A 144179-nucleotide genomic window follows, 5' to 3' on the forward strand; every position below is an offset into this window, starting at 1 on the left:
CAAACCCTCTCCGAACCACTTCCAGGTCCACGAGAAGCTCGAGACCAAAAGGAACTATGGAGACGCGCATGTGACAGGAAAATACTCTGATGACCTAGGGCGTACAACCCAACCAGAACAATGGCACCACGTGCCCACAGATCAAAATCCCGAAGATCACGCCACCAGATCAGTACCCGCATCTCAACTGCAGAACACGTCGTGGCTCACAGGACCAACGTTTCTTGCGCAGCCCGCGGAAACGCCACCAACCCCAGTTGGCGACTTTGAACTCGTGGGTCCCGAGAAGGATACGGAGATAAGGCCCCCACAAGTGTCCGTGTTACTCACCAATGTATTGCACAAAAACGCATTCGGATCACATCGATTCCATCGCTTCTCAAGATGGACAGCCCTTCTGCGAGCAGTAGCCCATCTCAGGCATATAGCCTCCTCCTTCCGCCAGACACCAGATGGTAAAACTACCGACTGCCACGGCTGGCACATCTGCAAAGGGTTGCGCACCGTGGAGAAAGTCACAAGGGCTAAGGAAACTGTTCTCAGTCATGTTCAGAGAGAAACGTACGCGGAAGAGATCAATTGCATTCGCGGAGGGAAGAGTGTTCCCAAAAACAGCCCACTTTGGAAGTTGAATCCCTTCATCGACGATGACGGCCTCATGAGAGTAGGAGGTCGCCTCAAGAAGTCCCAACTGAGCAGGGAGAAAAGCAATCCTCTTATCATCCCTGGCCGGCATCACATCGCTACTTTGTTGGTGCGCTACTACCACAAACAAATCATGCATCAGGGACGACACTTCACCGAAGGCGCTATTAGGGCGGCGGGCATTTGGGTCGTTGGCATGAAAAGGTGCATGGCCAGTAATCTCCACAAATGTGTTAGGTGCCGAATGCTGCGAGGCAAAAGCCAAGACCAAAGGATGGCAGATTTACCTATCGACAGACTTAATACAGAACCTCCCTTTACCTATGTAGGACTCGATGTATTTGGGCCCTGGATGGTCATCTCACGTAGAACTAGAGGCGGACTAGCAAACAGCAAACGATGGGCGGTACTCTTCACCTGCATGAGTACGCGAGCTATACACATCGAGATTATAGAATCTATGGATGCTTCAAGCTTCATAAATGCCCTCAGAAGATTCTTTGCAGTCAGAGGACCAGTTAAACAAATACGATCCGATTGTGGCACCAATTTCGTTGGAGCATGTAAGGAATTACAAATAAACACTAAAGATAATAGAGACAACAGTATCCAAAGATACCTGCGCGACCAAGAGTGCACATGGACATTCAACCCTCCTCACTCCTATCACATGAGCGGAGCATGGGAACGCATGATCGGGGTGGTCCGGCGTATCTTGGACTCTATGATGCTGAAAACTGATTTAACTCGACTCACCCACGAAGTGTTAACCACATTTATGGCCGAAATATCAGCGATAATTAATGCTAGGCCTTTGATTCCAGTGTCAACATATCCAGAATCGCCAAGTATTTTGACACCAGCAATGCTGCTAACCCAGAAAGTAGGGAACATCCCCACCCCAGTCGAAGGTTTCAACTCTAAGGATATGTACAAACGACAGTGGAGACAGGTGCAGCGCTTGGCCAACACATTTTGGGAATGCTGGAGACGCGAGTATCTGGTGACACTCCAAGAACGCCATAAATGGCAAACAGTTAAACCAGATATCCAAGTAGGAGATGTGGTTCTGTTGAAAGACAAACAGGTAACAAGAAACGAATGGCCCATGGGACTTATTATCAAAACCATCCCAAGCGAAGACGAAAGGGTTCGCAAAGTGGAAGTTCGGGTGACCCAGAATGGGATCGTTAAAACCTTTTTAAGACCTATTACAGAGACTATCCTCCTAATGCCCAAATTAGACTATAACAAGGAAGAACTGACTACCAGTTCTATGGACTCTGAGAGACATTGTGGTGCATCAAGCTAACCTAGAGCTGTGCATCCACCTACCTTACCGAGATGGCAAAGGACGTCAAGCTGGTGGGACCGGCCGGTATCCCATCGTTATGTGGACATGAAGTTTGCTATGTTATGTTATATTGCACATATGTTCCACATATACCTAGAATAGTGGTATCTCCAGATACCAGACGGGGAGTCTCATGGAACAGAAATACCCATGTCTGCCTTCTCTGTTTCAGCCCCCCTTTCCTTGGCAGTTCCCCCTGCTAGCTGTACTTGGATGTCTCTTTCCTTGCAGTTTACTCCCAGTGCAGATGGAATGGATACATTATGTAGCCCTTTTTCCTTCCAGTCTGTCACACCCCTAGTTGCTCTGGCAACATCTCCAGTCCTCCTAGTCATGGGCTTTCCCATTTTCCCCCCTGTCTTTTGCTGACAGTTAGTGCGGTCTCACTGAACCTTTAGTGTGACCCTTGCGCCTCACTTCCTTTTCCACCATAACCTCTGGATGAGTGAGCACCTTATAACTGCTGTACTGGTAGGATTACCTTTTTCACCTGCCTTTAACTACCAAGCACCCACAGAGAGACATTATCCCAACACCTACTTCTCTACACAAGTGCCTGTTTTTTACCTGCTTTCCACAAATAAAGTAAAGAAAAGAAACAGAACTTGTTGTGCTTGGAAAAGAGGGCCAAGTTGACACTATCTGGGCTAAATCATCTTACATATGACCCTGGCTTTCAGAATACCTTGCAGGTTCTGTTAAAATACTGCCTGAAGACAATACAGAACTTTTGGTCATAGAAACAACCATAGCTGATTTTTCACAGACACCTAAATTCAACAGTAAAGTCTTTCCATTTCAATCAAGTTATATTAACATAAAAAAACAGGAAATGTCATGCCCTGGTTAATGTATGATGTCTTAAAGATATCTACACAACAGAATATAGACAAGCAAATAATCTTTTTATTCTTTTTTCTGAAGCCACAAGCAAAAATGTCAAACCCCACCTCTAGCAAGTGCTCGCCACAAACAAGACGGGACCGCGAGGCCGAGGTGAGGACTGATAAACACCGACCCGGAGCCGAGTGGCCAGATCCGGTGTGCAGGTTCGTAGTTGTGTAACTGTGTCAGGGTAGACGAAGTCGGGTAGTAGATATACTCGCCGTGGTTGAGGGTAGGAGATAGGCTAGTAGGTGTCACGTAGCCGAGGACAGGAGATTGTAGAATAGTAGATGAATATCCGTGGTCAAGGTTCAGTTGAGACTGCAGGGCAAAACAGGCAGGGCAAATCAAGGCAGGGGGCAAATCAAGGCAGGGGGCAAATCAAGGCAGGGGGCAAAGCAAGGCAGGGGGCAAAGCAAGGCAGGGCAGGGCAAGAAACAACAGAGTGCTTGCAACCAGCACAACATCACAAGAAATAACCTGTTATGCTCAACCAAATTGCAGAGGCAAAGACTGAGCATATAAAGGGTGAATCAGCCAATCGGTAAACTGCTGGTCAGCAGAGGCGGAACGTGAAACCAGAGTACTGATTCGTTGCTGTGCAGAGTGCACACAGCAGGAGCTGTGAGGAAAGCCTGCAGCAAGTCTGAATCAAACTCTGGACCGGAGCCTGCGTCCGATCCTCACACCACCATTGCAAGTCGGAAAAATGAAGCAATTTGCATAGCCTGCGAAACATACATGGAGAAGAATATGCAGTTTGTCAGGGCACTTTCAGTCAGAGCAATCTCTACATCCTGCACGGAGTGGTCGCAGCCATCGCCATGAGACTTTTGCAGAGTGGTAACATGGTCAAGGCTTAATACTTTGATTAAGCACTACAACCTGGACATTGCCTCTCCTATGGAAGCCTTATAAGACAGGAAAATGCATTAGGCGCTGTTGCGTTACATTAGTCAGGGGTGTGTAAACTTCTTGAGCTGTGCCCCCATACCTGGGAGCCGCAGCGTTTGCGCCCACCTCTCCCAATGTCTCGGCGTCAAATGACATTGCGGGTCATGTGACGTCACAGGACCTGTTGCGGGGGCGGGGGTCTAACACTGATCCTCACTGTCACCCTTTGGCCGCAGGCATGGTCAGCGCTTAGCCGCTGAGCCGCACTCACGCTTGTCCGTGAGCCCCTGCAGCCACAATAAGAGCGGCTTAAGCAGGGGTTCGCGCACGCTCCGCAGGCGTGTGGAGGCGTAGCACGTAATTTTTTTTTAGTTTGCGCGCTGAGGGGAGCGGGGGGCCGGTCACGAGAGCGGTTCGCCCAATGAGGGCAAACCAGCTCAGTGATGTCACTGGCCCGCCCCCAGACACGCCCCCGGACGGCGCGCGTATTAGGGCCAGGGAAAGCACCCCCTTTCCCTCAGCCTCCGCGTGCCTCTATGGACTCAGCCTTTCTCTCTGTCACCCACACTCTGTCTCTGCCACCCCACACTCTCTCTGTCACCCACACTTTCTCTCTGTCACCTACACTCTCTCTCTGTATGGAAGGCTGGAATATATTGTTGATGACTTTCTATAAGTTAGCTGGATTTGATGTACTGATTCTGGCGAAGATTTTCAGAGAAATATTGTGCTTTCGCGCGTCGTCAAAGACAAGTTAAGGGATGTTGCAGAGGCCTTTCGCGATCCCCCGATATTTAATTTAAATGCCTTGGGGAAGAGCACGGGGCCTCTGCAACCGTCGTGCCCACCCTGGAAAATCTTGCACCCCTGATCTACTGACTGGGGGCCTCCCTACCAACCTTTTACACCTCATGGCATAACAGAGATACATTAAGGGATGGTTAAGGCCAGGTTCAATATGACCCAGTCCCTGATTGGTGGGTTAACATGCAACATGCAACATTACTTTGGTTACATAAAGAGTTGCATGGAAAAGACACAGGCAACTTGCAACATTTCTCCTGAGTACAGAGTTAACCCCTGGTCCCTGAAGTGCTGGAACAGGCTACACAATACAAAGATATCTATAATATAATACAAGTGATTGACAGGTGGGTAAGGCCACGATTATAATAACCGATGGTGCGCGCCGAATGCGCACAAACGCGTGGATGTGCAATGGAAAGGCAGAATCCTGAAGAGACAAATTAATTTGTCTCTCCATGCGATGGCCGTGTGACGTAAGCGTCACGTGAAGCGGTTCAGCCAATCATGGCGAACCGCTTGTGTGATGTCACGGGCCACGCCTCCACCACGCCCTTTTGCCTCCCGCCTACAGTGCAGGTTTCTCGCACGCACAACGGGCGAGTGTCGTCACGCGGTCGCCCTGCAACGGCCACCATAATCGTGGCCTAATGGTGGGCTTAACCTTTATTAAAAGCAGTTACATCTACCCCTACCATCACAGTGCCACGCTCTTTATCTGCAAACCTTTTACTAAAAATGCTGGCCCATTCTATAAAGTCTCTTTTTTTCCCCTGCAATGTCTCTTAATCCTCTTGAATTGTCCGTATGGTATATTAGACAACCATTGTGGATGGCGGCAAAAAGATCCTAAAATATCATTAACATCAACATCTTTTGATGTTGAAGAATGATAATCTGAAAGAATACCAACCTGAGAAACCACTTGTGGGAATTAAAATGGCTAATAACCTTAAACATATACTTGCTCTCCTATCCTTAACACCCTACCCGCTAAATTAACCCTTAAATTAACAGCGTGGCGAAGTGGCCGGCGGCTGAACATTGGCGGAGACCAAATGTCAGATTCTGTGTACGGTACACCTCTTTCATTTAATTATATAAAAAGCAACAAGTCATACAAGTAGTTTAATGATAGAGCAAATATAACATTGGTTTGTTTTGTTGAGCTCTCCTTGGTTTAATATTTGTACTCGCTATTGTTTATGGTTTTTTTGTTATTGTAATTATATTACTCTTTAATAAAGCATTTATTTAAGAAGAGAAACCCCTGTGTTGTGCAATGAGCTGCCAGTTCCCGCAGGCTCTAGCAGTTGTCAATAGGTAAGGGTCACAGAGGTCAGTGACCTGCAGCTGACAAGCCTGGAGAAACACTGGGCGGGGCAAGCGGCGCCCAGACGCGTCACGTGAGTGCAGGCCCAGCCCACCCGCTTATTAGGCTCTGTGTGGTGCGCACGCGCGGAGCGGACGGAGAAATGCGATACTACACTAGCTCGCGCCAAGGCCGCGAGACAGACCCACCCAGGACAACGTGAGACTCCTCCTGCAGCGCGTCACGTGACCCGACGAACGCCCCGCCCAACCGTCTCTCGGTCTGATTGAGGCTGAGAGGAGGCGAAGAGACCCGGAGGCACCGAGGGGTGAGAGGCAGAGAGAGGCCGGGGCCCGACCGAGAAGGGATGGAGCGGGCGGGAGACACGGGGCCGGAGGGGCAGCGTGACTGCTGAGGGGAGGCGGTGCAATAACCCCCATTATACGAGGTGGGGGAGGCTCTGTCCCTCCTGTGGCAGCGCCCGGGCCGGAGGCCTCAGCAGAGGAGGAGTTGGGAGGTAAGAAAAGATGAGCCGACTACAGGCTGATGTCCCTCATACCCCCCCCCGCTGTGTAATTACTGCGCGAGCCTGTGTGTGTGTGTGTGTGTGTGTGTGTGTGTGTGTGTGTGTGTGTGTGTGTGTGTGTGTGTGTGTGTGTGTGTGTGTGTGTGTGTGTGTGTGTGTGTGTGTGTGTGTGTGACACACACACACACACACACAGCTTTGTGAGGCAATGCTTGCACTCCAAGGCAATTAAAGGGTTACTTACGTAATTAACCTGAGCGGTGATTGCCTTGGACACAAACTCAGGATGTAAACCTGTTATTTCCAACCCGATCCATACATTGTAGCCCCCCCCCCGGCACCGCAGGTGTTAACTAGGTGGTGATGGTTTTTATTTTTTTAGAGATGATGGGATAATCAGCATCTAGATACTACCCCACGGGGGGGGGGGGGGGGGGATCTGCCATGTCTAAACCCCCCGCCCCCAACACCCAATATTACTACAGAGACCCCTCCCTCTCCTTGCTATGAAATGTGGGAACGGGAGAGGGTATGAGAGATACATCGCTTGAGTGACCCTATGATGTGGGCCATCAGACTGTCGATTAACCTAATTGGTATATAGGTCGTTACCTTGTCTCTCCACCCTATACCACGGGCTTTATGTGCGGGTTGCACCCCGCTGTTGCGCTCTGTGTGTGTATATATGTATATATTGTGTATAGGATCCCCGCTTCCCTGCTGGGGATTTGAGATGGTGTTGGCATGTATGCGAGTTAATCCCTTGAGTGCCAGGTGCTTTGAAGTCTGCCACTGGAGGTGTTAATGGCTTCCCAGAGCACCTCTCCTCAGTGTCTCTATTGAATGTGTGAGCATCCAACACCCCTGTTTTGTAACGACTGAAATGGGCGAGATCCAGGCTGCTGTAGATCCTACAAAGGAAAGCGACCACCCCAGCCTGTCATCTCCTGGTCACTGTCAGAGGTCTTGTTGGATCCTCCTTCCGGGTTTGTCAGGGTTTCTGGTGTAGTGTGAGTGTGGTGCCTTTGTGCGGCCCCGGATGCCCCTCAGTGCTTGGCAGGGCTCGGTGTGGGTTGTGATGAGGCCTGTGATGGGCTGAAGCTCTTCCAGTCATTGACGTCAGGGCTTTGTTCCTTCACTTCAGGCCAGTGAGCATGTCTGTGGCTTCAGTGCTGGGGGAGGCAGTGATGTAAACACTGGAGTGCAGGGGGGGGAGGGTGTCCGTGATGTAAACATTTTTTTCTCTACTCTTGATGACAAACACTACTGTAAACCTTTCAGGTGCCAAGAATTTGGGAGGTGGATGTCTTCATGTAAATATTTACTGGTTTATTCATGTTAACTTTAAGAAAATAAAATAGAGGACACACGTAGCCATAATATAAATCGTTTCTCTTGCGGGTAATTAAAATGTGGTAGGACACTAAAGCGTCTTTATGCAACAATATCTGTATCTGTATGTGCCAGAGGGAGTTTGCAAGGCAATGCTTCACTTAAGGCGGGGGTTTTCAACTGCAGTCCTCAAGGCGCCCCAGTAGGTCAGGTTTTAAGGCTCTCAGCTTCAGCTCAGGGAATGTCTAAGGCCTCGTTCATTATATAAGTAAAAGTGATTATTCAGGCGCTAACTACTAATAGTAACAATAAATATTATAATCAACAATTTATATTGAGTGCAAACAATAAAAGTGCAAAATCACCCATGAATATAAAAATAAATAAATGGATACGGTCTAAATTCCCAGCTCAAACCCTCTGGTGGGACCTGTCTTCACTGGTTCCGCAAAGCGAGAATGAGTTCTAACTGTCCAGGGGGAGCATATGGGGGAAAAAGACAGAAACACAAGGCACACAATCTAAGTGTAGATGTATAAGTAACCATAAAAAAGGGTATCAAACTTGGCCCTATACCCAGCCTACTTACAAGAAGCAGGCGGTATCTGAGCAGTGTATATATGATGGTACAAACACGAATGGCAGGCGTAGTTCTCCTTGGTGTCACTCTCAGCAGATATGCGGACATATATTAGTGGAGAGAAAGGAACTTCATAGTGCAGATCAATGAGTATTAAAAAAAATCCTTTATGTAATATATAAAAAACGCACTTACAATAGTGCTAAAAAAGCCAAGCAAATAGACTTAAACAGGTGGATCACACTGATGTTAGTCTCACCGCCTCTGGAACTCGTGCTCCTCAGCGTACTTGCGGAGGTGATCCTCTTCCTGGTTTGTTGCGGCTATGACGTTATGTTCCTCTGATAGGTTTCCTGAGGCTAGAGACTGTCGGTGTGTGCACTGGCTGCTGCTCTGCGTCCTGGAATCAGGAGGGGGGTGTGCTTAGGGGCGTCACGGAGCTGGTTCGCCCTTATTGAGCGAACCGCTCACGTGACCGGCCTCTCGCGCCAAGAAATCAGTTTCAACTGATTTTTTGAGCAACGCACTTCGCATGGACGCGATCACTGCCTTAAGCCAGTCTGATTGCTCAGCGTGCAGACGCCTCCGAACGGTCTGGGGCACCATGGCCCCAGCCTAAGGTCGAGTTCAGGGTGGATGCTACGGCCGCGAGCTTCCGTGCGTGCTTCAGCAGCGTGCTGTACAGGCTGCAGGAGTCGGGACGTGGCGAACGTGTCACGGAGCTGATTTGCTGAGCCAGCTCACGTGATGCGTCTGCAGCCCAAAAAATCAATTTCTGTTGTTGCGACAATGCTGTACTTTGTCGCCACAAGAAATTGCACTCTGACATGGTTCGATTGAAACCATGGCACTGTTCCGATTGTGCGCGCACGTCGCGTAGTATCCACCCTGAATTCGGCCTTAGACTGAGCCACTGATTAAGCAACCTGTGCTGAAGCTGGGATATCCTGAAAACCTGACCTGTTGGGGGCTCTTGAGAACCCCTGTCTTAGGCCAGGGCCATGGTCCAAAAGACAGCGCTGAGCCGCGCCACTTACCCCCATCATCCCTACTGAGTGGGGCTTTAGATGGTGCGTGTGGAATTGCAGCCGACAGTACAATTCAATTTTTCCTGCTTAGGGAAGCGAAGGGCCGGTCAGGTGACCGCCAAAAGCCACTGGCAGTCCGTGACGTCGGCGCCGTAACGTGGCGCGCTAGCCCTGCCTCCCGTCCCGCCTTCCGCCCCGGCTCACAAGCGAGCTCGCTGACGCTCATACAAGGACACAAAAAAGCTCCTGCTTGAGCAGGAGAGCATGAGTGCCAGTGCTGTTGTTACCATGTCCGAGGCCTAAGGCTGCAGCCCCGCTGGCGCTGACCACACTCATGCTTGAGCGGTGATGTCACCAGGTCTCCAAGCATGAGCGATGGGTGTCCTGGCTATTTTGCAAGCAAGCGCGGGGGCATTGGGGGGCTTGTTGAGTGCGCGTCAAACTCACTTTTTTGTTGCGCCAAGCTTGGGAGAGCGTGCGCGCACCGCTTGTGCAGGGACTGGACAATTTGAATTGCCGAAACTAAACTCGGCAAGCGCAGCATTCTCTGCGCTAGCATGGCCGCCGCCTTAAAGGTTTAATACAAACGTGTTGTGTTGCTATTTTTCTAATGCATGCTGTCATTTAAAAAACAAAAAACAAAAAAACAAACATTGGAAGCTTGTGCTTACATTGTTTTGATGGTCATTCGATTCCATTTTCTTAAAAAGGACATTAACATTTGTTTGCTGTTTAACAGCATATTATAAGGCTTTTAAACAAGACTATAAAAAAGGCCAGAGCTTGCACTTTCTAAGGCTGCGTCCAGGGTTGCAGCAGCCGTACGGAGGCGCGCTGAGGCTGAGGGGAAAGCGGGTGCTTTCCCTGGCCTTGGTTAGCGCACCATCGGGGGGCGGGCCAGTGATGTCACAGAGCTGGTTCCCCCTCATTGGGCGAACTGCGCACGTGACCGGCCCTGCGTTCCCATGAGCGCAAAATCTAAAATTTGGATAAGACCTACGCTTGCGTAGGCGAGCCCCTACTAAAGCCGCTCTCATTGCGGCTGCAGGGGCTCACTGGTAAGCACCAGCGCACCTCAGCACCCAAGCGCTGACCATGCCCGAGGCCTTATAGAAATAAGTAGGCTCCACGTGTGTAATATTATATATTTACGTATGTATCCATCCATATCCCTATTTTTTTATTGTATCAGGATGCTGCCATCTTTGGTTTGTGAAGGTGTTGAACTTGGTTCACTTTTCTACCAGCCGTTCTGGAGGAGAGTGGATTTTGGGTTTTTACATTTTACTGGAAAAGTGAACCTAAATAATCAGATCATTTATTACTATTTTTAAAAAAAATCCTTTTATTGGATCTGCAACTTTATGAAGACCTTGTGTTATATGGAATTCTGCCCATTTTTAAAGCAAAGTTTTGTTTATGGTGCTTGTCTTGGACAATGTTGGGTATGTTATTTTTGCTGGTTTTGTTGACTTTTTTCTGCGCCCACTTGGAAACTATTAGATGTATTTTTTGAAAAACTTCTCAGCTGTTTTGATATTTGTAATATGAGGGTATTAAGAATCCATACAATTCTTTGTACTATGCTTCGTTTATTCTCCTTTAGATAATAATGCAGATGAGCTTCAAGGTGTCACGTTTTTCCATCTATTGTGGAAGGTTTTAAGGAATAAACCACTGATATCCCATTTTGTGTTTGTGCTGATTGGATTCAGAGCGATGAGTACATATGTTATTGGGGAGGAGGGAGAGGAGTGTTTTGAAACGTGACAAGAATAGTAAGTGCAAAGATATCCTTATAACATGTTTGACTGCTGCTCCTCTAACATTCATGTATAGGTGACGGAAGCCACAGAGATCAGAACTGTTCTGGAATCATATGATGACATCCAGCAGGAAGTGTTAACTACTTTAGCACACAAGCAATAAATAGGTTAAAGGGCTGCACATACTTGTGTGTCTATTTACATGAACTCTCTATAGGAGCTATAACATTATTCACATGTTTTGTGTATTCTTTTTACAAGACAGCTATATAGGCTTTGCAATAATGCTTATGACCCTGAAGTTCATTGCTAACACATTTAACTGCTTCTGAAACGGTTCAGAATGTTTCCCTCTTCCCCACCATCTAAAACATCAGGCGTAAAAGGTAGCTTTGTGCTGACCCAGAAAAAGTAGTTGCCAGGGAAATACAGGTAGTCCTCGCTATCCAACGTTTCACTTTACAACGAATGCCATACCCAACGCTTTACAATGCACCCCTATGGGTCGTTTTTCTTCGCCAGAATGCGTTATCCAACGCTCACTGCCACTGATTAACATAGGACTCAATTTACAACGGTTTCACTATCCAACGCTACTTCCAGAACGGATTGCGTTGGATAACCGAGGACTGCCTGTAAGTGGTGAATTTCAATGCACAGTTCCCTTCGTGGGTCAGAAACGTCATCACAAAGCCATAATAGTTCCCTCCATGCTTTTGTGAAGCTTCACTTATTTGGAAGTCATTTTTTCCATGCTTTTAGTCTAGATTTCATTAAGGATATATAGCCTCTCTCAAAATGTTGTATATATTTTTGGTGCAAATATCCTTTAGGTTTCCCTTTAAACTTCATCACATGGCTCACTGATCCATTAAAACAAGAAACAAAGAAGTCCAGAGCAACATCCAATGTGACAAAAATACACAGTGAAATACCTATATACAGTACTGTATCTCTTGAAAAAGGGTCATTTAGTTAAACCTTTGGCCAAAGTATGTAAGCCTGCGAGCCACTTTCAAGGCATGACCATAATGTCGCAGGTCCTAACACTCACTGATATCCCTAAATAGTTTTTCGTTTGAACAAATAGAGGTGCAAACGTAGTGTTTTGTGGAAACCTGATCAAAGTGGATCTGCTCCAGTAATCCGGATCCAAGATTTGTAAGCAGGTTAAGAGCAAGTTCACAGACACTGGTTACATTGCTGCAAAATAGTGTTATATGATTTTACATTTACCTAAAGTGTCCAGTAACTATCCCTAACTGCTGATATTTCAATTTATTACTCCCTATAAGATTTTCTAGCCTAAAGGAAGTACGATAAAAGCCAAATTGGCTGGTACAAATGTAGTTACATGAAGTATGAATTTTCTACAAGCAACTTTCTTGTCGCCTGTGTACTACAAGAATACAGGCAATGAATCTTCCAACACCATCAGTTGCGTGTCTGCAACATATTTCACAGCAGTGAACTTTATACACTTCAGGCATAACTACACCCTTATTGTGTGAGTATGTGCTGCAAAAATGCAGATCTTCTAGTACTAGGGCAGTTTAATTGCTCAACATTTCTTCACATCACTGTTCCTTCTAATCATGATGTTGCCATTTGAATTCGCATCTTGAATCCTTTTACATCCCACATTTTGGCTGGCTGCCTACGGTATAATACTTTTTTAATTGATGGCAACCAATATCTTTATTTTTTTCCCCATTATGTAATTGCTTAGATCCTTAGATGTACTCTTCTCCCAGCTTTGACCCATACGTAGCCTCAATACTTTGCGTTGTTTTTTTGCTTTCCTTGGTGTTTGAATAGCATGTTAAAGGATAAATTTCTCCACTCTTGAGAATAACTGCTTTATTCTGTGCTCTGGGGAGCCTGCAGCTCCAGAGATATATATACCTTTTTGAAATTTCTGCTTAATTAACCCAAAAGGGCAAATAAATAATATGGCTGCTAACTCGTTAGCCCCTTTTGGGCCAGCAGGAAGCTGTGGAGTAATGTTAGTAATTACTTTTATTTGGATCACTCCCAGACGTAGCGCTAGTATAGCGTGAAACGTGTAGAGGAGGAGGCTGTGCTGCAGCCTGCTGTTTTACAAGAGTGTGTCTACATCAATAAAGCTAATTCTGTTCAAATCTCGGAACTGACGTCAGATTGGCTGTTTGCTGTTGCACCGGATCTTCTCTCTCCATTCCTTCCTATTGGATGGCCCCTGAGCCACGCTGATTTTTTTTGTTTTGCGTTCACTTGCAAATACATATGTCTCACATACTTGAAGATTCATTTTGCTGAGGACAGTACTGTTCAATTCTGGGGGACCCTCTACTGAAGGAAAAAATAACAATGTCAAAATTGGGACTGCTGCTTTATAGCAGATTAGCGGTTCTGATTTTTGGAGCTTCTCGGTCTATGTTTGTGGACTTCCAGCTCGCTGAAGCTTCATGTAGTTGGAGCACAAACTACACATCCTTGCTTTGTTTGGCAGTATGTTCATTTTTGGGGTCAAGAGCAGCCAATGTTTTCACCCACCTTTTTAAACGAGACTCTACTTTCTACACATGGAAGGAAAAATCTCTCTAGTCACTGTTGCTCCTTTTTTAATTTTTTTTTATTTGTGTGGTGGGAGGCATAGATCACTATAAATGTTTGTGAAATCGTTTACAGTTTATACCTCTGAAGAAGCCTCCCGTGAGGGTGTGAAACACGTTGGGCTAATGGTATGCTGTTTGTCCTGATATCTGCAGAGTAAAATGAAAGTATTTTTTTTTTAAAAGGAACGCCCATTGTTTCTTTGGCTTGATGCAACGCTAATTGGAATATTTATTTACATAAAAACAAACCCTGTGAGGTTTTAACACATACAGTGGGAATTGTGTTGGCCCATAAAGATTAATTTACCCAAGATCATGTATTGTATAAATTACTCTGGCAGGAATTGATGCCTCTCAAATCTCACTGTAATCTCTGGTGTTCCTTTTCACCCAAAGACCTTGTTTAGTAAATTGCTTTAGTTCCATTTACATCACTGGCACAAGTGCTCACTAAACCTCTAAAGCAATTTAATAATTAAGGCTCTAATAATGCAGTTTAAAATTTTACATCGGGTCACATGAATCAGTTTAACATTCTGTATAAGGTGGTCACACTTGATAAAAGGTGGTATGTGTGTCAGTATGACGCCATAATACACAGCAGACCTTCTTGCAGAAGGTGTGGTAGCCAGTTAGCCCTGTCCCGTTTTCACACGCGGCATATTCTCTGCAACAACGCGCCTGCTGGAGTAATAACATTTGCAACGTGTGTGTGTGTGTGTGTGTGTGTACACATTTGGTTTATGCACACAGATAATATACACGTCTCGATGTATACGCATGCTGATGTACAGGTAGGTGTAGATGATGATACATTTTTTCCAGCCGTGTAGCAATTCGATTAATGGCAGTTGGTAATTAAAGTAAAAATTAAAAAAAAAAATTTGATATAAATTGTGCTGTAATGAGTGGGAAGTGACTGAATCTTGGTCTGTTTGCTGTTCAGTATTTTTCAGACTCTTGTTGCATAGAGCAAGGGTGCACAAAGTTTTTTTCTTTTAGGGCCCCCCTGGCTGCTCTACCCCCCCCCCCCCCCCCCTGTTCGCGCCTCCCCACCTGCTCTCTGGCTTTGGCGGTGTCATATGACGTCATGTGTTGCGTTGTCATGGCGATGTGGTGCTGAAGAACAGGTAAGAGAAATTAGAGGCCTTATGCCTCCCCTGGCATTTAATTTAAATGCCTTGGGGAAGAGCGCGGGACCTCTGTAACTGCCGTGTCTCCCATTTAGAAAATCCTGCCCCCCAGTTTGAGCAACCCTTACAGGTTGATTAATGGGTCGGTCGGCTTTCTGGCTAGTACCAGTTGTAGAGGTAGCATAATGTGTCCATGGCCTGAAACCACAGAAAAGTATATGTGTGTTTATCTTTAACATGATGACTGTAACTAAATGTATTTAATTTCTGGTTCTATTATTTACTTTCTCTAGGCAGTAGCTTCCATTTTTATTTTATTATCTTTTGAATTTTAATCGACACATTGTACACATAGTTGATCTCATTTTTAATGTTTTTGTAATATTGCTAAGGTTGTGTATAATTTGTCTATTTTTTTTTTAATATTGGTATAGGTTTCCTTAACTTCTGTAAACCTAAAAAAAAACTTAGTTTGAAAATGAAAAAAGGAGATGTATATATAAATAAAGACATGCAATACAAAATGTAGGTTAGTTATATACAGTATTAAATACTTTAAGGTAGTTTATATATCAACGGTCAGGAAATGCCATGTCTAAAATGAAAGGCAATGCTACATTTTTATAGTGTGGTTTTGTATTGGTTAGTAGATTTAACAGCCATTATCTATACAGAAGCCTCCATCACACTTAAACATAGGCTACACTTCTTGAAATATAAATGTAAAAAGTATTTTTCCACTAGTAGAGTTATGCCAAGTGAAACTAAAAATGGCTGCTACCGCCTGACAAGGTAAGGCTAAGGCCCCGGTATCTCCGCTGCCCGCGAGATTGGCAGCGCGTGCAGCCGATTCCCCGGTCTGCAGCTCACTGCAGGAAGAGAGACCGGGGGGGGGGGCGTGGCGGGGGCGCAGCCATGACGTCATCCGGCAGGTTCCCCCTCATTGGCTGAGCCGCCGGGGGGCGTGCCGTATCGCTCGACGCGAGTCCTGCTCTCAATTCTATTGCGAGCAGGAGCAACTCTCGCCCCAGCGCTGCAGCCCCCCCTCGCAGCGGGCCCGGCGCATTGAGGGGAGGGCTCTCGTCCCTGCAGCGTCCGCCACAGCGGGCGCTGCAGTAGGCAGCGGGGGGCAAGGCCTTAGGTTCACAATCTTGAATGTGTGATCTCATTTATAACCTTGGAAAGCTGAAGTACATTCAGATTAATTAAGATCACTGGTGTCTGGACACAAACTTTCCAACCAACTCCAAGTCCGTTGTCTGTCTGTCTTCTGTTCATTCTTTTACATGAAAGGTGTGCACAGCCCAGCAAATGGGAACACTATCCAGCACAGGGTCATTCTCACACTGTTTATCTGGGGTTAGTAATCGGATAGGAGCTGGTTTTAACCCTCATCTTCTATACATATGTCAGTGCAGTAGGTAGGAAATGGACAGGCCTGAGCTGTTTCAAAATGGTCTGAAGCCAGAATGCTTGGCAGTAAAACTCAATGTCGTAAAATCACAAATCCAAAATGGAAGCATCCTGAGAGAATACTGGTGTCTCAATTGTGAATGTTACATTTCATTTTGAAGTGTTCCTTTGCCGTACATTGATGCTACCGACCCCACGGCTTTAAAATGCAAACTCAGTCAGTTTCTAGGATTCCCGTCCCATTAGTCTGAGCTCTTCCCTGCACACTCATGATTATAGTAAACAATGGCAAATGTTTCTTGGTAGTATTTGCAATGGTAAAAGTCTGAATCTTTTCTTTTTCTTGCCCTATGTAATTGTGGAAGTTACATTTTACATAATGTTTTTTTTTTTGTAGTGAAGCCAGAGTACTTAAAAAAACAAACTAGTAAGTTACATTAGATTCTTCTCCCAATAAAAATCTTGGACAATAGAGGGCAATTTAACAGTAGTCACATAGAACTGGCATACAATCTTAATCGGCCTCCCACAATCCTACAGATTATAGGGTCTCTTCCATTGCACCGATTCTTATGGTGTATAGTTAATCATAGCTTGTCATCTGAATAGCAGAAGGCTCAGTCTACTGTGCTGCTGACCGTGCTCATGCGTGAGAGCGGTGACGTCGCCACCTCTCAAAGCATGAGTGCTCGGCTGTCCAGCATATTTTTTTTAAGTGCGTTGGTTGAGGAGGTCATGTGGCCCTTCAGCACACCTGAAATACAATTTTAGCTGTCTCGGCAAGTGCCCGCGAGCGTACGGGGGTGCGTGAGCATGGCTGGGCAGATTTGCATTCATTGTGCTGACCGCAGTAAGCGGCACAATGGACTCGGCCTAAAGGAGGGAGGAACATTAAATGGACATTCTAAGTGACATTTTATTGGAAGGATTTGCGGTAGATGATGATTTCTGGCCCTTGCTCATGCAAAGAGGTCACATAAAGATCACATCGATGAGCATCGTGTACTGGGAGTTAAGACACACAAGTGACATGTCCAAGTGTTGAGATTAAAGCACAGCCTGTATTGGATCATACTGATGCGTAATGTTAGTACTGTTTGTTTTTCTACTGGTGGTACACGGGAAAACTACATTGTACATTTTGCAGTAGTCCATTCACAGCTATTTGATTCATAACACTGTCCTTTTGTTGAACCAATGTGGGCATTCTTCATTAATGTACTGTAGCTTCAAATGCCACCAACACTTAAAATATTGGTCAAATCAAGTCCTCACAGCCTGTATTACATTGATTTCAATACTCCACATCAATTGTGAGTTTGACAATTACTTTAAGATGTAAGTAAAATAGAGATTCCAGCTGAAGATTACGTGTGATGGTTTATACATGGCAAGAAAGAGGTTAAGTAGTCCTATACGGTCTGATTTTTATATATCCTACATGTAAGTGTATTTTGTTAATGGAGGACATCCTTTGAGTTTTGTTAGGTGTTAAAAACAAATTCTGATAGTCAAATGTTAGCCAGAGTTCTGAACCCATTAATTTCTGCATGTTCTATTTGCAAGGGTTTGCAGTGATCTATCTATTTACCCACAAACTTGAGTACACCTAACAAAGTGAAATACTACTTTACTCCCAGCCCATTTGAAGCAATATGCCCCTTTGTCAGGTCATCATGATCACACTACATCTCAGAGCTTGTAAAATACTATAATCATAAGTCACATGGAAGCTGAGCCACGTGTCTTGGTTTCAAGGAGAAAGGGGTCACAAGACTGGCCATGTTCCTTACTTCACTATCTTACCTCTTGAATTGTTTTATTTGTTATATTTTAAATCCAATAGGGACATTAAAGGTTTCTTTGCCACATTGTAGTGCGTATTTATGTTGCAATAGCTTTTCAACACATGTAACCCATCTTCTACCTGTTTACCAATTGTAACAACATATGCCCTCAAGTCGAGCAACGAAAAGCACAGTCATAATTATTACAAAGCACCAGGTATATACTGACTTTGCAAAGGGATTAAGATATTTTTTGTTAATTTTTTTTTTGTAAAGAAAAATATCTTTGTTTTTTTCCCCCCAATGACCAACCAAAACAGTCAAGGCCAGGGTTGTAGTTTGCAGCAAAAAAGAGTGAAAGCAATGTAAAATTATGGAAAATAGTAATTTGACAGATTTAGGGGAAGCTGCAAACTCCTGCCCAAGTGCATCTGTCTCATGCACACTAATCACCCACAAACACCAACAGAGAAACCCTGATAGTTTGTAAGGGAGTTAATTTAACTTGTGGGATTATCCAGTTTGCGGCCAAACAAATCTACATGACATGTCTGCCAGTGGTGTTAAGTTTTCTCAACAATTAACATGAGTAGAAATGACAAATGTGATGAAAACATGCCACAATATTCATGTGTGTAACTGATGGTTAAATAATTCACAAAATCACATGCTACAACCTTCTTGAGCAACTCCCCCACATCTCTATTCTAGCAAAATATATAATTCTGTGCACACTAATTTTTGGCAAAATGTGCTACTTTTCTAAGTCAATCTGTTTTTTTGTTTGAAACTTTTTCTTTTTTAATATCTTGTCATCCCAGTAAATCTAATGTTAGAGGCAAGAAGGGTATGCAGAGGGTTGCTTTATTGACTATCCTATTATAGCAAATTGATTTTAAAGGAGTTTTACCTTAAAAAAAAAAAAATCTTACTGTAATTGTAGGAAGCTTAGAGTTTCTGGTGCTGAACAGTGTCCAATTCTATGGACACCCTGCTTCCTCGAGATACTTACATCAGAGCGCGATGCCGGTATCTCCTGTTTTAAAGGATGGCGTTGCGGCTTCTTCCTGTCCCATTATTAAACAGACTTTTTTTGTGCCCAGATGGGGCCGTGATGAAAGTACCTCAGGAAGCAGGGGGTCCCGGAACTGAAATCCATGTGATTCAACTCCAGAAACCACTGCTTCCCATGTAGTTTAAAAAAAGCAAACAAACAACCAGTTAAAGCCACTTTCATTTTAAGTGTTCTACACCAGCGTTGCGCAAACTCCCTGTGCTGCCCCCCCCCCCCCCACCTTCTCTCCTCCTCGGTCGTGCCCCCCTCGCCTCTAATGGTGCGTCAAATGACGCTGCTGGGTCATGCCACGTGACCTGCGGCGTCATTTGACATCACATCTCTATGGCAACGGCCGCGTTGTCATAGAGATGCGTAACTGGAGCCGGTTAAGTAAATTTTCAGTGGCCTCGCGTGCTCAGCGTGGAGCCTCTGTAAACGCCCCCCAGTTTGCGCACCACTGTTCTAAACCACTATCTAGAGATCAATAATATACTATAGTTCTTTTTTTAACTTCTCTACTGCTTTGCATCTGATATGCATTTTTTCTCGACAAATGTTTAATTGATAAACAGACGTGTTTCTACTGCTCTAGGGAGAAACAAAAAATGCCTTGAACTGATTATAAAATGATTGGGAATCGGCAGCTTAAATAGAAAAATATGGCAGAAAAGTATTGAAACTTTGCCCTTTCAGTATCATTCCCAATCATTTTATCGGTTCAAGGAGTTTCTTATTGATCTCTAGAGCAGTAGAAATACTTTTAATTATTCTACATTGCTTGTCAAACTATGTAGTTTATTATTGATCTCTTGATAGTGGTGCAATGTGGGAGAGATTTTCTTACTATGCGTGAGTTACTCTTTCCCCGCCCCCCCTTTTTAAATCTATTTCTTTTGTCCCTATTCCTCCCTCTTCCTTGCAGTGTTCAATATGCATTTAATTATGAAAATGTAATATTTCTGTTAGAAACCTTTTCAATAAACGGAGATAACCTTTGCAGTGTTTCTTGCTAACTTTGTCCCAATTGTATTTCGATTTAGGTCTTGTTTTTCAGTTGTATATTCTGGATGAAAATGTTGCACTTCACATTGACACTGAATTTGTATGTCAGAATGGAGGTAGTGTGGAAACACTGCATTACAAATTGTAATAGCCATTCACTTAAATGTCTATTAACTACTTCAGTACCAGAACGGCATGTCTGTAAAGTAATACCGCCTAAAATTTGTGTTTTCTTCTAATCAATCCCCTTTGGAAAATAACACTTCTCAGCTTTTGAAATAAGTTTTTTTTTTTTTTTTTTACGGTCCCTTTAAAAAAATAAAAATAAATAAAACTTAATTAAATGATTGCTTTGTTTTTTTAAAATGATATCTGTGCGCTGTGTCTACACACGAATCCTGACTCACATAACGGTTGGATCACATACATTAGTCGCTTCCTGTGCAATCATTCAAATGTAATTTAGTGATGTCATGGCTAAGAGGAAGTAAAACTGCAAATGAACCGGGAATTGGAAATGTGATCAAATTGAGTACATTATGTAATGCGTAACATGTATGTAAAGTCTACCTTTATTTATATGCTTCAAACCGCATATGCACGCGCCATTGTTCATTTTGTAGTAGTAAGGCTTTATATAGGGAATGTATAACATAACTGGTATAAGTGCATTACATGTAAAAGTAAACGTTAGGAGAAAGGAGTCCCTGTCCTGAAAGCTTAGTCAGGGGTGTGATACCAGAGTAACAAACCACAGGCGTATGTGAGATAGACACATATATATGCTGGTGGGGGAATTTTAGTTTAGTAATTGGATAAACTGGGTTATAGTTATCTGAAATTTTCAGGTAGTTTGTTTCACGGGTGAGATTATTTGTCAGAATCAATTTGATTTGGTGCATTGACGAAAATGATTTTTTTTAATATCAATATTGTTTGCTGTTCAGTTTTTCATTGCTTTACTAGAGTTAAAACACGGATGTTTAAGTAAGTTTTATAGTTAACCCTCTCCTGTGACTATAAATGTCTAATGATTTAGTTCAGCTATTTATATTGAAGGGCTAATGCAGAGGAGATCCCAACTGTCCTCTCATATAGCAGGGGCTCTTAAACTCGTCGTCGCAAGGAGCCAGTTCAGAAAACATTTGAGAAGGGTCACAAACTCACTGTAATGTAGTTTAAGATGAATTTAAATACTTAATGCTATATTTCAAAATTTTGTGAGCATTTAGAACATTTGTACTGTGTACTGGCATACCCTGGTTTAAGGACACTCCCTTTAAGTACACTCACGAGTAAGGACATAGCACCCAATAGGCAAACGGCAGCTCGCACATGCGCCTGTCAGCATGTCCTGAACAGAAATACCGGCTCCCTACCTGTACCGAAGCTGTGCGCAAGCGGGGAGACTATAGAGCCTGTTAGAAATGCGTTATTTACATCAGTTATGTACAGGCATACCCCGCATTAACATACGCAATGGGACCGGAGCATGTATGTAAAGCGAAAATCTACTTAAAGTGAAGCACTACCTTTTCCCACTTATCGATGCATGTACGTACTGCAATCGTCATATACGTGCATAACTGATGTTAATAACGCATTTGTAACAGGCTCTATAGTCTCCCCGCTTGTGCACAGCTTTGGTACAGGTAAGGAGCCGGTATTGCTGTTCAGGACGTGTTGACAGGCGCATGCGCGAGCTGCCGTTTGCATATTAGGCGATATGTCCTTATTCGCGAGTACTTAGTGAGTGTCCTTAACAGGGTATGCCTGTACGTATGACGATTGCATTACAGTACATGCATCGATAAGTGGGGAAAAAAGGGAGTGCTTCACTTTAAGTACATTTTCGCTTTACATACATGCTCTGGTCCCATTTTGTACGTTAATGCGGGTATGCCTGTATATGTTAATGCCTTTTTCCCCCCACTCCATATGCACCTTTATAAATATTGTTAAATATTTGTGTGTATTTAAAGCTTGCTTGGATTGCTATAGCAACTATTTAGGAAGCCACAGCACTTTCTCTTTTAAAATAGCAGCCATAGTGGGTGCACTGGGAAGCAGGATCTTCACTGATTGGCTGCTTAGGTAATTGCATTGCTGTAAATGTAAGGAACTACTGCATTTATTAAAAAAAAAAGGGAGGGGGGGGGGGCAAAGGCAATGTCACTTTTTTAACTAGCAAGTGAGTTTCAGTAAGGGCAATAATTTTTTTTTACAAAAAACCACTAGGAGAATATTACGACATTTATTGTGATAAATATATTTATCATAAAATCTGTTCAATAAGAAGCATTACAAGAAAGACCTAATTTAACCGTTTTAATGCAAAACAATTTCATAGTAAGCGTTTTTAAAAAGAAATATTTTGGTGAGGGATGTTAATTTAACATTAATTACGAAATAAATATGTTTAACGTCCGTTAGAAGAAAAGGCATTTTGCTAGGCTCACTGACAGTGGCTCTGGAAATGGTAATATTGCAATAATTTTAATATTGACTTATTGCAATTTCTTTATCACAACATACTATCATACTATCGGTATATTGCCCAACTCTAACCAGATCTAAATGGTGTCCAATTTTACCAAGATGGCAAATGCAGCAATTGTTGAACTTTTAAGCAACAAACGATCAAAAGATCACCTTATACTGACCTGTGGTCAGATTATATGGGGCAGCTAGGCAAATGAACAGTGATGGTGTGTTTAACCATACAGTATGTTGCTTCCTGGCATTATAGTTGAGCCAATCCGTTTGCACCAATGTGCAATACACAGGTAACCACAATAAGTGCACATTCCCGATGTTGAATGCGGATTGGCTCTGGGAGTCTGCTGCTCTAATAGTACCTGCTGGTAGAGATGTGCATGAATTTATATTTAGAACCATCTGTCTATTCCAGGAATTGCTGAGCTCTGCTTTTCAATAGCAGATGTTCTTTGCATACAATATTTTGCCATGTAAACCATTTTGGTTTGCAGCAGGGAGGATGATTGTGCCCCATTGGTTGCAATTATTAACAGTGAGATGTTATTACATAGTTTTAAGGAGGAGTCCGATACCTCTGCTTGCTTCATTTTATGGCCATGTTCATTATAATAGGCAGTTCTATGTTCTTCAAGACACATTCAGCACAGTTTGAGGGGCATGATGGTGTATTATAGAGGAGACAAGAAATTATCTTTTTAGATGGTCATGTGGGGAAATGTCACCAGTCCCATTAAATATTTCAGATACACTTGTTTAATGTACTATTAAATTTGTATTTATGTAGCGCCAACACTGCAAACACTGCTTTACAGAGAATATGTAATACATGATACATAGAATAAGTGCATAATACATGCAATTAAACATTGGGGGAAAGGAGTCCCTGCTGTGAAGAGCTTACTATCTTAAATGGTGCATTGAGTGACATATATATACACATAGGCAGTATCACTTGAAAGAACGTGTAATCCACAAGCAGGGGGGGAGGGGGAAAATTGAATGTACGTTTCTTGTCAGTCTTTGAGTACAGCCTTCAAAATGTGTAACATTTTGGGACATGAGAATACCACAAAAGTGAAGGAAAGGAGGAACACACAGGAGACTTGATTTGTGTTTTGAAAAAACTTCAATGTGTTCACAGCATCAGAGCTTTAGTACAGATAATGTTTCAGGACTAATGTGCCCCTTCCTCAGACCCAGTGTTTGGTCTGAGGAAGGGACACATTAGTCCTGAAACGTTATCTGTACTAAAGCTCTGATGCTGTGAACTCCTTATTGAAATTTTTCAAAACTCAAATCAAGTCTCCTGTGTGCTCCTCCTTTCCTTCATTTTTGTGCCATTATCAGGTCCAGCGTTGAGACAATTGGGAGGTAAGCACCAGAAGCAGAATTATACTTGCTTGTCTTTATTAACAGTGGTGTGCCATTTATTTCTATGATTGCTCTTATTGGGACATGAGAATACCACATCCCTCCTCAGAAAATCAATTTGCATAACTGTGTTACGATAGGTTTGAGGTGTTGCACATCGCTTTCAAACAATGTACTTAGTCATTTATGTGCCCACAGCTCTGGGCACCTAGCCAGGTGTGGTTAAAAATGTAAACTTGGGACCCAGCTAGAATTTTTAGGAGCCAAAGTTTGGTGCACACTTTCAGCATATGTGTGCTTCGTGGGGGTATTATTTAAGTAATAATTCCCGAAGAACAGGGCATTACTAGCCAATAATGCCCTGGCTGGAAGAGTTGAAGGCCCGAGGCGAAGCCGAGAGACTTTAACCCAGCCCGGGCATTATTGGCCAGTAATGCCCTGTTCTGAGGGGAATATTACTATTATAGGCTAAATGTAGGCTTATACATTTTTCATAAAGATAAATTTTTGTAGTCATTGATTTTATTTTATTTATTTTTATCAGCATGATTGTCTACATTCTTTTGCTTTTACTGCAAGTTTAGTGAATGAAATTGTACATACATACAGCCCCCTCTATATATTCACTCACTCACACTCTCTGCAACCCCCCTCTATATATACACACACACTTTGCAGTCCCCCCCTACTCACTGTGCAGCCCTCCATCTCTACACCCACAAAACACACTGCAGCCCTCCTCCACCCTCTACACCAGGGGTGGGGAACCTTTTTTCTGCCAAGGGCCATTTGGATATTTATAACATCGTTTGGGGGCCATACAGACACAGGCAGGCAGGCATGTAGGCACACAGAACCCAGCCCCCCTACCTCTGGTAGTTGCTGCTGGGGGGATCGTGTAGTGCGGATGCTGGGGTAAGTGCGGGCGGAACTGCTGGAGAAGCATGGGGGAAGTGCGGGGAATGCTGCGGGGGAAGTACGGTGGCTGCTGGGGCTAGAACGGTGGCTGCTGGGGATCGTGTAGGGCTGCCGGCGCCTCACACCACCACCTCCCGATCGGGTGCGCGGCGGCCATTGAAAAAAAAAAAAAAAAAAAAAAAAAAATTAGCGCGACCCCTGTTTAGAGCAGTTGCCTTAGCAGGACCAGACCAAATGATTTCGAGGGCCTTATACGGCCCTCGGGCCTGACGTTCCCCACCCCTGCTCTACACACAGAAACACACACACACACACACACACACACACACACACACACACACACACACACACACACACACACACACACACACACACACACACACACACACACACACACACACACACACACACACACACACACACACACACACACCATCAGCTGTTTTGTCATTGGGTAAGCTGCATTATCTTTGCTTTACACACTAAACTTTAGATTGTAAATGATCTACTGCACAGTGAAGTCTTTCATGAATCGAAATCCCCCCCCCCCCCAAAAAACCCCCCCAAAACTTTCAAACTTAGCCACTGTTCCAGGGAGACTAGTTATTTCTTCTCCCAGAATCGCCTACATCTGTCACCTTCACTGCTCATTGGCTTCCCCTCCCAAGTGTTAGCAGTGATATCATCAGACTGGAATTAAAGCTTGATCTGATTCTGTCTGCCATGTCTTTCCCAGGCTGCAAGGATTTTTAAAAGGACTTTATTCTACTCAAGGGTCAAGGAATGTGGTGGGCTGATTTCCAAAAGGTTAAGACAACGATAGATGGAATTGCACCTTTAAAAAAAAAAATGTGCTGATCACAACTCTCAGGACATAATCCAATGGGAAACTTTGCAGATGTTTACTTCCACCTAAAACTGCAGGTTTAAGATCTTCACTGTACAGTTCAGAGGTTGGTGTTGATTTTAGCTTTGAGCCAGTGAGGTACAGGCAAAACTTCAGTGTCTGCCAATGGAAACGCAGGAATGTTTGTGGTTGACTCCAGGCAGTCTGCCCAGCACTGCCTGATGGGCTCTGTTCCAAAATGAACTGGAATTTCATCTTGCACAGCCATGGACTGGTTATGTTCTACATATGGATATTTAACGTAAACTTTATTTTCATTTTTTTTTACTTAAAGGTGCAGCCACTTGAGATTTCATGTTTAAAACTAGGCAATGCATGCATGTATGTACTGTAAATACAGTTTTTCAAGGCTTGAAATGTCCTTGTTGTCACTTACAACATGGACTTTGTTAGGGAGGGCTAGAGCTACTGTATAGTGCTTGCTTTGCAGCTAGTTTAATTACCATTATCGGCTGTTTTGTCATTGGGTAAGTTGCATTATCTTTGCTTTACACACTAAACTTTAGATTGTAAATGATCTACTGGACAGTGAATACTTTCTTTAATCGAGGTGCATTTTTATAATTTTATGGCTCAGTATTCATGAAGCTGCGGTGCAAGGTTTCTCCAATCTGGCATTGATTTGAGTGGAAGATGCCACTGATAAGTGGAGTCACCTCACACTGCGGCTTGATAAATCCTAACCTATGTACAGTGTTTCATACATTGGAATCGTCACCTAAGAGTTGATCCTTCTTAATTCCAATATTGTTTCATAAGATCTGTTTAGCAGCTAGTCAAATGCAGACCTGTTGCTCTGCTCAAAGCATTTAATCTCTCGATTTTTAGTTCTCAGTCTATTTTAAATGAGACAATCAGTAAAAAGGATCTTGCTCATGGAGCCCTAAAAACCAGCCTTAAAGCTGCAGTTCAGTCTTTTTTTTTTTTTTTTTTTTTTACTTCAATAGTTTCATGTGTGCAATCTCTAATTACCTAAAGAACTGTATAGCTGCAGGTCAATTTGTTCTCCATGTATTGATAGGCAAAATTTGGTGACATAATTAGTGAAGGGATCTGTTTATATTCTGCTTGTCTGTCAGTGGAAGCTCATGAATATTCATGAGCACTCCTGCACTGACGTGCTAGAGGGAGGGCAGGGCTGACATAGGGGTGTGCCAGGGCTTGTGACAGGACATGAAGGGGCAGTGCCTTAGCAAATGGCTGTTAAAATAGAATACAAGAAAATTGGTCTTTCAAAGTTGTTTTTTTAAAAACAGAAAATGCTAAAAGTATTTTTTCTTACTACAGAACTGATTTATTAAAAAAAACACACATGCAGGATATTGACTGAACTGCAGCTTTAAGTAGTGTTGGACATGCACACACTGCAGGGACCATCACTAAACTTTCTGGAGCATTGAAGTGACAAAATATACCACTTACATTGGGGTGGGGGGGGGGGTGTGTGTGTGTGTGTTTTCTCTAGTGTGGATAAAGGTACAATCTCATTGAACAGTGCTATGTTGGGTTAGGGTTGCGCGGTGGTTGTAGAGGCTCCACACTCTTCCCCAAGGCATTTAAATTAAATGTCGGAGGCGGCGCGAGGCCTCTATAAATCACTTACCTGGTCTGAGCTGCCTCTTCGGCGTCAACATGCCAACATGCCAACATGCCACATGACACCACGAGGCTCAGGTAAGGGAAGGGGGCCATGAGCAGGGGGGTGCAAACAGAAACGTTTGCGCCCCCCTGCTTTAAGGGACGGTCCCTTCTACAACAGAAAGGAAGCAATGACCATGGCATGTTTAACCTTGGTGCAGTGAAAGGTTTAATATGTTAAAAGTAGCAGATGGAAACTCACTCCCCCTCCCCCCCACCCCCCAGGTCAACTGCTCTTATTTTTTGTAAGTGAGCCTGATGCCTTCATTAGTCAAACATAATTAGTTTATATGTATGCATTTAGCAGGAGGAATGGAAAATATTTATTTCACTGGATGCAAATATGTAACATTACTTTAAAGGTGGTTGAATTATTAGCAAAAAAAAATTACGCTGTTGCCACAAAGGTGTTTTAAAAATAATATATAAAATATTAATTGGGGCCCGCTGTGCATGATTGCCTCTTTAAAGCTGCAATTCGTTAACGTTGTTCCTTAAGCGAGACTGCACCAGTGCCCTCACATATTGCTGTTTCACTTGATTGTGTTTCGGTTGGACTTGGAGTTGAATAACCTCCTCTCATCCCCTATCCCCTCCCCCTCCCCAGAGCATTTGGAGATTGCTGGGTTCAGTCACAATATGTTTGGAAGAGAGAAGTGTCAGGGGATTGAAATGGAAATTAGTCTAAGTTGCTGTTTGATGCTAAAAATAATAATAATTGGCGTTGGCTGTAAGTGGGGTGGAGGGGGGTTGCTGTCCAATTCTCCAACGCTGTTTGAAAACGGATTTCTTTCTGAACTGTTTGCAATTAAACACTTCTGCAATGGAGTGGCCTGCGGATTGTTTTCCGGTGCTTGTTCTATATAAACATCTATAGTGTTGCCTTAACTCACTCACTCATATTGTTGTATCCTGCTTTGGCTATCTCTTGCTTTTCAATAAAATGACACGTGATTAGTTTGTGTGGACTTATAAAGATGGCTGCCATTGTGATGTTCACAAATCTGTAACTCTGGAAATGTGAAGGGAAGCAGTTTGTAGTATATCCTGACAGTTTGTTGTGTATCCTGACATATGGTGGTGTGCTGGGCAGTGCAGGTTATTTGGACTTTCATTTGCTAATTTAATCAACGAATCTTCAATCATGATGATGTTATACATGTTACTATGAAGAGATGTTTTCGCATTACTGCAGTTTTAATGTATGTTCTCATTAACACAGTGCAGTTTACATTAGCAGCATGTTGTATGTTGAAAGCCTTTCACCATGTAACGTATTTAATGGAGCAATCCTCCCCATTTTTAAAAAATCTTTCATCTTTTTTTATTACGGAATTAAAACCTGGGTGTCCTCCAGAGCTGAACCGCACTAATTGAATTTCCGGTAACCCCCACGGGTCCTGAGATACTTACTGGTGAAGCTATTGTTATTCCTTCTGGCTTTTGAAGGGTGATTTAAATGACCTTCCAATAGGAAGCCACAATCTGTTGCAGCTTCCTATTAGCCTGAGATATGGCAGCTATTTTGTTTCCCCTTAGGGAGATTTAAGCCCGGTAAGTATCTCGGGAACCGGGGGTACTCTGAACTGTAGGGCTGTTTGATGAAGCTGTGAAACAAAATAAGGGCACACAAAATAGTTGGAGGAACTGCTCCTTTAATGCAATTTGTCATATTTATGTTATAATTTAGTATGTGTTCAGTAGTTCTAATTTAGGCCAGTACACAATTAATAATGCTTTATTTAGGAGCTTGTAAATAACGGGATCCTTTCTTTGGGCTCTGAAATTCTTTTCAGTATTTGCGCAAAACTGCACATTTCTGCCGTGTTTCGTGGTCCAGGGAGAGAAGGAAACGGTTGTTAATGGAGAGAGAAATGTTGTGAGTGAGGAAGTGGGACAGCGTCTTCCAGACATCTTTGTTTGGATCATGTTCTGCTCCATTAGCCAACATTTTCCATTAGTTAGTGTGATGTGGAGTCATAATAGATACTAGAGCACATTCTGTTGCTATGAACGATTGCATCAAATAGAAGGTATGTGTTATAAAGTGTGAGAAGGATTATGTTTCAACAAGGTATTTGCAGTATTGCTGTCAGGGTTCTTCATAAATCTTTGCTGTATTGACTCCTCAGTACTAGATTTCCCCGCCCCCGCCCCCCCCCCCCCCGAGCCCCACGTGCGTTTTAGAACTACAAACAGATTTCACAGTATCAAAAGGCAGATAAATGATATTTTTATGTGCACATTCACATCTCAAGACAGGTCTGCAACCCTGTATTTCACCATTGTCGCCTGGCATACAGTGCTTCCACTGCTGCCAGGGATTCTGGGAAATGACAGGCAAATGAGCGCACAGTGTCACCTTTTTGCTTCAAATCCATTTGAACATGTACCTCTAGTTCTAAACAAATATATTTACGGTGTTGTTTTCCGTCTCTTCCCCAAAAGGTGCAGGCTTGGGAAGGCTAGACTCACCAGACAGAAGCATGGTTGAAGCGGAGGCATTCATTCTGCAAACAATTGGAGAGGTGGTGATTACTGGTATGATCCTAGTCTTTGTCTTTCTCTACCCCTCTCCTTTCTTCTCTCCTCTCCCTTCCTCCCCTCCCATCTCTTACTTTGATTGATGGATTTCATTTGTTTTCCCCAAAGGAATGTGTAAAAAAAAAATCTTATGTAATGCAAGAAAGAACCAAAAAAATGGAACAATGTAAAATACGTTGGTAGTACTCGGAGATAGTGGAAAAGTGAAAAGTCCAGGACAGAACAAAGAGACCAAATTCTCCCTTTAACCAACCTATTGTTATGTAGATATAGGTGTGAGAAGAATGCCAGTAGTAATTATTCATAAAATTGACTTTCCACAATTCAAGCAGTCAATGACCAACCTCGAGTCAAACATTAATTTACAAAGATACTTGCATTTACCTTTGCCCTGGGATTCTAATCAGAGCAACTATTATGATTAAGGCGTTGTCGTTTAAGTATCCTATTTAATCTGTTGGGGTTTTTGCTGAGGTTTTTCAATGCAGCATAGTAAGCCCCTCCAGCAATGTGCACAGCCTGCAAGCCTCCTCTAATTACACCTTTGAAAAAGTTACAGAAAATTGTTGCCTTCCTTATTGCATCTATTATTTAATGGATCTTCCCTTCTAAGCATTTTTGTTTTACTTACATTTTATTGAAAAACAATAACTTTTGCATACATATTTATAACATCACTTATTGGGGGTGGGGGAATAATATGAGAGGATACATATCTGTAATGGGTTGGGTAAGAGGAACATACATATTTTGACATTTACAGGAATTAGTACAGTATAACTTATACAGTCGTGTCTTCATTTATGAACATGGGTTTTTAAAGGAGCAATCCATGTTTTTTTAACCACAGGTATAAAGCAGCTTTGGGGGCCCCCTGCTTTCGGACATACTTGCCTCCAAAGGAAGTGCTGGTTTCTCTGCTTTTCATAACTCCTGCGTCGCCCAGGCCAATAGGAAGCCGCACCAGGTGACGCAGAAGCTTTGAAAAGCGTCTGTTATGTGATCGCTGCTAGCAGAGCGGCTACTGGCACCCCCTACAGAGGTCTGTGTCATGGGACGTAGGGGTTCCCCTGAGCTGAAAAGAATGGGGTTCAGCTCCGGAGACCCCCTGTTTCAATCCTACGGTACAAAAACGGAATTGGAAAAAAAATTGGCAGCTTGGATTGCTGCTCTTAAGGAAATGTAGTAATAGTTGTCTTAAAAACAACAACTTTGTAGTCCATTATTAATTTGCTACAAGGTCTTTAAGAACTATCATAAAAATGAGACATAAGAATTATGCACGATTTTTGGGGCCAACATTAAAAAAATAATTTGAGAATTAGCACACTTGTCTCATAGTAGTTCTCTAAAACTATACACTGATTTTCTTTTATGGCTTTAAATAATCTGGTTCTGGGAGGAGATATGCATATGAGTAAATGGTGTATTACACTTGGCTACAAATCCATGTTTAAGGAAGTTTTCCCTAGAACTGCAGCCTGCTGCAAGTTGCTGTTTTCAGAGCCAAGCCATGGTAACAAAGTGCAGTGCCAGCAACTGATTCAGTGGGGTTGAATGAGTTCCTGGCTTTCTACGTCACTTTAACTCTAGCCAAACTAACACTGTGTGGAGGAGGAATGTCACAGAAACCAGTGTTCATGAGCTCATTGTGGTGTTATTTTTCACATGTCCTGGACTTAAAGGGACAGTCCCGCCTAAGACCAGAGATGGCAGTGACCTGCTTAAGGGGTAACAGTGGGGTGATTTTATTTTTTTTGTGGCTTTTTATAAAATTTTAATTCCCGTAAAGGTATTTTTAATCATTTAAATTTTTTTTTTTTTTTTTTTTTTTTTAAGTTGTTTTGTGAAGATTGCGAGCAGTCACTTTGATGCTTGATTTTCTCCTGGCTATGACTCCCTTTTGTCTGTTGATGCAAGAGTTTGCTCAGCCAAATGCTCATCACTCCTCCCTCCAGGTTTGATCGTCAGATAAGGAAAGGGCGGGGGATAAGGATCAAGAAAACACTTGATTGACAAACATTCCTCTATTCAAAGGCCCCCAAAATAGGAGTCATGCTTAATTTCCAAAGAAACAAAATCCGTCACACATTTGCTTTTAGCACAGATGCATTTGTTTAAGGAAGACGATTACTGTTCATTTGTGTACATGTATTTTGGTCAGATACTAGACATGGTACCTTACATTCTACTTCAATTTTCTAAAGATACTGCATTTACTACTATACCATTCCCCACAGCAGCATAAGAGTTAATAGAACTGCTGGAGCAGCAGGGTACAACGTGACCATAACTTCCTGCTCAGCTAGGATGAGCAAGCAAACATTGTAGGGATTAGGGCTGGGTTCCGACAACCCCATCGGGCCTCACGTGACTGACAAATGCAGCAACGTGTGACAACACACTTCAAGGCTTATTTCTTCTGGGGAAACACCAAAGGAATATCTCCACACTGATTTATAACTGCATAAATGTGGTCTTTTGTTAAAATAATGGCAATTGTGTGTCTATGGATATGGAGTGTTAATTGTGGAGTAGGCTTATATGCAAGAAACGACATGAGCATTTGTTTTCTTGGTGAATTTGGGGCAATAACTGCATTTTTGTGAACTTGCAAGGCAGGTAGTGTCAGCGCATTATTACACACTACTGGCAGTATGACCAATGACTTTCACTAAAAAAGTTAGGCAATCTCCCTTGGAATTCATTAGTCCTTCTTTAAATAACTAAGAAGTGTTAAATGTTTAAAAAAAAAATAATGAAAATATCCAGTATTATTACTTGTATGTACCTTAGATACAACATAATTCTTTAGTCATTCCTTTTCCAAGTATGCTTTATTTCCGAGGCAGCACGTTGATTGGGCATGGTAAGCTGTGCAGCTGTGCGTTTAGGGAGTTGAAGGAATGCTGAGGGCGACACGGGTGAGGGCTTTTCCAAGCCAGGAACTTTTCTACTCCTTGTATGTGTAAGAGAAATAATTGGCCCTGAGGTGTGTCACTCTTAACAATTTAGCTACAGCAGATTATAGCTAACATTGTCTTCACTGTTTTAATAGTTATATAAAATTGCTGTCTGCCTCCTAACTTGGAGGACAGCATGGAATATATATGGTTACGGTAGGTAGATTGTTGCAACGTTGTGCTCTTTGGATTTGAGGAATCTTGCAGTGACTGGTATTGCATAGTGTTACCTGTGTTATCCAATGCTGTATGTGTAACTTCTGGGGGAATTAAACATTTTCTTTCGGGCAAGCAAAGCACTTGTAAGAGTTGTACAGTATTGGTTATTTGTTTAGTGTAGGGATTCCCAACATGTTGGTACTTGAGGTGTGCTGGTGTAATGGGCTCATATTGCTGCTGGTGAGGAGGACACGGTTAAGGTGGAAAAAACACTGAAGGTGTTCATTTATACATTTTGTGTAAACCTAAGATTGATTAAACATATAGGTGTGGATATGATGCAAGTTAGGTAGTGTATCCATGGAATGGCCTCATAAGAGACGGAAGCTAGTAGAGTACAAGCATTCAAAACTGCTTGGGACTGACACGAGTATCCTCAATATAGATCAACTATAAGCAATGTTGGTGGTGCAAGTGGTACTTACCTGCTGTTGATTTGTATTGTTCAATTACAACTTGACTTTAAAAAGATAGCAGTCCGGGAAGTTTCTTTGTTAGGGTGAACAAAGTATGGTCGGGTAACCATTGCTGCAATCGCATTATTTCACAGAGGACCAATCAGAGAGCTTCCCACCTCACAAGCCATTTGGTTGCTGTAGAAAATACTCTAGAGACAACGGCGGTTAAGACGCACACTTCTAGAAGATAATTTGTTTCCTAGTAAAACCACAGTTTTGAGAAGTCCTTGTACCATGAAGTAATGTGCAGCTGTGTGCTCACTTAGCAGGTAGTCCAACAAAGGTCCTGTAATGGACTGATGCTTTAACATGCATGCATGTCTTCTTAAGCAAGCAGGCATGCTACTAAGCCCAATATGTTGTTTTTACAAATTACTTTTTCTTTTACCATCCTCATCACATTTAATGTAATTTAAGCCCTTTTAAAGTCATCCATTATTTGGCTTCAAAGCTGAAAAAGTGAAATATGTACTGATTATTGTCACTGCTGTAAATACTAAAAAACAAGATTCAAATCCCAGTGTCTGCTCACCTTGTGTCATTCACTTCATCTCCCCGTGTCTCAAGCATGGAAATTATAAGATCTACAGGCTAGGAACGAAGTGTGCCTGCAAAATTGTATGTACAGCCCTGTCTGTGTACATTGGCTGCATTATGTAAGCTACGACATTACTAAATGTGGCACAATTAACAATAGTTCCATTACTTGTTAGGATCATTATAGAACTCTTCACTTCTGGGCATTTTATATAGTAGACCGGAAGTGGATCCTCACGGGGGAAGAGTAAGCGGTGCACGGCAGCAAAAAAAAGATAACTCTGAATCGCTCCAAATGAAAGATAAAAAATGATTTATTTGGCCGATGACAACATAATAAAATCGGATATGAATTGGCAGAGAACTCTGATGCGTTTCGCGCATAGGTGCGCTTCGTCAGCAAGTTTTTACTGAGGATTGAAACCATAAATAGCACTCTCAAGCGGAAGTTCCACCCCCTGTGTTCCTCCTGTAATAGGTATATCAGATGATTCGGGGGATCAAGTGGCGGCACCTCAGATGGGAGGCCACATTGCATTAGACCAGCGGTGTGCAAACTGAGGGGTGCGACCCCCTGGGGGGGGTGTCAGACAGTGGGGGGAGCGGGGTTTACAGAGGCCCCGCTCGCTTCCCGAAGGCACTTAAATTAAGTGCCGGGGGAGCTTCAGGGCCTCTGTAAACCTAACTTACCTTGGCTCCGGCGGCTTCTCATGCGCGTCATCCTGGCAGAGCGGCATCAAATGACGCCGCAAGGTCATGTGACCATGGCAATGTGACGTCATGATGCCGGTGAGGGGACCGCTGCCAGGGGGGCGCAGGGAAAAAAAGTTTGCGCCCCCCTGCATTAGATAAACAAAAAAATAATAATACAATTGCGGCATGAATTCACCAGAAATATATAAAAGAGAAAACATTTAAAAAGGTCAGTGCGTATATCTCCAACCCTGGGAGCATTATTGACTGTACTCTAAAATTCCACCACACCATATGGTTGTCCGGATTGATCTTTATTTCATGAATACTTACAACCTATGGTTGTTGTTGGTATACTTTGAAGCATTGGTTTTTGGGAGCTTTGCTTCCTTTTTTCTTGTTACTTTTTATAGTACTCTTCATTCCACTTACTAGTTAGCGAGGAATAAGAGAGAAAGATTGTGTCCTTTGAAATCTGGCATGGTTTAATTTTTATTATGGCTTAAAGTAGTAGTGTGATGGGTATTCCATAAGGAAAGGTCCCATGCATTGCATGTCTCTTCCGGTTTTATCTTGAGCACACAGTTGCTTGGATATCTGGAGGATTTCTATTTCAGCTGCTGAATCCTAAAACACCTAATTTAATGCATTTGATGTGTGTATGTGAAGGCTTTCGCACGCGCATCATCCTAGCATAAATTATGTAAAAATGCAGGACTGTATTAGCAAAAATCCCAGGCAATACTGTAGAATGCCTGCAAATGAATAGCCCTAGAAATGCATGAAGTGGCAAGTGCTCTTGATTTAGCATGTTGATGTAAGTAGTCTCAGGGAAGGATGCAGCTTAAAAGCAGCTATTCACTCTGCTTACCATAAGAAAATAAATGTTTCCTTGTGTTTATTTTTTTTCATTTTTTTTACAATCGTATTAAGGAATATTGCACAAGAAATGAAAGTTTTGAAAAAAGTATTTAAAAAGACAAAAGTTGTCAAACAAAAATAATGCAAACTAGGACTGTGTCCATTTCCTTGCACTTGGTGTAATCATAAAAACAGTCTGTGCACGGAAACTGATCATACCAAAATATTGACTTATTTGTTTATCCGGACAATAAGGATTTTGAAGGCAGAAAAAAATAACGTTGGGACAAAAACTCAGAAGAATAAGTTTGAATGCATTCTTATGTTCGGGGGAGGGCATCACCCCAGTGGGGTATAAAGCCAAGATGTTTCGGGTCTCCAGGAAGGACCGTTTATCAGCAAAGTACTGTAGATGCATTCACTCATGTTCTACGTTTTTTTTTCTCTCCCAAATTACATATACTCCGGGAGGACGAATAAAAGTGATTGATTTTTTGTTTGTATAATCAGTTTGTGCGTGGTCTGTTACTTTTATTGTTTTTACCATTGCAAAGTAATGTTGCTGCAGTTTTTAGCAATTGCACCTTTTCTATGTTCTGTTTAATTTCTAGAAATATCAGATAATTTTTTCTCTATTCTGCCATCCACACTCATTGTGACAGAGTTTGCCATGTTAACAGCTGATATCAGGGACATTAGAAATGGATCAGCACAACATAAGCAATTTTTTATGTAGATTGATTGCTATGTTAAAGCAGCAATCTCACCTACTTGTTTATTTTTTTTAGTGTTCGAACCAGGAATTTTGTTTGCACTTAACTTTATTTTTTCCCTCCCCCCATCATTTCTGGTTTACAACCAGTTTTTACTGCACTGTAGCACACACAGAAGCACACAGTGTTCCTAGATCTTAACCCCTTTGGTACGGCATACATGTCATGGGTCACATGTACCATTGTTTTGTTTGCTCTTTTCTCTACGCAGCGGAGGAAATACAAAGAACACAGTATAAAATTGGTAGTGTAGGTAACTGCTGACGGGGTCTCCTTTCACGTGGTTATGGGTTTGACATGGTATGGCCAAACGATTGAATTATGACCCCTACTTATGAGAATAGAGAACCCATATGGAAATAAAAAAACAATAAAAAAAACACACATTACACTTATTTTTTATTTTTTTAATTATGTGTTTGCACAGGTTTGGTGCTGGTTTCACCCCCCCCCCCTTTTTATTTTTTAGTGAATTAAACATTATCATAAATGAGCCATTATTGGTGAAACTAAAATGTGAAAAGTCTGGGAATGTAGGTTTAGCAGTTTTGAACCCATAACACTGCTTTTGTGCTCTAAAAATAAATAACTACAAAGTTGTAATGTTTGCTTCAGCTCTCCAGAGTTGGGTGTGTCAATGATTTACGTTGTTTATAGTTTATTATAATTCCTTATACTTAAATCGGGCAGTTTGCTGCAAATATATGCTGCCGAACAGGAAGATTGTGTTGCAAGGCAGCTAATAAAACGGGCAGTAATACATGATTTGAACGACGGTATAATTACTCTTCTAACATTTTAAGCAAGTGGAGCAAATAAACATTGAAATTGACGACAGATGAGACACTTCACTCATCATTTTTAAGTTGCGGCAAAGCTTTACACCTTTTCATTGAAGAAGTACCTCACTGGGTTTACTTTGTGTTCCACCCTAAAGTCTTTCTGCCATTGCTCATATTTTGAGCCCTCCAGTGTGTGTGTGTGTGTGTGTGTGTGTACACATTATCTGAAAGCTCTTCATTTATACCCTTGTTTGGGAGTTATTCGCACCACAATAATTTGAACAAAAGCAAAAAAGGGATTGGCAATTTGCCTGTAAAAAAATAAAATGTAAATGCTCAACAGTGTGATCCCACAAATTTAAGTAATAATTGTAAAAACTTTGCAAAGCATGTGTTTAACATGAAAGATCTAAAGAGCATTTCCATATATTGAATAAAAGGCCACACTGCTAACTCGAACACATCAGTAGTACCAGTTTGCTTTGCTTCTGTAAGGGACCCCCCCCATTAATCATGGCCATGGACACTTCATGGATTGCAGCAGCATTGGAGTCACTGGAGTGTTCATCGGAAGCCAACAGTTTCGCAATCATTCCTAAGGGATGACTCGATAAGCATCAACCTGAGGCTTCCCTTAAACCTTTGTATTAATTTTACTGCAACCGTAGTGCTGCTACTTATGTATTGAACTATTCCTGTTGTAACATCAGGTGTTCATTTTGTGGGCTAGAAATGGAAAGTAGCGAGTGCTTGGCTTGACACTGACGTCACAGGGTGTTTGCATGGAGGGTGGGTGACACAAATGTGTGGTAATGGTTATGACGCTTAGAGGGTGTGGGCTTCGTCTAGGATAACCCAGAGAGTGGAAAAGTTGCTTACAAGCTTGCTGCGTGAAACTGGCTAATTCCAGAACCACCTTTTGAATTTCAGATATAGTTTTTAATTTGATGATAGGGCAACTCCACTGATTACTGTTTGTGGCTTAGATTGCCAACCAAGTATCACTTGTACATGACGTGCTCCCTCTTAATTTAAAAAAATTAAATGGTGTTTGGGCAAATGCCTTTATTTCATTGTGATTCCCATTACAAGTTGTAAAATTGATACATTTATTTGCGTACAATATACTTCCCAACAGGGCTGGGGTGTGTGTGTGGTGCACGGGGGACGACAGCCAGGACTGCTGTCCTGGCCCCCTGCCCGAACATTAATTCTCAGCGGGGCCCTGAGATGCAGCAGGGAGGTCCGAGGAGGGAAATCCCTATTGCTGTAGAGCCTCTGTAGGAGGGCGGGGCCTCAAGTAGAGCAGCATGGGACTGGAACTGCAGCCTGAGAGAAAGGTGAGAGGCAGACAGAGACACAGAGACACAGAGACACAGAGACACAGAGACACAGAGACACAGAGACACAGAGACACAGAGACACGAGTGGGGAGGAGTGAGATAGGGGGAAGGAAAGGAGAAAAAGATACTGGGAAAAGAAACATTGTTTAGAGAATGATATAGGGTGATTAAATAAATAGAATGGCACCAGAGAACAGGGAGGAAAGACATGAGGGGGTAATAAGTTAAATAGATGAGGGGAGGACAGAGAATTAGATGAACAATGTAAGAATAGAAGGACATGCTGGGGTGGGAGCGTACAGAGAGACCAGGGGAGGGAAGACATGCTGGGGGGAGGGGGAGGGGTGAGGGAGAGAAGGAAGAGAAGGAAGAGAGATGCTGTGGGGCAGAGGAGAGAGACAATTGAAGGTTAGAGAATGACATGAAGGGGGAAAATAAGAGCGCCAAGGAGGGAAGAGAAAGACGTAGGAAAGAAATAGATGAGGGTGAAATGAAATCGAGAAACACAGTTGAACGAACGAATAAAAAGTCAAAGAATGAGACATACTGGAGGGGGGGGGGGAGACATGTGAGGTAAAAGAGAGAAATACACGAGGGGAGAACAGACACTGAAAGGGAAAAGATGGAATGACCTACAGGGTGTCAGAGAGAGAGAGACTGACTCAGACTAGGGGGAAAAGGAGAGGACGACAGGGGGGGGGGGACAAAGACATGGTGGGGCAAAGTAGACCGAATGATTGTAACATTTGCAGGGGCACATTCTTCAAATTTGTCTGGGCCCCCAAAATTCTCTTGGTGACCCTGCTCCCCAAACACATTCACGTTCTTTTTTACCATTTTCTGCTTACCAAGAATTGCTGCTAGAATTCCCTGGGACCTTGTTACAGGTTTCTCTGGGAGTAACAGCTGTGATTGAGTGTTTATCCCTTTGTCAGTTGTCGTGCCTGTGAAAGGTTTGTGGTTGCTCAGAGGAATTTCTTCCCAGTACGCTTCAGCATTACCTCTCTGTCTAAAATTAGCAGCGTGGCTTTGAGTCATTGGTTTCATGAAGTCAGGAGGTATCGTTTTAGCCTCTTCTGGAAGTGCCCACAACATACAGGAAACAGTTTGGGGTGGGGGGTTCATTAAACTATCATAGTTCAATTAAAAAAACACCCCCCCCCCCATCTGACTGTCTACACTCGTATTCGCCTAAACAGCTGATTCTGGAGTTAATTTGAGTTACTGCTTTTCCTTGCTCTCTTTACACTGGAGGTGGCTGGCATTTTGATGGCGTGCGTTCTGGGACTCTGTTTTACAAAAGTTAGAATGATGTTGCCGACAGCGCACAACAATACTGACAGTAGAGACCCCAAGGAATGCTGGAACAAGAACACGGCTGTTTTCTAGTTGTATTGTTGCTCATTGAGTATTATAATATATTTCTAGGGCAAATTAGACAGAACATTGTTTTTATTTTTGTTAACTTGTTTGGTTGGCTGAATCTTTTTTTTAAACTTGTTTTAGTTGGAACAGTACTCAGTATTTTATTCCTGTCTATGTAGAAGGGCTATGAAAGGTTAATTATATAATGTGTATATAGAATCTCAGCTTGTTTAGCGCTTGCCTATCCTTGCTGATATGCAAAGAACATCATTGACAAGTACAATACTGTAAGGCTACACTTATAGTGCCGGCGGCGGTGACGTCACGCAGTTGCTGGAAAAATCAAATTGACTTGACAGCCAGTGACCGCGCCGTCACATTGCTTCTACTATAAGCGCACGCGACGGCGGCAATACATTTGTTTTGCCGCAATGTTGCATCGCCGGCACTTTAAGCGCAGCCTATTGCATATGTGAGATGGAAACCCTTTTACTGTGTGTTGTGCAATAGTGTGAGGCTCCTCTAAATTTGTCATTTCAATAGTTATTCGTTCGTTAATATAGTGATTGGTTCAATTGAAATGTTTAGAAAATGCATCCTCAACTTTTCCTACTGGCAACAGGAGTACATTGAAAACGAGAGGTAACTCTCAATGTATTACTTCCTGGTAAAATATTTTATAAATAAAATAAATTATGATTTTGCTATATTTGAAAGAAGATCTGATGCTCTGCTTTTTACAGGACGTTGTTATACACACCCTGTGTGTAATTGAGTGCTACGCATAAATGGATTAGAACTGGTGATTGACTTTCTGGCATGTTACGTTGACATGTCAGGTTATTTGAACCATTACTTAACAATGCCCAGTCAGTATTTTCATAGATTAAATTTACCAGTGCACAATAGTTTGTGGATTTTATGATTTTTTTCACTTGTACACCGATCAAAAAGAGTAGTTGATTGGCTGATTGCTACCCAATTATTAATGTTTCCTATTTAAATAATTTCCCAGTTTGGAAAAGAAGTTTTGAGTGGAATGTGGGCTCCTGCACAGAAGACCTGGGGTTATGTTTGCGCCAGATATGGCCACGAGTAGGAGTGTACTAAGCTGCACAGCACTCCCACTCATCTTGACATGAACCAATGAGACCTGCGGATTTTATAAGGCCGAAACTGTGCTTCTTTTTTCTTTATAAATATAATTGGATGGAAAGGCAAAATAATCTATTCTGTTAATCACTTTTTGCGAAGTCTGTCTTCATGAGGTTTTGTAAAAGTTTCAAGCTGCTAAAAAAAATGGCAGTCACAATTCAGCCTAAAGAAACATAAGAAAATAACTTTCAAGGGTTGCACTTTAACTTTCCTGCAGCTGTTATTTCCACCATATGTTTGGGAAGCATTTTCAGGCAAACCTAAAACTGTCCCTGAAGTAAAGGTCTGAGCTACGTGATCTTGAAAACACTTACTTCTGCACCCTTATCCGTTTCTCTTCTTTTGCAACGTTCACCAACAAATAGTTGTACATCTAGGGTAGTGCAGTTACATGAAATAAGTTATTGGTCTATCTCATTCTAGAACTAAAGGCATCATTCCTTTATTTATTTTTTAATACTCTAAACATTTTCACTTGGTAAATTTCCCTCTAGCTGTAGAATTCTAGAAACTAGTTTGTCATAAAATAAAAAATTTTCCAGCCTCTTGATTTTTGTTTTTGTTATTCTTAAATGCCAAGTTTCTCTCTTGTGATGAGATTTCCATTTTTCTCTAGCAATATGAACCGTGAAGATCGGAACGTGCTGCGTATGAAAGAAAGGGAAAGGCGAAATCAAGAAATCCAGCAGGGCGAAGAGGCCTTTCCATCTAACTCACCACTTTTTCCTGAACCATATAAAGTTGTAAGTCTATCCTTCATACAATATATGAAGAATGCAATATGAGAAACCGGAAGTATGTTTATAAATACATATGCGCAATATAGATATTAAAACGCGCAGATTATTAAAGGTTTTATTTAGAGTTGCATCCGCATTACATTTAGAATTTGAAAAAGTTATAATAAAGTAAAGCTTGTGAGTACTTTGCAGACTTGTCTGCTGCCTAAGGCATGTATTATACTAAGCGTGTGCACGCACACGGCAATGACAAATGCCTGTCTTCCTACAACATTGTATCCACTGCCGACACAAGCACGGCAGACAGCGTTGGCGCGGCAGCTTGATGGAAATACAAAGAAATTTGTATTTTCGAGGAGCTGGCTCACAGTGTCACGGTAATCAGTGAGCCTACCTTTGGGATGTCATAGCCACACCTCCTAGCCGCACGCATCATTGTTTGGCCTATAGACACAAAACGCGTGCAGCGTTGTGCGAGCGCCCGCGCTTGGTATAATACATGCCTAACTGTTGTGGCGTTTACATGAGATTTAGTGCTTTTGTTTTGTTGTTGTGACTTCTTGTCTAGTGATGGTTACTTTCATATCTTGTTCTCTCAGGCAAACTTTTATTACTTGTTCTTTCTTGCTCTTTAATGTGTATTGTGTTGACAGTGCCTGCCAGTGATTGATTACATAGTTATCAGGGCAGGGATTTCACCAGGTCCATTGTTGGCTGTGTGATTGTTTGAGGTGTGAAAATGCATTGTGCTATTCTAAACTAATTTGCACATTCATTAGTGCCTCTGTTCAATATTAACTACAAATGTAATGAGAGCAATTCAAGCCCCTTCTTGCAGACCTTACCCCACTTGATATTCCATTCCCTAGAGCAGTGATTCCTAATGGGGGGTTCGGGAACCCCTACGGGTTCGTAAGGTGTCTCCAGGGACTTCACCAATAAAGTATGTAATTACGGATCCAGGCAGTATAGGTTCCAGAGCCCGTGTGGGGATTGTGAATTTAGTAAGACCCCAAACTGAAACTTCACGTGGGCTACATAGCTGCCAATGACAGCAGGAGTTTCCAATGTCGCTCCTTTCAATGCTTTGCATCCACAGCGGCAAGGCGTTGTGGGGCGTGATTTTGGAAGCTCCCGCAGTTAATGACTGCTATACCACATATGCTATCTGCACACACGGACGTGTGTGTTTTCCCCACATGTTCAGGATACTATACTACCGGTGATTGGTGAACCAGCTTTGTTAGCAATAATCTGATAGGCAATAAGATTTATCAGTGACGGGTTCGCGGAACAATATTTTGAAGCTGTGGGTGCACAATGTAAAAAAGTGTTTGGGAACCACTGCCCTAGAGGTAGAATGGTTTAATTGCTCCACGTTTGAGCGACGGGTTGATCCAGCCAAGTTTGTTTGTTTTTCCTTTTTAGATGCTTTCTGTAGCCTTTTGTTCCCAATGTGGAACTTGAGAATAATACAACATCAATGGTTCAGCCTGTTTTCCATGCTTGGAAATATATAGTCTGTTAATACCAAGGCAGAGGAAGTAAATTACCCACTCACAGTGCTGTCACTGGATTTTAAAATCAGGGATTACCTGCACGTTAGTGCTGCTACCCAGCCCGAATAGTTTTCTGAAATCCACTAATACATTTGCTGCCAGAGAACCAATTTCCAAACACTACTGAAATATTCAACATTGTTCTAAATTTTTTCTTAATTGTAAGTGAGAAACTTATGTTTATTCACACGGCATAAATTTACTAAAAGGCAGATTATGCTAGAATGCTTCAGCCTGAAAAAATAGAAATACTGTACTTGTGGGGAAAAAAAACCATGTAACAGGTAGAATTCCGACTGCTCTAATATTTTACCCAAAATAATAAATTCCAGGATTATTTATTAAAAAAAAAAATATTTATTATTTTTAACGGGGTGGATTAACGTAGATTTAGTAAGATTACCAATTTAGAAAACAAAGATTAGTGCACACGCCATCTCAGCATAAATCTAATGTATTCCTTCCGTTCTGATGTCTGTTGGCGCTTCCTTCTGACCTCGCCCACATCACCTTCTGTTCTTTTTCTGTTATTCGTATAAACAACATGACAAGGAGACAGCAATAATATATCAACTCATTCCTTACGTTTTTTTTTTTACGCAGTTTTGCTATGATTATGAGAGCTTTGTGCTCATAGAAATGCAAAGGAAAATGCAAATAAGATTTTGTTGCACTAGGAATCCAGCACACTTAAAAAGTGGGTGGAATTTTTATCGGCAGGTCAACCTACTGTACAAAGATGTTTTTGGGGGGATAAATCTGTCTTTATGTATTCTACGTATTGATTACTGGTGTAATTATAGAATGCTTTTGTGTACTTTTGCAGAAGCTATTTTCTGTACTTGAGGTATTTTGGTTTAAAACTGGCTGTGTGTTCAGAATCCTTTTAAGCAAAGATTGTGATGCACCCTGCAAATACCTACGTAATGTGGATGTCAATATAAAATCATGGAACATATTTATCTTAGAACAGATTTCAGATGTTGAGATTTACCTATTGATTATTTTTAGCTGTTACATTTTAGACGATGGAGATATAGATACATTAAAAAAAAAAATCTATATATACATTTTTTTATTTTCACACTTCTACATTTTTTGTTTCTCTTAGACAAGCAAGGAAGATAAACTATCAAGTCGTATCCAGAGCATGCTGGGAAACTACGATGAAATGAAGGAAATGATAAGTGACCGTTCTTTGCAAAAACTAGTTGCGATTCCCAAGCCAACAGTTCCACCACCGCCGCCGGATGATAAATCGGCACAGGGTTTCTTTGGAGAACAGAGACACGGTAGCTCCCACCAGAGTAGTAAATGGACTCCAGTTGGTCCCGCACCTAGCACTTCTTCTCAGTCCCAGAAACGGTCCTCATCCAGTGCACAGGGTGGACACAGCAGGACCAGTGGTGGTAACAGCACCAGCAGTAGCAGTCAAAGGCACGACAGAGAGTCCTACAGCAGCAGTCGTAAAAAAGGCCAGCACGGGTCAGAACACTCTAAATCTCGCTCGATAAGCCCTGGCAAGCAGTCTGCATTAAGCTCTGGTCATTCCCGGTCTCACGGGAATGATCACCATAGCAAGGAACGGCAGCGCTCCAAATCGCCAAGGGACCCTGATGCTAACTGGGACTCGCCTTCTCGCGCACCTTCGTTCTCAAGTGGGCAGCACTCCAGCCAGGCATTTCCCCCATCTCTGATGTTAAAGTCTAGTTCAATGCTGCAGAAGCCTACAGCCTATGTACGGCCCATGGACGGGCCAGAGTCTATGGAACCAAAGCTGTCCACTGAACACTACAGCAGTCAGTCTCATGGCAATAGCATGAGTGAGCTAAAGCCGAATAGCAAAGCACATCTAACAAAACTTAAGATACCTTCCCAGCCGCTGGATGTAAGTCAACACATTTTGCTTGTTTCTGCTTTGTATCTGGGGTAACAACCTTATCTGCCACCCTATTTACTAATCTTGCATATCTTAGTCTTTGAAACCCTTAAGACAGCAGTGCTACTTACCTGGTCACTTTTATAATGGGCACCATTTGAGAACTCCGTTCTTGGTACCTAGGCTCCTGTTACCTTCCTGATGTATATATGTTTTATATAGCACCCACAGTGTACTTGGCGCTTTCCAAAAAGAAACAATTCAGGCATACCCCGGTTTAAGGACACTCACTTTAAGTACACTCGCGAGTAAGGACATATCGCTCAATAGGCAAACTGCAGCTCGCGCATGCGCCCGTCAGCACATCCTGAACAGCAATACCGGCTCCCTACCTGTACCAAAGCTGTGCGCAAGCGGGGAGACTATAGAGCCGGTTATAAATGTGTTATTTACATAAGTTATGCACGTATATGACGATTGCAGTACAGTACATGCATCGATAAGTGAGAGAAAGGTAGTGCTTCACGTTAAGTATGTTTTCGCTTTACATACATGCGCTGGAACCATTGCGTACGTTAATGCGGGGTATGCCTATACTGTACAGTGAATTATAAAACCATAAATGCTGCAAACAAAGTCCAAAAACAGGGAAGGAAATTCCTGCCCCAGAGAGCTGCTCACTGTTATGTTGGGAGACTGAGACAGCAGGTGAGGGATTAAGTGCAGTAGATGGCAGTGCTTGGCCACAATGATTGGTAGGAGTGGCTGTGGGTGTGGGACAGTAGCCATGAGTCTAGGCTATTGAAATACTTAATTTAAGAGGAGTTTTAAGGTTTGACTTAAAGGTGGGGAAAGAAGGTGTTTTGCGTAAATGGAATATGAGGGAGTTCCACAGGTAAGGAGCAGTAAGGGAAAAAGGTGTAAAGAAAATGAGCAGTAGAGGTAGAAAGGAAACTAGCAGGGGCCTAACGAGCGATCAGAGTTGATAACTATATATCGAGGGGAGAGCCTTGAAAGTAAGGTGGAGAACTTAGTAGGTGATCTGAAATTTGATGGGAAGCCATCAGAAAGGGATTTAAGGAGGAGATGAGTAGAGATTTTTGGGAGAAATTGCAAAGGAGAAAGGTGAGACATAGAGCCTTTTAGCAATATGTTACAATAGCTGGGACGGGAGAGGATAAGGGCATGCTTTAGAGTTTTAGCATTAGATTGGCAGATGAAACGGCAGATCTTGGCAATATTATGGAGGAAGTGACACATTATAGCCATACCGAGAAGGGATGGTAGGTGTCAAATGTCACTCGTAGGTAATATATTTTGGCGACAGGATAGATGGAAGTACTGTCTTCTGTGATGGAAAAGGGGGATTTTGTGCCAGGTTTTAGTGCAAATTGGAGCTCCATTTTAAACATACGAAGTAATGGGGTGGATGGATATATCTGCGCATCATCTGCATAGAGCTAATACATAAGACCAAAAGAGTTGATAAGGCCACAGTTTGTGTGTGTCCCAGAACAGAGTTCTGAGGTACACCAATCGACAGATCAACAGGAGACGAAAGACATGTTGGCAGAGACCAAAAATGTGCAATGGAAGAGGTATGATGAGAACCAGGATAGAACTTTGTTTGCAGATAAGAGCGCTTAGAATATAAAGTGATCAACCGTATCGAAGGTAGCAGAAAGATGGAGGAGGATAAATAGGGGAAAATTACCATGGGATTTTGCTTCGTGTAGATGGATCATTTGCTATTTTAATGAGCACAGTCTGAGTGAGCTGTATTGTATTGTATGTCTTTATTTATATAGCGCCATTAATGTACATAGCGCTTCACAGTAGTAATACATGTGGTAATAAAATAAATAACAGATAATATAAATAACAGATCATGGGAATAAGTGCTTCAGACATACTGTAAAAGTAACATTAAGGAAGGAGTCCCTGCTCCGAGGAGCTTACAATCTAATTGGTAGGTAGGGAGAATGTACAGAGACCGTAGGAGGGAATTCTAGTAAGTGCGTCTGCAGGGGGCCAAGCTTTATGTATCATGTGTTCAGAATATCCACAGTGCTATTCATATGCTTCTTTAAGCAAGTGGGTCTTAAAGGTGGATAGAGAGGGTGCAAGTCGGGTACTGAGGGGAAGGGCATTCCAGAGGTGTGGGGCAGTCAGTGAAAAAGGTTTAAGGCGGGAGAGGGCTTTAGATACAAAGGGGGTAGAAAGAAGACATCCTTGAGAAGAACGCAAGAGTCTGGATGGTGCATAACGAGAAATTAGGGCTGAGATGTAAGGAGGGACAGAAGAGTGTAAAGCTTTAAAAGTGAGGAGAAGAATGGAGTGTGAGATGCGGGATTTGATCGGAAGCCAGGAGAGGGATTTCAGGAGGGGAGATGCTGAGACAGATCTAGGAAAGAGTAGAGTGATTCTGGCAGCAGCGTTTAGGATAGATTGTAGGGGAGACAGGTGAGAGGCAGGAAGGCCGGACTGCAGGAGGTTACAGTAATCAAGACGGGAGAGAATGAGGGCCTGTGTCAGTTTTAGCAGTCGAGCAACAGAGGAAAGGGTGTATCTTTGTTATATTGCGGAGGAAAAAGCGACAGGTTTTAGAAATGTTTTGAATGTGAGGGGCGAATGTGAGAGAGGTGTCGAGTGTGACCCCTAGGCAGCGTGCTTGGGCTACTGGGTGAATGATCGTAGTTCCAACAGTAATGTGGAAGGAGGTAGTAGGGCCAGGTTTGGGAGGAAGTATGAGGAGCTCTGTTTTAGCCATGTTGAGTTTAAGGCGGCGGAGGGCCATCCAGGATGATATAGCAGAGAGACATTCAGAAACTTTGGTTTGTACAGCAGGTGTAAGGTCGGGTGTTGAAAATTATATTTGTGTGTCGTCAGCATAGAGGTGATAATTAAACCCAAAAGATGTTATTAGGTCACCTAGAGGAGTGTGTACAGAGAAAAAAGAAGAGGTCCCAGGACAGAGCCCTGGGGTAACCCCACAGAGAGATCAATAGAGGAGGAGGAGGTGTTAGCAGAAGACACAAAGTACGATGGGAGAGGTAGGATGAGATCCAGGATAGAGCTTTGTTCCGAATACCAAGAGTATGGAGAATGTGAAGGAGAAGAGGGTGGTCCATGGTGTGAAATGCTGCAGAGAGGTAGAGTAATATGAGCAGAGTGTAATGACCTCTGTCTTTAGCAGCATGGAGGTCGTCAGTTATTTTAGTGAGGGCTGTTTCCGTGGAGTGAGCAGTGCGGAAGCCAGATTGTAGAGGGTCTAGGAGAGAATAGGTGTTGAGAAAGTGGAGCAAGCGAGAGAATACAAGACGTTCAAGGAGTTTAGAGGCAAAAGGCAGGAGGGAGACAGGTCGATAGTTAGAAAGACAGGTAGGGTCAAGCTTGCTGTTTTTGAGTAATGGCATGACTGTTGCATGTTTGAAGGAGGAGGGAAAGGTTCCAGAGCAGAGGGAGGCGTTAAAAATGTGTGTGAGCGTAGGGATTATAGTAGGAGCTAGAGGTTTTAGGAGATGGGAGGGAATTGGGTCAAGAGGGCAAGTGGTAGAGGGAGAAGAGACGATCAACAGCAACACATCCTTCTCTGAGACAGTGGAAAAAGAGTCAAGGAAGGCAGGAGGAGAGTTAGGAAGAGGTGTAGGATGGGAGGAAGAAACAGAGTGGATGTTCTGACGTGTGGATTCCACCTTTTCCTTAAAATAGTCAGCAAAGTTTTGAGCGGAGATGGAGAGGCAGCTGAGGGTGGTTTGAGTAGAGTATCAAAGACAGAGAACAGTCGGCGTTGGTTAGACTTGTGCATGTTGATTAGTGAAGAAAAGTAGGCTTGTTTAGCTTGTGAGAGGGCAGAGTTGAAACAGGATAGCATAAATTTGTAGTGAAGGAAGTCTACGAGAGTATGAGATTTCCTTCAGAGGCGTTCAGAGGAACGAGTGGAGGAACGCAGCATGCGCGTGTGGGAATTTAGCCAGGGTCTAGGGTTAGAAGGGCGAGTGCGGCAGAGAGAAAGCGGCGCATGTAGATCAAGAGAGGAGGACAAGGCAGAGTTGTAGTTCCTGACCAGGTTGTCAGGGTCTGTAGCAGAGCTGAGAGAGGAGAGGGAGGAGCGTAAAGTGGACTCAAAGTCAGGTAAGTGAATAGAGCGCAGGTTTCTGCAGAACCGGGGGGGGAGGTGGAGAAGGGGAGAAGCGAGATAGAGAGAATGAGATGAGGTGATGGTCAGAGAGAGGAAAAGGGGAAATGGAGAAATCGGAGAGAGAGAAGTTTTTAGTGAAAACAAGGTCTAAGTAGTGGCCATCCTTGTGGGTGCTGGCTGCAGTCCACTGTTGAAGGCCAAAAGAAGAGGTTAGAGATAGAGAGAGGGGTCATCAATGTGGAAATTGAAGTCCCCAAGGAGAAGAACAGGGGAGTCTGAGGAGAGAAAGAAAGAGAGCCAGGATTCAAAGTGAGAGAGAAAGGCAGAAGGGGGATGAGTAGAGGTAGGTGGGCGATAGATGACCGCCACATGGACAGGGAGAGGAGAGAAGATCTGGACAGTGTGAACCTCAAAGGAGGGAAAAGCAAGAGAGGGGGGAATAGAAAGGGTTCGGTAACGGCAGAGAGAGGAGAGCAGGAGCCCCACACCTCCACCCCTGCCATCAGGGCGCGGAGTGTGGGAGAAGGAAAGGCCACCATAGGAGAGGGCAGCTTCTTGAGCAGTGTCAGACTGAGTGAGCCAGGTCTCAGTTATAGCAAATAGGAGCAGAGAGTGAGAGAGAAAGAAGTCATGCACAGAGAGGAACTTGTTAGAGAGGGAGCGAGCATTCCAAAGGACACAGGAGAAAGGGAGAGAGGAGGGAGGGTGGCAGCGGATGGGTATGAGGTTGGAGGGGTTAACACCAGAGGAGTAGAAGTTGCATGTGGGAGGCGAGGACGAGAACACTTAGAAATAAGGCACCGAGCAGGTTTGGGAGAGATATCCCCAGAAGCAAGGAGGCGAAGCATGGAAAGAAAGAGAATGGGTGAGGATGATTTGTAGGGGTGTGTTTTAGTGCAGGGTGTATAGCTGTGTGGTGTCAGAGGGCGCAGGTAAGAAAGGAGTTCATGTGGTGAAAGCCAGATTGTAAATTGTCCAGGAGGCCATGGAAATGAAGGACATTGATCATACAGGAGAACACGAGACCTTCTAGCCATTTTTTTCAGGGATATGAGGTGATAGTAAATAAGTCAGGTAGAGTCTGGTGTTTTTTGAGACGAAATGGTGTTGCCATCCCATGCTTAACAGAGGGAGAAGTTCCATAGTGCAGGAAGGAATTGAAGCTATGCTTGAGTGGGAACTAAGATTGAGCAATAGTGCTGATAAAGTGTGAGGGAATGGAATGGAGGGTAGAAGGAGAAGAGCAACTCAGATTAGAAACTACTAGCACTCCTTAACCGGAGAAAACGAGTAGAGGAGAAGATGGTTTAGAGAGAAGGCTCTGGCTGTTCAAACACTTATTGATTACACCGAGTATCCAGACAAACTCAACCCCTCCAAGTCTTGACTCGCCATGTTTAAAATCAACGTAAAACAATCATTTAAAAAAATAAGTAATTTTCGTACGTTTAAAAAAAAAAAAAAAAAACCCCAGATTTTAAGCTCTTATTCTTGCCACTGCTATTTACACACTAGTTAATAGAGGTCAAGTGTGTAAACATTGAGGTTTGAAGGGTGAACAATTTAGAAGTTATGTGGCTGCCTTTAGGCTTATTTTCTACTATATAATCTGAAAATGGACACATTTGCTGGTTGCTTTACCTGATTTGGAATTCTTCACAATATAGCTTGGTCACAAGGACTTTAGAGTGCTTCTAATCTTAAAATTTTACGTGGGAATGCTGAAATACTGATTTCTGCAAACACTAGAAAACCACAATAAAGTAACTGTGTTTGGCAGTCATAGAATTTAAAAGGAGTTTGAACATAATTCACATTTAATAAAAAAATATCTGTTGCATAACTATTTTAAGACAAATGACCGATTTTACCTTTTGTAAAGGAAGAAGTGATCTTCGTTATAGTATTCCTCAAATCCTAATTAGCTAATCCTATAACAATGATTATGATCATCATAAACAATTGGATGAGATCATGGAAAGAACTGGGAATGTTAAGTTGTGCTGGTACTGCAAATGGGGTTTACATTATAGCTTACAATGCTGGGTTCAGTAAATGTCACATTTGTAACACGCTACCATACGTTAATCGAGCTTCAAACTACTTTTAAATCTGTATTTAACACTCACTGCTTATCTGATGGTAAGGAGCTGCAGTTCAATTAAATTGGTAATCAATTTAGCGCTTCCGTTTTCAGTGTTTCCTTATAATCTACTATAATTTAATGTATTTACATTTGATTTGCATTTACTGTAGTAGGGATATTTTCACCCTGTTGCAACTGAACTTTTAAGTGTTATACTGGACATGTTTTTTTTCTATATCTATACATCTATCTAATATCTAGACATCTGTCTATCTACATCTATCTAAATCGAGTTTCTGTATTAACATAAATATATCACTCATCCAGTGTAGTATTAAATGTTTCACTGTTCCCCCCCCTTCCCCTGGATCAAAATACTTTAAATTCAAATATAGAATAAATAAGTATCGATCGTCTAAATTTAGCATATGCTGAATTTGATCGACATATGTCTTTTTTCAACCGCATCTACTATGAAACTATGAAATGTTAAACTCGTGCATTAATAATACATTTCTCAACAGCTGTGTTGCTATGAAACACTTTATGGAACCTCAGGGGATAATACCCAGAATCGCTACAGATCTGCCAAGTTTAATGCAGTTCTAAGATTCTGCTCTTACATTTGTGGCATTTTACTATTCTACAGTAATGTGGCTTCTAAGAATCAAAGAAATGGTTCTTCTATAGACATAGGCTGGAGCCTGAGTTCTGTACAAGATACTCTGCACTATAGAAAGGATAGTGTCCTATGGCCCAATGGTAATAAATTGGCTAATACCCAAAGGACATTTTGGAGTGCTAGCCCGGTCTCTTAATGTGCATTTACCTCTTTTGTGAAGACGTTTATTTCCAATATTTATTGATTTCAGTCTGTTTGGTCAGAGACAGTGGTGTTAGCATGGACAAATATTATGGAGCACTTCCTCTTGAAATAGTGAGGAAAAAATGTTTTTTTTTAAAAATTAAACTCATTGAAATTATTATCTAATAATATATTATAACTGTGGTGCATACAAGAAGGCTTTGGACAAGATGACCGCTTAACTGATGAGCGTCGCATATAGAGGATGATTTGCATCAACAAAAAGATTTTTTTTTTTTTTTGTTAATCTGGCACAGCAGTCATAGGTGAAAGTAGGGGTAGCAAGTCAGGATCTAAACTAAGCTAATCAAAAGTACCCATGGGTGACATTGGAGAGTTCTTTAAGAGCGATCAGCCATGTCTATCACTGCCTCACAACGTGCTCAAACCGAGATCGATTCGGATCAGGAAGATCAAGGTCAGTCATCCACAAATTGTGATATTGAAGAACTATTTGTTAATATCAATCCTATGTTTCATATGGAACTACAGAAGGCCCTAAAAGAAAGGAGAACAAAGATCTTTTCAGTGGGCGAGCACACCGATGCGATAGAGATGAGACAGAATGTAAAGAGAGAAAAAAGAATTAAGTAATAAGTTATCGGAGGCCTGAAAAATGTTTCCCAGGAATCCGTCAAATTAATATAATTGAGCTCTAATTTCACGTGGAAGCCCCATGCTCAAGTACTTAAGCGTACATGTTCTTAATTAATTTACTACTCTTAATCAAGCAAATTATCCACATCTCTTGGGGAAATTGAAGAGAAACCTACAGGAATGGTCGAGGTATTGAATTTCCTGGCTTGGTAGAATAAAGTCATTCAAAATGAAGTTGTTGAGGATTCTGTACCTGTTCTGCACAATTTCTATCCCTGTCCAAGGATATCAAGGACTTGCAGAGCTGGATTTCTGTTTAAATCTGGGGTGCTGAAAACCTAAAATGAGCCAACACATTCTTCTTCAACCAACAGTCTCTTGGAGCCTTTCTCTTCCTCTCGTCATACTACAGGGCAGCTTAGGCTAGTCCATTAATATCCTGGTATGAAAAGCCTACCTCAAAAGGTGGATAGAATTGAAAAAAATCAATTTCTCCTGTTAGATTCAATGTTACTTTGGTTCCTAGAGAGCTTTTGATCATCCCTTTAATATTTATCTGCCAAATATTTTCCTCACTGAGTATCTGGAATTCAGTTGGCCTCAAACATAATTTTACCAAAACTAAAGTCTTCTATGACCCCCACTCTTTGGTGACCCAGAAGTTTTCCCTGTTGTGGCCCAAAAGGATTTTATGGTCGTTTCTACCAAAATGATTTTAAGAGTCCGAGATCTTTGAACATTTCATGAAGTTAAAATATTTGTAAGTTTCAGAAAAGAGGGATATACCACAAGGCAAACTATTTCACTATTTACAACGAAGAAACTTGGTCCCCGCCCAAAGTGTTGATGGGTAGTCAAACAACTTTTGACAGGTTATGTATTAATACTGTACCCCAGAAAGGTTTAATTTCCCTGCTGTAAAGCTCTTTTGCTCTGAGTCAGGATACATTCAAATATATGGAATGATGGGCGCAGGACTTGTGGGATTTGTTTGATATGGATGGTTGAAATTATATTTGTTATGCTATTTCTAATGAAATACATATGCATCAAGAAAGTTGTAATGTCAACATATGATTGCCGGTACCCTTATTCCCCCACCGTTGTTACTTTCTTTTACCCTCTTTTGTACCCATTAATTGAAAATTTTCCCCAATAAACTTTAAGTTGAAAAATAACCAAACAAACATTATTTTTAATGAAATGCTGCTCTAAGATGTGAAACATTGCCCAGGCTAACTTGAATGCAAGTCCTTGCATTTATACTAACAGCCTGGTGTTAGGAAAACGATTAATTCATTTCAAGATTGTCATTGACTGTATTTACTTATTCAAAATTGGGATATGATTTTCTGTAAGTGTGTGTGAACAGTATATGTACAATGAACCCCATTTTGTTCTTTCAGGCCTCAGCATCTGGTGACGTGAGCTGTGTGGATGAGATTCTCAAAGTAAGTAGTGCTAATTTGACATCTACTTGACTATTTTCATGATTAAAATGTTTGTTTGTTAGAAGTGCCATTTTTGTCTAAATAACACTTTTAATTTTTGTTTACGGAGATAAAGACAGATCCAGTATTCAAAGCAAAATTATAAAGTGGAAAACCTGTAAGCTGCGTCCAGCCCCTTTGGGTTTGCTCTCCTTCATACTTTAAATGCTGTCTCTTATTTGTTTTTTCTTCAGTGACCATTGTCTTACATTATGGTGGAGTCTGTTTATGAAAGCAGAAGTGGTGCAATTCTGGAAATAAATTCAGAGCGATAAGATTCCTCAATGTATTAAATTACAAATATAATTGAAAACAATAGGATTTTTTTTTCCCTTTGGTACATCTGATGCAAATGTTTGCCCCCAGACTTGCACCATTTTTGCCTTGAGACATAAACTCCATTTTCTCTGTTTACAGGAGATGACCCACTCATGGCCTCCCCCTCTGACTGCTATTCACACCCCATGCAAAACAGAGCCCTCGAAATTTCCATTCCCTACAAAGGTTGGTTGCACAGCATTTTCTTTGGATGTCTTATTTGTTCTAAAATGTTGGCACATAATCACCTTACAAATATGCTTGACCTATTCCTATCGTATCTTGTCTGCTTCAAATCGGCAGCATATCCAAAAGCAAACAATATTTGTTTTTAGGTGTCCCATGTTCTTAAACCATGTGATATAAGAGCACTACTAGAATGTACATGCACAATAAACATTCACTAAAATGGAGTACTTTTAAGCTTGTCTTAAAATAGTTTTTTTTTTTAAATCATTAATAGTGTGTGTGTGTGTGTGTGTCAGCAGAGTTTATAACCCTATGATAATCACAGCATGAGACAATTATGTTCTTTTGCTACTTACAGATGGTAGCCTTTATCGAGCATTAACAGCCAGTGTACTGGAGTTAATATTCCCTCTATCATTTAAAAGTTAGAGCACACAAGTGAGGTCTTTGATAACATTTTCTGCTTCTTTGAGTTCGTCCATCATAAATAAGTGAGGTGGAACCTTAATCAAAAGCAGTAAATGCTAAAATAGAATACATTTCACGTAACAAAATTACAAATGCTCTTTTACAAATGCTTTTTAAGGCCGAGTCCATAGGACAGGCCGCGCTGAGCCGTGCGGATGTTCCGGGCTGAGCCCCTGCATCCTCAATGAGGATGCCTTTAGAGGGGGCTCACGCGAGCGTCTGCAGGCGTGCTGAGGCGCTGGATTTTTCAGCCGACAGCCAAGCTGTTTTTCAGAGCGCTGTCGGCTGAAAACATCCAATCAGCCCGGAGCAGCGGCAACGTCACGGCGCCTTGACGGCAGTGCGTCGCAGGCGATTGGCCCAGTGACGTCACTGCCCCGTCTCCCCCCGCCTCCGATCGCGCCCGCAGGCGAGCCTCAGCGTCAGCGCGGTCCAGCCCTGCTTCCCCTTCTATGGCCCCAGCCTTAGAGCCGTTTTCTTGCACTTGGTACAATATCTGTTTTTATGAATACTTCAAAAACATTCGCTTGCCATCCAAGTGATACATGACATATTAAGAAGATATGCCAGTTTCCCTGTCAAAGGAACAGTTCTAGACCATACCAATAGCAACAAAGAATGAGCAGAAACTCAAATGTGGATTAGCAAAGTGTAAGAGTGGATAATTAAACAGCTCTTTCAGACATAACTTTAAAAAAAAAAGTTCCTTTGGAAGCAGGGCGTCCCCGGAGCTGAAATTAATGGGGTTCAGTTCTGAAGACCCCCTGCTTCAATTGTGTGTGTCTCATATAAAAATATTACTTGTGAGCACATTCACGTCTTAGACAGGTCTGCAACCCTGCTTTTCGCCATAATCACCTAGCATACAGTGCTTCCACTGCACCAAGGGATTCTGGGAAATTACATTCAAATGAGCACACAGTGCCACCTTTTTGGTCTCAACCATTATTACATGGAACTCTTAATGTAATAATGGACTTCAGACAAAAGGTGAAAGACAGGGTTGCAGACCTGTCTACATGTGCTCACAAGTAATATTTTTATATGCTATATACGGTGGAGGGTTTTTAGTCACTTTTTCACTCGCCATAACCTAAATCATCTCTGTCTATATATGTCTCTATATGGCCCTATATACAAAACTGTTTGGATTGCCTCTTTAAGGCTTGTATGGTTCCTCAAAAGAATAGAGATAAAATGCCTTTGTTGGAATTTGACTGAGAGGCACTATATGGATTGACATTTACTACTTTTCTAAAATGAAAGAGCAAAATGCTGACTCAACTAGAATCACATGGCAACTTTGTCAGTTCAATATGCCTGTCCCATTGTTCAGTAGAGTCTAGTCCTCACAGCCTTTGGGTATTAGGCAGGGTCCCACTGTGGAGTTGTACTAGTCATGTGCAGCTGTATGTCACATCTTGTGTAACAAAATAGACGTAGAAGTAGTGACCAGTGTAATGTTGCTGTTTTTTTCTTCTTCTGATCTATATTAACCATTTTGCAAGGCAGGTTCTTCCGGCAGCATAAGGGTTAAACTTTTCACAGACGTGTATGTTTTTATACTAGCACCTGAAAACAAAAGAAATAGTTCTTTCAAAGAATTGTAAGTGCTACTATAGCGTGAGGTCTACCTGGGTATCTGTGCTCTACCAAGCTGTGGGTGCATGCTACATTAGGCTGCGGCCCCAGGGCTTGTGCTGCACGCGCGCCTGCGAGGCTGGCGGTGCGTGCAGCCGAATTCCCCGCTCTGCAGGGGGAAAGACGAGGGCGCGGCCATGACATCACCCAATGAGGTTCGCCCTCATTGGCTGAACCGCCAGGGGCGTGGCTTAACGCGAGTCCTGATCTTAATTTTCTTGAGCAGGAGTTTGTCGACGCAGCGCGGCGGCCCTCCCCTCGAAGCGGGTCTGGCCCCATTGTAGGGCGGATCTTGTCCCTGCAGCGTCCGCCACAGCGGGCCCTGCACTAGCCAGCGGGGACCTGGCCTTAGATGGCGCTCTGATTCAGCTGGTGTAAGCACCTACCCTAAAAAAACTTTAAAAAAAAAAAAAACCTACTCTTACACTATCTGATTAAAATAACGTTTGAATTATTATTTGGCTCAGTTTTGTTTCAATATTGTAGTTTCATATTTATATGGTTCAATGAATATATTTTTGTTTTAATATTGTAATTTCCTCGTAGACCTCACACTATAGTAGCATCGAATTCTCTCTTAACAATGTAATATGTCTGGTTCCCTTCACAGCCCTCAAAGTGAATGAACATCCTTAAAAAGGCAATCTCACTTGCTATAGATCACAGATAAACATAACAATCGTGATGATGTTTAAAGCAAACCTTTCAGTTTTGGTTTCTTTGGAACTCTGAATAAAGGGGGTGTACGTGCTAGTGAAATGTTTCCATTATGCTTTGCCCAGTCTGAGTGCAGATGATGGTTAGGGGCTTTGCCTGTGCAAACTCTGGTTCAACACAAAGTGATGTTAAAGGAAACTAAGCATCTTCTATCTTCTATCTAGTATCATATTCAAGTATAAATAACAATGTTTACAAACAAAGTAAAAAAATCTGTTTAAACATTCTTATAGTTGTCTAGTGTTTTAGGTTCCCAGTCTTAACTCTTTAAAGGTGCAGCTCCCCCCAATTTGACCTATTTTAAGTAAGCTCCATGTAATGCCCTTTATAGTCCTAGCTGTTGGTTTATTTTTTATTTAGAACTCACTAAAGCAAGTATTGGTGTCAACATGTCAGCTGTTAGTTCTCATTTTCTCCAATACACCAGGCTGCGCTGATTTGTTTTTCATGCAGACTACAGAAGATCTCATCAGGAAAAATGGCTTTTCTTAATTTTCTCAGATAAGATTATTAAAAATCCACTAATATCACTGTTGAGGGGCATAGCAGTGATAATTATTTCGTTTATGGGCTCATTTTCTAGGAATAAAATACTGGTTTCAAAATCTGAGTGGGAAAAAATAGGTAATTGAAGACAAACATCGTACTGTACAGTATTGTGAAGGAATCCTAAAGAATATGCATGCGGGGGAATTGACTCTTTAAACATGTTACTGGAATGGGTTCATTTTGGTCCTAATAGCTATATTGTATAGTAATATAGCCCCTGCCGGTGTATGCAGTGCTTAAACATTATTCATAAAAAAAACCACATTTTCATAAACATTTTTGTTTTCTTAGGATTCACAACAATCTAATTTTGCGGCTGGCGAACAAAGTGAGTATTTTATCATCTTCTTTAAAAAGATGTTAGAAGACCAGTGCAAGGAATGCCGATATTTAACTGTAATTGGTAATTTACCTTCTGCAGTTTTTACAGAAAATGCGTCTTCCAAAATTGTTTTTTTCCCCTTTCATTGGGGTGTTGAATAGTACAAAGTAAACTGTTTGAACGCAGCAGGCACGTTCTCTGTTTTCATGGTGTGAATCTATAAATAAGCACAGAAGGTGAATGTCATTCTCGATTAGTGTATAATCACGAGTAACGGTGACTGTGTTTACAGCTTGAAACAATGAAGTTCACTACAGGTCTTGTGCTGCCTTTTATCACATTAGCTCCTCTGACTATACAAACCATACTGTTCAAACCAAGATGTCAGGAGGTCATGTTCTTCTCCACATTCTGTACAGAATAGACCTGTCTCATAAAGTGTTCTTCACCTCATTATTGCACTTGTGAAGATTGACATGACATTACAAGTCACCCTGGCCATGAAGGTTAAAAAAACAATTACCTTGTGGACTGCTTCTGTAAGCTCCGTGGACATCTTATCAATGTAATTAGCTTTTCAAAATCGATTCATTCAAACAAAGTATATATTTATTTTTGTAATTTGTAGCCTGTAAAAATCGTATGACTCAATTTTTTTATGCCGCATCTTGTGAAATTTTAATTTTACTTGGTTATTCTTGCTCTTCCGCTTTTACCTCTTTGCGTATTGATGGCAGCATAATTATTTTACACACAACAACAAAAGCAGGAAAAAAGGATTACAGTTGTTGATTAAAAAGCTATTCATTGTTTTATCAAGAAATTCTAATGTTTTAAGGCACATCTCCCAACCAGGTAGTATGAAGGCGTTAAACATTTTGAAGAATTATTTAAAGATACTTTGTTTTGATTTTTTTATGTTGTCATCCACCTGTGTTTGAAAAAAAATAAAAAGCAGCACTAACGTGCAATGCTTAATATAATTAGATATGAAGGGAAAAAATTCCTATCCTGTGTCTTTCAAAAATAACAATCAAGTCCGTAACTGTAAGTCCTGTGTCAACCAATATCATACATACAGATGATTAGTACGGAAGTCCCAGTCTGTGTATCCAGACAACATTTCCAAAGAGATGGTTCTGTCCGTCTGCCGGAGTTGGTAGAGGGTTTTTTTTCTAGCCCACTCAATGTTACTGCAAGAAGAGAAATCCTCTGCCGCACGGACCAGTGGAGAAAAGAGGAAGAGATAAAAAAACAATGGTGTAATATCAGTATTTGCTCCACACAAGAATACAAACAATACACTCACACGTGATTCATAATAAAGATGTTTTCTACTTTAAAGATGTCGGTAAATCTTGGTCACCTTTTGCATTTCACTGCAGTGATTTCCTTCTCATACAGGAGGGAAATCCTTGGCGTGAAAAGCATTCCAGGAAGCGAGTATTTGTGACAAAAAAATTAGGAAATCCGCCCTAGTGCTGTCCCATACAATAGTGTACTGTGCAAGGAAAATTAAACTGCCCTAAAGTTCTCCTCGCTAGAACATTTAGAAACTTTAACCCAGAACAGTTTCTGGCTGACCTTACCCACTGCCCAACGACTTAATTCCTGGCCCTGATTCTGCGCTCGACTATTTCCAATCAGAGTTCTTAACACTCTGTGATACCCATGCTCCACTACGCAGAATAAGAGTACGGGGGGGGGAGAGGGCGCACCTTCCGTGGGTTACAACTGACCTTATAGCTCTCTGGCATTTCAGGGATGCCTTTTGGGAAAGCTACAAAGTAACTGGCACTATCAAGGATCTCAATCACTACAGATGCCTGCGGAATATGTGCACAAGGCAAACAAGACATGCAAAAGCACAATATTACTCCATTACTTTTCGCCAGAATACATCAAACCCAGCTAACTTCTGGAAGGTTTTCCACAATATATTCCAGCCTTCTAGCCATCAACAACCAAGTAATATCACTAAGGAGGATATTACTCTGACAAACCCCACCGACATTGCAAATGCATTCAATGATTACTTTGTTGGGGTGTGCTACTAACTTATTAGCGAAACACAACCCAAACCACAAACCTGAACCTCATTCTGAGAGTAACCCTATAGCCCCACCCCCTCCCAATACTGCTCGCAATTTTCCATTTGGCCCAGTATCCGAAGAGATTATACAAGCGCTTCTCAAATTAAAACTAAGCAGCTAATGTGGACCTGACTTGCTGCAATTTAAGTTGCTAAGACTTGGTGCTCCAGCCATTGCCAAACCAATTGCTTCCATAGTCAACTCTATTCTGTCTGCAGGCCATATCCCTAAAACCTGGAAAACTGCCGGAGTTGTCCCAATCTTCAAAAGTGGGGACAAAAACAGTCTTAAACTACAGGCCAATCTCTCTTCTCCCAATACTATCCAAAGTCATGGAAAAATGTGATCACTCCCAATTAAGCGATTACTATACCAAGACAAATTTCCTTTGCCAATTCCAATCTGGCTTTTGCGCCAAACACTCCATGGTAACTACCCTGCTAAAAGTTTGCAATGAAAGCCAGTGTGGAATGGAACTGGGACAACTCACTGGTGCAGTATTCCTAGATTTTGCAAAGGCTTTTGATACTGTTGATCATGTTACCTTGCTTAACAAACTCCAGTGCTCTGGAATAGGGAAGCATGCTTTAAAACTGGTTTCATTCCTACCTATCGGGTAGATCCCAACATGTGTCCATCTCAGGCTCTATCTCCAACCCCCTGGATATCACCTGTGCTGTCCCGCAAAACTCTGTTCTGGGGCCTCTACTCTTCTCAGTGTTCATCAATGATCTTCCTACAGCTTGTAAGGGAACTTCAGTACACATGTATGCAGATGACACAATCTTATATGCACACAGCTATAGCCTCTCTGATCTTGAACCCATACTTCAATCTGACTTTTTGAGATTTGAAAATTGGATTTCCCACAACAAACTGTTTTTAAACACTGACAAGACTATAACAATGGTATTTGGGACCAAGGATAATTTTTTTTTTTTTAAAGCTTCCAATGATTGAGCTCCAGATCAGAACCAACGCTAATATCACCATAACTCATGTTACTAGTTTTAAATACTTGGGCATATGGTTTGACTCCCATTTAACATTCGGGATGCATATTGATACCCTGACATCCAAAACTTATGCCAAACTTGGTGTACTTTACAGGAACACATCCTCACTAAGTCTGCTTGTCAGAAAGCTTATTGCACAGCAGATGCTAATGCCAATTATCGACTATGGGGACATGGTATATGGCTCGGCACCTCAAACCCACCGTGGCCAACATGATGCCCTCTACAATTCAATATGCTGTTGTGTTCTCTAATACAACTACAACACACATCACAGCGAAATGCTTAAAGAACTAGATTGGTCATCACTAGAGTCTAGGTGCAAAGTTCACTTCCCCTGTCTTGCCTTCAAATGCTTTCTGGGCAAGCTACCCACCTATCTGAACAAGCTCCTCACCCCTACCACATGCAGCACCTATCATCTGAAATCTGACTCCAAAAGACTGTTCATGGTCCCAAGGTTCAGCAAAGTATCCGGCCGCTCCTCCTTCTCTTACCGGGCACCCCAAAACTGGAACAATCTGCTAGAGACTCTCTCAGCCACCACCAGTCTAAGTTCTTTCAAAACTAAAGCTGTCTCACATTTTAATATGGTCTGTAACGGTTGCATACGCCTATAATATATATCTAACTGCGCATGCAATGTCTTGTATATAATGTATAACCCTGTTCACTTATATAACTATGTATTGTAACCATGTATTATTTGTCATCTTAACTCTATGCCCAGGACATACTTGAAAACGAGAGGTAACTCTCAATGTATTACTTCCTGGTAAAACATTGTATAAATAAATGTGAGGTGTATACTGTGATTCCTGTTCAGCCGTCAGCAGTAGTACTCCAGAATCTCCTGTCAATTTAGCTCCCCTAAGGGAACTCACAAAGTAACACAAAAACAAAAAGGTAGAAAGTGCACTGAGGAACAGCAACACCTTACTGTTTCTCAGTGCGCCTTTTACCTTTTTGCATTTGTGCTTATTGAGCACACAGCCCAAAACAGGCATTTGGCTGTCGGTATGAGATAGACATCACCACAGTGAAATGAAAAAGATGACCAACATTTACTGACATCTTTAAAGCAGAAACATCTTTAGAATGAATCACATGTGAGTGTATTGTTTACATTCTTGTGTGGAGCTAATACGCAAAGCAATATTACACCATTGTTTTTTCTTTTTTCGCCTCCCTTTTTTTTTCTCTCCACGCATGCCAGAGGATTTCTCTTCTTGCAGCCACCTACGTGTAATTTAAATTGAAACTCTCCTGATGCAGTTATTGCACCTTCTAATACTAGAACTGACGTTACTCAGGCTATGGCAGGATAGAAGGAATACAGGAACTCATTTGAGCATGTTACTGCCGTTAGTTCATTTTGATCCCAGGAGAAGCTGCTCTTTCTCTTTATTGGCCAAGTCACCACCTTTCAGAACAACTGGTCTAATATCATATTTATTCCTCTTGCACCCAAGGGGCTTACGTTAATATTTGGCAAAGCCATGTTTCTAAATGAAGAGTTGTAATGCAATTCCTATGCTAAAACCCTAGGCTACATTTAGATGCTGATTGGTGAACATGTCTTTCTGTAGTTTTCCATGAAATGTGCATGCTGATTTTTAAGTAGCATATTTTCATGTAACATACCTTCTTATAAAAGTGTATTTGTTTATTTGCAGAAAGATACAATCCATCCACAAAAGCCACTAATGGTCATCCACCCAAATCGTAAGTCAACTGCCCCTTCTTTGTGAGACAGATATTTTGAAGTCTGCTTCCTATATTCTGTTTATCCACTTTGGGCCCAGGTCAAAATACAAAACTGTTAGCTAGGGAAAACCTGTTAGTGTTATTATACTGTAGGCTTGCATGCATAGGTATAAATAGATCAGAAGGTTTGCTACTAAGACACTTAAGCTATTTATAGCCCTTTATCCAGAAAGCAAGCTTGTAGAGCTGTTATTTTATAACTTGATATGTTTTGCAATGGGTACCCATAGTTCACACCCCTATATTTTGATCATCCTTGGCAAAATGTTAGTTATGGGTCTTATTGTCCTCACTTTTCTGCTTGTTTATTTTGTACATTAGGGTGTGATAGGGTAGTCTCTTCTGATCCGTAACATTTGAGATTATTCATTAAACTGCCTCCGTGTCAGTTGGGGCACTATTGCATGGAAACTGCCATTTGAAGTCAATGGGTGTTTTTGTGCATTAGTGCCCTGATCAGCTCAAGTGGCTCATTGAATAAAGACACTGGCACTGAGCAGGGGAGCATTATTCAATTCCTGGTGTCGGCTCCTTGTGACCTTGGGCAAGTCACTTTATCTCCCTGTGCCCCAGGCACAAAAAACATAGATTGTAAGCTCCACGGGGCAGGGACCTGGGCCTGCAAAATGTCTCTGTACAGCGCAACGTAAACCTAGCAGTGCTATACAAGAACATTATTATTATTATTATAATAGGAATTTCCCCCGTTGTCTGTAAAACTGTACTTGGATATAGTTTGAGTTCAGCATGTATGACACATAATTATGTGTAATTTCCCTAAAAAGCTTGTTTGTTTGTTTACATCTGTGACATAGACCATAAATTAACTATATACTGTACTTTGACTTGGATCATTTGTAATTCAACTTCCTTTTATTCTCTTTTTTTTTTTTTTTTTGCAGCATGCTGAAAGATGACTTGAATTTAAGCAGCAGTGAAGATAGCGATGGAGATCAGGTAAATTAAATTGGAGGAACACAAGAAAAGCACAATTAAGAGCTACAGTTGTGCGCAAAACATTAAAATCCGGAAGAAGCAGATAGTTGTCTGGTCAGCGAAAGTCTCTTGCCAGAGACCCCTGTAACGCACTGCAAAGCATTTAGCTTCTCTGGCAGTGAAAGGGTTGATGAATCACTAAATATTTACTAATGTGATTTTCTTCTTTGAGCAGCAATATTACTGCTTTAACTTTTTTTTATTTTTTTTTTATTTAGTAGTTAGATATTTTTTCTTTCCCTTTGCAGTGCTGGTTTTATTTTTTAAATCTGATGCTCCTTCAGGAGATGAAAGCGCTTGCAATATTAGGTGTCCGGGAGCTTAAAATGGAGCACTGCCCAGTGCAGTTTAAAGGTTACCATGGTGACATCAGAAACCAACAAATGATTTTCACAAAACAATAGCAGGACATGCTTAAGCAGGCTAGATTACAAACCTATGAATTAAAGCAGACCCCACTCTTCCTCCCATCTATCCACACATTCCAATATAAGTGCGTTCCTGTGGGCTGGGGAATTCACTTGTCCCAATATCAGACTTGGTGGGTGAGGGAGGTATCTGAAATACTGGCAAAGATTAAAAAGACCAGTTTGTGAATATCAGAAAGAAGTCAAATCCTGGAGAAATTACAAATCTTAACATTGTATGCTATTTCCAATCACTCCCTGATGCCAGATGCCATAAATTAAATTGTTCAATACATGAAAAATATTTGTAAATAAAAAAAATAGTATTTTTATTCGGGTGTTTCTTTTTGCAGGATTGTGATAAAACGGTACCAAGAAATACACCAGGAAGGTAAGAACTTTGAAGTGTTCACTACAGTCTGAACTAGATCAAAGGAAACATGGCATGTTCCTTGCAGAGTTTTAGTAGCTGCAGTAAATGCTTGCTGTATTTATGATGCTATTTGCTAGTATGTTGATCCTTCCTACAGTATATATAGTTTCACACACGTTTTCAAGACCTGATGTCTCTTGTTTATTTGAACTGCTCTTGAAAGGTCATATGAACTATATCACTAAAGATATATACTCCTGACTTCTAGCTATGGAAATTTTTTCTACCTTTTAGTCAGCGGCGAATAGTGATCAATAACATATATCATTACGTTGTTTAAATAAGAAGACATTAAATGGTTTTCCACCCTTGAATACTGGGTGTAGTCCTGTATTCAGGTATTAAGATAGTAGATAACCATGGTATTATGATTGTTTTAAGTTACAGCAGTATGACATGTTCTATCTACCATACATAATGTTAAAATTAAGAAGGTACTTGTTAGCCTGCGATTATGTTGGTCAGGTGCCGCGCCGCCAAAACAAACTAAGGCCGCGGGCGTCGCTCCCGACGAAATCAAAAGGCAGGTGGGCAATGCGCATGGCCATAGGCCACGCGTGCACGTGAGGGCCGATGCGTGGTAGGACAAAGTTGTTTGAATTTGGCGCGTGACGGCTGCGTCACGTGCGGTTCAGCAAATGAGGGCGAACCACGCACGCCATGCCCCTCCCCCCCCCCCATCCCATCGCGCAACCCTGCATGCAACAGATTGCTGTAAGTACAGGTGTACGTGACGTCACGTGCTCGGTTGCATCAGACACGTCCAAGCGCGCAAATTTTTAAGTTTTTTTTTTTTTTTTTTATTCTTACTGCGCGACTGCCGCATCATGTGAGCGGTTCAGCCAATGAGTGCGAACCGCTCATGTGACGTCACGGCCACACCTCTGTCGGCTCCCGATGCCTCCAGACTGTGCAGGTTTCGCACTGCCGTTAGAATAAACGAGGCCTTATATAGCCAATATTCGCTCATTATTATAATTGGCATAATTTTCAAATGTTTATATTATTTCTGTTATTGCCTAAAAATGTTAATGTCTGGTCTGTTTATTTATTTTTTTTGACATACTCCTCTCCCTTAAATATTCAATGAGTATGTGATGGATTTTGTGTCTCCAATTTCAAATGATTGATTGGACCAAATTGTTTGCCACAAGTGTTACTCAGGACTTCTTATTAGAGCATGGGCTATAGAGTGGGCATGCAAAGCAATCTAGCGGTTGTTATTTAGCACCTCCCTCTCCTAACCTTGTCCCCTCTCACTCCCTTTTTTTACATGTATTTAATCTTACTCTGTACTGCTTGGTGATTTTCAATGTTTGATCATAATTATTTAGCAGTATTGGTGAGTCCACATCCCAAATGTTGGTCCATTATTAAACATCCAACAATAGCATAGTGTTTGGGCTAGCATTTCTACTGCCTCACTTGCTGTGTTTACATTAATTGGAGCAAGGCTTTATTTTTCGTCTGTTAAGAATAATGAACATTTTACATTAATAAGGGAAAACGTCATCAGTGGGTCTAGAGAAATGTGCAAACTCTGATACAGCTCCTAAATGAACTGGTTCTTCATCTGCCTTTTCCTTTTCTTCTCAGTAATTCAGAGCCTACACAGCATAATAGTGAAGGAGCTGATAATTCCAGGGATGACTCGAGTAGCCACAGTGGTTCAGAAAGCAGTTCCGGGTCAGACTCGGAGAGTGAAAGCAGTTCTAGTGACAGTGAGGCGAATGAACCATCACGTAGTGCCTCCCCAGAGGTAATTCTCTGCTTTATTTTTGCTCTTGGACTCCTACATGAAACATGCACTCTTCAATATTTGCCCGAAAAAAGCAGTTTGTGATCAGATGGCTGTATATCTTTTTTTTATTTTTACTTTTGTTAATTTGGAATACAAAAAAAGAGACTTATTGGTGACTGCAGCACAGGCACAGTGACTTAAAAAAGGTCATAAGGAACTTAACCTGGAATGTAGACCGGTTCCTACCTGTAAATTGCAGTGTTCTAACCCGGGGTGCGCAATCCTTACCTGCTGTGACTCCCTACCTGCTTCACTCCCTGCTCGCGCCCCCCTCCTTTACCTTCTCTCCCTGCTCACGACACCTCTCCCTTACCTTCTGTCCGGCGTCACGTTGCCATGGCGACACGTCACTGAAAACAAGGTACGTGAAGTTGCAGAGGGCTCACGTGATCCCCTGACTTTAAATGCGTTGGGGCAAGAGCGTGGGGCCTCTGCAACCGTCGCGCCCCCTGAAAATTCTTGTGCCCCCCAGTTTGCGCACCCCTTTTCTAAGCTACTCTTTAGCCTAGTGTACACATTAAAATGGGATTTGTCCCAATCGCACATCTGAAATATCAGAAAATAAGGTAATGAATGTTAGCTTATTTTAACGTTAAGCAGTCATCTGTCAACATTTTCAGTGATCACCATCATCAATGTATCCTGAAAAGGGGTTACTTTAAGTCCATTTTATTTGTGCAGATATCATGACTTCTAGCAGTTTGAGATGCAAATTTGCTGCACACATCACATACACTGAGAACATTACAGGGAAGCTTTTAAAACAGTTGCATAAAAAAAAAATGTGTGTGGGGTGAGCATGCGCATTTTAAGTGAAACTTCTTTCTGTTGTGTCACTGAAATTGTAATTATACTCTCAAAAGTCTTTCATTCCATCAAAAACATCAAAATACAATTTCTGTGACAGAACACAAGTTTCATGTAGAATGCGCGTAAACAACCTTTTTTTTTAAGGTTGTTGGATGGGTCACCAATTGGTTAATAGTTTAGTCTGACATGACTTATCTTGATTTTTCTCTTTAGTGCGTGCGTGCGTACAAAAAATCGTACAGACTATCCAATTTGCCTTTCTTTGTCATTTGTGCATATGTGTTTGTGTGATATAGATAGATAGGTATGTGTGTCAGCTTACACAGACTGAAGTACAGTGCCTGTCAGCTATAGCAGGGGTTGCTGGGACTTGTACACACTGGGGCCTTCCCTTCTGATTTCCTTTGGACACTTGACATCGACACCCGAACTACAACTCCCAACAGGCAGCCAACAAACTACAATGACGTCACTTCCTGTACTGCACAGGCGCAGTCACTCACGTCTGTTATAATTTTCGTTCCCATTAAGAGTTTTTTCCCTATAAGATTTTTGTAGGTGCAAGTGCCACCAAAGAAGTTTCACTTCAAAAAGTTTGTTATAAAAAGTGTACCAGTTTTGAATCTGCATCTTACCATGAACCTTTTTGGCCCGTTTAATAGCAAATTGTATGATTTCAAAAAATCTCAAAATGAAATTAACACGATTGCTGCTGGAAGATGAAGCATACTACTGCTTAGTCTAGTTTTGCTGGGGCCTTGGGGGGAAAATGCACATCACTCTTCATTTAGCAGGGTTCTTCATAAATTGTCAATATTTGCCTTTGTGCTGTTTTTTTAATATATAGGCCATAGTTGTTTCAGTTTTCAAGAGCTTATATTTCAGGTCTTGTATTTAGTTGGTGTCAGTCTGCTCTTCTGACTTGCTTGACATGGACTTGATTAGGAAATGTAATGTCCTTAGTTTTCCAACACATTGTACATTTAATTGTCATCAATGTAAGCAAGCTATGAAACTATTTAACGTGATCTTCTTTTTTTAGCCTGAGCCTCCGCCATCAAACAAGTGGCAGTTGGACAACTGGTTGAATAAAGTGAATCCACACAAAGTGTCTCCTGCATCTTCAGTAGAGAGCAATATCCCCTCATCCCAAGGATACAAAAAGGAAAGTCAAGACCAGAGCACAGGAGCCGGGTATACGGAACCAAGTGGACAAAAGGAGTCCAACTCTTCCGCTCCCGTCAGAGACTCCAAAGTGGCACAAAAAAGCTCAGAGGGCAGCCGTGGGAGACAGAAGTCTCCAGCTCAAAGTGAGAGCACGACACAAAGGAGAACGGTTGGGAAAAAACAGCCTAAAAAAGCAGAAAAGGCAGCTGTGGAGGAGCCGCGAGGAGGGCTCAAAATAGAAAGTGAGACGACTGTGGAAATAACAACCAGCCTGCCACCTAATAGACATAAGGCAGCCACCAAGGGCTCCAGAAAGCCCAACATCAAAAAGGAGCCCAAGTCGTCTCCTCGACCTGCAACTGAGAGGAAAAAGTGTAAGCCATCAAGTAAACCATCACAGAAATCCAGAGAGTTTGTTGAAACCGACACCTCCTCCTCGGACTCTGAAAATGAGAGCCTTCCTCCTTCATCCCTAACACCCAAATATTCTGAGAGTAATAGGACTCCTCCGGTGAAACCCTCCATTGAGGAGGATGATAGCTTTTTTCGACACCGATTCTCTCCTATGGAAGAGAAGGAGCTTCTTTCACCCCTCAGTGAACCTGAGGACAGCAGGTACCCCCTCATTGTAAAGATCGACCTGAGCCTGTTATCTCGAATACCGGGGAGGCCTTACAAAGAAGCGGAGCAGCCCAAGGTTGAAAAGAAGAGTGCGCCAGAGAAGCACCCGAAAGAAACCCAAAAACAAACTGACAAAAGTTCCAACAAGGGAAAGAGGAAGCACAAGGTTGGTCATAATTCGTTATACTTGAAAGAAGACTTCTCTTCTAAAAATGTTGCCTAAAAAGGGTGAATATACAGTGGGAAATACAAATTAAACTGCATAGCATTTCCGTATTTCAGTAAACTCTGTAATATGTGTTGTCATTTGTGCCGCAAGGAAGTATGTGAGGGACGGCAGCAATTGCTGCAGTTTTTTCCTCCGTAATCACATTTATTTATTTGACTAGAAGACCCACTGATATCAAAGTGTATGTGGTCTTAAATGCTTAGAGCTTTAAACAAGATCTATATTTGCTCTATGATCTAGATCTGCTTTTTTGTATGTTAGGATTTAGTTAGATGAGTTTTTTTTTTTAAAGATTTTTATTCATGTATGTTCTGGATTCCTAGCTAATATAACTTGTATTCGTTGAATGTTCTCCATATTTCTCGCCATAAAATCCATGTTACATTTTGTTTTTTTAACAGAATGATGATGAAATTCGGGGTAATGAAAGCAAAAAAACTAAATTGGAAGAAAAAACTTCAAGTCATAAGGGGTCCAACAGCAGAGAGTGAGTACCCCACCTAAACAGGAATGCTGTGAATTGTGTATGTGTATACAAGGGTGGAAAAATCCCAGGTGACTAAAATTCAATTAACAAACACAGATACCCAGCAAGCTCTCAGAAACCCCCCAAAATTACACTTGTGTGTGTGTGTGTGTCTCTCTCAAAAGGAGTGTTACTGGTCTTGACTAATTGTATAAAACAAGAAACAAAGAAGTTCAGAGCAACAGCCAATGTGACAAAAATACAGTGAAATACCTATATATCTCTTGAAAAGGTTATTTAGTTAACCCTTTGCCCAAAGCGTATAAGCCTGCCTAAAATTCAATGCTGGCACCTGAGTTGCAGTGCTCACTAACCTTTCCGCTACCAGCATGTCCAGCAACAGCGCTACTCTCCTTGAAGTAGGATAGGTTGCGATGTTGGCAGTTGCGGAGACTGACAGCGGCGCTGTGCTGACAGACCTAAGTCCATGCCAAAGCAGGGAGGACGCCGGGGGCGTGCTCTCCATTGCATGTGGAGGAGTTTGCTTGTCTGTCGCAGAGTGTGCGTGTGTGTTAGGCCGAGCTCATGGTTGTGGCGGAGGTGCGTGTGCACTCCTGAAGCCCCAGCCATTTGTGTGCTAGCTGCAGGAGATTGGGGGGGTAAGGGGGCGATGTGGTGAACGCGTCACGGACACCTCACGGAGCTGGCGTCACGCGGCCCGAAATCTCAATTTGAGTTGTGGCGGCAAAATGTAGCAATGTCAACTCACTTGAGGAACTACCATAGGCAACAAGATGAACTACCGCAGGCACTTGAGGAACTACCATAGGCAATCAGATAAGGGTCCTGGAAGTATGCGCGCACGTAGCGACGCCGCCACCATGAGCTCGGCCGTAGAATATTTGTGATACACAGCTGCTGATGGAGGGTGGGGGGCAGGGGGGAATGCTGTGGCATGGGTTTTTAAAGCAAACTCTGGCCCTAAAAATTATTTCTGGCTCCTAAGGTGTGTGTCAATCATATATTTTTTTTCCAACAAATATAGGTCATCAAAACAGAATACAGCGAAAGAAAAGGATCTGCTGCCCTCTCCTGCCCCACCTGCACTACAGAAAGATCCTAAGACAGAGCATGGGCCTCGTAAAAGAACAGTCAGTCAGTCCTCATCCTTAAAATCTGGCAGCAGTGGCAGCACCAAGGAGAGCAGCAGCAAAAGTAACTCCTCGGCCAAGCAAAGGAAGACAGAAGGGAAGACTTCGAACAGTGTTAAGGAGCCCAAGGTAACGGTTTCCCACTATCCTATAAGTCTTTTGTCTCTCGAAACCTTTAGTTCACAACACACGCACTCGTGACTGCAAGAAAGATGAACAAACACACACACGGTCTAGTTTTTTTGTTAAACTTTAGGGCATTTCTGATAACTGGATAGCATTACATTTGCATTATTCTTGCAACGCTGCTTTATAAAAATGGTCTGCTAAAAGGTTATCTTTACTGGCAAAGCATGTCGGATTGTCATACCGTGTAAAAATTTCAGGAAACTCACTCCGTGAACTTTCTAAAATTCACACATTAGGAAGCTCACAGGTTTGATGTTGACAGCATTGGCAAACTGAGCAGACTAAATGTTTTCTCCTTGGTACAGGATAAAGTAACTTCAATAGTTTATGAAGCATTTTCTGTCTTGCACAAGAAAGCAACTACAACAAGTTGCTGGCATGTTTTTGTTTGTGGTGCTTGGGTTTTCAGCTATGCAACATGTTCTAAAGTGGTGGGCAAATAGGAACCCCATGTAATTGCTATGCATACTCCAATATTAAATCTCATTGTGGGGTAGGGATATTTATACAGCAAATTATATGGTAAGAAAGTGGAGCATCTATTTTTTGCTCTGAAAGATTTTATATATTTTTTTTAAATTAATAGCTGTCAAATTAACTAATTTTGCAGAAAATGGGTGGTGGAGTGAGGCTATTTAATTCATAATCAAATGTGCAATGAAAAGCCGTATGTATGTGTATTATATATCTATCACACACTACCGCATACACGCTTATAGAAATGGTCCCCAAATACTAGCTATGAAAATATAATATAGTGGATGCTAGCGATGCTCCAGGGATAAGGGTCATGTACAAGCAACAAGAAACATTCCCAAAGGGAGCGCACAGGTTTACCAAAACAATGTCAATTTATTAATGAAGCAATAATAGGAGGGGAACTCCTAAACAACGCCTCAAAGGGACATAGCTATACTATTCAACCCTGGGAAGAGACAGGACTAATATCACAGTCTGCTGAAGTTCCCACCTAAAGAGGTAACATAGGGTGGAGACAGATCAGTACAAGTGACTGGAGACAGCTGATGATCCTCTGTAAAGTAAATGGCCATGAGGATAATAAAGTCACGGTAGAGGGCACAATGACATGCGTCAAGTGTAAATGTCAATAAGGGTTAAAGTGCCTCAAATCACAACAGTCACAGTAAAGAGTAACTCTCATACATGTATAATACAAAGAGAGCCACAAACATACAAGGAGAGTAATGATTGTGTGCTAGAGCACAGTGTTGCAAAATTGCTAATATAGAAGCCTTTAAGCAGTAGAAAATGAAACAGTGAGTGTAATGTCGAAAAAAGCACACAGTCCTGAGGTTGTACAGAGTAACCTCTCAATAAGTATAACATCCAGGTATAGTATAGAGTCCATGATACGTCGCCACCAGATAAGTAGCATGTGAGCACATGTAAAGTACAGTCCCTTAGATAAGAGGAGAGGGGTTCCCCCAGCCAAGCTCCCACTCCAACGTGCGTTTCGGTGCTAGTCGTCTTCGTCCACTTCCAGAAGAAGTCTAGCGTCGAAACGCTAGAAATATATATAGATATAAATATATATACACACACTTTTTTTCCCCCTTGATTTCTAGCTTGTTGTAATTCAACTTAAAATAGTGGGGTTTCATTATCTTGTGTTGTTTTTTTTTTGTAAACAAATTAACTTACTCACGAGAGGTTATGTGCCTTGAATGCTATTTTGATAACTAAAATTCTTAATCCCCAGGAGAAACTGGCGACTAATGCAGCAATTGTTGCATTCGTACCACCAGTAGACAACTTGAAGTCACGAAGAGCAAAGATGACTTTTGAAGACAGGTGAGACTAAGCATTTTTTTGTCACACTAGTGCAACTGTTCTGATATCTGCCACACAACCATTTTATTTATCTGTATATTGCCACTTGAGTGCTCGAACAATATAACTTGCCTGTACCAGTCTGCTGTGGTAGGCAACTTGTTTAACATGAGGTCTACATTTTTTGAGCCCTAGTCAAGTCTCCAATTTTTCTCTGTGGAGCCTTTACATTTTCGGTGTGTAAGAAATCTTGACAAACAAGCTGTAGTGCATTGGTGGGCAACAAGTGGCACTGGGGGGGCCTCACCTGCGGCCCTCAATTGCTGGATTCCCTAGTGGCATGCTCCCCTCTTTGCCCAGTGCGAGGGGAACCGTATCCAAAGCAGCTGACCAGAGCGGGGAGTAAGTAGTACCTTCGGCTCCAACGTCATTTAATTTAAATGCCTCAGGCCTGCCCGGCATTTAATTTAAATGCCTTGGGGAAGGGCACAGGCCTCTATAACGCCCCTTACCTGCTGCCAGCCGGGTCTTCGGCAACGAGACGTGAAATGATGCCGTGGGGTCATGTGACGCGTCGCTTTGACAACTCACGGCAAATGACGCTGTGGGGGTCACGTGACATGACCCGCAACGTTATTTGACGCCGGGTTTTAACCGAGGGGGCGTGAACACTGGGGCTCGCGGGGGGGGTCCTCGCGCCAAAAACTTTACGCACCCCTGACCTACGTAATTAAGGTGCAAAGGAACCTACCACATGCCATCATAATGTGTGAAAGATCAGTAAATGGGGGGGGCACGCACGTGACGTAACTGCGGATGCACACGAGCTAGGGGAACTCGGTGTACTCTGCCAACAGATGCCTTAATAAACTCCCGTTCGCCATCTCAACTGGCTACGTGAGACTCCGCGCCGGCCTGGGAATCCCCTGTGATGACGTCGCGGAAGACTCCAAAGCCTGGGACACCTGATCTCTCCCGCTACAGCCATGGACAGCCGGCGGTAGCAGAGAGAAGAAAGCCCAAAGATGGCGCCAACATGGCGCGCAGCCTCAACAGAAGGTGAGAGACAGACTGAAGGGGACTTTTCTGATAGAAAGGCCACTCTAAGAAACTCTGCAGAAAGAGCTGCAGCAGGAGAAGAGTCAGTGGGGAGAGCTGCCTGTGACAGGGATCAAAGTATGGCAGACCGAGGCACAGTAATCACCAAACAGGACCTCCAGAACATGTTAAAAGAGATCCAAGCGGGATTTCAGTCAACTCTGGATAGAGCGGTAAAATAATTTAAAGCGGAAGTTTCTTTATTGTCAAAGAACCACGGAGCTTGAAAATAAAATGGACATCTCTTTACAAAATCAGGTAAATATTGACGACTAGGTCCTGCATCCCAACGAAGAGATAAGATCTATGAGGGATGGTATAGACGATCTAGAGAACAGGGAGCAAAGTCAAAATTTACGAATCCGCCATGTCCCTGAGTCGGTCTCCGCAGAAGCCTTTCAGCCATACCTCAAGAGACTGTTCGCGTCAATTGATCCCCATTTACAAGACAATGACCTCCTGATGTATAGAGCTCACAGAGCCCTAGGACCAAGAATTGATGACCCCAAAAGAAGTAGAGACGTAGTCATAAGACTCCACCAATATGCAACCAAAGAGAGGATTATAAAAGGCTGCTGAAATAGCTGCTCAATTGAATTTGAAAACGGCTCCATCCAGATTTTTCAAGATCTGTCCAGAATGACAAATGAGGAGGCGAGGGCTGCGCTGGGTGACGGCGGTGCTCCTGGAGAAGGGTATTCGTTACCGGTGTTGCTTCCCTTTTGTCTGGTAGTAAACCACAGAGGCAGACAGGTCTCCCTTATCCCAAGGAATTGGCGTCATCTATCGTCTCTGGATCTGACCTCCAGCGACGGTTCGGGTCAGCACCAAAAACCCAGAGAAAAGAATGCGGATGACGATTGATCGGCTGAGGGCAAGGTTGCCCGGAGATAAGATACAAGTCTGACGGTGGTTTTGATTTCTCGGCGAGACTGTGGCTATCTTCCTGACCGGCGGCTTGATAACCAACGGCAACCCAGAGAGAGAAACCCGGATGCGCAGCTACATCTGTTTTCTTTTTCTTCACGCCTTCTTCCCAGCCTCCACCAATATTTTATCCAATTTATTACAGGTACTGTTCAATACACTGTTTGGAGTAAACTGCCTGTATTTCAGGGGCCGGTTTGCTAAAACTGATCGGACGAAACCGATAAAAACACAGCGAGAACCCGGGTGATGGGTGAGGGGGCCTTGGCCCAAAGACTTAGCAGAGAAAACCAAGAGAAATTTACTACTCAAATGCTAACAGATACTGATTATGTAAAGATAAAATGCGAACCTGGGGTTTTATATTTATATTATTTTTCTAGCCGGGGAGTCTATCCCTATAAGTACATATTAACACTGGATTTTTTTAATGTTTATTTGTCTCACGGATGTTAGGAATTGATGTGTCCTTTTTTTTTTTTCTAACATTCTAACTAAGTAGTGGTGAAGGCGCGGTCGGGGGATGTAGAGCAGTTAGAGGCGGAGTGTGCAGGAACGACGGAAGCTCTGCATGCCCTACTTCAGGTCGCCCTGAGTAGCCATATGCTCGGCAGGCCACATAGGGTCTGGCCGCAAACTCGGGATGAGTGGCTGGTTTCACTCAACTTATCTTAAAGTTTCATTTTTGTTTTTGCAATAAAGCATTGAATGTTCTATAAAAAAAACAAAAATCTTTTAAGATGTTTTTAAATCGGGAGCCTCGCTGAGACCTCGTTATAAGCGGATCCGTATTGTAGCGGATTGCGCCATAACTGGTTGAGCTGTATTTGGTTCCTCCGGAGCCTTTCTGCAGGGAGTCCGTGCTCTTTATCAGTCTCCAACAGCCGCCCTGAAAATCCCGGGAGGGGAACCAAATAATAATTAAGAATGGGACTAGGCATGGGTGCCCCCCTTTCCCCTCCTTTTCGCTCTGACAATCGAGCCTCTAGCAGCCACCATCCGAGCCTCCCCAAATACACAAGGGATCAAAATAAAAGATGAGTGTTATAAAATATCGCTGTTCGCAGATGATGTTATTCTTACTATATCTAATCCACTGACATCTCTTCCGAACTTGCAGTCCACCCTTCGAGAGTTTGGTGAGCTCTCCGGGTATAAAGTAAACATAGGAAAATCAGAGGCCCTAAATTTGATGCTTACGGAAAAGGAGGTTGAGGTGTTTAAACGACACTGATTATAAATGGAAAAGACCCATCTGAAATATTTAGGCATCTACTTTACCAGAGATTATAATTTACTATATAAATATAATTACCCTGATTTATTATCAAATTAAAAAAGATCTACAAATCTGGAATTGCCATTGTATATCCTGGGTAGGGCGTATAACCGCAGTTAAGATGAATATTCTCCATAGACTTTTGTACTATTTTCAGACATTACTTGTAGTTGTCCCGCATTCTGAAATAAAAGAAATCCAGAATCCATTATGCAGTTTCTGGAAACATAAACATCCGAGGATTGCTAGGTCAATTATGTTGGACGCCAAGGAAGGAGGTGGTATGGCTCTTCCAAATATATTCTAAAATATAATATAGCCTCCCATATGAAGCAAATGGTTACTGGCATTCCCCCAGAGGCGTGTATGCCTGGGTGGACCTGGAGAGTTGGTTAAACCCTATTGGACTGACCTCTTTGTTGTGGTCTAGTTCTGGGATGGGGATCGGGAGACAATCGGAACCGACAGTAATTGGATTTACTTTGAAAATTTGGCAGATGGCATAAAAGAAATATAAGGTTGTGTCGTCCCCTTCTAGGCTCGCGCCCCTGTTCGGTAAGCTGGGGTTTCAGGGTCAGGGTTTTGAAATTTGGACAGAGGAATTCTAGAGGCAGGAGATTTATTAGAAAAGGACAAACTAATGTCTTTTGTGGAACTGATGAGAAGTATGGTCTTCCCCAAATTGAGCTCTTTAGGTATATGCAGGTCCGACATTCTGTGTCAGGGCCTCCATAATGAGGAATTTCCTAGATAAACACTATTTTGAAGATTTATGTAAAACTAAAAAATACCAAAGGGGTTTGATATCATCTTTGTACCAGGGGTTAATAAAAAAAAAAAAAAAAAAAAAAGATACCATAAATTATATGGACCAGTGGGCTCTGGACTTCGAGACTGAAATAATAAGGGAGGACTGGGAAGATATTTGGTTCAATGCAGGTAAAACCTCTATATGTACGTTAACAAGAGAATATATCTAACGTTTTGTTACGCTGGTACTATACCCCTTAAAGATTAAAACAGATGTTCCTGGGGACCTTGGATAGATGCTGGAGGGGTTGTTGACTATTAGGCGGTTTGTCACACATGGTGGTATCGCCCAGTAATGCAGGTGTATTAGAGAACAATTTTGAAACTAATAAAGGATGTCACTTATATCAAAATACAGTTAGACCCAATTCTGATTATTCTGGCTAAACCTATGGAAGAAGTGACTCATTATATACAAAAATAAATAAAACTACGTATTCTAACAGCAACTAGATACTCTGTAGCTGTAACATGAAAGACACTCCCGCCCTCCAGAGGAGAGGTCATTAGAAGGATTAATGATGTTCAATTAATGGAGAAACTTACCTCATTTCTGAACCACACCACTAGGAAGTATGAGAGGTTCTGGGAGCCATGGGATGTTGGATAGGGGTACGCTCCCTCAGGGAGAGATAATATGGGATTGCTGGTAGAAAAATATGGTGTTTACAAATATTGTATGATATGCAATGTGACAGTTGTTAGAAATCTGATACAAAATGGTTGCCCTCTTTATTTTTGCATCCTTCCCCTCCCCATTTTGTGTGAAAAATAATAAATAAAAAAAAGTTAAAAGAAATCAGTAAATATAAATAAAAGGTTCCAGCACTCCAAAGAAAAGTCAGACAATTGATAGGAAAAAATATACAAAATGAGTATTGGCTATAATAGCACGAAAAAAGGGCAAAACATAAACGTATAGACCAAAACAAAAAAAAGCAAAAAAGAAAACCATCCAGGAATTTGACAGAAACCCTGGTACCTTTTAGAGCTGTGAGAGGACTGGCGCCATGAGTCTCATCCAATCCTTCTTAGTCCTAACTGCACAGGCAAACTGCTCGGTGTATGTACCGGCAGATAGGGATTTTGACGTCACCTACTGTTAAATGTTAATGTAAAAGGAAAAAAAATGTTCATCCCTAGACTCACTTCTCTATTTCGAGGAGACAGACTATTTCCAGACATTTTGTGTAACTCTACTTTCATATTGGTGTCGTGTTTTTTTTTTTTTTGTTTTTTAAACATACCTTTTCTGTAAATTCACTTCCTCATATTTAACTACTTGATCCCTGCAATTCCCTACACACATCTTGACAAGATCCCTTTCTAACCCAGACCCTCATAGTGATTATCTGGGGCCCTTTTCCAGCATGCAATTGTCCTCCATCGCCTCTTGTGATATCAAAATCCCTCATTAATCCCACCCAACTGACATTTTCCTTTACCCTTCTCCTAATCTGTGCTTCCACCACTTTATCCCTGACTTTTTTTTCGAAAAGCTTTGGTTTTCGTGGTTGGTTTATTGGGTCACTGAGTTACAGCTTGAAAGTCTTTTTATATACTTTGGGGAAATTATCTATAAATTAAACCACTTTGGTGACGCACAGGCTAAAACCATCTCACTAATTTTGTGACCTTTTAAACAATTAATTAGCGCCTGAGATGATATAGGGCTGCAGTAGCAAATGGGTTCAATACTTATGCAACTAACATTAATCTGTTTTTCCCTGTAAATCTTACTACTTTATATTCTATGTGCATTATCTAACTTTATCTCTTTGGAGAAGTTTTTGTAGATTCATCATTTAAAGTCTAATTTGAAAGCATCCTTGAGTATGCTCAGGTGCTAACATGTGAAACATTAGCAGGAGGGTGAATACTTCTGCAAGTTACAGTGTGTGGAGGAGTCAATTAATAGAGGTTAATTTAGTTCATGCAGACAGACGGACGTTTTGGCCCCAGCAGGACCCCTGAAGAAGGTTCCCCTGGGAACCAAAACGTCGGGATGTCTGCATGATGAACTAAATAAACCTCTCTTGATTTACTCCTTCTGCTGAGCTGGTATTTGATCACTTTTCTGATCCCTCTTGGGGGTTATGTCTGTCCGTGTCCCTTGAAGTATGTCATGTTGACCACCAATGCTGTAGTGTGTATTAAAAATGAACGTGCTACAGGAATTTTCCTCTTGGATGCTTGGTTTGTTTGCCTTTATTTTACGTTGATTACATTGAAAGTTTGGCTCCACTTTGTCCAACCATTTTCTGAATCTGCTGTAAGGCCTTAGGCCTTGCCCCCGCTGCCAACTGCAGCGCCCGCTGTGGCGGACGCTGCACGGACGAGAGCCCTCCCCTCAATGGTGCCGGGCCCGCTGCGAGGGGGGGCCGCAGCGCTGGGGCGAGAGTTGCTCCTGCTCGCAATAGAATTGAGAGTAGGACTCGCGACGAGCGATACGGCATGCCCCCCGGCGGCTCAGCCAATGAGGGCGAACCTGCCGGGTGACGTCATGGCCACGCCCCGGCCACACACCCCCGTCTCTTCCTGCAGTGAGCTGCAGACCGGGGAATCGGCTGCACGTGCCGCCAATCTCGCGGGCGCGCGTTGCAGCGGAGTTACCGGGGCCTGAGCCTAACAGCCCATTTGAGGCATGGTTTTCTAAAATTATCAGACACAGTGCTCAAATAAGTAAAACTTTTTGCAATATTTATGGTACCATTTATATTTCTAATAGTTTTGGTTTTTGGTTTAAAAGCCAGCACTAAAGCAATATCTACATAGCAGTATAAAGGGAATGGCAAATATTGGCATGATAAAGCTATTCAAGTACATTTGTAAAGCGGCGCTGAGAACTCGATTTCAATTACCTTTTAAGCTCCATGTATTGTGTTTTTTTTTTTGTTTTTTTTCCTGAAGGATAGCTGCTGTAGGATTTTATAATGAGATATGTGATCAAATGAAAAACGTAAAGGTGATGTAATTGGCCAATAACTCCCATGCAAATCAGGGGAAGTTTTCAACCAAATGGTTGTGAGATTTGGTGGTTCATGGCCGACTGGTTCTATGGGGCTTATTTTGTATCTAGAATATTTTTTTTACAAGTGTCCGCTGGTATTAACGTCTTAAGGCTTCCAGTGGATTAGAGTCCTTAATAAAGTAATACTCGACAATAGGGCCTTTTGTCTTGTGTGTGTGACATGAGTCTGTCTTGTTAGAAAGCTTTCCAATCTGGTACTCTGATGTGAACAATAAGCACAGATGTAGACCTATTTGTGAATGAAAAAACAAATCCCGAAGTCATTCATATTGTTGGTAATGTAGTCCGTTGCTCCAAAGTAAACTATGGCAGAGTGTGCAATATTATGTCTAGTGGGCAAAACCAGAACCATCACACGTTTTAATTTAGAATTTAAGTTAAAATCTAATTTTACAATTACCACTGTATCCTAAAACCTATGAACAATAAGCAAGTATAGATATAGGATAAAGTATCTGTTTAAATTAAGAATAGGTTGAACTTGATGAACCTACGCCTTTCTTCAACCTCATTTACCATGTAACAAAATTTGCTGAATTCCTCATACATATACGGTTTAAAATCGTGTGCACTCAATCAGTGCAGGATTTTCCAATGTTACAACAGAAAAATATGTATCCTTTATAGTAGCGTTTTGATATACAGCCAGTCAGTTATCCGACACAATGCGTTACTCAAAATTGCGTCAGATAGCGAAGCCTCATAAAGCGAATAACCTTTTCCCATAGGAACACTTTAAATGAAAGGTTCCGTTCCTGAAGGCATTTTTAACACGAAGATACACCAAATATGTTACGCAGGCAATAAGATCTACAGCACACATAAATTATGATAAGATTGTATTTATTGAATCCAGAACTGTATAATAAAACTGTTAGACATGTTTAAAGGCATAAATACACCACTAAACCGTCACACAGATTGATCTGGATGATTTCCCTGACTGCAGCCTTCTGATTGACATAATGTTGCAACTTTGCAAAGCGTCGTAAGAGCATCGGATAAGCCATTTTGACGTTGTAAAACCGGCCATAGGGATGCATTGGACAGCGCCGGATAAGCCATTCGTCATAAAACGAAGCGTCGTAAAAAGAGGACTTACTGTACTGATATTTATAGTCCCTGTCTGAAGCTCATAGGTCTTATTTGAAGTGGGATGGTAACAGATATTTGAAAGCATGCGGTAAACCATAAATTATTTCTAAACAAGCAGTCTTCTCTTTTAACTAGTGTACATGTATCCAAGTCTGGGATTGAATAACCCTCTCCTGCACAAACATTGTGGTAAAAGGTATGCAATGTACGTTTCTGTGGCTGGTAAAAGGCATTGGTAACCAATACTTTTAGTTTTCTATATTTTTAAAAGCAGCTCTATAATTGATCGGGTTTTTATTTTATTTTAATTTTTTCCTTAACCCTTGTTTTTTTATTATTAAAACTGTGTTTTCAGAAGTCATTCAGCGGATCATTACTTGCAAGAAGCAAAGAAACTGAAGCACAATGCCGATGCATTGGTAAGCGAGTCCGTTCAATCTCTACAAACCTTGTGTTCTATATATTCTTACGTTGCTTCAAGGCTAAAAAAAAAATCGTTTCTGTTCTAGAAAATAATTCTTATAAAAGACTATTAAATGAAAGTTGAATGCCATACATTTTGCTGTAACGTTATTTAATTTAAAATACAGATCAGAAAAATAATAGAATACTCGTTTCACCTACTTTCATAAAATATACTTAAATATGGGCTGAAGTCTTATAAACATAGTCTTGTTGATGGCTGAAATGATGTAGAAGACCACAGTAATTATTTTTGCTCAGTCTTCACAGCTGGAGGTGGAGAGGGGCCACAGCTGGGTAACTGTAAATGGACTCATGTCCAACTCCTTTCCATTTATATTCCAGAGGAGAAAATCCTACTGGAACTTTTAAAACTGAAAGTGGACAAGTCAATGGGGCGAAATGGGAGACATCCAAGGAGCTTAAAAGGCCTTAGGAGTGTACGGGCAACACCATTAACAGGTGTTAGGAGCTGCATAGTGGTCACGCCGTGACATGGCTGCAGGCTTATAACGCTTTGCCCAGAGGGTTTAACTAAAAAACCCTTGTGAGAATACAATTATTTATGTATTTTACTATTTATTTTCTGTCACATTGGATGTAGCATTGGGTATTTTTGTCTTTTGTTAGAGCTTGCATGGATTGTGTTTTCAGGACCTTAATATGTACAGCATAGACTAGGGAGGGGGAGGGGGGGGGGCGGTGGTGTGTATGTGAGAAACATTGAAATATATCAAAAGATTCAGCAATGTACAGGAGGGAAGCATATTCCAAAGAAAATGGAGTACAGGCAGTCCTCGGTTATCCGCACAATGCGTTACTCAAAATGGCGTTGGATAGCGAAACGTTGTAAAGCGAAACACGTTTTCCCATAGGAACACTGTTTAAATGAAGGGTTCCATTCCTGAAGGCATTTTTAACACTAAAATACACCAAATATTTTATGCAGGCAATAAGATATGCAGCACACACATACATTATATAGTGTATATACTGTATTATATATATCATATAAAATAATATATTATATAGTATATATATATATATCTCTATCTATATATACGCTCTTACGACACTTTGCAACTTTGTATGTGTGTATATACACACATACACATAAACAACGTTGCAAAGCGTTGGATAAGCCGTTTTGGCGTTGTAAAAATGAACATAGGTATGTATTGCATAGCGTTGGATAAGCCATTCGTTGTAAAACAAGGACTGCCTGTAGTAGAATAAGAGGTCACTCTGAAGCTGGAGGGTGGAAGGCTAAGGGGAAATGTGAGGAAGTACTTCACAGGAAGGGTGGTAGATTTGTGTATAGCCTTCCAACAGATTGTAGTAGGGGTTGATAAAGTAAGGGAATTCCAAACATGCTTGGGCTAGACTAGATATGAAAGAGCCACGGGTCAGGTGGGATAATGGGCAGATTAGGTGGGTCAAGTGGTTCTTATGTGCCGTCCAGTTCTACAGTATAGATTTGAATTCTTACAAATGTCGTATGTCTCCTTAACATAAACCACTTATATAAATGTTTAGGGGTGTCGACTAAGCCACGACTTAATATTTTCTAGAAAAAGTTACCAGAACAAAACTGTTACTGTTCCTTAGAAACTTTACAATCTTTCTACCTGTGTGCAGAGACCGGGAACAGTGTCAAGGCAATTAAGAAAGTATACTCGATAAATGCAACAAACATGTACATTATTTTCGTTTATGTACATTTTACAGAAGAAATAATGCATTCAGCTGATAAGAAATTATGTCAACTTTTATTATCCAGTTTCTGGCATATCATTTCTTACAAGGTTTTATTAAGTTTTAGAAATACATGTGACATCTTGTTGAGCTTTTTTTTCCTGTAGTCCGACAGGTTTGAGAAAGCCGTCAACTACCTTGACGCTGTTGTTTCTTTCATCGAGTGTGGGAATGCATTAGAGAAGAGCGTGCAAGAGTCAAAATCGCCGTTTCCCATGTATGCTGAAACAGTGGAATTAATTAAGTAGGTATTTTCGTGTGGACAATAATGTCATAGGGCTTTTAAGAGCCGTATTGTTGTATTTGCAAGTAACTGCATTATCCCCTTACACAGTGCTGATCATTGAATCACTTAACGCAAAGGTTAACATCTTTTGGTGCTGGAAAATCATGCAGAGCATTGCTTTTTTATGCACTACGTTTGTCATCATTGATGATGGTGTTGAAAAGAACTTCATGAACAATCTGTACCACTATTTTTAACGTGACTATGCATTAACATTCTAGGTATACCATGAAATTGAAGAGTTATGGGGCACCGGATGCTACTGCAGCTGATAAAAGACTTGGAGTTCTCTGGTATATAGATTTTTTTTCTCCCCCCCCCCCCCCCTTCCTATTTAATTATTGGAGCGCAGATAATGGTTACAAGACACAAAAACATGCAAGCATATTGTAGTGGGTAATGAAGAAAATGACCATTAAAACAGCAGACTTCATACGTGTTCATATGGTTTGTACGTGGGCACGTTTTATAATGTCCCATATTAGATATTGCACACTAAGTGTCATAGCAGACAATTGATTTTTTTTTAGCAGTTGATCCCTTTGCTTCTGTAGAGAGAAGGTTGATAATCAATAATGCAAGTGGTCATTTTATTGGTAACTGTGTTCAGGATGCAAAAAAGGCCTACAGGAAAGTGGTTTAATTGCGATTACCATTACATTACTTGGCACCTAGCCTTATATAGTGAACCTGCACATGTGTACAGAGGTGCAATTGTTTAGATAATTCAATAATGTTTATGAATCCGAGAAATAGTAAAATGATGTACAGGCATACCCCGGTTTAAGGACACTCACTTTAAGTACACTCGCGAGTAAGTACATATCGCTCAATAGGCAAACGGCAGCTCACGCATGCGCCTGTCAGCACGTCCTGAACAGCAATACCGGCTCCCTACCTGTACCGAAGCTGTGCGCAAGCGGGGACACTATAGAGCTTGTTACACATGCGTTATTTACATCAGTTATGCACGTATATGACGATTGCCGTACAGTACATGCATCGATAAGTGGAAAAAAAGTAGTGCTTCACTTTAAGTGCATTTTCGCTTTACATACATGCTCCGGTCCCATTGCGTACGTTAATGCGGGGTATGCCTGTATTGAGTTCGGAAGGTCTTTGAGGGAATCCAGTAAACAATAACAGAAATGAGCACGCCATTAGGAAATTCTCCATTTAGGAATTTGTGTAGCACATAGTTACCATAGAATTTTTATTTCCAGCTTTTCTTTACGGGATGTTTACTGCTTTATTTGTAGTCGTAATATTAAACTAGAAAATCATTATCATGGCTTGTTGAGTATCTCATGGATCTTTTCTTTTGTCCCTGCAGTCTTCGTTGTCAATCCCTTTTGTACCTGAGACTGTTTAAACTAAAGAAAGAGAGTGCATTGAAATATTCCAAAACATTAACCGAGCACCTGAAAGTAAGTGCTGTGTGTGTTTACTGCTATAGCGATTATAACATCTTTCCCAGTTAATGACATCTATTCACCAGGTAGCGGCTTATGTATTTAACCTCTGTGCCAATTACCAATTTTTACATTTATTATTGTGTTTACAACTACAGTGCTACAATGGCCAGTAAATGTATAATGAAAAAATAGCTAGGGAATTTCAAAGTCTTAAATGACTGCCCTAAACTGACGTGTCTTCCCATGGGATCCCCTTAAAGTGGATGCAGGTCACGGAGAAACAGTTGTATTGCAAGTTATAAAAACCAAAATTCTAGTTTGCCATTAAAGAGTTTACACTGTAACCTAATTAACTTGCACAAGTTGGCAAGACCTCATTTTGAATTGATTCTTGATTGAGGTGGTGTGCAACATGTTGATTTCAAAACATTCTAGTCTCCCCATAAGTAAGAGCGAGTTGACGCCCAGATTGTCGCATTCTATAGAATAAAAATATTCATGTAGTGAATGTCCAGCTGCATCTTGGCAAGATATTTTTCCTTTGTGTTTTTAGTAGGGATATTTGCTAACCTTGATAGTGGACGTACCAGCGATTGGTCCCTTTTTTAAATTTTCCGCTTAATGCCACACCTGAGGCTTTGTAATTGACTTAAACATGCCAAGTGAATAAAAATGTTCTTGCACAGCATTAACACAGAACTCCCAATTAAAAATGTCAGATGCAGAAGAGTTAACAGTTAATATTTTTTGTGCCACAAGTGTAGAGATGAACATACCGTAGGCAAAAGCTCCCTCATAGCAAAGATGGCTACCTTAACAAGAAATGGCAAAAACCACTGCGCAAGTTCGTGAATGTGGAAAAATTGACATTTGCTGCCTGTGAAAAAAAATTGGTCACCAATTGCAAATATCTTACTTAGCTCTTTTTTTTACCAACGTATGAGAATATCTCGCAAATATACTAGCACATTTTATAAATATATACATAAACTGAGAACTATTAGTTTTTTATTTGAGAATTAACAAATTAAAATGTATGTTTAACCACATAGCCAACCCATTTACTGCTAGTTTGATGTCGCTATAATGTAAGACGTCAAATGACTAGTAATGAAAAAAAATATTTAATTTTGAAACAGAATTGTGTTCTGTGAGAAGTGTTGCTAGGATTGCGTTACTTTGCACACTTTTTTACAAGATGGTTCTCCATAAAGACTGAAAATCATAGGTTATTAGTGGTGTGATCTGTTGCTTTAGCAGAATATTCTAGCAATGCAAAGAGTTGCCTTTTTGACCTGTTGCTCATCTCCATTAGCTATGTACCTTCTGGCTGACAACCATTGTGTTATTTCTAAATGCAATACTGGTTTAGTCTAAATAAATAATAATTTTATATATATATAATTATTATTATTATTTTATATAAAATACTGCTCCTACCAAGTGGGTGGTAGTTCACAGGGTCTGTGTAAAACACAAATGCAGCACAAAAAGTTGTATGCTGAGCTAAGCTTCTATGATGCAATAATGTTTTTATTTATTTCAATTACAGAATTCATATAGTAATTCTCAAGCTCCATCTCCTGGTCTTGGAAGGTAAGAAATGTAGTTATTTTTTTAAATATATATAAACAAACTTTAACATGTTATTTAACTTTAAGACAGATATATAAAATAAAACATGACGACGTCCCCTCATAGCAGTAAGGCAAGGTTTTATGTACAGTTGATCATTCCTGTTTCCATAACATTTCATCTTGCATTTAATGCCAGCAATAAACGCTTTTTTCCCATTTTGGTACCTGTATGACATACTTTCATTTGCAATCCATGTGTTTGATATTTTTCCTGGTCATCCTTAATGGCAATGGGCACTACTTTGAAAGGCTCTGACGTCGAGCAGGTGGGGGCAACTAGTCCGGTGGTCTTTCATGACTTGGGGCATTCCACAGATGCACTTTTTGTAGGTGCAGGAGATTATTATTATTATTATTTTTTTTAATTATTATTATTATCAGGTTAGTACTATAAGGAGAGTAAAGTCATTGCTCTAGTTGCACTCAATGCCCTGTTAGTGCTTACGGATAAGGAATAGTGTTAAGGTTAAAACAAATTTTAATAACTAAAATAGTGGTTTGAAACAATGATGGCACAGCACAAAACAAAATAAAAGCCTGGTGTTTAGCAGCAACTATTAATAAAGTCAAGTAAAGCAAGCCACGGGAAGTTTTAGGGCTGTGTTGTGTTTTAAGAATTTTATACCTTTCTGAAGTTCTGAATGGAGTCACTAAACTCCGTTATAGAAGTAGTGGAGACAAGGAGCTTACTGGTGTCAGTGAATAAAAAAAAAATGCATGCTTGCGTATACCAATTGTCAAACGCCAACTTTTCTTCATATTTTTCTAATTGAAGAAAACCCTTTCAGTATATATACCGCACTACCATTTGGATTGGCAGTATCTCCAAGGACTTTTCCCAACATTGTTTTTGCGTGTTACGTTCTTTATACAGAACTGAGTTTTTGCATACTCATGTTACACTTCCTGGTGGGAGAATTGAAAAAAATATAAGAAATTGTTTTTCACTTCACTTAGATTTGGTCACTATTAACTATTTTCTTCATCATTTGGCTCTGTTTTATAAAATGGTATGAGTAGACAAAACAGGATTATGTTTGTAAAACGTCTAACTGCCCCGTAGATTTTAAATAAAGGGGATTTGATAAAGAATTGAATCCGTTCATTAGAAGTGAACATTTAGAAATGTATCTGCGTTGGTTGAGAGGATCCTAACAGGAAGTTCATACAGCCAATTAAGTGACTTTGGCCATAAATTAAGAAAAATATTAAATTTTGGGACCTTTCGATAATGAAACGTATGTTTAAACCACTGCAGCATAGAAATAAGAATATTGACTGAAGACAATTTTCCCCGTAGTCATTACATCCAGCAAGATAAAATTGTATTGAGACAAGGATATCGCTTTTTACTAAACGTAATATGATTATTTAATCTGAACCAAGAAATGGCAATTTGTTTCTGTCCAAACCAAGCCAACCGTAAACAAACAACTGCACACATATGATGTGGTCCGTTGCATAAAATGCTATCTGGACAGAGTACAAGGATTCATTTTCATCCCAAATTGGCTCAGGAGAGTGTATGTCACGTTGGAAGCAACAGCGGCATGCTTTATTACGTCCTGTTTTTAAAAAATAAAAAAAGCATATGAGCAGCAGAGCACAAAGTTTTAGGAAAGCTGAGGGTGTACTCGGCAAGGGCAATAGCCATATAACTAGCACTGTAGGCTCAAGCATCTCCCTCGGAGCTGTGCAGTGTGACAATCTGAAACGACTTGGGAGTTTGATACCATCAGAAAATATTTAAAAGTAGACATTTAGGCCTCAGTTGACGCAGGCTTTGGTCAGAAAGTTCTACAAGCAGTGGTGGTAAATCAACACACAAAAAAAACCTGCTTATTTTTATTTAACCACACTTGTCTGCCTCCAATGTTATTTAGACTGCTTGGGTATGTCCCATAGGGCCCACTACCATAAGGGATAATCATGAAAGGCAAATAAAGCAGTGCATTTTTTCCCACTCAATCTTGTAGACTTGTAGCTCTACTAGCTATCACATAGGCACTGAGGAATCTGGCTCTTAATATCTTATGAGGCACATGGTCAACGGTTGTCTTGCTCAAGGAGATATACACCTGGGTTTCAAGTCAGGTTTTTTTTTATTTTATTTTTGCTTTTTACATGTTTTTTTTTTTGGGCCTGTGACGAATCCCTCCCTACTAGCTGCTGGCATGGCAAAATGCATCTAAAGACAGGGACAGATTCCTACAGTTGGTATAAATCTGATATGAGATTTGGTTCTGTGGATCCCAGGGTAGAGATGGCTTTTTTCAGGAAGGCTTTTATCTCGTCTGAAATACTAAATCTCATTTGATAACATATGTTGAGTTTACATTAAAGTGGGTGCATTTGACCTATAATTTGTAATGGTGGTTTACGAATGTATACATTATAACTGACAAACAATTTCTGATTTTCTTGAGCAATAAAAGCCATTTGCACCTAGGGTTGCCAGGTGGCTTTTCCAAAAATACTGGACACAATGGTGAAAGGTGCGACACGCGCGAGAATCTTTGGTGGGGAAGAACGTTATTTATAAATGACCCGACTGTTATTAATTTTTTTCTAAATTTCACTGCAAGTATTCACCAATTTGCACCACTTTATATTCTATTTCGTAAAAAATCTGGGGAGGAGTCTTGGGAGGGAGTGCCCTTCCGATTTATTTATTTTTTTAAATTTTTTTTGGAAATAGTGCAAATTAATGCATGCTTGGAGTGAAATTTTAAAAAAAATGATGTAATGGTCAGATCATTTATAAATAAATTACCTGCAGTCATACTGTACATGGCAAGCAATACTAATCTTAATGCTCCTCCCACAAATTCCAAGATTGTTGCACCCCTCCTCATCCTCTCTCTCCCCTTATTCTCACCCCCTCATCCTCCCCTCTCTTCATCCTCTCATCCCTTCATCCTCTCATCCCTCCCTTCATCCTCTCACCCCCCCCTCCCTTCATCCTCTCATCCCCCCTCCCTTCATCCTCTCATCCCCCCTGCCTTCACCCCCCCTGCCTTCATCCCCCCCTCCCCTTCATCCTCTCTCATCCCCCCTCCCCTTCATCCTCTCTCATCCCCCCTCCCCTTCATCCTCTCTCATCCCCCCTCCCCTTCATCCTCTCTCATCCCCCCTCCCCTTCATCCTCTCTCATCCCCCCTCCCCTTCATCCTCTCACCGCACCCCCCCCCCCCCCCCGTCATCACCGCCACAGGACAGCCAGAGAAAACACGCACACGCACCAGTACAAATTCACAAACGCACAAAACAGAACAAATACACAGGCAGGACACAGCCTCGCCTCTCTCTGCTCCATGCTTTTCCTCTGCTCTTTGGTCCCACCCCCAGGCTCCTGCCACCCCATCCCGATTGGCTGCATTACACAGCAGCAATCAATCAGGATGGAGGAAGCTGCCCAGCCCCTAGCAGTCCGGAGAGGTAATACACATACATGTCCGTATTATCTCTCATTTTGTACTAGACAGAGTAACCAAATACCGGACACCTGGCAACCCGATTTGCACCATATTTTAGAAATATTTATAAAATATCTATGCTGTAGAACAGGGGTGAGCAAACTTTTTAGGCCGAGCCCCCTTTTCATTCATAAAATTTCTCGGGCCCCCCCTGCCTGATGTAATCAAAATCACATGAAAAAAAACCCTTTATTAAACGGTATACAATGTAAATACAAATATGTTTAAATATTTACATATTTCAACAGCTTGCGCTTGCAAAATTAGGCTGCGTCCACGCTACCGCTGAGAGCGGTGACATCACCAACTCTCCAAGCATGAGCACAAGGTGTGCTGCATAATTTTGCAAGCACGAGCGGGGAAGTGTTTTCACTTTTTTTTCCCTTCATTATTTCTTTACATTCATAGTAGGATTGATATAGGTGCAGCCTACCCTTTCACTTGCAGAGGATCGCAGCGAAGCAGGTTGCCAGCAGAGGAGAGCAGGAACACAGCGCTATTGCAGGGCAGACACCGGAAGGAGAGGCGTTTGACATCACAGCGCTCGGGCGTGCTCCTGCCCCGTACCTCCGAAGCACGCCCGCGCGTGCGTACACAGCATCACGTGGCCACCACCTGCACTAGCCTGTTCGGTTGCCTGCGCACATCTTGGCCGCCCGCGCACAGCTTTTTCGCCCACCCGCGCACGGCATCTGCTGGCTGCGCAACACCAGGTTTCGCCGCACGCGTCCCCTCTAAATAATCTTGCGCCACCCCACCCCCCCCAGTTTGTGCACCGCTTCATTCAATCACAACACACACACACAATCACAACACAAACACATCACACATACTCAATCACAACACACATAGCCAACACACATCACAACAAAAACACACACCCAGACACAACACACAGAACCAACAGACACAACAAACACACAACACATACTCAATCACAACCGACACAGACACAACACCCACACATACTCAATCACAACACCCACACACCATCACAACCAATACACTCAATCACAACCAACACAGACAATCACAACACACACACACAGACAAAACCAACAGACACATCACATAATCAATCACATCACCCACACACCACACACACAATCACAACGAACACACACACACACTTTTATCTGGGGAGGGTTAAGGGGGGGGGGAGTACTAAGCCTGCTCCTGTGGTAGTCCCTCGGTGGTCTGCTGAAAACTGGGGCGGGAAACAGACAGCAGGAGAAGGAGGGCTTGTCTGTGTGCAGAGAGAAGCCCCACCCCTCTGCAAGACACAGAACAGAGCTTCTGGCCGCCCGTGCACAGCTCTGCCCGCTTCCAGGTTTCCCCGCAGGCAACCTGCGCCCCCCCCCCCCTACATAATCTTGCGCGCCCCAGTTTGCGCACCGCTGCTGTAGAACATGGAGGCTCTCTAAAATCAATTTTATTTCAACAGTGGAACAGTAATTCTGTAACAAGGTAGTGGAACTGTGGGCGTGTAAATATACGTACAATCATATCAATCACTGCACATCCTTAAGGAAGATATTTACCATGCATTTGAAAGCTAGTTATGTGCTTTATTGTATTGAGGTTCATTTGTATGCTTATGTCGTGCATGTGTAGTTCCCAAGTTGCGCTCGGGATGAGACCATAAGGCAAATATTACAATATCCTAATTTAGCAGGACCTGCAAAGGAATATATATATTTTTACATGTTACATAGTTATAACAGATCAGGTTGAAAAGACATACATCCATCATAGTTCAGCCTTTGCTGAATTTAGACGACAGATACTTTATCCCAGGGGTGCACAATTTTTTTTGTTTTGCTCCCCCTTGCCTGCGCCCCCTCCTTACTGGTTCTCAGGCTCCACGCGTCATGGCGACGTCGTCATGGCGACGTCGTTGAAGAGCCGGCTGAGAGCAGGTATGGGAAGTTGCAGAGGCCTCGCACCTCCCCGGCATTTAATTTACATGCCTGTGTGAAGAGTGCGGGGGATCTGCAACCGCCACGCGCTTCCCCTACAAAATCACGCGCCCCCCTGCTTTATCCTATATTTGTACTTACAGTATATTGATCCAGAGCACGCCAAACAACAAAAAAAGTGAAATATCTAATGATCTCATAAAGGAAATATTGTATTCCTTCCTGGCTCCAAATATTGGCAATCAGATTACTCCCTGGACCAACATCCTTCCCATGTTTACTTATTTGGTATATCCCTGTATACTTTCGTTTTCTAAAAAGATGTCCAGCCCTTTTTTTAAAGATATCTATTGTATCTGCCATCACCGTCTTAATGGGTAATGAATTCTACGTTTTAACTGCCCTTACTGTAAAGAACTCTTTAGTTTGTTCCTGGAGAAATCTCTTTTCCTCCAACCTAAAGTGATGACACAGAGTCCTTTGTACTGCCCGTGGGACGAATAGTTATTTTGAAAGCTCCTTGTATTGTTCCCCGACTGTATTTGTATATAGTTATCATATCCCCTCTTAGATGCCTCTTTTCTAATGTAAACATATAATTTAGCTAGTCTCAACATAAATCAGATTATCCATCCCCTTTATTAATTCGGTGACTCTTCTCTGCACTTTCTCTAGTTTCATATCGTCTTTTCTATGGAGTGCTTCCCAAAATTGTATCCAATATTCAAGGTCTTTCTAATGCTTTGTAAAGGGGCATAATTCTGGTTACTTCCCTTCCATCGCCGTTTAATGCAAGATAAGATCTTATTTGCCTTTGCAGCTACTGCATGACTTTGGACACTATTGCTAAGCCTGCTGTCTGCAAACACACCTAAATCCTTCTCCATCAAGATTTATTTAAATTTATCCCCATTTAATTTGCAAATTGACAGTTTACTCTTGTTTCCCAAGTGCATAACCTTACATTTATCTGTATTAACCCTCACCCGCCATTTACCTGCCCAAGTTTCCAGTCAAGTCCTTCTGGAGAGAAATTAGATCCTTCTCTGATTCTACTACCTTACACAATTTAGTGTCATCAGCAAAGAGAGAGACTGCTCTATATGCCAACCTCAATGTCATTAATATTCATGTTAAAAAAGCAGGGGTCCCAGTAATGATCCTTGAGGTACTCCACTCACTTTAGCCCAACCTGAAAAAAATCCATTTATGACCACTCTCTGTTGTCTATCCTTCAACCAGTTTTCAATCCAGGTGCAAATATTTTTACTGAGTCCAATTTGCTTTATTTTGTATACTAACCTCTTGTGTGGAACCGTATCAAAAGCCTTTGCTAAGTAAACCACATCTACTGCGTTACACTGGTCTAAATTCCTACTTACCTCCTCAAAGAAACTAAAGGTTAGTTTGGCATGATCTATCCTTCTATCCACACTGACTATTACTAATAATTCTGTTTTCCATTAGCTATTCCTGAATATTATCCCGTACTAAAACTTCAAGTAGCTTTCCCACTATTGATGTTAACTTACAGGTCTGTAATTCCCCGGTTGTGATTTAGCTCCCTTTTATAAATATTGGCACCATGTCTGATTTATGCCAATCTTGTGGTACTGAGCCTGTGGAAATGTAGTCCTTGAATATTAAATGTAATGGTTTGGCCATTACTGAACTTAACTCCTTAAGAACTCTTGGATGTATGCCATCAGGAGCCAGGTGCCATATTTACTTTAATTTTATCAAGTGCCTATGAACTTTTACCTCAGTTAACCAATTGTTCGTTAAGGTTGTGGTTTCCTCCTGCGGCACTGCTATTGCAATTGAGTCTTCCCTAGTAAATACAGAGGCAAAGAATTTGTTTAATACCTCTGCTTTTTCCTTATCTCCAATAATCTGCCTGCCCATCTCACACTGAAAGGGTCATATATTTTCTTTTCTATTTTTGTTGTCTTTAAGGTACTTAAAGAACTCTATAGGGTTGATCTTGCTTTCTATTGCAATCTTTTTTCATTATCCATTTTTGCTAATTCGATTGCCCGTATGCAACTTTTGTTACATTCCTTCTTGTGACATGATGCCACTCCGTCCCTTCTGACTTCAATAAGCGAAATGCCTGCCTCTTCTTTTCCATTTCCTCCCCTTCCTTTTTATTAAGCCACATTGGTTTAGACCTGTTTCTTTTATATTTTACCCAAGGGTATATACACTGATAAATGTACTTTTCTAACAATGTTTTAATGAATGCCCACTTATCTTCCATATTCTTCCCTGCAAAAACATCATCTCAATTTATTCCTTGTCGATTAGTCCTCGTTTTATAAAAAAAAATCTGCCTTTCTAACGTTTCAAGTCTTTGTTGAACCCAAGTTATATGTTTTTTTCATAATTTATTTCAAATGAGACCATGTTATGATAACCGTTGCCCAAATGTCCCCGGACTTGAATATTTGTTATTACTTCTATATTTGTTATATCAAACAAATCCAGTATTGCCCCTATCCTGGTTGGTTCCTCAATTTGGGTCATGTAATTGTCTTTAAGCACCCCCAAAAAAACTGTTTCCTTTCATTTTAATGCTAATGTCATTGCCCCAGTCTGTCTGGATAATTAAAATCCCCCATTATGCAAACAAGACCTAGTTTTGATGCTTTCTCCGTTTGCATTCGTCGGCATATGTTTGAATTGATCACTTTATTTTAAGTATTACAAATAAAACTACGACGTATTAACCATACGTATTAACTTAGTCATTATTCATTTAGAGACACTTACACTTGGGGATACTTTAGTGCTTTTACGTCTGGGATTCTTCTTCTCTTTGTTATGATGTCAATTCATCCCAGCAAGCACCTAACAAAACCCCCTGCCCTCCCCGCTGGAGACAAATATATTTTTATGCTGAGCGAGGATTACCATTCCGCTACCCCCAGTATTGAGATCTTCTCCATTTGCAAATGTATTTTGGCTTCCTCTATCTCAGATATTTGGTGGTTTATAGCATATCCCTACAAACATTTTCTTTGTACTTTTAGATCACTGATAATTTCTATCCACAAGGTCTCTACATTTTCATAATTCTGTTCATAAATATCTTCCGTTATAATCGGTTTTAGCTCTGGTTTAACATAGACGTACTTCACCTCCTCGTCTGTTTGCTCGATCCTTCCAAAAAAGGAAATCGCCCCCTTAATGAACTGCCCTATCATGAGTTTCATCCCACCATGTTTCAGTAATGCCTATATCATACTGCTCCTTTGTAGCTATTAATTCAAGCTCACCATATTTTTCAAAAGCTTTAAACTGAGTCATTTAATAATGTATTTAATAACGGCAAACATTGCCAAGTACAGGGTATGTATTTCTTTATATAGTGTTCACTGTGTACTCGAGACGGCGCTTTACAAGAAACAATACCGGGGATTATAATACACTACGTGCAATAAACAAAATCAGGTAATAGGAAAGGAAATCCCTGCCTGGAGAGTGTATATTTCAAGTGGTATGTTGGGAGAGTTAGAGACGGCATGTGAGGTAATTTGTATAGGCAAAAAATCGTGGCATATCTGATTAGGAATGTGCTTTCAAACCCTGATTAACTCAGATGGTCTTATTTGGTCTTTCCTTAACTTATTTGTTTGCTTTCTGTGCACAGCAAATCGGTCAGTATGCCTTCCCCAGTGTCTCCAAAGCTGTCTCCTGGCAATTCAAGCAACTATTCCTGCAACATATCCAGTACTTCAGGGGGTACGTCTTCGGTGACTATTCCACAGAGGATCCACCAGATGGCAGCCAGCTATGTCCAAGTCACGTCCAACTTTCTGTACGCCACCGAAATTTGGGACCAAGCTGAACAACTCTGTAAAGAGCAAAACGGTAGGAACTATTTGCTGTTTAGATGTATGCCTGTCTATGCTCTGTCTAGGTCCTCCTTATTAGTACCCATGTATAAAAAAAGTTCTATTTTAGTGTATAGGTCACAAATAACTATAGCTTGAACTCCTTTAAAGTTTTTAGACAACCGTTGCATCACTTGATGATCACTTAACTTGTTTTGTTGCCTTCTCCAGAGTTTTTTACGGAACTGGATAAAGTTATGGGCCCTCTGATCTTTAACTCAAGCACCATGACAGAACTGGTACGTTATACCCGCCAGGGCCTGCACTGGTTGCGCCTGGATGCCAAGTTGATACATTAAAGACCTGAACGGATGGGAACCAGAACATTTTCTCGCTGCCTCTAATTTTCTCCACAACACTGTGTTCAGTTGAGAAGGAAGACTGCCATAATACATTGATTGGCTGATACTAAGGAAAAGGAACTCTGCATGTCTTGGTTTCAGCTATATCCATCTTTTTAAAGCTTCCCTAATCATCTTACTAAAGGACGTCTTCAATCTTCACTTCTTATTTAAAAAAAAAAACACAAAAAAAAATTATTTAAAGAATTTTCAAAGTAGCATTATGAATGATGGCTTTTGTTTTTCATCACTCTACAAAAGGATCACTATTCCTGATATCATGCACGACAAATTTTTTAAAATCCTATTTATTTTATTAATCTTGACGCAAATATTAAATCTGCCGACTGAGGTTATTGTAATCCCTTCAACGCTGTTATAGACTTCAGCAATGCAGGAGACGCAGCCAACGCAACCTCGTCCATGGCGAATAGTGCATTGACAGACCATACTTATGCATTTTCTTATTGCTATGGCAACTCAATGGATTGAAAAGCCTACGGTTATGAAAGGTAACTCGCAAAGCCTGGCTTTCAAAGGTGAAGGGGTTACAGGTTTTTTTTAGAGATCTCTTTTCAATTTGGCCTTCCATGTACTTTTTATGATGACATTTTATGCATTTCTTTGTTTTTATGGTTTGTCGGCTTTGTTATTTTGTATTGTCTTATTGTGTTAGACGAGAATAAAGTTCAGTGCATTTTAAAATGTAGGGATAGGTACTTTGCATACCTAACACAGGCAAAAAGTAATTATTAACGGTCAACTACAGTTTATTGCAATAGAAAACAGGAAAAAACCCAGATGTATTCTTCTACATATTAAAGAGATCATATAAGCAAAAGAAAATTATAAAGATTATATATATATAAATATATATGGAAAAAAATATTTTAGGTGTGACTGAGTAAGGTATTTTTCAGGGCAGGTTCAGACCACATGGTTAAAACACTATTTAACAATCATTAGGATATGTAGCTTGCATCAAATGCAATATACAGATAGGTTGAACAGGGTATGATTTTTATTTATATATTTTTTTGTGGGGGGGTGGGAGGTGGTGCCTATGTGCTTTTGCAGAATACAGCTGTTTTTATAGGATGTTAGAACAATACAAAAGCATAACCTGTTTGCTGCTGCAGAGACTGGCAGTTAATTGCAGTACAATGTGCTGAAGGCATCTTCTGCAGCAAAGGACTTCATGATGTACAGCAAATAGATTTCATATGCCAGTCATGAGAAGACAATGATCGGGAATGCATCTAGCCACGACGTGGGGTATAGCACCCGATCTGGCTGTAACTGCTATTCATGTCAATGGCAATTACCACCAGATGGGGTGCGATACCCCACATCGCGGCTACATGCATCCCAGTCACTGTGTTCTCAAGATTGACATATGAAATCTATTTGCTCTACGCCTTCAATCCCTTTGCAGCAGAAGTGCCTTCAGCACATTGTTCTGCAGCAGCAAACGGGGACTCTGGCATCACGGTGTATAGATTGTTATCAGCACAGGTTTATTTAATGTGGCAGTTCACATCACATTGTTTTTTGAGGCTTTTTGTCTCGAAACTGACTACACATTCCATATCATTATTATATTATATTTGGATGTTTAGCTGTGTGCAATGATTTTGTGCCGAACCCAAAAAACAGCATATTGCCAATCTTTAACCTTCTTTTATAAAGTAAATTAAGATTGAATTGTTAGTTTGTTAGCAGACTTTTTGACAAATAAGTCTCTTCTGAAGGATAAAGAAGCAAAGCTACAGAATATGCGATCTTAATTGCTTTTAAATTAATTACTTGGTCGCCAGTTATTTAAAAATATATATATTTGGGGGGGTGGGAGGGAGATTATGGTTACAATTTCAAATTAGTTCAAGTTTACCAAGCTGGTCATTTTAGAGGCTGGGGAAGTTTTTTTTTGTTTTTTTTTTATATAATTAACTGCATTAAGCTGCATCTTTTTACCCCTGGGACTTTTGCATCCTTTTCCTTCAAAGATTCAACCGCCTTTACTTTTCTTTTAGTCAAAGTTGAAAACTACTGTACACACTCTTGCACCCTCTTTTTAACCATACGAAGAGGAAACAGCTACTGCTGCGTATTGTGGCTTTGTGGCCACATTCTGCATAACACGAATTTTACCCAATTGTCACATTCTTTATCCTGGTATAACCACATTTGTTTGCAAATCGTGACTTTGTTTTTGTGAGCAAACCTACAATCGCCTTTCCGAGGACCTTCCAGTAGCAGAATATTTAGTTGGTGGTTTACAAGGGAATAAAGCATGGATGCAATACCGTTTTTTCCATTGTAGTAAAGAAGTTCTAGTACCAGTTTTAATCCAGTTGCTATTGTGTGAAAATGAGGGAGTACGTCAGTATTTCGTCCAAAGAGAGAGGATTTACCTATTACTGAAGTACACTCATGTTTGTTGTAAAAGCAAGGCTTACACCTCAAGGGAGGTTTAAGAAATGTGCCCGGCATCTATATCTGAAACTAGATTAAATCATAACATATACATGTTTGTCCTTTACTGTTGCAAAGGATAAATGTATATTTATATATAAATATACGCTATTGTTTGTAGAAATTAATTTACAAGTCCATTTGTGAATCTTTCAAACTAGCATCCAGATTTTTTTTTTTCTTTAGTCCAAGTCTCCTGTTAAAGCAAAGTGACAAACCTCTACATGCTGGCTGCAACTGTCCTAAAAGCAAAGCACCTCTTTAGTGTAGGATAATAATGCTTTCAGTATTGCTTAAAACCACTACCTTGTCTGGTGTGCCTTATCCTATGTATTCTCTTGCATATAATTTGTTTCCTGGACTGTTAACAGGTGATATAATTGTAATTTTTTTTTTTTTAATTGGACCCGGCATACTGTATGCATCATATTTTTTTTATTTCTTGGACAATTTGAAAATGCTGTTAAGTCCTTGATTTGTAGCACAGCAACAAAATCTCTCACTTGCACTGTAGTCGCTTACGATTGTGAAAGTAGCAATGCTAGGTGTTCTACAGTAAAGTGATTTCACTTCATTTTTATCATCCTAGTCACATGCTTCATTGTCGAGCAGATTCATTCTCCTGAGCAAAGTTGCCAAAACCCAGTATTTGCTTAGTTAAGGTATGGAATAACGGCAAAATAAATATTTTGGTCTACGGTAACATATTTCATATACAGTACATTGCTGTTTGTACTGTTCCATTTAGGATATTTCTTTTGGTTCTAAATCTAAAATGCAGTACAAATCACACAACGTGTTACATGTAAACCAGCCATCTTCCTAGAATGTGTTAATTTTTATTGTACTAACCTGAAATTTTAGTACCAGACCAAGCAGATAATCTGTTAAAGGGATATTGCATATCATAGCAACATCCCCACTCCTTCATTGGATCTGAACTGTGTTTAAGTGGTAATGATCCACATGATCCTGATCCAATGGATCACTGACTTAAACTAGTACAGAAGTGAGTACTGATTTACAATAGTGTGTATATAAACATTTACACACGCACACAAAACAATACTTTAGGATCTTGCTACATGCACTGCTGCTTTCAAAAGTCCCTCTTTCCCTTGTTCTACTAACATACAGGACTTGAAAGATAACCCCTTCACCAGCATTAGGGTTAATAATTGCACATCTGTATAGTATGAATGGTTTAAGTGCCAAAAAAGGGATAAGCTGCTAAACTGCATTGAGTGTGAAATAAGACTCCCACTGAATGGAAATGTAGATGATCTTAATTCCTATTAGATTATAACACTATATACTGTATGTGTAATAAATTCACATTATAGATGCAGTATTTGGGGAATACATTGGTATCTGAACATTCTTATCAAAGCATGAGAAGTATTTGATTACACAGATTTAATTTTTTTTAGTAAAATAAATTATACCCATGTAGTTATAAGCATACCAACTCAAAAACAGATATTCCCATATTGGAGCATACATACGAATAATCAGGCTTGTTTTACTGTTACATCAAGTAAAATAAATATATTATTTACATTCATTTAGGGGGACGGTAGCTTTAATTACCCTGTAATAGTCATCTTATTTCACCTCCAGCTGCAGGAAAGGAGTTTATTACAGCAATCTCATCTCTACTGTAAAACTGACTTTAAATTGTGTGAAAATCCATATTTGAAACGGGACATGGTTACTATAAAAATCAAAGTATCTTTTCTGTAGATCTTCACACTGGACTGCTTCCTGTGCACTGTTTGCATGCACATTCACTTTCTGCTTTCATTTCTAAAGCTAGTAGCAAACGGTTAAGTGCTACAGGCAGTCTCTTTGTTACTACACCCCACTGTTTTCATTTACCTTGAATAAACTACTTTTATTTTTTTCTTTTGCTACCCATTATCTTTTCTGGTACATACTGTACTATTTTAATAAAAGCATGTAGTGTATGTACTCCATTTTGCTCATCCTAAATTTCTTCATTTTTGCCAGACGTATGTATTAAGACCCTCGCCAGCTGAACTGGTCCAATATCCCCATTGGCTGCCAAGGAAATAATGCTCTATTTTTACTATCCCTTCCTTTCTCCGGGTGTCTAATTTCTAGTCTGCATTTCAGTATTTTGTTTTTTTTAATTTTTATATTCACCCCACCTAATTATCCCCACTATATAATTTAAGTACTATTTTACAATCTACTGCTACTTGGGATAAATCATAAGTTCTGTCAGGGTTTGCTTTTATTATTTTCTGTCCGGCTCCTTTAGCAATGAAATTGTAACCCTCACAAATATGACTTTCATCCTGTTTTGGTGCCAATTTGACATTTAAAATGTACAGGGTCTTTAAAGACGCAATTCTGCTCGTCTTTTTTTAAATTGTAGTTCTAGGTTTGACACAGGGGGTCTTCATAGATCTGCGTTAATTTCAGCTCCGGAGACTCCTGCTTGCCAAGATAATTACCTCCGTACGGGGGGGGGGGGGGGGGAGGGCAGTAGCGGCTCTGGCTGGGTTGTGTGGGGCTATCGAAATGGCGGCTTAAATTTCCCAATAGGAAGCAGTGGCATCATACCTTGCAGCTTCCTAGTGGCCTGTGTAACTTGGAGCTTCAAATCTGCGGAGCTGCTACCGGCTTCCCCTACGGAGGTAAGTATCTCAAGAAGTGGGGTTTCCAGAACTGACATGAACTGTTCAGCTCTGGAGACTCTCTGCTTCCTACCTAGCTTAAAAAAACACGTTTTGATCCTTTGAGAACTTTATTTGTAAAATGCAGAGTAAAAAGAAGTTTCTATTCATTTGGGGGGTTTTATCTGCAAGTCATATCCCACGGTTAATTTTACTGTAGTATGCAATTTATATAATATTTGTTTCAAGTATATGTATGATCCTTGTCGAAGTATGTTTCTAAATAGATATCCTTTCTATATATAGTTTTAGTGCAGCTGATCATATCATTATTTATTCAATTTGCAGGATTCTGGCTGTTCACTGCTATTCTTGCAAATTAATATACAAAAGTGCAATGTAATCCTTTTAGATTGAGGCTTGATTGCTGTTATTTTTTTATTACTTTTGTCAAAATAAAAATATATTTATAAATGTCCCAACACACAGGTCTGATATTAAACCGTTCTCTATGGTCGAAGGGATTTAATTAATGCGATTTACTCTTAAGCTGTGTACAATGTCATAGGGGAATGCTATCTGCAATATGTTTTTTCCTCTGGAATAGGTATTTTTACTCCATCGTTTCTCAGTCTGCCCAGTTCAGCAGCTTTGTTTTTTATTTGCTGTCAACTTCAATTCCTAATAAATACTGTAAATAAAGTTTCTAATGACTGTGCCTAGAATTTCTCTTCACAGTCGCAGGACAATTGAATTACAGAGCTGCAGTTGTCAGTCAGTTGTGATGAGATGACATCTAATCAGCTTCATTATTATATATACTTTAATGCTTTGTCTTTAATCAGCGGTTTGTTAGAGTATACCATTAAAGGCCCAGATCCGCAAAGCGCCATTAAGTGTGGGCTCATAACGTCATGGACTGAAATCGGTAATGAGCCTTATGCGAATTCACAAAGCTAATGATCAGAAACCAACCTTGAAACAACCTGTGGCGGGTTACCTATGCTCAAAAAGGAGCCTGTGAGGGAGATATGCGTATAGGAGTAATTAAATTATGCTTTGGCATATCTCTCAGGTGGGCTCCTTTGTGAGCACAAGTGTCTCTCCATGTGTCAATTTGAAATATATATATATATATATATAAATATATATATATATGTGAGAACGCACGCACTTGGGGCGCTAATAAAATAGAAGCCCCTCTCTCCCCCTCCAGCAAAACCTATATTTCAGTGTCTGAATGCAGCGAATGCCACCTCTAGGTAATACCCAAGTAGAGCGTTGTTCAACCCCTGTGTTAACTAGAACTGAGCTCTGTGAATGTTTGCATATCGTTAGCACTAACAACCATTATAGCAATGCAAGGGCCTGTTATGGCTGAAAAATGCAATTAATACTGCAAGAAGATACCAATTAGAACTTAAGGTGTTCAGTTAATGGCTCGTTAAGTTAATGGCGTTTTGTGAACCTGAACCTAAGTGAGCAGCATTGTCCATTACTTTTAAATATCTATTCTCAAACTACTTACAGCAGAATCCAGATCATGCGGCTCAGTATTTTCCACAATTGGTTACTTTAATAGGTTTAGCATGTCTATAGGTTGATGGCTTTTGTAGCAACTCCTGTTTGTAGTTGAGTTTAGGAGAGGCCGCGCTTGATCATTTTGCTGGTACTCGGTTTGTAAGACGCACAAGTTAAGATGGGTTGGGTTGTGTAAGAGAAATCCGATCAGTATCCTTAAGATTTAGATCATAGGTGCTAAGTGGCAGTTTTTATTTTATTAGCATTCACTTGCTGCTGTTTAGGTGCATATCTATGTACAATACAATGGAAATCTGACCGTTTTATAGCAAATAAAAATAAAATGTGTATCTTTGGGAAAACATGTAGGCAACTATACACAGTTAATGTATTTTCAAAAACCTCTGAGCACTGCTGGGGTAACACAGACAACAGCCAATGTCAAATATGTCAGCATTGTTTCAATGAAATTGTATTGCTGTTCTTGCAGCTTAACAGTATTTTCAAAGATGGGTCCCACACCAATTGCCCTGTGTTTTTCTCCTGATTGGGTATTATACAAGGCAACACTATTCCTGGTTTATAATACTTGATTTATTAAGTCCTTTACTGCTGGAGGTTTAAACCCTGCTTCATCCTGAAGTATATTGAAGTTTCATCCAGCAGTGAAAGGGCTATATGAAATAAGGGACAATGAAGATATTCAAAAACATTAATAGAGAATGAAGCGTTATGACACACTGCTACTCTTTAAGGAAATAGTTTTAAACTGAAAGTATAAAGGCTGGTGCACATGGTGTTAATATTGTCTAAAATGGCTTATGCAGCATTAGTTGGTTTCACTTGGTCCTACTTTTAAGCAATCTGTTGCTTTTAAAACATACTATTTGTATAATTTTTATTTTGTGGAGAACAAAGTCTTCTAGAGTTGGAAGGTACTCCGGCAAGCCACAGCAATTGGAAAGCAAATAGATAATTTTTTTTGGTATACTTCATTGAATAACTGCTAGACACCAGTCTGTGCTTTCTGGCCTCTCCAGGTTCTTCCAGCATATCAAGAGTTCATTTCCAAAGCAAACTGCTTCTAAACTACCGTGTTTCTGGTTTATTAACATCAATCTTTCAAGCTGCCTCAGACACTTCCAACTTAAAATATTACTTTTTTTTTTATTGACTTTGAAGTATCTAGGTAAGCACTGAAAGTCTACAATTATATTGACCGAAAAAAATCAATTGTTATTTTTGCAAATGTTATTGTTTTATCAACATAAAAATGAAGAGATCAGGGAAAGTTGCATGTACTTTTTGTTTAATGTTTACCCAATAACTTCCTTTTTTTACACAGTGTAAAGGTTTGAAAACTTCTGGGAATGCATAATCCTTTCCACAAGACTGCTTTTAACTTGTGATCTCTCCCTGTAATTTACCATTGTATTGCATTAAGGCACTCAGGAGTATAATTACCCTTTTTCTGCTACAGGTGCCAGCAGCACATTGCTGTGGCCTCTCAGGCAGCAGAGGAGTAAAGTACTGTAGTAATAAAGCTGTATTTTGGCTCTTTACAAAAAAGTATTATTCAGGGTAGCCACACACAAGTAGCAGCATTTTAGCACGCTTGTTAAGGCATATGTGCTGTTTTGCCCTATGTGGTCGAGTGGCAATGCTACTATACATATGCCAGAGCAAAGATTTGCAGGGCTTCCTGCTTGGAAGGTATTTGTTATTGTTGAGCACTTTCCACCCTTTTGTCTGTACAGTAAGCCTTAGATCTCAGTTCTAATCCTACAAGAGGGGACTGACACGAACGTATTGCAGGCACTTCTGGCAACCAAGGGGTGAAATGGCAGTGAATTGTGAGAGCAAAACAATTCAGGTCATCTTTTTAGTGTATTAAAACCCATGTAAGGTACATGATTTGCACCAATTTTTTTTCATTTTTTTCCCCCCTCTTCTATCCTTCCCCCCCCCCCCACCCCCCCTTCCCCCAAGCCAAGAGGCTAACAGTTGATATAAATGGTTGCCCTATTCCGGCATGACGTGTCTGTATTTATTACAAATTCTTTTTATTGTGAATTTTAGTATACATATTTTTATTTAGTAAGTCCTTTTTTCCACTGGCAATGACATGCTTAAAATTATTTAGGAAGGTACTGCAGATCAAAAATCTTAAGTTTTGTACTGTGCTTCAATCCAAAAGTTTTTTTTTTGTTTTTTTAAACCAAATCTTTCATAAAGAAACAAACTGTGATTATTTGTCGCAATACATTTTTAAGTTTAAAATGTTCTGTATGCGCTCAAATTTAGAATTTCTATGTAAGTTTGAGCATTTCACACCATAAAGCTATTAATGATGAGCAAAGTATTACATATACTTACTAGAAGAGTTTGTTTCCCCACACCTGTAAAGTATATTCTATGTATTTTGTGGTTTTTGAGAATATAGAAAGTCGTGTCTGAAACATACGTTTTAATGTGTATTTTTAAACAACTATATGGCAATTAAAATACTTGGAGAAAAGGGTATCACATTTCAATTTGTAAAAAAAAAAATCTTTTTAACAGTCATTAAAATGCTTTGTATAATGCAAAACTGTAACTTGAGAAACTAAGTTTAATAAATATCATAGATTTTCTGTAATATTAAACCTTATTCCATTGGAAGTTGTTTAATTTTTTTTCCTTTTCAATTGGGATTGTAAAAAGTGTCATGTACGTTAATTCAGCATTTACTCTCCCCTGGAACTCCTGCCTGTGACAGGTAGGGCAAGTCATGTCATTGTTGCACAAAGGGGTGAAACGCATCAATTACCTTTACATCTGTTCAACATCACCGACGTGTGTTGATCTGCAGCTTTAAAATATTCTGGCCTAATTTATAGGGAGTTATATATCAAACCTCTGCCGTATGTTGAAAACTTGTTAATGTACAGTAATCTCTTTTGACACAGATCTTTAGTTAGAGGTGTTTGTCAACTCGGGTCATCCAAAGAAAGGGAATAATTATCTCGGCTGCAGAATTTGATAACATCTCTGAATAGTTGTAGCGGGCGACTCCTCCCCTACTGTGCACTGAAGCGGTTGCCCTCGGTGTACATTGTTTATAATTTAACTCTTTTTTTTAATTAATTAAATGAACCTTAATATAAGTATTTTGTTTTTTTTGTAGTTGTCATAATGGACCAGCAATGCTTTCATTGTGATACTAAGAGGTTAGGAGATTGATTGCAGACCAAATATTACATTAATTTTTGCTCTCCTCCCTAATCCCTAAAATAGTTCACAAATCGCAAGCAAAGGCACTCAGGAAAAGTAAAGGGAAAAAAATGATTGCATGTTGAAAACAGACATTTGGTACATCTAATACTGCACTTGATCTCACCCCAGAACTCCTCTTTTATACACACTCCCCAAAACACTCATGGTGCAAGTGGGGCAAAAAATAGAGCAAAGCACTGTAATACATTGAGAGTTAAAAAAAAATATGCTTATTTTGCTTGTTTTGGAGTGATGCTCTAGTTTGAGACAATACAACCCCCCCCCCCCCCCCCCCAAAACCCCCTTAAGTGCCCTCTAGTTGTAGCTTCTACCGTTGGAACCAGATTTATTAGCACATTTATCATTGTGGGAGGTCTCATACATAGAAAAAAAAATACACAGTGCAAAAATCCCCACTACATATAAACCCTTACCTTGCTGCTGGTCACAGGTGTCAGGCCTCTGGCTGGGCCCGCTTGCTGTGGGGGGTCCGGCGGCCGGACAAAGCAGTTGGGCCTGACCTCTCATGGTTGCCGGGCACTGGCTCCCCAAGCTGCAGGCCTTTCCCTCACACTGTCCCACGCCGAGCATCTGATGTCAGCACGCCGGGTCTCCCTTGTGAAGCTTAGCCCAGCATACTTTCGGTGCACAACGTCATAGGCCCGTCGTGGGCCAGTTAGTGAGTAGGAAGCCTGCATCTTGGAGAGAGCCGCAGCAAACGGGCCCGGGACACTAGTCCCTGCTGTTCCCCCCCTGTCGGTGGCCCTGGCTGGTGGTATCTAGGTTTCCTGCACGAACACAGTGGTGTCAGCCTGCCAAACCTGCAAAACAAGAATGAAAAAAAATTAAATAACTACAATACAGTAATTAAAAAACATTTCTGTAAAACTTTGCCCGGAGCATTCCAGGCCAGATCCCTCTGATGCCGTAAAATGACATTGATGCTCTCTGACGTTCTTGAATGATGCAGCGGTAATTTTAAACTGCTTTAGTTCATCTGTAATGGCTTTCCTCAAATTGGTGGGAATTGCCCTCTTTCCCCATCTAGCCGTCAAAGTTTACTTGTTTGCACCACTGGGAATACTGGTAAAAACAGACATGGTGCTTGAAAGTTAGCACAGCAAATCAATGAGGCTGTCCTCCACAGTTGGTTGCATATCTGGACAGAGTTTCCATTAGTATAACAGAAAGTGGGAGGTCACCTACTGCATTTCTATGGGTCATCTGTGGTCGTTGCCTCTATGGTGTCGCAGGTGTGCTTTGGCAAGCAGGTGTGGCTAACGGCTGTGGTATGATACTTTCCTGCAGGTCTCTCCCGTTCTGGGGGCTCATAGCCAAAATGTCATCTGGGATGTTCTTTAGCATCTTGGTATAGCATGGAGGGACAGGGTGGGCAGGGTGTCTCCAGGGGTCGTGAGGGCGCCTTCAGATGTCTTGTTCTCTTGCTCCTGTGGGCATAGAATAGAGACTCACAATGTCCCTCTTCATCCTCTCCAAAATCAGGTCCAACTTGGCTTCCACTCTATCCCTGCATTGGGACAGGTGTTTCACATCCACACAACAGTTTCAAGGTGTGTCTGACCGAGGTGGGACTGGCTTGGGAACTACTGTATCCAGGGCAGGGGGGGGGGTGGGGTCTTTTGGGCCTTTGCTGGATCCAGGGCAAGGTGAGCAGGGGGTGTCTGGTTGGGCTGTGCTGGTTCCAGGACAAGGTGAGCAGGGTCTAGAACAGGGAATGATGGGGATGGAGTAGCAGAGTGCAGCATCAGGTACAGCGCCCCCAAAAAACTTGGCGTGGAAATGGTGTTCTCTTCGATTGTAAGCTCTGCAGGGCAGGGACTCCTTTTTCTAAATGTCCCGTTTGTCTGAAAGCCCTTCTAACCATTGTGTTTTATTTTTAATGATTATCACGTGTATTACTGCTGAGAAGCACAACATTACAGTACATTAATAGCGGTATATAAAAAAAGATATACATACACACCAGTTCCGGTTCTTGACCGTAGGAGTTTTAGGTGCTGCTTTTTTGTTTTTCTTTCCCCACTTTAGCCTTTGTTTTGGGGGGGCTACAAAGAGGTAGCAGGGGATAGGTTGGACAGCATACCCATGAAAAAAGCACCCCGCAACTCACCGAAAGCATATTTATTTTTGTATGCTCCAGGTGAGTTGCTGAGTGCTTTTTTCATGGGTATGCTGTCTAACATATCCTCTGCTACCTCTTTATATCCCGATCCGCAATTGGTGTGACGCACAGCAGCCCTGCAGGCACGATACACGGGACCCACGCTTGCCAGGTTATCAGGAGACGTGATTCATCTGGAGCTGTCATACCCTGCACCGCGACATCAGAGACCGGACAAGGAACTTCGATTTGGACTGGGGCTTCAGAGGTAATTTAATTATCCTCTGCTGTTCTTTCCCCTTAAGAGTTGTTCATATTAAGCCTTGCTCTTATTCCGTTATACATCTCTGCAAGTCTTTATCTCCTAACTATTGGATTAAAAAAGCTCCCAGCTATTACATATACCTGCAGAATTTAGCTGCTGACTATATAACCAGATTAATTACACATCTTGCTATCCAATTAAGGAACTAATGTTCCATTTTCCATGCTGTTCTTGGAGCTATGTATGGCCATTCATTTGTTCTTTGTTTGATGGGGGGGGGGGGGGGGGGGTTGCATGCAGCTGTCGCCTTTCGCTTTCTCAGGATTTTGGTTGGGACACTTACATACATATATATTATGTGGTAATGGTAGGGGTTTCCCAGAGCTTGTTTGGTATCTGTGTGTTTATTAACTGTGTGCAGCTGGTCTCAGCTGCTTTTGGGAGGGTAGTGGCCCCTCCCCCCACCAAGGTTTAAGCTTGTCCCTCCCCACTTTCCAAGTTGGCAGGTCAGTTTCATTTTGCCAGGTTATGACAGATCCAATGTGATCATTCTTCCTGTAATTATACAGGTTAATTAGAATTTTAACCCAGGGAGTGTTAGGATCTGCTACGGTCATGCCTTGAAAGTGGCAGCAGGCTTAAGAAGCTTTGGTCAAAGGGTTAAACTAAATGACCCCTTTTTTCAAGAGAATATATAGGTATTGCACTGTGTGTTTTTGTCACTTTGGAAGAAGCTATGGGCATCTTTGTCTGTTTTTTGTTGGGACAGCAAATGCAAGATTCTTACATCGGTAGAAGCTTGATCGATCCATTGCATAAGATAACGTATCTGAAAGCATAAGAGAACAGTTATTTCTGATCAAGATCAGTGAGTGTGGTCATGCAATTTCTGTGAGTTCTGTACAGTACCGCTGGGGTCACAGGGGCAGTATTCGGTGTAGGTCGGGGCTACGTTTGTAAGGTGTCAAAAGTGGACACATACTTGTACTGTTGCATCACATTTTAAATACAGCATTATGTATAACGAAGATGCAATTCACATTGAAGACACATTCATTAGTGGTTCAGTCCTTCTGTAAAGCACCAATGCCCAAAATAATTTCCAAAGACTATAGCATAGTGATGATGCGCATGTTCAAGAGGGGATATAGAATAGCCCACATACAACAGTGACAAGCGGAAGCGGGCATCCTGGTGTCACTGAACTGTATTAGGTATCATGCCAGAGGGAGGATTAAGATTTACTTGTGCTTCTAATGTTTTTCTTCACAGCCACACAGTATGCCTATGCATCTGCACTCTTTTAATCTTTATCATGTTCTTTATTTTCACAGGGAAGTATGCATCTGGTGGATGAGATCAGCCATGCAAATAACGAACGCTCAGCGACAGAGATTCAGGATATTCTGCAGAAGAAGCATGATCTTACATTGTGTGATACCAGCATCAGGCGAATGAGATGTAAATTGGGCTGCACATAAGGATGTCAGGAATAGTGCTTTACTATACAAAAATAGTGTCTCTGTTTACCTACAGTAGCATGTTTATTATGTACAGTATAATCTCATTTGTGGGTGTAAAATATATCTATGGTAGCCAAATCCTACTGTAAATCGCATTCTGTACTGTAGTACAGAGATAAAGTACTCCAGTATTATAAAGACGCAATGCAAGCAATATCCACTACTTTTTTTTTTTTAAATATATCAGTTCTGTAATGGTAGATAAAACCTTTTGTCATTTTAAAATTCAACTCTTAATGCCATTATTAATTAAGTTTAATATATTGTACTGAGCATCTTTTGATTTCTATTGCAGGTTTTAGCCACCTCCCCAGAAGCAATTAAAAGAAATAATTGTAGCGTTTCCCATGATAAGTGAGGCCAACAATATATAAAAAGGCACAAATACAAAAAGCTAAGTCACCGGCGCTAATGAGTTAAAGTCCACAGTACCATGATCCAGAATACAGTCCTTGATGGAAAAGACAGTCCTGGCAATGGGTGGATTAACCAATACAGTTCAGAGTGGCTTTGATGGTCTTCAGAATGTGCTCCAGATGGTCTCTGTAATGAGTAAAAAAGACACACCAATTGTGCAGTATATAAAGAATCACAGCCCTAACTGAGAAGGAAATAACCCTAACTTACAAGAAAAGATTTGTGCAATCAGGGGAGAGAATCTGCGCTGCGCTGCGTGTCGCCTCGACATCCACGAACCCCACGTGGTTGAAACGGGGTGATTTCCCTTGTACTTGGTAGTGCCCTCAAGGATCCAGCATGAGCCGCCACAGCAAGCGTGTAGAGAAATAAATACAGCCTAGTGTAAAAACGTACTTACACTTTAATACATAAAAACAAACATACTACCAACACTTACAATTTGTATTGGGAGCGAATGTGGCCAACGGATGCCGTCCGCAGCCTGCTCCACTCCGGCTGAAATGAGGGACCCACGCAGTCGTGCACTACTCTAGTCTAACCCACGCGGCCACGCCGTCTCTTTTCTGTCTTTGACTCTCTACTCAGACCACCCTCAGCTGCCTCCTCTTCTTCCTCCATCTCACCTCAGGACTTTGCTGACTTTTTTAAGAAAAAGGTGGAGTCCATACGGCAGAACATCCCATCTGTTTCCTCCTCCCATCCCACAATGCTTCCCAACTCTCCTCCTGTCTTTCTTGACTCTTTTTCTGCTATCTTGGAGGAGGATGTATCACTGCTGATCTCCTCTTCTCCCTCTACCACTTGCCCTCTTGATCCCATTCCCTCCCATCTCCTAAAACCTCTTGCTCCTTCTATAATCCCTATGCTCACACAGATCTTTAACTCTTCCCTCTGCTCTGGTACCTTTCCTTCATCCTTCAAGCATGCAACCGTTATACCATTACTCAAAAACAGCAAGCTTGACCCTACCTGTCCTTCTAACTATCGACCTGTCTCCCTCCTGCCTTTTGCCTCCAAACTCCTTGAACGTCTTGTATTCTCTCGATTGCTACACTTTCTCAACACCTATTCTGTACTAGACCCTCTACAATCTGGCTTCCGCACTGCTCACTCTACTGAAACAGCCCTCACTAAAATAACTGACGACCTCCATGCTGCCAAAGACAGAGGTCATTACACTCTGCTCATATTACTCGACCTCTCTGCAGAATTCGACACCGTGGACCACCCTCTTCTTCACATTCTCCATACTCTTGGTATTCGGAACAAAGCTTTATCCTGGATCTCCTCTTACCTCTCCCATCGTACCTTCAGTGTCTCTTTTGCTAACACCTCCTCCTCCTCTATTGATCTCTCTGTGGGGGTACCCCAGGGCTCTGTCCTGGGACCCCTTCTCTTTTCTCTCTACACACTCTCTCTAGGTGACCTAATCACATCTTTTGGGTTTAAATATCACCTCTATGCTGACGACACACAAATTTACATTTCAACCCCTGACCTTACACCTGCTATACAGACCAAAGTTTCTGAATGTCTCTCTGGAATATCATCCTGGATGGCCATCCGCCGACTGAAACTTAACATGGCAAAAACAGAGCTCCTTATACTACCTCCCAAACCTGGCCCTACTACATCCTTCCACATTGCTATTGGAAATACGATCATTCACCCAGTAGCCCAAGCACGCTGCCTAGGGGTCACACTTGATTCCTCTCTCTCATTCTCCTCTCATATTCAAAACGTTTCTAAAACTTGTCGCTTTTTCCTCCGCAATATCACAAAGATACGCCCTTTCCTCTGTTAATCAACTGCTAAAACTCTGACTCAGGCCCTCATTCTCTCACGTCTCGATTACTGCAACCTCCTGCTGTCCGGCCTTCCTACCTCTCACCTGTCTCCCCTACAATCTATCCTAAACACTGCTGCCAGAATCACTCTACTCTTTCCTAAATCTGTCTCAGCGTCTCCCCTGCTGAAATCCCTCTCCTGGCTTCCGATTAAATCGCGTATCTCACACTCAATTCTACTGCTCACTTTTAAAGCTTTACATTCTTCTGCCCCTCCTTACATCTCAGCCCTAATTTCTCGCTATGCACCATCCAGACTCTTGCGTTCTTCTCAAGGATGTCTTCTTTCTACCCCCTTTGTATCTAAAGCTCTCTCCCGCCTTAAACCTTTCTCACTTTCTGCCCCACACCTCTGGAATGCCCTTCCCCTCAATTCCCGACTAGCCCCCTCGCTATCCACCTTTAAGACCCACCTTAAGACACATCTGCTTAAAGAAGCATATGAGTAGCACTGGATAATCATGGACACATGACACAAAGCTTGGCCCCCTGCAGACGCACTTACTAGTATTCCCTCCTTATGTCTCTGTATGTTCTCCCTACCTACCAATTAGATTGTAAGCTCCTCGGAGCAGGGACTCCTTCCTTAATGTTACTTTTACAGTATGTCTGAAGCACTTATTCCCATGATCTGTTATTTATATTTGTTATTTATATGACATGTATTACTACTGTGAAGCGCTATGTACATTTTATGGCGCTATACAAATAAAGACATACATACATACATACTCGCTGATTGATGACGTCAGCAGCACGGGTCACTCTCGAGCGCCGGAAAGGTACAGCAGTGGAGAGGCATACATGTGGGACACTAAGCTCCTCCCTACGCGTTTCGTGACTTAGTGTCACTTCCTCAGGGGATATGGGAGCTTGGTGAATGAACTCTTTAAATATACAGTGTAATTGATAGACTTGCCCACTAATGGGCGTGCAGCTTAAGATTGACAGATCAAGAAGGACACAAGCTGGCTGACAATATTACAAGAAAGCTGCTGGGGTTAAGTGTACCTTCACTGCCATAACTATCATAAAAAACGACATTAGAACATTAAAAATATATATAAACAATAAAATGATATTGTGGTGGTTACTTATTGAACTCAATATGGATACAAGATGAGAGAAAATGTACTGAAAGCGAAACATCCTAATAGCTAGGGATCTTTCAAGAATGCTGCCAAATCGAAGTCTATATTAAGGCCGAGGGGAGACAGAGTTTTAAGGACATATATCCAATAACTCGCGCTTGGATATAATGCCAAGTCTGTCTCCCCCACGCCAATTGGACGTCGGGTTATCAATGCCTCATGCAGGTTAGGCCCTCCGGATTCTGGTTGTGCTTCAATCTAAAATGATTGGAGACACTATTGGTTTCGAGACCCCTTTTGATGTTATAAATGTGCTCACCAAACCGCCGCTTTAGGGGTCTCCCTGTACGGCCAACATATTGCAACCCACATGGGCATTGTAACAAATACACACAAAAATCGGTTTTACAATTAATAAAGGTTTCTGTATCATAGGAGATTCCAGTGACGTTGGATTTAAAACATTTGCTTTTTACGCTATGTTTGCATCCAACACACTTTGAACAAACATAGTACCCTTTCAGGTCATTAAGCCAGGTGACATGGCGGTCTCTAAGATTATCAAGAGGGCAACTGGGGGACAAACGAGATTTTAAATTCCTGGCCCGTTTATATACTATTTTAGGTTTATCTGGAAGGTAATCCTTGAGGATCGGATCCCTTTGAAGGATGCCCCAATGTTTTTTAAAAAAAACCTGTGATATGATGGGAGCCAAACTACTATACTGGGTGACAAACATAGGGAACTGGTCCCATCCTTGGGGTTTAGATCTCACTGAGTCCTTACAAATAAGGGTTCTCCTATCTATTTTGTCTACCTCCGATATAGCTGAATCTATATCCCGCTTCTTGTAGTCTCGCTCCAAGAATCTGTCCCTAAGCTCACTGACCTGTTGTTTATATACCTTATCATTAGAGCAATTCCACTTAATTCTTAGGGCTTGGCCCGTGGGAATGTTTTGTAGCCCCTTGGGGTGATGGTGACTGGACGCCAATAAATAAGTATTGGTGTCTACTTCCTTATGATAGGTTTTAGTTTAAATAGTATTTTTATCAATATAAAGAGAAAGATCAAGGAAGTTGATACTTGTTTTATCGTGACTAAAGGTAAACCTCAGATTTAATTCGTTATTATTAAGATAATCTTTAAACAATCAAGTTCCTCAGGTGACCCCTTCCAGACACACAGCACATCATCGATGTTTCTTTTCCAAAGCACCAGGTTTGCACCAAATGGGTTGGAGGTCCATATGTTATCCGCCTCCCATATGGACATGAACAAATTCGCGTAACTTGGTGCAAATCTGGTGCCCATCGCGGTGCTGCATGTCTGGAGGTAAAATTCACGATCATGGCAGAAATAGTTATGAGTCAGGATAAATCTTATTCCATCTAGAATGAAGAATCTTAATTTCTCGTCCACAGTAGTGTCTCTTTCTAGAACTCTCTTTATGGCATTAAGTCCCATCTCATGATCTATCACTGTATAAAGTGATACCATGTCACACGTAACCCAACAGCATTCCTCAGTCCACACGAGTTTTTGCAGTGTGGTTAGTACGTGTGACGTGTCTCTTAGATATGAAGGGACCTATATGACATACCTCTGGAGGAGAAAGTCCAGAAATTGAGAGAGATTCGATGTGAGAGAACGGATCCCAGAAATTATGGGTCTCCCGGGGGGTCTGGTTAAACTTTTATGGATTTTCGGGATGAAATAGAAAACTGGAATCCTGGGTTGTTCTATAGTCAGGAATTCCAATTCTCGTTTGGTAATAATCTCATCCCGAAATCCTTGATCCAAATGTAACACCAATTCCTCCTTAAAGAGATCTGTTGGATTACTCTCCAATCTCTTGTAAGTGGTGCTATCATTGCTGTGGCGGCTCATGCTGGATCCCTGAGGGCACTACCAAGTACAAGGGAAATCACCCGGTTTCAACCACGTGGGGTTCGTGGATGTCGAGGTGGACACGCAGCGCAGTACAGATTCTCTCCCCTGATTGCACAAGATCTTTTCTTGTAAGTTAGGGTTATTTCCATCTCAGTTAGGGCTGTGATTCTTTATATACTGCGCAATTGGTGTGTCTTTTTTATTCATTACAGAGACCATCTGGAGCACATTCTGAAGACCATCAAAGCCACTCTGAACTGTATTGGTTAATCCACCCATTGCCAGGACTGTCTTTTCCATCAAGGACTGTATTTTGGATCATGGTACAGTGAACTTTAAATCATTAGCGCCGGGGACTTAGCTTTTTGTATTTGTGTATGTTATGTTAGATTTGGAACTGTCTATTGTTTGTTGTCCCCTTGGCAGCTGTTTCACTTATTTGTTATTTCACGCACATTTTGTTTGATGTCAAATATCACAATCACCAATTGGATCAAGCGCTGATAGAGAGCGTTATTAGTTAGTTTGTAGTTTAATATATAAAAAGGGTTGACCAAGAACATGCATGGATCGAGAGTGGAAGAAGGTTTTATGATATATTTTCGGACAAGACATCAGTCGCCCTTGTAAGATTTGCCACTATGGCATTCAGGGAAAAAAAACGTTTCTCCTTGAAACCTCGGCCCAAGCATCCACTCAAGCTTTATGTACAGGGGTGTTGCATGGACAATGCAACAACACGTGGGTTTCTGAACTGGCTGGTTTATTTAGCCTAAAAAATGGCATACAAAAATAATACAGCTTCTTTTCAGCAAACATAAACAAATAGAAAGATAAGTCCTGAGCAGGGCTTTGCCCTTTTTCCATCAAGGGCTGTTTAAAGTCCAGAGTATCAAATAAGCAAAGATATATCACAGGAAAATACAGACCTTTCAGCTAGCAGTGTTTCCTTCAGCATTCCAGTGTCTCACTGGTTCAGACAGAACCAGGCATGTGAGAGAAGCCTGGGTTTTTTAAGCCCCTTAAGAAGGCAGCTGGGACCTGATCAATTAAGTCAACCTTTTCCCAGCTGAAATTAGCCCTGTCACTGCTAGACTGCAGACCTACACATAGGTCTGCCAGACATATGGCTGGTGTCTTATATTCATCCTGTTATAGTCCTCTCCATGTGAAGCACATCTGAAGCCCGACCATCCACCCCCTTCTCTAGAGAAGAAATCCGTGTTTGCGTTTTCCTTTACAGGTCTGTGCTGCATCTCAAACGAGAAGGGTTGGAGGGCCATATACCACTTTGTCAACCTAGCAGTGGAGTCTTTTATTGAATTTAACCACTCTAATGGAGCATGGTCTGTCACAAAGGTAAAATGGACTCCTGCCAGGTAATGCCTCAATTGCCCACTTTGAGGAGTGTCTCGCAGAAATCACATAGTAGTTACTTTCCCTCTGGAACAATTTTCTACTCAGAAAAAGGATCGGGTGTTCTACCACCTCAAACTTTTGTGACTGCACTGCCCCTAGCCCTATCGCTGATGCATCGGTCTGCACTATAAAAGGCATATTAAAGTCTAAGCTTCTAAGGACGGGTCACTCTGATAGACACCTTTTTTCCTCCTCAATGGCTCTTTGGCATTTCCTTGACCATACCACTTGGGTTGGGGCACACTTTTGTGAGGTCTATAAGTGGTGCCATAACTTCAGAGTAGTTAGGGATGAACCGCCAATAGTACCCTGCTAACCCAACAGAGAGTGTACCTGCGTTTTTGTTGTTCGGGGGGCTTGGAATTTGTTTCAGAGAATCTACCTTGTCGGCCATTGACCTTACTTTTCCACCTCCCACTTCATAACCTAAGTATTTCGTTTTCATTTTACTTAAGCCACATTTCTTAGGGCTCGCTGTAAGCCCTGCCTCTCTTAAAGACCTGAGGAACGCTTTCAGTCTATTTAGATGGGCTCACCAGTTTTCACTATATATGACAATGTCAGCTAGGTAGGCTGCGGCATAAGCCCTATGAGGTCTGAGCACTTTATCCATGAGTCTCTAGAACGTGGCCAGGGCTCCATGCAGTTCACAAAGTGTTATAAACCCATCTGAGTGGCAAAGGCGGTTTTGCATTTGAACTCCTCTTCTAAAGGTATTTGCCAGTAACTTTTTTTTAGGTCCAGCGTGGATATATACTCCTCCGTACTATAGGCGTTGATTAATTTGTCCACCCTTGGCAATGGATACGCATCAAACTTGGATACCTTTCGAAGGTCCACACAAAACCTTACCTTCCCATCCGGTATAGGGACCATTATTTATTGGATTATACCATTCACTGCATGATTCTTCAGTCACGCCCAAATTTTGCATGTCTTCTACCTCCTTCTCTATCAGAGCCTTATGGCTTTCAGGCAACCTGTAAGGACAAGAACGTACTTTTACCCCAGGTGCTGACTTTATCGTATGTGAAACTAAATTTGTTTGTCCAAGTAAATCAGAAAAAACATCACTGAATTGTTTGAACAAAAAGGGAACTTGTTAGAGGTATTTAGAGGTCAACTGGCTTCACATAGGGATTTGATCGTCAAAAAAGGTGTTCCCCTGTGGGGGTTGAGCACCCAGCTCCATTTCATCTTCCACCAGGGTGAATGAATAGAGACTGCTGCACCTTCCAGGGTTTCAGCAAGTTCACATGGTAAATTTGTTTACCCTTCCTGGACCCTGGTTGAGAAGTCTCGTAATCCACATTCACCCGTGCGACGGAGTACTCCAAAAGGGCCCTGCTATTTTGTTAGGAGTTTGCTCTCACAACTGGGTAATAGTAACATCACCTGGTCCCCTGGTTGAAACACCCGCATGCGAGCATTTTGGTTGTAATGTCTCTCCTGACTGTCTTGGGCTGATCTAAGATTTTCCCTAGCAAAATGGCTGACCACATCTAGGTGCTTCCTAACGTCCAACACATATTGAAGGGTATTCTTAGAAGGGGACCACTGTTCTTCACAGGACTCTCTTTGGAGGTCTAGGATACCGCAGGGTTGGCAACCATACAGGAGTTCAAATGGAGAGAATTCCGTGGAGGCATGAGGGACTTCCCGCACTGCAAACGGCTTGGGATGAACTTCTCCCCTTTCTGCTCTGTTTTCCGAATCTGCAAATTTTCTCAACATACCTTTTTAGAGTTCGGTTAAACCTTTCCACCAATCGGTCAGTCTGTGGATGGTAGACCGATGTCCAAACTGACTTGACCTCTAGTAATATTAAGACATCCTGCATCAGTTTAGCCATAAAATTCATACATTGGTCTATCAACATAACCTGGGGAAGTTCGACATGTGAGAACAGCTCCCACAATTTGTTGGCTCCTTGTTTTGCAGTTTCTGTCCTCAGTGGGAACATCTCAGGATATCTTGTTGCATAGTCGACTATTACTAGACTAAACCTGTGTCCCTTCGCAGAAGGCTCTAGAGGTCCTACCAAGTCTACTCCAATCCTCTCAAAGGGAACTAAGACCAAGGGTAGAGAAACCAGGGGGACTGGTTTTTTTGTCCCTTCTGGCTGGTTATCTGGCATTCAGGACATGCCGCACATAATTTGTCAATATCATTATGCATCCCTGGCTAATAGAATTAGAACGAAATACGGTTCATGGTTTTGTCTCTATCGAGGTGACCACCGAAAGGGACAGTATGGTCTAGGGTGAAGACGGTTTTAACAAACACCTTGGGAACCAAGATTTGTCTGGTGGGAACCAAGATTTGTCTGATCTCCCCTGTTTGTCTGCTTGTTCACCCTATCCAAAATATAATTTGATCATTAAAAATGAGGGAACACCATTACCCCTTGTGCATTCAATATCTGGTCATCAATTTTTACCACCTTCTCATATGGTCTAGAAAGGACTGGGTCTTCCCTCTGGCGAAAATCAGGGAGACACACCTCTGGTAAATACCCAGGCTCCAACTTTTCCTCCTGGCCATCCCCAGTCATTACCTGCGAATTATGCCTATTAGTAGGGCACCTTGAGTCCCAGATCTCTGTAACCAGTCCTGTTTGTCACAGTGTCTTTGCTTCACGGATTTCGGAACCCGATATCTACTGGGGAATAGATCAGCCGAGAAGGGGAACCGTTTACCTGGCTTCTCCTGTATCAGAGGAGGCTTCCCATTGCCTTCTAGCCAGTTGCCTTGGCAATTCCCCTCTTTTCCCAGTAACATGGTCTGCCATGTTTTAGTATTTGGTATACTCCTTTGCTTATTCCTGTCTGTACAGGAAAGTGTGCGTTCTCTTTGAATCTAGTAGGCTGTGAGAACACACCTTTTAACTGCCTCCCAAACAAGGCATTAATAATTTACCTTCCCCTCACAAGAGCAACTTCCTCTCTCAAGAGCCACCCCCAAGTTATTTTTATGTTCCTGTAGACTTTATTGGGCGAACTGCTCACGTGACCTGCCCATCGCGACGAGAAATCAGTTTAAACTGATTCCTCACGCACCGCTGTCGCCCTCGCAGTCTATGGGCGTGATCAATGCCTTAAGGCAATGTGATCACGCCACGCGCGGACACCTCCGCACAGTCTTTGGCAGCATGGCCTGCGCCTTAATCACCAGGCTACAGACTAGCAAGCCCCTGCATCCTACGCTGCAGCATAATGTTGCTATAATTGGCAATTATGAAAAGCAGCTCCAGCAGGCTATAATTCAATTAAGGTCCAACCACTCATGCTACCGAGCACTGTCAGAGACATACGTCACCTACTTGACCAGGATTAACACCAGGGAAAGCCTGCAAGAACGAGATTTACGGGATAATATCGATCTGACATGTGACTGCCACGTGCAGACAGCTATCATGGAAGCTGAGAGTAGGAGAAATAACCTCTTTCTGGAAACTGCATCACAGCGCTCCAGCGCATCCAGGCATTCCACAAGGTCTGCAGAATCAGTGCGATCTAATGTGTCTAACGCAAACGCTACCCAGGCTTCAGCTATCACAGATGCTGCTCGCGCAAGGGCTGCATACACTCAGAAAGAGGCAGCCATGAAAATAGAACGCACCTAGAAAAGGAGGAGCAGAGGGACACCGCTGCAGCCACTGCTGCCGCCGCTACAGCTGACGCTACTGACACTGCGCCTTAGAAGGTTGGGTTTGATACGGACTTGGAGACATTACGTGAGGAAAAAGACGCCGCCACAGCCCAAGCTGAGGTCTTAGAGGCAGCCACGAGACAGGATGGCGGGGAGTAATCATACAGTAGGATAGCTTCAGAGGATCCAACCCGGCGAACCAAAGACTATGTAAGTAGCCTCCCCAGCGTGAGTGCCAGCACACCATCTCTGCCTGATGAGGGGGATATCACAGATGTCGAAGCTTTGGTGAGTCCCCGTGGAGTAGATGCTTTTTCTTCAAAGGCATACACTACCTGGGATAGCTACAACAGTGATCCACATGCCCACACGCATAAGTATGCACTACAACAGGCTCACAATCCATGTGTGCCCACACAGAGGAACACAGCTCCCCACATGGACCAGCAGTCATCACACATCCACACCATGGAAGGGACAACTGCAGGTCCTTCCCAGCAACCACCATTGCACCAAATACACACACTGCACACAAGCCAAAGACACACGACCAACCCTACTCGACCTTACAGTCCAACACGGCAAACGTAGATGGCGGACAGAGCAATATACAAGAACGCGACTGCCCGCTTCCTCCGCAAAATCAATATACTGATGCAACAGGCCTAACAGACATGGGCAAGTATCTGATCTGGCTTGATATGGTCAAAACAGGACTTACCAACTTCGACCATCCTGAGAACTACAGGATTTGGAAGTCCACATTCAAGGATGTAATCAAGCCTAGGCTTAACTGCGAGGGAAGAACTCAACCTGCTAACCAAATGGTTGGGGAAGGAATCTACAGAGCATGTGAAGACTCAGAGCATCAAATGTAAACAACCCTCAAGTAGGTCCAGGGCCGTCTTAACATATGGGCACGCTGGGCAGTTGCCCAGGGGCCCCACAGCATAGGGGGGCCCCACGCGGCTGACCCATGTGTAGGGTTGCCAGGTGTCCGTTTTTTCAATCGGAGGTAATACCATTTTTGTGGTGGCGGAGGGTAGCGCGAGGGCAGGCAGTGCAGAGAGTAGTACTGAGACGGTGACCGGGCAGGAGCACTCGTGTGTGTCTGTGCAGCCTGTCCCTGATTGGAAGAGCGGAGAGCCAATCAGAGGACAGCTGGGGCGGAGCCCACACACCGGCAGCCAAGAGACGTCTGTGTCCTTCCTGGCAATAAGGTAAGGACACAGATTGGGGGATAGAGGGGTCAGGGTGAGAGAATGGGGGGTCAGAAGGTGACAGGATGGGGGGGCAAGGTGAGATGGTGACAGGATGGGGGGGCAGGTTGAGATGTTGACAGGATGGGGGGGCAGGGCGAGATGGTGAAAGGATGGGGGGACCAGGATGAGATGGTGACAGGATGGGGGGGCAGGGCGAGATGGTGAAAGGATGGGGGGGCCGGGTGAGATGGTGAAAGGATGGGGGGGCCAGGATGAGATGATGGGGGGCCAGGTTGAGAAGATGATGGGGGGCAGGGTGAGATGGTGACAGGATGGGGGGGCAGGTTGAGATGGTGACAGGATGGGGGGGCAGGGCGAGATGGTGAAAGGATGGGGGGGCCGGGTGAGATGGTGAAAGGATGGGGGGGCCAGGATGAGATGATGGGGGGCCAGGTTGAGAAGATGATGGGGGGGGGCAGGGTGAGATGATGGGGGTGGAGGGATAAGATGGTGATGGGGGCCAGCCTGGGGAGATGAAATCATGATGATGGGGGATATTTTAAATGTATTGGGGAGGTGGGGTATATTGTAAATGTTTTGGGATGGTGGGGGTATATTTTAAATGTATTGAGGAGGTGGGGGTATTTTTTAAATGTATTTAGGGGAGGTGAGGGTATTTTATAAATGTATTTGGGGAAGGTGAGAGTATTTTTTAAATGTATTTGGGGGGCGTGGGGGTATTTTTTATATGCATTTGGGGGGTGTGGGGGTATTTTTATGTGTTGGGGGGGGGGGGGCCATGGGTGTCCAGTATTTTTGGACAAGCCACCTGGCAACCCTACCCATGTGTGCCCACCAATGCTAAAAATCTCCATTCTAAGTCTAGCTAGGAGGGCTCGCTCTCCCCCCACCGCGGTGCCCGGCACCCCGGCTCACTCTCCCCCTGCCCGGCATCCTGGCTCCACTCGCTCTCCCCCACCTGGAAGTGGAACCCCGGCTCCGCTCGCTCTCCGCCCGCCTGGCACCCCGGCTCGCGTCACAACCGTTCGCAGCCTAGTAGTTCAGCATTTCCAGTGCCTGCTGCTGCTAGTGAGTGTGTGGGAGGCTGGGAGTGACAGTGTAAGCAGGTCCCCGTGCACTGCTCTGCCCGGGGGCCCCTAATGTTGTTAAGATGGCCCTGAGTAGGTCTTCACTTAGTGTGGAAGAGACTAGAGAGGTTCTATGGTAGCCCAGAGGTAATCGAAGGCACTCTTCAAGAGAATTGACAACTTCCCATACACCTCGGCCAAAGATTACAGAAAGTTACAAGAGCTTGGCGATCTGTCCTATCATATAAGCATAATATCATATAAGCATAACTGCAAGCCGGTCTTTTGCTGCCAGGAGTTGTGTGTGGCGTGGGACATGGTACACACAACAGAAGTTATGACACGGATTACATAAATGCATACTGTTTTTAATATTGTGAACTGCAACAGCAGATATGTACTGCACAGTACTTCACAATGTCATTAGACAGACTTGTACTGTACATTTATCTCTTCTACAAAACCTGCACTCAAGGCATTGCACAGTACCATTCAGAGCATCATAAGCCGAGACATTCAGTGCGCCACCTTCCTGCTTGTTTTTCTAGACGAGATTGCATTCTGCGCTCCTGTGATCGATGACGGAGTGGTCACATGTGCTGGAGCGGCCGCAGCGCCCTGGCACTTGTGGTTAATGTATATTTAAAAGTCTAATGTTACGTACTGTATGTCATAAAAGTCTAATGCAAAGCAACAAATCCAGCTGAAAAAGTTGCACTGCTTTTATTAGCATTTATACCCTCGCGAGACAGAAAAAACGGAAAAGGCGCTCCTGTGAGGAGATGATGACAGTAAATGTGCAAATGAGTGAAATAATGGTGAAATAAAGTGATAATAAAAAATATATAGTGAAATACGTGACAATAAAAGTGCATCAAAAAAGTGCCAACAAATGTATATCAATGCTGCTCAAAAACACTTTGAGGAACGGTCCGCAGAGTTCACAAGTAGGGGAGCGCAGGTCACTTTTGTAGAAAGATATTGAAAGCAGGGGAGCGCAGTTCACATTTATGTATTTAAAAAAAGAATAAAAACACATCATGGGGCAATAAATCCTAGAACAGTGAGGGTGTTTTGTGTGATATGGTGACCTCTGAAGTGGGAACTCGCATTTTCCCAATGTCAATAAGCGTATCCAAAACTGGCAACACTGGATAATTGAGATCCTAGTCAGTCTTCTCTCTGAATGTAGGATGTTCTCACTGGATACAGCGTGAGGGCAAAAGGGAGCCAGCAGTCCACAGATAATGACTCTGCCATATATATCAATTTGAACTGCGCTCCCCTACTTCCAATACCCTCATGAGAAACAGAACCGGGAGAGACTCGGTTTTAATTAAGTTACCAAACATTCTGGTTCACATCAATTGTAGGAGGATATTTCACAATGAAATATGTAATCAGCATGAACGTTCATGCTAGAGGAGATCTGCAAATCCAACAATGTGAACTGTACTTTTAATATCCTTTCCAACATGTTTTATCCTTATGAATAAAAGGAAAACTTGTACGCTTGTACATTTTCACAAACCGGTGGTTATAGAAAGCATATTAATATAGTACAATATTATAAATCTGAATAATACATTTAAAAAAAAAAAGCAATCCGTCACTTTTTATGCTTTAACAACTTTAAAGGAAGCCCGGTATACTGTATGTTTTAATTCAATGGGTAGGGTTTCCTTATGCCCCCTCTGCTTGATTGTGCTTTCGGGTGCATATTGTACTTTGCTTCTGTAAGATAAAAGTCAAGTTACTAAAGCTAAAGTGCACATACTGTTCTGTGCATACTAGATTGGCTAATTTGACCCGTTCAATTGAGAAATCAGTGACAAACGACCTGACTTTGTACATTTCGTTTTGTACATCTGTCCCACCTAACCAGGGACACACAGATAAAGAAACTTGTCCGACTTGGATGCTAGTATGAGAGTTTGGAGTCTCAATCAAACTTGGGTTCACTCATTCCCAGCTTTAGTAGCCTAAAAGATTATAATAGATGATGTTACAATTCTAAAAGTTTCCCTATTTTTTTATTGGATTTTTTTAAATCCCTCTAGTGCCCGAGAGATTTACTGATATTGAAGGGTATGATTATGCGTGCACTCAAGGATCAAAAATGTGCAAAAGGCAGATTATTGTATTTTGCCCATAGAGGAATAAACCCTTTTTCTGTTCGAAGTGTAGCCTCCTTTGGGAACTTCTAATTGGTATAAGGGGTTACCAGCCTTAATGGGTTAACTGTGTGGCCCGCTCAGGTTATGCCCCTCCCCATAATTTGATATAGGATGACTGTGCAGAAGGGATTGCCACTCCCCAGTAGGTCTCGTGACCACTAACCTCATCAGCAATGAAGTATACATAGCTCCCCGGAATGTTGTAGAACCAGGTTCCTTGGGAGTGGCAGTCAGAGAGGGCCTCACCGTGAGTCATGTATACAGGTTTAAGTGTATAGTGATGTGTAGTAAGGATGTCCTGTCATCTTTATTGTTTTCAGTTATAGAATGTGCCCTATATAGTGTGACACAATTTCCCCCCCTCACCCCTTGGGAGATGTGTGGCTAAGTTATGTGATGCAATGCAATACCTGTGGCTCACAGGAAACCTGAGCATCCGCTGCTGGGAACCGGGGGTGTACCTGAGTTGATGCTCGGTAGCGCCTCCACCTATAATGGGATACTATTATGTGGAATTACCCCGTTACAGTACAATAAAAAATACACACGGGTCAAACATAACCGTTTACTGTACACATCAAAGAACCAGTAATCAAGGTGATACCCAATCGCAGGCCTCACAGGACCATGTCCACACCCCAGTGGAGTTTACCCCAAAGAACTAAGGTGCTCCAGGCACCGGCCCGTCCCAGTGTCCACAGGAGCAATCACCCACCCAAGTGTGTGAGACAGCGCTGCCCCCCACTAGCCCGTATATGGTTGGTGCACTTCGTAGGGTACCTGCCGGGTGTGTCCACACCCGGGCATGCAGTGATACTGATGGGATCCACGGATCCAGTGACGGTAACCGCAAAGCCTCCGCCTCTACGTGGGGTGGGTCCCGCATGGATTGTACCACTGTATGAAATGTTCTTTTTTGCAGGTGTATGGGCCAGATCACCTGAGATCAGAATGCAGCCGCGTCCTGAATGTGTCCCTCACTCAACAGGGCAGTGTTCCTATCTGTGGGCCTGTCCCTGTAGCAACCACAAGCTGAGGGGAGTGAGGACCTATCTGGGGCTTAAGGGGGTCTCTGGCCTTGTGCAGTGGGTCACTGACTCCCTGCACACACACCCTACCCATCTGCTGTCCCAGCTATCACTGAATCACTCACTAACTGCCTAACTGCCCAACTGTCTAACTGCCTTAACTGTCAACTGTCAGCGCAAGCTCCCTCTCGCCAAACTGCCTCTCTCCCTTAACCACAATTGCAGCAGCCCTATTGGCTAGTTCGTGCCATGTGACTACTGCCCTAGAGGCTCATGGGACATGTAGTCCCTGCAGAGAGCCTTTCCCTATTGGCCGCCGCTTGCGCGATCTTCTGCGCATGCGCGATATTTGTAATTGCCGCCGCACTAGAGGAAGACACTGTGCATGCGTGCGCATAGGCAAGATGGTGGCGCCCTGAGTACTTGCTCCCGTCGGAGCTCTGGCAAGACGCTCGCCACTTCGGCGGCCTCCATACTCTTCCCCAGCCTCATCGGAGGTGCGCGCACCCCCCCCCCCCGCCAGCACCCGTGTTACCCGCAGCGCTCCCATTCGCAGTGGAGGTGAGGGGGACTAAGGGAAGCCCAAGGGGGTCCTGGGCCACATAGTTAGCGCCTGTAGTAATAGCCCAAGATTGTTCTCATAGAAGAGGCGTAAGCGTGTGCTCAGCAGGGAGTTCTCAGAGTAGAAACTTCAGAGCATAATTGGATCGGCCCACCGGAAGGTCCTTAGTATAGCCCTGGTCCAATAGGCCTGAAGGAGGTAGGCAGTGCGCAGAGTGACAGGATATTGATCCCCGATGAATAGTGTATTCCCTCTGACAGGTTCTTGGTAAACTCCAAATCTGATAAGTATAGAGGAAGAATGCAGTTCACAGTAAAGGAATACTGATCCCAGAGAATAGGGTGTGTTCCCCAACCAGGGTCCACCAGATACAGGGCATCACGGAAGCTATGCAGGAGATTGCCAATCTAACTATTACTAAAGGACATAAGTACTGTATAAGTACCTCTCCAGCGTATGCGTGAGAGCTATCAAGAGGATGAAACCTAAGGCCGGGTCCATGGTCAAAAAGACAGCGCTGAGCCAGCACACTTACCCCCTGCATCAGGGAAGCGGGGTTCAGGGGAGCGGAGGGCCGGTCACGTGACTGCAAACAGCCAATGGCACCCCGTCATGTCGGTGCCATGATGGAGCGCGCTAGCCCCGCCTCCCGCCCCATCTCCCGTCCCAATTCCCGCCCCAATTCCCACCCGCCTCAAGCGCGCTCGCTGCCTCTCCTGCCAGGACACCTAAAAGCTCGTGCTTGAGCAGGCGGGCCTGAGCAGCAGCGCGGAGGAGCACGGCTGGAGGCACCATGTCCGAGGCCTAAGTATCTCCCAAGTGTAGTATTGAGAGCTACCAGGGGAAGAAGCACCGAGTAACCATATTATTTGCCAATAGTTAATGTCTGCAGTGAAGTACGTTTTGTATGTAGAGCATTATCAACAGCTTTGAATAAGCTCTTGTTTGTACTATAAAAGTTCCTGGCGGCCATCATTGTGATGGCAAAGCAGTGCTGAAAGTAGGCCGGTCCGGTACACAGTACCGGTAAAACAATAAATACCGGTACTGTGCACCGGTATGAATTATTGGGAATTTTAAACTAAAACTAACCTGCCTCTCCGTGTATCTCCCCAACAGAAGCTGGCTCCGTCAGTGACGTAAATGACTTAATTTGCATATGTCCATATTGGGGCATCCTACGTCACTGACCGGAGCCGGCTTCTGTAGAGTGAAAGAGACGCAGGGAGGCATGAAGAGAGAGGTGTGCTTTGGTCAGAAGCAGGCCTACTGACGGGAGGGCCCGGTGGCTGCAGGGGACTGGCTGGAGCCGGAAGTTGGGCCCGCCCAGAGGTCAGGCTCAACTTCTACTTCTTGTTGCTGGGCCTCTGCTGCCGGGCCCCAGTTCTCCCCAGCTGCTGCGGGGATCTCTCTCCTGCCCCCTGTCAGTGTGTGCCGGAAGCTGGGCCCAACTTCCCCAAGGTGAGTGGGTGTATGTGTGCATTATTGTTTGCATTTTGTGGGGGTGGTATAATATTGTGTGTTTTGTGGGAGGGGGTATTATATTTTGGGGGTATTATTGTGTGTGTATTGTGAGGAGGAATTGTATGGTTTTCGAGGGAGGGATTGTGTGGAATTGTAATTGTGGGGGAGGGAGATGAAGTGTGTGTGTGTGTCTGTGTGTGTAGGGGGGCAGGGGAGAGGAGGAAATGTGTGAGGAGGGGGGATTGAGGGAGCAGGATTAAGGGGTCATTGAGTGATAGTGGAGGGGGAAGTGTGAGGAGAGGGGGTGTAAGAGAGGTGGCAGATGGAAGAGAGTAAGAAAGAGGGGGGGAGAAATACATGGGGAGAGGAAGGGAATAGATGGGGTGAAAGCTAGGAGGTGTGAAAAAGGAGGGGGTGAAAGCAAGGCTACTGACAAGGTGGGAGGGGGGGTGGAGGGGTTCACCGGTGTAAACTCCAGTCCTGGGCCCTGGAAAAGCTGTTGGTGGCCCTAATAAGACACCCCAGTCCCCACCTCCAATGTTTTAAATGCCTGGGCAAGTGCCTGTAAGAATAAAAAAATCTACGTTCACCAATGCAGAAAGGAGCCGAGGGCCCAGTATAATAATGTTTAAGTCCGGTTCCTGGCCCCTGTCCGTCCCTTCCCTGGGGCTCATCTGGCAACCAGACCCCTGAGCTACCCTTTGTTTACATGCCCGGTAGCCCCTTGCATCCCATGTAAACTGTATTCTTTATTCCTGACATGTATAAATGGTACTAAAGTGTAAAAATGTGTTTTTGTGCCCACAATAAAGCATAGTTAAGGTCTCTGGACCGGCGAGGCTGAGAACCCCTTTGTGCAGCCCACATGTCTGGAGAGATGGCTATTGCTGGGACTGGAGGGGGAGGAAAGGTGCAGGGAATAAAGAGAGTGGCCGAGGGCAGAGATCGGGCCAGGAGGCCTATATATATTGGGAGTTGCGCTCCAACTTGGCTCAAGATTTTCACCTGTAAGACCCTGTGGAAGGTCTCTTTGAAGGAGCAGCACCTCATTTTATAGGGGTTGTGTTGCATTCTCATATATTTGTGTTTCACTTAATTAGTTTTAACCCTATCTTATATAGATCACACTTTTTTTTGCCTATTTTGAAGTTGAATGCGTTTCTTTGTTTTGTGTGAAACAAATGTCAAAATCTTAAAAGGAAACACGACATTTTCTTTACTTTCTGATAAATTGGAAAGTTTTTATTTCTTGCAGGACCCCCGAAATATGCTGCTGCTACCAGTGTATCATTTCAAATGCTCAAGGTTTGAATTTACTACAGTGTGTGCACCTTGAGCGAGACCAAACCTATCTATGGAAAACCACATTAGTGCTGGGTTTTCATAATACACTTGGAAATGTGCGCACACAAAGCTAGTACCACGATCAGGTACTCATCGGTTATGACTAAAAGGTGGCTACACAAACGTTTAGAATTTCTGATTGTTAAGCAGATCTGCATTTTGGTACTAGAAATGGGCTGCACCATTATAAAGCAGGCTCTGAACCTCACACTGGGCAGTTCTGTTAACTACCAGTATTCAGAGATGTCAACATATACAGTACTGCAAGGACCTACATTGGTGAGATTTTTCTGTCATTGATTAAAAAATTGAATTTTAATAGAAAAGCGCTGTTCCCTATGAGTGAGACTCCTTTTCAGACTATGAGGAAAATTCTATATATTCTCCGAAGCTGCAATTTGGGGCCATTTTCGGACAGAAGTCCCCATTGAAGTCATTGGGGATTTTCAGACAAAAGTTAATATTTCGGAGTTATCTGGTTGCCATGACTACATTAGAGTATAAATTCAGGCAACGTTAGGGGAAGCGTCTCCCTTGACAAAAGTCCGCCCAGGTGTGAAATGCATGTCGGGCGTCTAGGCGTGCCGAAGGGGTAGGTACGGACCTACACAAGGGGGATGGTCTAGAGAAGTTGGAATGGAGCTTAGTAAGAAGGGATTGCAAACTGAGTCAGCGATAGTCTATGAAGGGCAGTGCTCCTTCGTAATAGGAATCAGTTGTATATTTACCAGTGAGGCTCTGAGTTTGTGCAATTGTGCTACCTTAGTGCACTTATTCAGCTGTCTGCATTAAAGAAGCTCGCATATGAAATGGCGGCAATCATAATCTAGCAGCACATTAGAACTACAGAGCCTCTTAACCTATGAATGTAAGCATCCTCTAAGTTCTGTGTGGTTGCCTGCAATCTCACCCACGTGTGAGCTCTGGGTGCAAACCATACAGAACCGCAGACTCCATTTAAAGGAGCCACGCATTTTATTATACCAATGCAGCAACAAATATTTCCTCTCTAGCGGCTCTAATTCATTTAGATGCTATCTCTTATCAGATAATGCTGGGTTTCACTTGATATCCCAGCACAATCAGGGCAAAATATACTTTTGTAGGAGAAGCATGTGCATTTATAGTAAAACTGTTTCCAATATTACTGATCTCACTCCGCAGCCTCCCCAATGTATGACCTTTCCATTTTATATTGGTTCTATTTGTATGTATGTAGTTTTTGTATACACAGCACATTTGTTTAATTTTAATCATAAGCTAATACAAGTGACGTTTCATTTAATTGATGTGCTCCCAGAGTGAACTCATTTGGGTTAAAGTCTTATACCCTTCTTGTAGAGTTTACGTCTGTTAAAGTTCCTCCAAAGCATCACTAGCAGAGCTATAAATATTGTTCGGATTCCAAAAGCCGGCGTGGAGTTTCTGCTTACGTGTGACCCAGAATAGTTAAACAATCCGGAATCATTTTTATTTCGTTTAACATTCTTACGTTCTCGGTGATTGTTTTGGGAATTGTGAAAAAAATGTCCCCCATCTCATCTTTATTCTGCATTGTAGTCATTGAAGGAGATTCACTAAGCTCCCAGTGCAGGTTATTGCACTGAAATTATTTCAATTAACGGCATTAACACGGGATCGCAGAGGAAAAAAACCCCATCGGTGTTTAGTGAATTCTGGCGATTGTATGGCGTCATTGAAACGCTGAATTACACAAATGGAAACTTTGCTCTACCTGAATTACCTTTCAATGATGATCTGACCTTTAATTAATTAGTTATACAGTATGAGAGACAGGGAAAGTAATCCATTTGAAGTTGGAGCACTCCTTGTAAAACCAATAGAATCTGTAATTATTACCTGTCCACTAATTAAACAATATTTGGTGTCTGGAGGTTTTGTATTGTTGAAATGTTAGACCATAACATTTTAACAATAAAAAAAAAGGCACACCCCTTCCTCTTCTGAAACAGGCTGTGGCACACCCCTTTTTGAGCCCTCCTCTCTCTAGCAGTGCACCAATTGTATCTAGTGACTGCCTGGTAACATGATCTTCCCCACAGATCTTTGCATCTTTGGTCCTCTCTGCTGCACTGGCAGCCGTTTAGTGAACTCCCGAGTTGAATCTTCGCCGCTCGATCACAGGAGAACGGCAACTTAGCTAATTACTTATTGTGCGGATTGTATTGATGCACATATTAAAGTGGAAAAGTAAAAAAATAAAAAACAGCAGCTTGAACTGCTGCTTTAAAAGGAGGACTCAAACTTTAAATTGATCACTTTCTTGCATATCATTGAAACTTGTGTCAAGCAGGACAGGCAGAAATAATCCTTCCTTTAGGGAGGATAACATGCTCTCGGGTTTAAGCAGTGTTAACTCTGCCTTTTTACTAGACTGTCTTGCTTACTCTTGGAACAAATGCTTATTTTGCTATTTATCAGTGTTAACCTGATGCACTGCTTTCCATTTTGTACCTGAACATATTCAATTGTGAAATCAAACATATATCATGATATAAGCAATATGACATCGAGGAGACTCGCTATTCATGTAATGTTGAAGAAAAAAAAAAAAAAAAGCTGCTGACCACACTATTGCAATTTCGTACAGCCAATAAAAAAGGGAAACTTTGGACATAATGATGTTTAATTGAGACCCCATTTGATATGCCGTGAACCCACTTCAACATGCTGGGGGACACTGTAGTCCTTTTCATTTCAATGAAGCTGATCTTGTTTCCAGCACAGTGAAGACGGCGTCACTCACAGCATATTAAAAAAAAGGACCTTAGTCATTGACGTGACAGCAGTAATGTGCGGCCATCCATGTCACCGCCCATTGTTTCACTACAAAAATATTAAAACCAATACCGTTGTATGGTTTCAGAACCAGTGGACCCATGCAGGGAGCATACACTGACACTTTAACGCAGGAATCCCTCTGCTACGGCTAAACTGAAGCAGAGGGCAGAAGGATTGTGGACATTGCATTGCTGTGTGGGGGCGACCAATTTGCTGGCAAAACTTCAGTATGAATAATATGGCGACTGGAAAAGAGACCAATTCTGCATAGTGCAGGTTATTTGATACAGAGATCTATATCAGTGAAGGACTGAATGATAATCATTTAGCACATTACAAGAATGGGGCTGCATAGAAAAGGCTATATTATAAACTAATAAATACACACCAAACACGAGTACAAATTCAGCCAATAATAAATAACGTTTTGTAGGGAAGGACTGTCGCATTGAAGCCGGTTGTTTTGGTTTCTTGATGGATTAAAATATTGTATTTGTTTTAATTGGTGGAAAAGGGTAATAAGCCAATCAATCAGTAAAAGTCCTCAGGGAGCAGCGATTTTTGCTGAAAAATAAAAAATAAAGTGATGTTATAGATTATCATATAGTAAGCCTGTCATTCTGTGCTCTTTTTGTAATGCAGATGATACTATGGATTGAACGGGGTTTGCATTGAGCATCTTGTATGTATAATCTTATTTATATACTCCGTGCTTTACAATACAGGGAAAATAAAGTGCAAATAAATGAGACCATAAGGAAATGGGAGACCCTGCACCGAAGATCTTACTTGTGAGTTACTCTCTCGCCTATTCGAGTGCATTTTAACGTATGTGTTCCCTGCTTTTCACCATATTGAATTGGGACTTCAATCAATAGGGGCTACGAGTAATAACTCAACTTCAAGTAAATAAATATGGTAGAAAAAGCATTATTGGTATTACAGCACAACTAATAAAGTCATAATCACCATATAAGCAAATGCAATGCTGTTAAAAGCTGTGTGAACAGCATTGTACTAGCTTATATGGGCTCCATGTGAATGGATATTCCAGGCAAAAGGTGACACGTGTGCTCATTTGCATTTCATTTCCCAGAATCCCTTGCTAGTGTGGGAGCACTGTATGCTAGGTGATAATGGTTGAAAGGCAGGGTTGCAGACCTGTCTAAGGCATGTGAATGTGTTCACAAGTGATATTCTTTATTGGCTATATGCTAACGGTGGAGGTTTCTTGATGGTTTTTTTCACCTACCATAACTGTGTGTGTGTGTGTGTGTTCCCCTGAATTGAAGATTGTAAGCTTACCTGCACAGCCTTGTAATGCATTCGGAGGCATCTCTGCAGGACGCGCCTATAGGACGCAGGGACAGTCCCCTCCAGAACGGTGTCATCCTTGGGAGTCTCAGTGCAGCCCTGGAGGCCGGCTTACTCAGGGAAGCACACTCCAACTAAAGAGAGAGGTGTATATATTCTATAAAGTCCCAAATATTATCTAGGCACTCACTGCAAACACAGGATACAAAGCAGTAAATCAGCTGGGTGATTTTTCTTTTAGGTTTTACAGAGGATCTCGAGATCTATAATCATCCTGGATCCTGCTCCCAGGATCCTGAAATTATAATCCTCCTTACATTTTTCAGCCACACAGGAAGCACTGCAGATTCAGACAATGTAAAAAAAAGTATGATATAATGTGAGTTGCTTTTTTAAACCGTAGTGAAGAATTGTGCAGTGCTCGCATCTACCCTATGTTCTAGTACATTTCCAGTTATGATACCATTTTAAATTATGACACAGCTGAATAAATCCATACATCCTGATTGGCTTTTATAGGCAATATGCTATAATGAAATGTGGTACTGCCATTGATAGAAGACAAGCTGCACAATGTTTAGAAACAATGGGTAAAATTATTACTCTACACCACAGTCTCCCTAAATGGCACCCTGGATGCCCTGTGATCCCTCTGGTCAGTCAGGTAGTGACCCCATACTATACTGTCCACATGGGACATCTCATGAACATAGTAAAGGATAAGATAGTAAAGGCTAACCCAAGCCGTTGTTACTGCTTATCTAGGCTCACCTGATTTATTAATAAGGTGCATAGTATCAGGATGGCTGTGCACTTCCCAAGCTGCAGGGCCATGATGCTGGCTGATCCCGAGAGCCTGGTCCTGGAAGGCCTGGTGCAATGCTGAGGAGAAGTTTTCCTTCTTCCCTGTGAACCTTTATACACAGGAGGTGACCTGATCATCTGGAGCCTGACGGGTCCAAAGTGCAGCCGTTGCGTTTAATAAGTTAATGCTTACCAACATAGCGTCACCAACTCCTCTGTACCACTGCCAACATTACTCAATGTCTCATTGAGATTTTAGTGCAGTCATGGTTGTCTCATCCCTGTCCTACTGTGTTCTGGTCGCTAAAACACTGCTGTTCTAAGGACACTTTACTGTTTATGGGGGATAATACTTAAGGTCCCAAACTAAGCATTGTGGATTTAAACAATATTAAAGAATACATTAGCAGCATGTGTCTATTAATGTCAATGTATGAAGGTATTTTGCATTGATGTTGTCTTGCTAGCATCCAATGCAGGGAGTGTTTATTTGGCATAATAGGAAGAGTTACTTGACACACGCATTAATATTAGTGTTTTTTCTTTATTTTCAATATTAAATACATATGCCAACTCTGAGCTGTCAATAGTGTAATCTACATAGGAGGCGGTGAAGATATAATGCCTGAAAGTGTCATTTGTTACATCTCTACCAATGCTAGAGTATGGCATATTATTTACCTGTGTGGCCATATAAAAAGTCTGCTTACAATATACAGCAGCTGAGTATGTAACAATCAGACTATGTTAACCTAGCTGTCTACCATTCCATCCTAAAACAACTCATATCTTGTGTTTGGCAAGGTTGTCACACTATTCTAATGCAAATATGGCTAATTTGCACCCAAGAATTTGGCCCATATTTACTAAGCAGTGCCATTCCATGATAAGACACCGTACACTTCATTCAAGAAGAGTTGTTTTCCAGTGCTGGAAGGTACCTTATGGAGTAGCAACACTTGGTAAACATGTGTCTTTGTGCTACTAGATTGGGGAATATGATCCCATTGGGTCCTCAGTACACATCAGCTTGGGGAAGCTGGCATTGCTGTGCCCTGCGTTGCAGTTCCCTGCTTCCACAATGACCACTTGTGGAAATACATTACCAGGTGATGTAAATCCATGGTTCAGATCTTCTTCTACCTAGTTCTAGGGGAAACAGAAAGATTTGAGCACATTCATCAGCACAGGTTTATTTGAGTTGAATGCTAAACTATGGGAATAAGCGCCTAATTTCAGAAAGAGAATAACGACAGTACATTTGCGTTCTTAGCTGTTTATAACCCCTTTATTGATGAAGGCAGTGCCAGACATACGCATAAGATAACGAAGCTACAGCTAGTGGCCTCACAATATGAGGGGTCTCAAAAACAGAAACAAATGATGCATTTCCAGTTTTAAAAACCAGATGATTGATAAAGAAAATATGGGAAAAGAAGATTCTGTATGTAGCTCCAGCCCCCGTTTATCTCCATGGTGGGTGCGGGAACGGGGGGAGGCTACAGAGGGACGTCCGGGTGCCGCCGGAGCTACGGGCGGCCACGACGAGGCTCAGGGAGCCGCTCTAGTGCTGCGGACCGCAGGCAGTGGCCATCTTACCTTTTGAGCATGCGCAGTGTGGTCCTTGCGCATGCGCACTGAACAAGAGTTGCGGTGGCCATTAAAAAGGCTCGGCGCGGGACTACATGTCCCAGCAGCCCCAGGGGCTGGCTGCTCACCACATGGAGCAAGTGAGCCAATAGGGCTCTAGTATTCTCGAGAGTGCAGGAAAGTACCCAACGTGCACCACCGGCCATACACAGGGGTAACGCTTCTCCACACACACTTTGGGGTGGGCCTGTCTTAGTGGACACCGGGTGGTTAGGTGCCCAGGGCACCCTCATAACTGTGGGGGAACCTCACCAGGGTGTGGACAAGGTGTTGGTCATATACAGTGGGGTACTGTATGGGTATGGCCTTGTAGGGCCTGGTATACTAATGTGTTATTCTGTTATGTGTCAGTAAATATAAATTATCTATACCGTGTGTGTATCTTTATTCCTTTACTGTGTGGGTTCCTGTGAGGGGTTATCCTACTGTGCTAGGATCCCTCTCAGGTGGAGGCGCTGTATACCAACGAACGTGATCACCCCAGGCTCCCAGCGGCAGAGGATCAGGTCTCCTGTACGCCAGACAGGAACTCAGCACGCGTGGTTCCCTTAGACACGGGGAAAGGGGGCTACATGTATAAATACGGACAAACTTCGTAGCTTATCATTTGAAGACATTATCAATGACTTTGCTTTCCAAAAATCAGGAAATAAAATGTTTTAATATTAAGATGAATGTGATGTGCAAACACTTTTACACCGTCATCTCTGTATATAACAATGCTAGTATAATGCTTTCACTCATTTCAGGTTCATGTTTATATTTACAATGGACCCTTCAGTCAGAATAATCTATTTCTAATTTCTGGGGCCTCTTAAACATGACATAGTTTAGGGCCTCTGAAGGTCAAAGTCCGGCCCTGGCTGAAGGGCAATTGCTGGCCTCAGAAACATTTCAAAATCTACTCACATCAGTTATTTTAGTTTTGAGGACACACTGTAGTTGCTATATCCTCTTCCAGAAGCCTTTGCTTCTTTCTGTTTATTGGTTGTCCTTAAGCCTTGTTTATAGTGGCGCCGAGAAAACAAATGAATGTTTTCCATTGAGCGTGCACATAGTGCATGTGACCAACGCGTTCAAGCACGCAATTTTTGAACAGACTTTGGAAATTGTTCTTGGCACGTGACAGTCGCGGCACGTGAGCGGTTTACGCCTCCCTGTCACCTCCCACCTGCAGTGCAGGTTTCGTGCGAGTGACATCACTGACGCCGCAACTATAAACAAGGCTTTACACAGTGAGGGCAGTGACATCATCAGACTAGAATTAAAGCTTCGTTTAATTCTTTACTGCCATGCTGTTCTATCCCAGGTATTACTTCCGCAACGGCTTAAACCCTCTAAGAAAGGACCATGCAAGTTTAAGGGGAGCTTGCAGGAATGTGGAGGGATTCCCTTTTGAAACTAAACTTATTTTAAGGGGAATGCAACTTTCAATTGGTATTAAGTATTAATAATGCTATGTCAATAATGTTACATATGTTGATCTGTAAGGACTTTGTCCCTAAAAGAGCTGCGACACCTGAAAAGCAAATCCAGTGTTCTACTCTCCCACACGCGGGACATCCTTCATTTTATCTTGCTCACATCTCCCTCCCCAGACACTCACCTTGTTTTATGGATATTGTTGGAGATGTTGTGTATGTTCTGGTTATGATGTGGACGTGGGGCTCTATGTCCAAGAGTCCTTGTTGTAAACAACATAAAGATCAAGGACTGTTTAAATTTGAAATGTGGCATTATATATTTTTAAATCATGTGGGGTTTTTTTTGTTTGTTTTTTATTTTATTTTAAAGCAGAGCTGTAAAAAAAAACCTGTTGATTGGAACTACTTTTCTGCTATACTACTTTACTCTATATATACAGTTGTGTGAAAAAGAAAGTACACCCTCGTTGAATTATATGGTTTTACATATCAGGACATAATAACAATCATCTGTTCCTTAGCAGGTCTTAAAACTAGGTAAATACAACCTCAGATGAACAACAACACATGACAAATTACACCGTGTCATGATTTATCTAACAAAAATAAAGCCAAAATGGAGAAGCCATGTGTGAAAAACGAAGTACAATCTTACTGCTTCCATAGGAATTAAGATGCTAAGTAGGAGACAGGTGCTGCTAATCAAATGCCCTTGATTAATTTATCATCAGCAAGTGTAGAACCTCTCTGACAGAGCATCTCACTCGGGATGGTAAGGGGTCGTTCGGGACTTAGTGATAATTAGCATTTCAGCAACACCCGGATGAGGTTACTTTCAAAGTCCCAGCCTTGATCTGAATATAGGCGATTGGGTAGGCAGTAATGTATAAAGTACTGCTCTCACAGAATCTTTGCCACCGTGATAGCTTCAGGGGGGAAGGCTTGGGGCATAGTGAGTGTAATGGTCTGTGATCACTAGTACGTTGCCGACGCCACGGGCACCTGGATCGATACATAGAAAGTCCATACATACGAGGTCCGGGGGACCCGAGCTCTTCAGATGAGCCATTGGAGTGGCTCTGGTAGGGAGTGTCTTGCATTGGATGCACCGTGAGCATCGGCGGCAATGGTGTTCTACCGACTCTCTTATCCGAGGCCAGAAGAACTGGTCGCGTCTAAGCCAAAGGTCTTGTCCACTCCAAGATGTCCATGGTCATCGTGTAGTGATCGAAGAACCATATGCTGTAGGTTCCTGGGTAGAACCAGTTGCCTTCTATCCGGGTGGTTATGGTATTGAACCACCCGACTGAGTAAACCCTTGTCGATTTCGAATTTGTCCCTTTCCCTCATTAGTATGGCGACCGTGTTGCTGGGAGCACGTTTCAACAGGGAGGGCTTGTTTTGCTGGATGGCCTGGCAGATAGCTAGGTGCTGCACCAGATCTTTCCCGGCGATTTTGTCTGGGGTGATATTCATTCCCTCTGGGTGGCAATAGGCGGCAGGGATAGCTTTGGATTGACATGCCAATAAATCTGCGACCCTCAGTTCTGAGAAGGCCACTTTATCTTCCATGATGGCTGCTGTCAAGCACATAGCCCATATCCCAGGTCCAGGGTTTCGTCCCAGAGGTCATCATCCGGAGTGGTACTCAGTTCCGGTCTTCAGGATAGGGCATCGGCTCCAATGTTCAGGGGCCCGGGCTTGTACTTCAGTGTAAACCCATAGTTTGAGAGAGCCGCCAGCCATCTGTGACCGGTGGGGTCCAGTTTGGCGGATGTCGATATGTACGTGAACGGATTGTTGTCCGTACGCACTTCGAAGGTGACTCCATACAGATAGTCATGTAGTTTATCCACAATTGCCCACTTTTGAGCAAGGAATTCCAACTTGTGGATGGGATTATTTTGCTCGCTAGGGTTCAAGCTGCAACTGACATAGGCTACGGGACGGAGGCCCGTCGGGTACTTTTGGTGCAAGACTGCACATAGGCCGTTGAAGCTCGCATCTACATGAAGAATGTAGGGCAGCTCGGGTTCCTCACTTTCTTTCTGGCGAAGGGCATAGTATTTGGCTCAGAGCTCACTCATCGTCCTCCATACCGTAGACCTCCGTTATGAAATCTTCTAGCTTCATGGCCGTTTAGTCCCCATTCTTTTCCCTATGCATGCTCACCATCGTAGAGGCTGAGGGTCTCAGGCATTCCATGACTCGCTGTCTTTTCACCGCTTCTGTGCATGTCCATTCCTCTACTACCTGGTGAGCATGTTCCTTCCATACTACGATTCCCTCTTCTCCGATGGGAGTGGGTGATATCCCGGAAAAGGCCTTCAACTTGTGGTAGAGTTGCGCCGGAGCCAACTGACCTATTTTCTCCATCAGTTGTTGCAGAGCTTCCATGAATAGCTGAGCTTCCCCATACCCACGGGCACTGTGTTGACTGCGTCCGGACAGTCGGTTGCTAGCTTCACTCCGGTTAGTGCTCCCTGGGGAATAGATGGCTGCGGCTGCCTGACACTCCTCTACGCTTGAAGCAGCTCTAGCGGCTTCTGTTCTGGTGCTCAGTCTATCGTAAATAAGTGGACTTCCAATGGGTGGGGCTTCAGGAAGCTGCAGGAACTGTGGGGCATTGTCCACTGGAATATTACAGTGACAATCAATCGTACTCCACCGGACATTTGTGTCCCATTTAGCATCCACAATGCATGCTTTCGTGTCTCATTGTGGTTTGCAAACTGGGCAGGGATACTGGGACTTGACTAATGGGGACCTGGTGTTGTGGCGATGCGTGGTGTTATAGGGCCCACTCTTGGATGCTCTGGCGGGATGGTAGGTTTGGTAAATAGGAGATCCTGAGTTCGAATCTTAGCAGCCTCCAAATGTAGCGCTTTCCCCCCCACTCTATGGGAAATGTGGCGGCTACTGAGTGTGTGGTGCTTTTCCTGTGGCTCAAAGGAGGCCTGAACCTCCGCTACTGGGAGCATGGGGTGTACCTAATTTGTCTGGTGACAGCGCCTCCACCTGCGATAGATCCTGACAGCGCCGGATAACCCCTTCACAGGGCCCAATGCAATCAGATCACACACTTGAATTTAATAACAATTGTTCAGTAAACTAGATATATCATTAACCCACATACAATATAGGCCTCGCACAGCCATAGCCCTACCGTGCCCTCCAACCGTAGTGTCCACCCCTGATGGAATTTTCCCAAAGCACTGAGTGGCCCCTGGGCACCCAACCTCCCTGGTGTCCACAAGACCCAACCTACCCAATGTGTGAGACAGGGCTGCCCACAGTAACTGAAAGTGTTATAGTTGGTGCACGTTGTGAGGTACCTGCCCAGGTGCTCCAGCACCCGGGTATGGCCAAAAAGCAAAAGGGATCCACTGATCCAGTGACGTCGATGTCAGCGAAGCCTCTGCGTTGGGTGAACTCCAGTAGGAGGGTCTCACCTTTGATAGTCTATGATAGTGTGGTGGTGGTCCTGCCCCAGACCACAGTCCGCAAATCGCTTTGCGGCGTCTTCATATGGCACTATACACTAACTGTTTACAACTGCAGGGGAAATGTCCCTAGCTAGGGGTTTCCTGTAGCAGCCACAATCTGATTAGGTGAGTGGGGCCTATCTTGGACCTAAAGAGTTAATCTGGCCTTGTCTGGATGCCACGGACAAAGACCCTACCTTCCCTTTCTCTGTCCTGGCTCCAACTGTCAGTCCCCCTAACTGTCAGAACCCCAACTGTCAGAATACTAACTGCCATGCATTTCTCAGCTCTATTGGTTGCCTGGCAACATGTGGTCTGCAGCCTCTGAGGCTGCTGGGACTTGTAGTTCCCCTGCTGTGCTAGGCTCCTAATGGCTGCCGCTTGTGCTTGCTAGTGCACATACCTCCCCCTCCTCCCCCCCGCACTCTCCCCAGCCTCCACTGCCTATGGAAAGGCAAGGGGACAAACAGGGGACAAGGGAGACCCAGGCTATATCTGTATCACTTGCATATTGATAAATATACTTAATCTGAAGACAAGTTATTCTTTTTCACAATAACTGCAGGTATTGCTGATAGATTGTGAGCAGCTCTTTTGCCCATATGGCTTGTGATGCAATTTATTTTTGTCAAATTACCATCAGATCTTGGAATAAGCCAACAGCGTTTGCAAATCATGCCCTATTTGTACAAATAAGTCAGGCAGTGTTTTTCTTTACAGTCCATTTACAAACAATGCTCCAATGCCATATTTAAAAAAAGTTGATGTCTACAGACCTGTTAACTGAGTTTCCGTGAGTCTAATTTTTTTTGGAGCCGTCTCATTCATTTGTCAACTCTGGGGTCTCAGTCTTTAGTGGAGTCTCACTAATACTGTAGATGTCTGTACTTTCCCATTGCTTGAAATGCAACGTTTTGATCCAAGATCCACAAATCTCACTGATTTGGTCTTTGGAGGTTGACACTTACGCGACTATATTTCCTAACACACCTACAACAGTTTTCTCAATCCTCTCCTCATGGGAACCCCAGACAGGCCAAGTTTAGGGATTAACCAACCATCCCACACATGCACATGTAACAGTGTTTCCCCCACCTAATCGCAGATAGGGGCCATTACAGGGTGTATGGTGCATATACCTGCTGGCAACAAGAGGGCTGAGTCGTCCGCGATGACTTTGGGACACAGGAACAGGCTTCTGGGGTCCATACCCCACATAATACTTAGCAGTGCAGTGCCTCCATCTGCCGTAGGCACCAGGGATATGGAGATGATCTCCCACGGTAGAACTTGTACCTCTCTCTCCCCCCCCCCCCCCAGTTAGATCCCACACCAGGACGGAGGTATATTGCAAACAGGAACGGTTTATTACAACACACTTTGCAGTAACACAACAGCTACACTGCAGTCTTCTGTCAGATACAGGTCTCCTTAGATGAGCTCTCACTGGAGATGGTCCCTGGACCATCACTACAGGCCAAGGGCTCCCGAAGCCGTCCTTGCTCTTCCCCACCTCCCTAGCAGAGGCAGCAGTATGGGTTCACACTCACTCCTCCCCGCAGGGAAGAGCACATGGGTAGGCCCCAATCTCAGGCTCCCAGTCGTGTGACCTGTCTTCCTTAGTGGGAAGGAACAACCTAACTTTTTAGGGCGGTGCCTGCCTTTAAGTACAGTCAAAGCACCAACAGGATGTACCACCCCCCGCTGTCACTCAAATGCAGCACCAAAGGTGAAGGGGAAAACCCCATGATGACTACTGGCAATGGCTACACTCTCCCTCTGGTGGATTCCCAACGTTTCCGCATGGGTCCTAAATTTTGGGGTACCATCTCTGATGAAACCTGAACAACACAAAATAACAGTTCACATGAATATCACAGTAGTATGCATGATATACATTGTCTCGATGAAAACAGCACATGTCAAGGTATTTGGATATACATTGTCTGTAAACAAATACATTACATTTTTATTTGAATACACATTTCAAATAACTGCCTTACTGAAACATAGATTCCTCCCAACCTGGAGAACCTTTTTCTTAGGGAGGTCGTCTCATGCCATGAACCACTCTCTTTAAAAAGAGAGAGAACAATATTCCTGGTAACAAACTGGGCACCCACATATCCCTTTGTCCCAGGACAGTTTGGGCATAGGTCTACGGGCCTTTACATATTTCTGTTACCGGGCCAGAAAAGCATAAGTCAAGAACTGGATAAAGGCAACAGTTCCTTACACTGGAGCTATAGCGGTACTCACCGGAGCAGGAATCGAAGGCTTCTCATCCGCCCCAGCGATCACCGTAGCAGTGGCTTCATCGCCAAAAGATATCACGGGATCCTGTTGCAAGTCCAGGACCTGCACCTGAAGGGCGTCGACATCTGGCCGTTGCGTAGGGTTGCTGTCTTTGCCTTTGCCAGCTTCTGCCTCATGGGTGTCGGCACAGGCAGGTACCTCCATCGGCACCGGAGAATCGCTGGATAGGCCTCTGGACACTTCCACAAAAGGTAGGCTCATCCGCCTCTCAGGTCTCACGGTCGCGGTCATCATCAACGGGCTCCGCTGTCGAGCAGAGTCGCTGTCACCATTCGGTCCATCCTCGGTCGCCGACGGCCGACACACCACCGAAGAACGATGGCTACTT

General features: G+C 42.3%; 2 protein-coding genes across 3 annotated transcripts; one reads left to right on the forward strand and one right to left on the reverse strand.

Annotated features, from left to right (window-relative positions):
- The first annotated feature begins 6033 nt into the window (after window positions 1-6033).
- AFF4 (ALF transcription elongation factor 4) lies at window positions 6034-106238 on the forward strand. Of its 2 annotated transcripts, XM_075601088.1 has the most exons (22): window positions 6035-6411; window positions 29897-29989; window positions 41758-41884; window positions 44552-45328; window positions 54415-54459; window positions 54916-55002; window positions 58672-58708; window positions 63488-63536; window positions 64481-64535; window positions 65335-65372; window positions 67011-67173; window positions 69068-69979; window positions 70444-70529; window positions 71554-71788; window positions 73569-73660; window positions 82235-82298; window positions 84204-84340; window positions 84604-84675; window positions 85716-85809; window positions 87350-87393; window positions 96482-96702; window positions 96897-106238. In XM_075601088.1, the coding sequence occupies exons 3-22, from the start codon at window positions 41762-41764 to the stop codon at window positions 97022-97024; spliced, it is 3459 nt and encodes a 1152-aa protein (XP_075457203.1). In that variant the 5' UTR covers window positions 6035-6411; window positions 29897-29989; window positions 41758-41761; the 3' UTR covers window positions 97025-106238. The 2 variants fall into 2 exon arrangements, with proteins under 2 accessions (XP_075457204.1, XP_075457203.1); XM_075601089.1 differs by lacking the exon at window positions 41758-41884 and having other exon boundaries at window positions 6034-6411.
- Window positions 106239-132685: 26447 nt separating this feature from the next.
- LEAP2 (liver enriched antimicrobial peptide 2) lies at window positions 132686-135102 on the reverse strand. The gene is made up of 3 exons (XM_075601091.1): window positions 134944-135102; window positions 134164-134306; window positions 132686-133422 (listed from the first exon to the last, which is right to left on the reverse strand). The coding sequence occupies exons 1-3, from the start codon at window positions 135004-135006 to the stop codon at window positions 133386-133388; spliced, it is 243 nt and encodes an 80-aa protein (XP_075457206.1). The 5' UTR covers window positions 135007-135102; the 3' UTR covers window positions 132686-133385.
- Between the last annotated feature and the right edge of the window lie 9077 nt (window positions 135103-144179).

The sequence above is a fragment of the Ascaphus truei genome, chromosome 5 (assembly GCF_040206685.1).
Source record: "Ascaphus truei isolate aAscTru1 chromosome 5, aAscTru1.hap1, whole genome shotgun sequence".
NCBI classification, from domain to species: Eukaryota; Metazoa; Chordata; class Amphibia; order Anura; family Ascaphidae; genus Ascaphus; species Ascaphus truei.

Coding starts and splice junctions, on each gene's coding strand:
- LEAP2 (XM_075601091.1), bottom strand. CDS start 135,006: ATGGCCCTGCAGCTTGGGAAGTGCACAGCCATCCTGATACTATGCACC. Junction 134,307..134,943: donor GCACCTTATTAATAAATCAG/GTGAGCCTAGAT, acceptor CTCTCTCTTTAG/TTGGAGTGTGCTTCCCTGAG. Junction 133,423..134,163: donor TGCATTACAAGGCTGTGCAG/GTAAGCTTACAA, acceptor TTTATTTTTCAG/CAAAAATCGCTGCTCCCTGA.
- AFF4 (XM_075601088.1), top strand. CDS start 41,762: ATGAACCGTGAAGATCGGAACGTGCTGCGTATGAAAGAAAGGGAAAGG. Junction 58,709..63,487: donor TTTTGCGGCTGGCGAACAAA/GTGAGTATTTTA, acceptor GTTTATTTGCAG/AAAGATACAATCCATCCACA. Junction 82,299..84,203: donor AGCACAATGCCGATGCATTG/GTAAGCGAGTCC, acceptor TTTTTCCTGTAG/TCCGACAGGTTTGAGAAAGC.